Source organism: Aulonocara sp. 'chitande type north' Nkhata Bay, linkage group LG9 (assembly GCF_057382095.1).
Source record: "Aulonocara sp. 'chitande type north' Nkhata Bay isolate Kocher_YH1m ecotype deep benthic linkage group LG9, A_spYH_male_GT1.1, whole genome shotgun sequence".
Taxonomy (NCBI): domain Eukaryota; kingdom Metazoa; phylum Chordata; class Actinopteri; order Cichliformes; family Cichlidae; genus Aulonocara; species Aulonocara sp. 'chitande type north' Nkhata Bay.
In genome coordinates this window covers 31,625,186-31,762,075 of record NC_141352.1, presented here as the reverse complement: position 1 = coordinate 31,762,075, position 136,890 = coordinate 31,625,186, and the positions used below count along the sequence as shown (strand labels likewise).

At 41.3% G+C, this 136,890-nt stretch overlaps 4 protein-coding genes and 1 pseudogene across 8 annotated transcripts; 2 read left to right on the top strand and 3 right to left on the bottom strand.

The window, feature by feature from the left end:
* Positions 1 to 23,511: 23,511 nt before the first annotated feature.
* Positions 23,512 to 27,162, top strand: LOC147322534 (uncharacterized). The gene is made up of 2 exons (XM_086305051.1): positions 23,512 to 24,785; positions 27,132 to 27,162. Exons 1-2 carry the CDS (start codon positions 23,656 to 23,658, stop codon positions 27,160 to 27,162), a joined length of 1,161 nt encoding a protein of 386 aa, XP_086161177.1. The 5' UTR covers positions 23,512 to 23,655.
* Positions 26,992 to 30,149, bottom strand: LOC147322533 (uncharacterized; annotated as a pseudogene). Its single transcript, XR_015130920.1, has 3 exons — positions 28,548 to 30,149; positions 27,731 to 28,392; positions 26,992 to 27,318 (listed from the first exon to the last, which is right to left on the bottom strand). The product of XR_015130920.1 is annotated as an uncharacterized LOC147322533 (transcript).
* Positions 30,150 to 57,965: 27,816 nt separating this feature from the next.
* tecrl2a (trans-2,3-enoyl-CoA reductase-like 2a) lies at positions 57,966 to 67,765 on the top strand. Its single transcript, XM_086306973.1, has 13 exons — positions 57,966 to 57,992; positions 60,965 to 61,015; positions 61,196 to 61,247; positions 61,792 to 61,836; positions 65,117 to 65,220; positions 65,310 to 65,425; positions 65,602 to 65,707; positions 66,057 to 66,129; positions 66,214 to 66,257; positions 66,328 to 66,385; positions 66,503 to 66,591; positions 66,691 to 66,736; positions 66,876 to 67,765. The coding sequence occupies exons 1-13, from the start codon at positions 57,969 to 57,971 to the stop codon at positions 67,001 to 67,003; spliced, it is 936 nt and encodes a 311-aa protein (XP_086163099.1). The 5' UTR covers positions 57,966 to 57,968; the 3' UTR covers positions 67,004 to 67,765.
* Positions 67,766 to 67,776: 11 nt separating this feature from the next.
* abca4a (ATP-binding cassette, sub-family A (ABC1), member 4a) lies at positions 67,777 to 100,721 on the bottom strand. Of its 3 annotated transcripts, none has more exons than XM_086306967.1 (51): positions 100,564 to 100,721; positions 100,013 to 100,124; positions 99,629 to 99,722; positions 99,381 to 99,522; positions 99,083 to 99,222; positions 95,177 to 95,304; positions 94,427 to 94,624; positions 92,566 to 92,655; positions 90,800 to 91,034; positions 89,640 to 89,779; positions 87,318 to 87,434; positions 86,842 to 87,039; positions 84,726 to 84,931; positions 84,469 to 84,645; positions 84,038 to 84,260; positions 83,060 to 83,281; positions 82,596 to 82,800; positions 82,423 to 82,500; positions 82,057 to 82,269; positions 80,937 to 81,114; positions 80,711 to 80,842; positions 80,440 to 80,579; positions 80,120 to 80,257; positions 79,284 to 79,462; positions 78,937 to 79,039; positions 78,327 to 78,532; positions 77,994 to 78,048; positions 77,725 to 77,805; positions 76,912 to 77,069; positions 76,633 to 76,757; positions 76,356 to 76,454; positions 76,082 to 76,271; positions 75,837 to 75,931; positions 75,718 to 75,750; positions 75,396 to 75,501; positions 75,187 to 75,261; positions 74,903 to 75,072; positions 74,584 to 74,761; positions 74,356 to 74,471; positions 72,488 to 72,644; positions 72,254 to 72,377; positions 71,767 to 71,896; positions 71,506 to 71,626; positions 71,333 to 71,395; positions 71,143 to 71,249; positions 70,851 to 70,992; positions 70,625 to 70,759; positions 70,396 to 70,499; positions 69,381 to 69,473; positions 69,005 to 69,254; positions 67,777 to 68,809 (listed from the first exon to the last, which is right to left on the bottom strand). In XM_086306967.1, exons 2-51 carry the CDS (start codon positions 100,076 to 100,078, stop codon positions 68,690 to 68,692), a joined length of 6,975 nt encoding a protein of 2,324 aa, XP_086163093.1. In that variant the 5' UTR covers positions 100,079 to 100,124; positions 100,564 to 100,721; the 3' UTR covers positions 67,777 to 68,689. The 3 variants fall into 3 exon arrangements, with proteins under 3 accessions (XP_086163093.1, XP_086163094.1, XP_086163095.1); XM_086306968.1 differs by having other exon boundaries at positions 72,497 to 72,644; XM_086306969.1 differs by lacking the exon at positions 77,725 to 77,805.
* A 259-nt stretch (positions 100,722 to 100,980) lies between these two features.
* Positions 100,981 to 134,048, bottom strand: arhgap29a (Rho GTPase activating protein 29a). Of its 2 annotated transcripts, XM_086306970.1 has the most exons (23): positions 133,799 to 134,048; positions 132,225 to 132,618; positions 117,762 to 117,905; positions 114,819 to 114,915; positions 114,430 to 114,502; positions 113,889 to 113,949; positions 113,138 to 113,284; positions 112,214 to 112,278; positions 112,006 to 112,116; positions 111,817 to 111,897; positions 111,198 to 111,380; positions 110,842 to 110,979; positions 110,502 to 110,692; positions 108,497 to 108,666; positions 107,913 to 108,041; positions 106,385 to 106,483; positions 106,092 to 106,255; positions 105,155 to 105,343; positions 104,212 to 104,349; positions 103,699 to 103,934; positions 103,264 to 103,579; positions 102,964 to 103,072; positions 100,981 to 102,874 (listed from the first exon to the last, which is right to left on the bottom strand). In XM_086306970.1, the coding sequence occupies exons 2-23, from the start codon at positions 132,490 to 132,492 to the stop codon at positions 101,973 to 101,975; spliced, it is 4,011 nt and encodes a 1,336-aa protein (XP_086163096.1). In that variant the 5' UTR covers positions 132,493 to 132,618; positions 133,799 to 134,048; the 3' UTR covers positions 100,981 to 101,972. The 2 variants fall into 2 exon arrangements, with proteins under 2 accessions (XP_086163096.1, XP_086163097.1); XM_086306971.1 differs by lacking the exons at positions 117,762 to 117,905; positions 132,225 to 132,618; positions 133,799 to 134,048 and adding an exon at positions 115,842 to 117,740.
* Positions 134,049 to 136,890: the final 2,842 nt, after the last annotated feature.

Sequence of the window (136,890 nt, the reverse complement as noted above, 5' to 3'; positions counted from 1 at the left end):
AAATTCAACGACCATCTTTATTCTTTATATTCTGAACTTTCTTAGTCTGCTTTCTTGTTATTTCTTTAAGTAGTCTTCAGAAACAGTTCTCCAAGCTTCTTGAAGGACATTCAAAGCTTTCCTTTGGATGTTGGTTCCCTTCTGTTCCTTTCTATGTCAAAATGATCCCACACTACTTCAATAAAGTTGAGATCCAGGCTATGGGGAGGCCAATCCATGACTCTATTGTGTGTTTTTCTAACCAGGTATGTTTTGTTATCAGCAGTGTGTTTGGGATCATTGTCATGACTAGAAGAGTAGAATTTTCAAGTATCTGCGCTTTATTTGAGTAGTTTTTCTCTGACAACTTTTTACTTTCACTCCCTAAATTTTTAAACAAATATCTGTACTTTCTACTCCTTATATTTTCAAAATGAGCTAGTTACTTTTGGTTTAACAAATTTGCAGGGAGTTATTGTTTCACATCACTGAGAGCCTTCAAACATGAAACCGATTTGAGCCTAAACAGAAACACATGAAAGGTAGTCCTGTTTGTATATTAATCACCAGGGTATGTCACATAAAGACAAATGACGTGTTGATAAACTGGAAATGTAAAGCTTACATGTAAGTCCTCATGGTTTTAACTCAGATATTGAGTCTGTAAATTTGAACCTAGTTTTTCATATTGTGAAACATGCTGCAAAGCAAACTGAGGTAGATCAACTGTGTGCAGGTTAGTGCAGGATAAACAGGGTAGTTTGCTGTACTGTGATGGATTTAAAGTAAAGAACAGTGTGTGACTGAACAGCTGCCTCTTCTTCTCTCATTCTCCCCCCTCCCTCTCCTGTTGCTACTTCAATCGTGAAACTGATCAATGATCAGCTGATCGGCTTTTCTCTCTTGTTTGTTTATTGCCTACTTTGCGCCAGAAAGAAGAAACCAGCGGATGTCGCGCTAAACAACAGCAGCACGTTTAAGCTTGATCAGCTGTTGTTAGAATTTATTTAATCTTACTTTCTAGTATCAGCTGGTGTTTGTTGGAGCCACAGCTGTAAAAGCTGCTGGTCATGATGTCGGTTTGGTTATCTGGTGAGAGGGAAACATGAAGATGAAACCAGGAGATGTCCTTACTGAATCAGAGCTGTGATGGAGAAACAGGTTTACCTTTTGGGTGACATGAATGAGTTGAAGGGAAGTTATGAACTGTTTCTGAGAGACAAATAACACCAGGATCCTTTTTCTATGTAGCTGACAGCTTGTAACTGTGCAGGGGCGGGTCTAGCAAAGTGTTGCCAGGGGGGCAGGTAGGGCATTAACAGGGAGAGGGGGCACAAAGTACTTTTCTTTCTTATTCTCATTTAAAATGTCTCGCTTTTAAAAAATAATTGAATCTTACAACAAACGATTGATAGATTGATACATATATACCATCAAAACAGTGTACATCACTGTCACAACAGCGTTTGTTTTCATTCAAAGGCTTTATGATTTTTCCTATAATGGTGGGCCAGTCTCTAGTAAAAATGCCTGGGCCAACTTTTTGTCCCACTCCAGCCATGTAAGCAGCTCATCTGCAGTCTGGTGTTACCTACATCTTCCTATTCAGAAGGCAGAATTTTTGAGTTCCGAGTACAATCGAAAGCACCACGACTGCAGTTTTCGTGTTGGATGTAAAAAGCGCACATGACGCTATGACGTAGGCTAGAATCATGGCGGCGGTCAATGGCGGTCTAGGCGTGGGATTTCTCTTGTGGAAATATGCAGATTATTTTTTCCTTTCTATTGGTAGGTGGCACAGTGCACTTGTGGCAAGTAAGCAAGCTAGAAGACTGGCAATCTTGCTGGGTATCGAGTTAAAGAAGCAACACATTAACAAGAGAATTCTGAGTAAAACCAAAGTTACTTTCCCTAGTAACTAGTTACTTTGAAAGTAACAAGTAACTTGAAGTAACTGAGTTACTTTTGATAGAACTAGTAATGTAACTAAGTTACTAATTTAAAAGTAACTTACCCAACACTAACTGTTTTACTTCTCTCCTAACCTCCCTCCATATATATTGAAGTCTAATAAGGGTTTGGCAAACTAAATGGATCAGCTGACATGCATGCATCTCTTAGCTCCTGTATCAGGCCTTTGCTGGATTTCTTTTCAATTTCTTAAGGACTTGACTTTCAGATTGTCAGGGGGCCGAGTGGCCTGTACTGAACAGGACTCAGGTGCAGAAACCCAGAGCAGAGACAGCAGATGATGTAACAATTTATTAGGCTTAAGTGCAAAAAAAGAAAACGTAGCAAAGACAAAAAAACAATAAGACGTGGAGTTTGACGAGGCGTGGCCTTGGGAACGTGGCTAGGGCGAGGGAATGAGGCCTGAGATGCAGAGTGGAGCTGAGCAGGGAACAGTCACGCTTAAGAGAGAAGATAGAGGAGTTAGGGAGGTAGTGGAGGCAGCTCTGAAGTGGCCAGTTGTAAGAGTAGCAATTCTTACTTGCAGTAGGGGACATGGAGTGTTGAGAGGGGGGTGATGAGAATCCAGGGGAAGCGGAGTGGCGTGGAAAGGCTGGCCTGAGATCCGGGGCTTCAGATGGAGTGTGATGGCAGGAGGGCAGGCAGGTGAGGCACAGAGAGATTTTCAAAATGATTGCTTGGTATCCTGAGTCCAGAGGTGGAGCATGAGCCAAGGTGAATACAGCAACTGCAGCACAAGAGAGTCTTGTTAACAAGATAGAGCACAGCAAGAACTTGAAGTATAAGGCCTGTTACCAACATGTGTTGATGACGAACTGGCAGTGAATGAACATAAATGTGTGGTTTAAATCCCTCTGGCTTGATTGCCTGCAATAGGCTCCAGGTGTGCAGGAGCTGGAGTTGGCCCTGCCCAGGGGCGGATCCCAGGTCAGTTCAGGAGCCTTATGGAAATTCCAGCCACCCACCGCAGACCATGACACAGATACTGTTCAGTTGCTGTAGATAGTTTTTTAAGCCTGCCACTTCTTCTTTTTTTTTTTTGACCTTTTACAGTTTTTTATTGACAGATACTGTAAAGAAACAACAAGAAAGCAGAGGGAGAAAGAGAGAGGGGAAGATATGCGGCAAAGGGCCATGTGTTGGACTCAAACCCAGGTTGGCCACTCCCAGCCATATGGCATGTAGTTGAATTCAACCAGCGCCCCCTGCCACTTCTACTTTTGTCCTCGTTTCAGTTTCCTCAAATATTTTTAGAACACACTGTACACCATGTTGAGATACTATATGACAAGTTTTCAGCTAATAACTAACTACTACTTTATGCCTGTCAGACTTCATTATCTTTGCCATTTGTATTACTTAACTATAGAAATAGGAATAAATTAAGTAATTTTGCAACAGAACACCAGCAACAACCTGCCTGAAGAGGCAATTTAAAATTTGCTCTTTGCTAAGTTGTCTGTTACATGTGGAAACAAGACTGGTTTATTGCTTGTGTTTGTTGCCTTTTTGTGCGATTCATAAGTCAGTATTAAATGGCTTAACAAGCAAAAATAACTAAATAAAACAAACATTCCTCTGAAAATGGTCCGGTACAAGAGCTGGACTGACAATGAGTGACAAGCAGCCAAACCTACAAAAGACCTTCAGAATGCCTGGAGAAGTATTGCTGAATACTTCTCCAACAAATGAAAAGAAAATCTGGCTCCTTGGAAGCAAAATATGAAGAAATGAGGAGTGGGTCGAGACTTTAGCACAATACTTTGGATTTTAGTAGCGAGGGAAGGAATTGTTTGCACTTGAAGATAACCTAAACTAGAGTATTTCAGATTGTGTTATAGCTTAAGTGCTTCTAATAGAATATATAAAGTAGCTAAATATGCTTAGCTATTTTACAGAGACACTTGCAGCATACCATTAACTCGTGTGGATCCCACTTCAGGAAAGGAATTGATGGAAGCTGCAAGGTATTGTGGGGCTTAACGTAACATAAAAAGACTCCTTCTTTTCATTCATTATAATGAGGGGTAAAGATGAATAGATATGATGATGCTGGTAATGACAGCATCTCTCAGTAAGAGGGAAGAGGATATTCATGCACTCAACATTAGACTTTCTAATGGCTTAAGAGTTATCCTTTGGCATTTCAAGCAGCATAAAAAGGCAATGAGCTGCTGGGATGTTCACTATCATTTCCTTCTCCTTACCACTGTGTCTCTATCTTCAGTAACAAAGAATATGTTTACTTTACAGTCCCCAATGGTGAGTTTTGAATATGTCACAGTGTGGTCTATCTCTTTTTAATGGGTAAACAAACAGTCATGTTTTCATGCACACATAATGAAACAAGCCTGAGGCAAAATACATTTGCACTGGCACACATAAACAAACACAGACACATGCTTGGGGGTGGACTGCAATCAGTTAATTTCATCAGCATCCATCAGAAATCACAGGCATCACTGTCATCTGCCTGACACGACCTACAAGAGCCACTGTGTAAGCAGTATGTTTGGACACTACAGGTAATCCATTGTCGCTGTATTGTACAGCTCTGCAATTCACTTCTTGGGTTTTAAAGTGCTGCAATTTAGCTCGAACGTGAGACACAAGAGTCACTCTATATATTACAGCTGGGTCATTAAGGTCTTGAACAATGAAACATGTTTTGTAATTTCACCCCTGTACACCACCAGAGTTAAATCAAACATCAAGATCTGCTTCAAGTGCAGACTTTCACATTTAATTCAAGTGATTTAACACTTTCCCACACCAGAGTAATATTTTGAGCTTATCAGTGACTCATAAATCATCATTGATGGTATATATTCAAAGAGCAGAAAGTTAGATTTCTAACACTACATCACCACCTGAAAACACTGATTGCTGGACTATTTCATCATTGCCCGGGATAGTGTTAAAAAAGCATTGCTTGAAGTCTTTTAGAATTACATTACACATTGTTATCAATGGTCTCCCATATTCAAAGCCTCACAATGAACTGAAAAAATGAACATTGTTATAAGTAAGAAGATTGATTTCAATATTTGGATGAAAATCTGTTGCTCTCTATAACTGTCTAAAGTCTAGAATTCATGGACATCACTGAATGCTATGTTTCTCTCCCAGAGATGCTCTGCTATCCCTTCACTTGAGCCACTTTCGGTTGTTGCTGTTTGAGGTGCTCACTGCATTCAGTTTTATCTCTAGTAACTAGAAACTCTGCTCTGTTAGGCTGAGATCAAGTGACTGAGTTGGCCATTGAAGAATATCCCATTTCTTTGCCTTGAGAAATTGGATATTCAAAAGCAACCCATGGCTAGTATATTGGGTTGCTTTTGCAGTGCATTATCCCTTTTCACAGTGAAGCAGCATCTAATCATTTTTGCAGGATTAGTCTGAATCCAAGCAGGGAGGATAGACCTATACACTTCAGATTTCATTCTGCTACTTGAATCAGCAGTGAACTGAATCAGTTGGCAGGAATACACACCCATGCCATTACACACTCAGCACTGCGCTGTTTGGCTGATGATGTGATGCGCTTTGGATTATGAGCATTTCTTTTCCTTCCTCAAACTTTCTTCTTCATTTTGGTTTCATCTCTCCAAAGAAAAGGTTGGTTTTTTTGCTGGAGGCAGTGGGGGGGCTGACTCTTTAGGAATTTGACTGTTTGTAGAAAAACATTAGCAGTGTGGTTGATTAATCGTTTCATGCTTTCATGTTCAGAAACATTAATCATCAATAATCACATACAGAGCAAGCACTAGTTTCTGCCTTCTATCTTGCCTGTTCTGTGTGCACAACCTCTAGTTGCTGCATGTAAATATCCATATAAGTATTTTGCAGAAAGCTTTATGATTCTGCGATAATTGTAGAAACCCTGAGCAAATTTAAAAAGCATGAATATTCAGTTTAACAATCATTAAATGAAGCTTTCTTTGTCACTACTCCTTCTGGTGCATACACAAGGCATTACCACCAGTTTTCCTAAATGCTGTTTGGGGTGTTGCTATTCGAGGTGATAATGACCACATCACAGGCAGGGGATCTCGTTACGGTCAAGGACCGTCCAAGGATCAGCCAGGGATTAGGTGACTGGATTGGTGTAGTGAGGCAAATTTACAATATATGTCATGGATGGATATAACTGTATATGTACCTTGCAATATGTAACTCACAGTGTATGTATTTAACTACATTACAGAACTATGTGATTGGGTTTTTAATAGCTCTCACCACTGCCTTTCCTCATTTATTGACTGCCCGTCAGGGGTTTGAGGCGAGTGCCACTTAAAAAGAGTGAATGAATCATCATTGTCTACTCAAGTTTACCAATAACAGCAAAGAAAAAAAAGACCAAAAACTTCCCATCAGCGTTTTTTAATTGAATCAAAAATGGCTCATGCAGAGAACTCAATTAGTATTGATCTTCCCACTGTTCCTCGCTGTATACACCATGTGACTGCTTGGACAGCTAGCTGCTTATTCAGAGAGGTACAAACATCAGATCCAAATCTGTATGTTTTACCACACACATCTTTTTCTGTGCTCAGCGGCTGTTACAGGGTACAGGGCACAGAAAGGTCCAGAGGCTGTCATATCAAAGTATATCACAACAAGTCTTCTTTAGCTTCAGACTAGCAGACTGACCGGCGGCGTGTTTTTGATTCTTTTATGGTAAGTAAGTAAGTAAGTAAGTAAGTAAGTAAGTAAGTAAGTAAGTAAGTAAGTAAGTAAGTAAGTAAGTAAGTAAGTAAGTAAGTAAGTAAGTAAGTAAGTAAGTAAGTAAGTAAGTAAGTAAGTAAGTAAGTAAGTAAGTAAGTAAGTAAGTAAGTAAGAAAGAAAGAAAGAAAGAAAGAAAGAAAGAAAGATTTGATTTTTAAAAACACATTTATTCACTCAATAGTGAACCATACAAACAGTCAGCTCAAACCAACACATTGCTAAATACAAGTTCAGAGTTATTTAAAGTAAACAGACTACCTTTACAATCCCAAAGATTTTGAAAAACATCCAGTCCATTCATATTGAAACAATATTTATACTCTAACATCACTCTTGCTCTCGACATACTTTTGAAGAGCTCAACACAATCAGTATTTCGTCCATTATCAATCTTGTACTTTCTACTCAAGTAGTTGTAGAAAGTAGTCCCTTTTTCTTCTTCCCTTAGTCATATGAAAAACCAAAAATAAAACACTGTTGTGTAAAACAATGAAAAATAGTTTCTCTCATTGAACAAAAAGGACATGCATCTGAAGACCCAGGCTTAATGATGGACACAAAAGCATTTACCGCAATGATACCATGTAAAATCCGCCACTGTAAATCACCAGCTTTCTTGGTCAATGCTGGCTTGTACAGCGACCCCCATACAGGGCCCACATCAAAACCAACCTTAAAATGTTCTCTCCAAGGCGTATCAGTTTTACCATTTAACTTTGTTTTGTTTATTGCCTTAACACAGCTTTTATACAACACCTTCCCAGTCACCGAATCCAGTGGTGTCCAGTGGTACTTCTCCTTCTCCAAATAAGGACCAGGGCTGTCAAAGTCCTTGAGCTGCTGTCTATAGCACAGGCCAAAGAAACTGTCCGTTTTATCAGGAATCAAGTCTTTTATCATCGTCTGAGAGTGCCTGCTTGAATCTTGTCAACATCAAGCCCACAATTCGGAGAGAGCGAACCTCAAGTTTTCTTGCCAAGGACACAGCATCTTCCATTTTGGCTCCAGCAAGTTCAAGCAAAAGCCTTACCGTTGTAACTCCCCTTCTCTTCAGTAGCTCTGACATCATTGCTGCATCATCCCAGGATGAACCCAAACGAGACCCTTTGAGAATAGGTTCCATTAAAGCCAATGCAAAGATGTAGACTTCCACCGTCGTTCTGTTTCCATCAGCCCCCAAGCCTTTAGCACACTAACATAGAAAGGTGACAAACACTTTACACCATACCTTGAGTGATCGCAAACAAAGTCTTACCAAACCCCAAATTGCCAACTTTAGAAAATAAGTGTTCTGTAACCTGCCTCCACAAAACATTTTGATCCCCATACAAAAAACTCTGTAAAAACTGTAACCTAAAAGCTGCTTTCCGACTTTCGAGATGAATCAAACCCTGCCCTCCTTCCTCCTTTGACAGGAACAAAACGCTTTGAGGTATCCAATGAAGCCTGTCCCGAAAAAAGTTCAAAATAATAGTTTGTAATTTGGCCAACAGGTTAGGTGGAGGTTCCAAAATTGATAGATGGTGCCGATAGATAGATTATTAATAATAAGTACGCGACCCCTGTAAGACATTCGTGGTAAAAGCCAATGCCATTTCTGTAACCTACCCTCTACCAGTTCAACAAACCCTTCCCCATTTTTCATGACCTCCATGTTATCCCCTAAATAAACACCCAAATATTTTAAACCAGTTTTTGTCCATTGTAGGTCATCAGGTAAATTGGGTCCTGCTCTTGTCCATTTACCTACTAACAAAGCTTTACTCTTACTCCAATTAACTTTAGAGGATGAAATTTTACCAAAACATTCAATGAGTCGTGTTAAAGCAAGTACATCTGACTCTCCCGTTATAGCCACAATAATATCATCCGCATATGCAGAAAGTTGAAAAGGTAAAGAAATGCCATTCAGTTTTATCCCATGCAGGTTATAATAAAGGTTCAATGCTTAAAGAGTACAACATACACAGACATTGCACAACCTTGTCGAACACCTCTCTTTACATTAAAGGGAGCACTTAAACTACCATTGACCTTCAAAACACTTTCAATGTCACAATAGAGGGTCTTAATCATGGCAATGAAACCAGAGGAGAAACCAAAAGCCTTCAAAACATTCCAAAGATATTGGAGCTCCACCCGATCAAAAGCCTTTTCTTGGTCGAGGGAAATCAGACCAAAGTTCAAGCCCGATAAATTAGAGACATCCAAATAATCCCGAATTAGTGCTACATTGTTTCCTATTGATCTGCCAGGAATACAATAGGATTGATCCGCATGCACAACTTGATCAATCACTTTCTATAACCTGCATGCCAGTGCTTTTGAGATGATCTTATAGTCAGCACACAAGAGGCTGACTGGTCTCCAGTTCTTTATTTCATAAAGATCCCCCTTCTTGGGAAGAAGAGTGAGCACAGCTCTGCGACAGCTTAAGGGGAGCTTTCACCTAGCCACACTGTCATTAAGAACCTCCAACAAATCACCAGCCAACACAGACCAGTATGATTTATAAAATTCCACAGGCAAGCCATCTATTCCTGGATCTTTACCATTTTCCATACTTGACAATGCATCCTGCAGTTCTTGCAGAGTTAAGGCAAGCTCCAAGATGATATTGTCTTGCTCTGAGACCTCTGGCAAGTTACTGAGAAACTCAGCACCTGCCACGAAGTCTTCTCTAAACTCGCTGACATACAGCTTTGAAAAGTAGTCAACAGCCCTTTTTCGTTTATGCAGTGGGTTCGGTCAGCTCCTTCCCATCCTCAGATCAAATACAATGAATAAGGCGATTCTGTCCATTCTTTTTCTCCAAGCTAAAGAAGAATTTCGAGGGAGCATCCATTTCAGCAAAATTTTGAAAACGTGAACGGACCAGGGCTCCCTGTGCTCTGAGCCCTAGCAGATCAGCCAAAACAGTGTTTTTAGTTTTAAGGGCCTGCAAATGGCCTCGGTCTCCTGTGGACTCACTCAACCGTTGAAGATCCACTATATCAGTCTAATTCTTCAATAGATTTCACCATCTCTCTTGTGACATTACATGTGTATTGAATACAGAAATGCTAAATCTTTATTTTACCAATGTCCCGCCATTGCTGTAAGGAAGCAAACTGACATTTCATAGTTCTCCATTGATTCCAAAAAAAGAAAAAACCTTTTCTAAAACACCCATCATTCAGCAAAAGGTGGCAAATTAGACAGAATGATCTTCTTCGCCAGGTTCATTAGAGGAAAGTACGTGGTATACGTACTTCTCAAAACAACTCCCTTCTCAACTACGCTATTCACTTTGTCAACAGAATCCACAAACATAACAACCGCATGAATCATCCTAGAAGCTGCCTTTATACTTTCATACCCAACAACTTCCCCTACAGCCAAACCAAACTCCCAGCGGCATGGTATTTTAATACCATGCCGCTGGGAGAGCCCTCCGTCGCATGATTTCTTCCGGCCATCGCACCGAGCTAAGCGCTGCCGAAAAGAACACCAAACAAAAAACAAGGGGAAAAGGATTTTGCAACAGGACGAAAAAGTGAATTACCACTGTGAAAAAAGCAAAGTTCAAATGCTCACACTCATTCTCCGTCCCCCACCTGCACCAGACGCTCACACATGAGCACCTAACAGAGAGAGAGAAAGAAAGAAAGACAGACAGATGTTTTATGTTGCTCCTTTTCATCGATTCAAATGTAGCTTAGCAATCCTGCTGCATGCTGTTTTATTTAAGCTAAATTAATGGAAGTTGCCTGAGAAAAGTCATTTTGTTCACATAGTTAAATGAATATATAGGTGGTGTCTGTCAATAACCCCACTGGGCTAATAATTAATTTTAAATTCACCTCATCATGGAGTACGCCTACAAACCCGGGTGCTTTGACATTTCCTCTATGATTGTCCTGTAATGGTTCTGTGAAGGTGTCTATTCACATGTTTCAGTTTTGTGCTTCGCTTTGTATTCTGTGTCATCTGCCCACATTCGATTGCTCCGGGCTGTTTGATTTATGCCAATTCCCTTAGAAGCCAGGATATAAAAGTTGGTGTGAGCCACAGTTTTGCCTGACTATAGTTTCCATGAAGTCAAGGAATGATGGTGGGCCTCCTGCCAGGAATAGTTTATGTTCACATAACAGGATGCAACCTCTATGTAGGCTGGCACATCAACAGGAGAGGCTAAACCATCTTAGATAAATTCTAATTGCATCGCAAAATCCCACCTGTTATCTTCTCAAAGCCCAGAAGTAATATAGATTTTATGAGAGACATCCACAACTACTTCAGCCAAGTGAGTTTAGTCACAGTGCCGTGGAAATCGCATGCTAATTTTTGTCTCGTGGATTCTTTCTCTGTCTTGGCATGCCTTGAGATGGAGTGATGATATCATTCCCCAAAGGTGGCAGAAAGTAAATAGGTAAAACAGTTAAAAAATGCTTATTACACTGGTTTCAAAAACAAGCTGTTTAATCACTGATAGCCTGGAGGTGTTTGAAACAGGATTTTGAGTCACAATTGTTTAATATTTAAGAGGAAAAAGAAGTTGAAGACTGATTTATATTTCCCCAGCTGAACCTACAAATCCATTGTGAATTTCCATAAATGTAACATTCCCCCTCGCTCTCTAAAATTCATTCTTATCAACAGCAGGAACATTCATTCATGTACAAGACAAGAAGGCGTAGGGATGGATGACAAATTCAAGGAAATGTGAACCTGACTGTTACAGCGAGACTGATGGGAGTGGTACCTTCCAGGATGACATCACCCTAAATCTCACACAGATACACATAATGTTGTAATGTTGTGATTTTTATACAGTAAATAAAACTGAATTGAATTGAACAATCTATCTAAGAGTAGTTTCTCAAGCCAACAAAGGAAAAGAAAGAGTAAAGCTCATACTCGTGGATAATATAAAACATGGAAGGTTGGAAAAATGAAAACACTGTAGATAAATCTGTGGTCTTGGACAGGAGACACACAGGAAATCAACATGCTAACCACACGGCCGTTGGCTCTACTTTCACAGCTAACATCTGCGTCTTCATCTTTCTCTCTTTTTTAGAACTGTCCAAAGAAGAAAACTCCATTAAACACTGTCAACAACCCCTTCAACAGGATGCATTACATTGTAACTGTCTTCTAATATTGTGTGATTGCATTGGGTCAGTCAAACACAGGTGATTTGTATAATAATGCTTCTTACGACTGTCTTTTCTTTCCTTTAATTTGTCACTCAGCCTCAGCTGACCTCAGCTGTGACACAAGCTTTTATCAAGAATCCTTTGGTCTTGTAAATTGGCTTTCTGAAAGCATTCATCAGAATCCCCTAATGATCTAATGCATCGAGTCCTTTGGGAATGAAGCAGTGTGTCTCAAAGGATGCATCAAAGTTTATGTTGGCCTTGAAACTACAGCCACAAGGTTGAAGAAGATACGTCAGCTGACTCCTAGTTTATTACCGTTCGCTCTGAAGATTAAATAAACAAGCTTGTTTTGAAACCCACAATAGCCAAGTTTAACTGAGCGCCATTAATCTCGCTGGCACATTTGGATCTGGATGCCAAATGAGTTTTAAAAAGCTCATTCAGTGGAAGAAAAAAATACAATGTTTCTTCTTTATTCTTTAGACAGCAAACTCTTTGAAAGCAGTTAACACTAAAATAAAAGAGGCAACATTTGTTTGAAAGGCAGCATGCTGCTCTATTAGCACCCTTTGCAAAAACACGGCTGGTGAAATGAATAAAACAAGGTGGGAGATATTTCTACCTTTCATGATTTCTCTCGTCCCAACACTAGAAAGGGAAAGTGTGATTGAGCCCTACCTAACAAAAACAAAGTAATTGAAATCTCATATCAGCACCGAGATTCCATTTTTGTTGCATAGTCTAGGTCTTGTGCTGATTTCCATATAAATCATAGAGAAACTTGGTTATCTTGCTCTTGCGGTTGGCCTGTGCAGACATCTGCTGGTCTTAGTGCAGTATCTCTGTTTGCACACATTGTGGACTTTGGGGATTGAACTTGTCCATATTAAAGGATGCTGTGTGTGTACACTGTAAGGGCAAGGAACACATTTGTTGGAAAAATATGAAGAGTTCGAGTAACCCATACAAACATCTTGAAGGAAGCCTTGTCCCTGGGGAGCAGTCGGATCACTGTCATAGACTGATTTTTAATTAGGCTCTGGAACATTAAGCTGTCTGTGATTCTGTTGCAGCATCCTAAGTGGTGTAAACAAGTTTCTGAGTAGGTGCCAAATGAAGGGCTAGTAAAAAGACAGGGGAAAAGACACAGCTATGTGTTAAATTACTGATGAACAGATTTAAGCTCAAAGTTGTAGGTAACATTTACAAAGGTAACATGGTTTGGCACTTCATTTTACCTGTCAGAGTATGTTTCTAGCTGTTATTCACAAAGGTAGGATGGTTCGCCACTGAATTTTAGCTGTGAAAATATGCTTCTAGCTCAGATTAACAAAGGTAGAATGATTTGCCACTAAATTTTAGCTGTTAGCATGCTTGTATGTCACATTCACAAAGGTAGTAGGGTTATCCACTTAATTTCGTGTTGTGCGCATGCGCAGAAACAACGGATAGGATGGATTCCCAGAACACCGGCGTTACGTATTTAAAATACAAAATATGAGTAACTGTATTCTGTTATAGTTACCATTTTAAAAGGTGGTATTCAGAATACAGTTACTTTGTTGAAATAAATGGATTACAAGGCGGTCTTTTCCTGTTTCATATGTTAGGCTATGCCATCTCTATTTTTGGTAATTCCACGCTGGTGGAAACCCAAACAAAACACGCATTAAGAGGCTCCAATGCCTGTGTTTCAACCTCTAACCTATTTGTGGCCCGCATAATGACGTGAAGGAATCGTTTTTCAAATTATTGTTCAAAAAATTATTTAATATAAAGGCAATAGGCAGAGTGTTACAGGCATAGACCTAAAGAATGTAGCCTCACAGGCAGTGTAGCCCAGTTGTAAGTAAGCTATTAAGACTCGACTGTACACTGTGTTCGTGTTTTCCTCCGAAACAAGAAGTTCAGTTGGAGCAGCCTTTCAACGCCTCTCTCTTTCTCTCGCTAGCAAAGTTGACCCACACAACAACAAAGTAAAGCTAGTTTTCGGCTATAAGCCCGACACAGAACCCGACGTATTAGCCAGAGGTCCCTTTACTACGGTTTGGAGCCGCGGACCTGTTTTATATACGTGCAGAATAGTTTTGTGCAGCCTTACCTAATGTCCACCTTGTTACTCATTTTATATTAAGATTTAAACATCTAGTTGGTATTGGTAGGGCGAGTAACCTTCAGTAATAGTAATAAATCACACAGCAATAGTACATTCATGTAGTTGTAAAAAGCATGATAATACATTAAGTAATCCAAAGTATTCAGAATACGTTACTCTCATTGAGTAATGTAATGGAATACGTTACAAAATACATTTTGGGGCATGTATTCTGTAATCTGTAGTGGAATACATTTTAAAAGTAACCTTCCCAACACTGATAAAGAGTAAAGAGTGGACCATTCCGAATGCCATTTCAGTGGTGTGATTGTGCAGAGTGAGTACTTGCATTCATTAAAGTGCCTGTGAGCTGGTCATACTGGTAAATAAGAGTTCAAGTGCTCTGAAAGACTATCCATGTCAATAAACCCTTCAGCATGGAGAATAAGTGTGTTTACTTCCGTTTTTGTCAACATGTCCTTTTAGGACACTGAACCAGTGTAGCTGATTCAATTTTTCCCCAATATTAGTAAACTAGTAAAACTGTAAAGGTTTACACTCTCACTTCCAAGACCAAGACAGACAGCATAAACCTACTGTAACTGTGTGTGAACATCTACACATCCGTTTTCAGGGCCTACAGCCTAACCCAGCCAACACTGGGCAAAACACACAGCTAGTCCATCACAGGGATTTATCACATCTATGGCAAAAGTACGTTTAATCACCTGTTAACTTAACACAGCTATCTTCAGAAGGTAAGAGAAAATCGGATCACCCCAGGAAAATCCACGCAGGCACATAGAGAACATGTTAATGCATTATCCATACTTGTCCTGGACACAGGTACACCACGGGGTTATGTGCTCAGCCCAGCCCTCTTCACTCTATTCACACATGGCTCTACTGCCTTCTACTCTTCTAATACCCTTGTGAGGTTTTCAGACCTAGTGGGTCTCATATCACTACAGGGAAGAGATCCAGCACCGGACCCAATGGTGTTCAGAAAACAGCCTGATCCTGAACAGCAGTACGACCGAGAAGGTCGATATGGACCACAGAAGTCCGGGGAAAAGACGACATGGAGGAGATACAAAGCCCAGAAAAGGCTCTTTTTCCACAGGAAGCCTTAAAGGGCTGGGCTCTCCTCTGCAAACATCTACAGAACTGCAATTGAAAGCATCATCTGTCTCAACATGACAGCTTGGGATGGCAGCTGTATGAAACAGGACAGAAAGGACTCGGTGCAGTTAAAACAGGAGAGGGGATTTTGGGAAGTCCTCTCCCAAATCTGTATGCTGACTGTTTTTCCCCAGAGCTATTAACTCTATCACCTCACTCCATAGACAACAGTCTTTTAAGGCATGACATGTGTATGCGTGTGTGTTTGAGGCATGCACAGGACAGCTGCACTTTACAAAAATATACTTAATACTACTTTTTAAATTGTCTCCCTATTGTGTATATTTTCCTGTCTTTGTTTTAAATACTTTCTGGTTTTCAGCTGAAAACTACCACTCAGTTTCATTATCTGACTGTATAATTACATGTTTTAATATGTAAACAGCTGAAACATGTCAGGGTTTTTTTAGCGTTAGCATTAATCAATGGATTTTCTAGTTACTGAACTTTGAACAAAGCCGTTACTAATTTCTCATCAGAAGCCGAAAAGTTAAAATTTACTACTCAAATCCAAAGAGCCTCCTTAGCAGGTGCAAGTTGTCACTCTAAAACCACAGGCATGTGACTTGAACATAGCATTAAGACGATATTGAAATGATATTGGACAGTTTAATGATTCAGTCACACTGAGGAAATTAATCTTTCACAGGCTTTGTAATCATCAGTTTCTTGTGATTCTCAGAAAATGACTTTATGCTCTCCCATAATTCATTTCGCAAGGGTAACTCCAGATATTTCACCTTCATTGCATCAGCAGCTCAATCTTTGTTCCTCGATGTTTTCCTGGAATACCGATTGACAAATATTAATATAACTGTCCCAAGTAATAACTTTAATCCACAATTCCACTGTTTCATGTACTGCTGTCTTTCCAATCCACATTGCTTGTGGTGCTTTTATTATTAGCTTATCCAACCTCACCTGTTGTTGCCTGGATCAGGTGATAAATGGCTTTCATATGGTTAGTAGCACAGCAAGATATACAGCGAGTAATAAGATGTGCCTCTCTCTGGAGCAAAAGGAGGGAAATTAATTAGCAAAAACAACCATGGACACAAATCACTCTACCAGCAGCCGTGGAATTATTTTTCTACATTTCAGTTCCATAAAAAATAAGCAGCTGTCATTGCAAACATTGATTTATTCCCACAGGTGTGCATTAGTTTCAGAGCCAGTACTTCTTCATGGCAAGCTGCCAGAGATTAACCACAGCACATCAATATCCTTCGTATAGAGACATCCTCATTGGATTTCTTCTTACTTTGCTGTCTCAGCTACGGCTCTGCTTTCGTTATGTTCATTTCTACTGGCTTTGTGGAAGGGTAAGCCTGCAGTCAATGTCACTGTCACTTACTGTAGCTTAACTTTGTCAGTCACAGAGTTGGAAATTAATCTGTAAACCTAAATCCAGACGGAATTACATGGAAACATGGATGATAACGTTTTGGAAGAGTTAGTTTTTTCTGTGTTACTCACTGGTGCAGATCCACTGAGTGTGTGCTTTCTGTGAGCAATAAAGTCACTTATAATTACTCGTTTTAGTAAAATGTCAAACTCAGCCATCCACCATTTTAATCAAATCGCTTAAATTTAATCTCTATTTTTTAAATATCTTAACATAGAAATTTAGTCATAGCTGAAAAGGGTTAAGACAACAAAACAGTGCATTTTAAAGACAGCACTTTGGTTATTTTGTAAAATAATGAAGGCCCAAACAGAAAATCCAAAAATGTCCTGCATGTCCTGTGTCACAGTCAGTCGAAGCAGACTATGTGGAGTGAGGAGGGGGACCCAAATGCAGACATGCAAAACTAAAACTTGATTCTTAACTGAAAGCGAGCCGTTTATTGTGGATGATTTAAAAAACAATTCAACGCTGCTCAAAAACCTAAACTGGGTAGACTAGAAAGAAAACATGAAAGATCCTAAACATGAAAACCTGGTATGGAACATGAAAACTTGACGAGAACATAACAGACAGCCAGACACTGAACAGAGGGAGACAGAGGAGGAGGGAGCAGAGCTCATGAGCACGTCACTATAGCCCACTGTGGCTTCTGCACCGTGGCTGCTGGGTGACCCCACGTCTGGGGCTTTCCTCAGTTCTTTCCAGGAGGGTGGCATGGTTGCCCCTCCGATGGTGCTCCTTGGGCTCTCGCACTCTGGGGGCCTCTGGATTTTCTGGGGCCAGGATCTCCTCCATGCCTGCCTCATGCCCTGGGGGACAGGCCTATGGCTCTCCACACCCTCTAGCAGATCATTACATGGAGAAACCTTTTGAATACAAGCACACTCATCCACACAGGTGTTCGCAGATACAGACTACACCTTTCTTGACTGCTACCTCAAAGCACGTTGTGTGCTGTCGGTCTTGCGTGCTGCATATTTACTGTTACTTACATTTATTTAGGTTATTGCAATGATGTTGTGTGTGTTGTGTTGCTCTCTTTTTGCTTGTTTTCTATTTTTTTCCCCTCTCAACAGGTGATCCAGGTAATTTTTTTTAAGTGTCCTCTCTCCCTCTTTCACTCTATTTTTCTTTCCCTCCCTCTCGTTCTTTCTTTCTCTCTTCCCTATCCCCCAGTCATGTCTGTCCCGTCTGTAATAACTTAAAATCAAATCAAATAAACTCTCATAGATGAGCTGCTCGTTACTAGTCAGGATATTTTGCAGTATGATTGACATCATATCATCTGCAAATGAAATGAAACCCAGCGGAGCCTCTGTGGTAGGAATCAGGTTTTGGACCACCTTCAAGGGCAGAAAGCAACAACAGGGAATTGGGCATGAAATTAATAACGCTTCTGAGAGAGGAAAAAACCCCAAGACGGTTGCCTGGGATGTGATTAAAAATAACAAATAGCTTAAAAACTATGACAGTTATGCTAATTAAATGTTTTCTTGAACCTGTCTTAACACAGACACGTCTGGCTGCACGCAACATTTAAAGTCTGATGTCGTGTGACCCAGTGTTTGATTTTCATTGTGTTTTGTTTTCTATTCGTGTTCTGGTTTGAGTTTAGTTTACCTTATTAAGTGCTACAATGCCTAGATTGCTGCGTTAGTCATTTGCTTTGCAGATCCTTTTGCGTCCCCTGTTCTAAGTCTCCCAGCTTCATGTCTACCCGTCATGCTTTATGTCTCTGTGGTGCTGGTTAAATTTATGTCACGTCTGTGTCTCGTAATGTTTCCTGCTTATTAAGTCTTGTTTCCATGTTCTATGTACTTAGCTTTCGCTTCCACTGTGGCGCCATTATGTTCATTCCAGTCAGCTGTTTTCCTCATGTTTTCCCCTGATCACCTCACCCTCAGTCTTCCTGTGTTCAGTGTGGTTTCGTCTGTGTTCCCTTCCCCATGTCTGGTTTAGACTTCATAGTGTCCCTTCATGGTTTATAGTATTTTCAGCGTTCATAGCTTTCACAGTCTCTCTAGTCTTGTAATAGTTTATACATGTTTTTTTTAATCTGGTCTCAACCAGTTTGTTTAATTTTTGTATGCTCTCTTATCAGCCACAAATAAAGGCTTGTTTTTCGTTAAAGTAATTTCGTCTCCTCATCAGTGTCCACACCTGAGTCCTCCACTCATTCTCCATCGAGACTGTGACATCTGATCATTGTAAGAAAGAACAAAAAAAACAACTGCATTGTCTTGTTATGATAGATTACAGTTCAAAGTTATGTCTGACCTGTTATCTTTCAGCCTGTATGTCTCAGCCCAATCTAACAGCAAAATGCGCACAAGCTAGATCAACAATACACAGCATAGCATTTTCAATTTTACAAGCTGTAAATTATGAGCTGGCTACATTTCTTAGGAGTTTGTATAGAAACAGACCCATCTTTATGAGTTAACCCTTGTATGGTGTTCGGGTCTGTGAGACCCGTTTTCACTTTTTTTCAAAAGAAAAATGAAACAATTAATTATTTTTTCAACCTGAAATTCATTGGCTTTGGCTTATTTTCTGTGAAGAACATAAATCCGAACTAATTTTCAATGACCTCATACTGTACCTCCCCCCACGCATTTACATTACATACAAGGTGTTCGGGTCCACTGGACCCAGGTCTAATAAAAGTGTTGAAAGTGAAGGTCCTGTGTTCCCACACTCTGTCTTCCTCCTTTCTGGTGCTGCTGATAGTGTTTTCTTCCCCTCCTGCTCTCGCACAAAGTTGCAACATTGTTGAAAATTCAACTATCAACACCGTCTGCTCTGACATCTCACACATTTTACCCTCTTTCTTGAGGGATCCAAATTTTATTTTCTCATTCCCTGTCCCTCCTGCTAATTAAGGGCATAATACTATAAATAAGACTTTGCCAGTGTGGTTCTTTATCACAACTGATCAAGATGGCAAAAGATTATCTGCTGCGAGGGCCATCCAATTGATTTTGGAAGAGAGAGGAGCTTCGGATGTTGACAAAGAGGTTTCAGAATATTTCACATTTCTGAAAATTCAGAGTCTGACAGTGACTTTGAAGAAGAGGATGAGGTTGAGCACCATTTAGTAACAAAATGAAGACGAGTACCCCATCTGCAGCCAGCTCCAGGACCAGAACAAGCCCACCAGTCAGCAAGTGAAGAAATATGGATGTCAATAAGATAAGATAAGATAAGACAAGATAACCTTTATTAGTCCCACACGTGGGAAATTTGTTTTGTCACAGCAGGAAGTGGACAGTGCAAAAGTTATGAGGCAAAAATTAGAATACAATAAGAATAAATACAGTACACAACTGTACAGAATAGAATAAAATACTATATACAGTAGAATAAAATAAAATAAATATACAATAAGATAAAAATAGAATACAAATACAAATACTATATACAACTGAGTAAAAATACAACGATGACAGAAAGGATTATTGCACTTAGTATTATTGCATATGTATGGATGTGTGTGCTTGATCAGTTAAAGTCTTTATTATGGAGTCTGACAGCAGAATTTTGAGAAAAGTAACTCAAAATTTTGAGTTATATTTCTCGAAATTTCGAGTTATGGATACTAGCTTTTTTGTTTTTATTTAGTGGCGGAAACGGGCTTCCATAGGGAACACACTCTTTAGCCTCATTTGGAAATTCTCTGCCAGTGTACTAGAAAGAAGAGTCCATCTATTAGTCATCCCCATTGTTGTGGACAATTTAAACCCTGTGCAGTTGCACTGAAAGTTTGGGTCACATGGGTGTGGGTAACTCTGCTAGAGTTGGCCTTTGTCACTGATTCTAGTTATATTTTTATAAGCAGAATTTCTAGGCCTACCCAAGCAGTAGAGGGTTTTTGTTATGGTGGGCTCAAACACTCATCTCTGCTTTTTGCAAATGATGTGGTACTGTTGGTACAGTTACTAACCTCCAGCTTGCACTGGAGTGGTTCACAGCTTATTTGAAGTGGCAGGAATGAAAATCAACACTGATGGATTGACTGGTGTGTCGTCCCCAGTGGTGCAGATGCTGTACTGGTCTGCTGTGGTGAACAGAATGAAAAAGATGAAAGAAAAGTTGTCAGTTTACTAGTCGATCAATATCCCCACCCTTAGCTATAACCACAAGAGATGACCTAAGAATGAGATTATAAATACAAGCAGCAGACATCAGTTTTCCTCATAGGTAAGGTGAGGAGCTCGTCATTCAGATTTAAAGTCACCACTGCGCTACTCCTCTACAGTTAATGTGCACCAGGCATAAATACTTTTTTAAAACTCCTGCCCTCATTTTGTCAGTGTTTTTATAGTTACACAGTGCAATTGCCCACACTAATGTAATTTAGCCATCTGATTACAAAGCATGGCATTGCAGAAGAGCACTGGATGAGTTCAGCAACCTTGTGGCTGGTCTTTATCGCACTATAATAACAGAGGAGAGAGTAATTCCACTGATAATGAAAAGTGACTCAATATATTCACCATGCTACTTGCCATTCTGTGCACACTCTGCTCCGTGTGTCACTTTTTGGAGTAAATTAATCATTCCAGCTGTTATTTACATCCAGTGTGTCCACTTTTGTATCAGCCAAATTATTGTCATAAATCTCACTAATTCTGGAAACTCTCCAGCTTGGAGAAGTCATGGGTCTGCATGAGCCCAACCTCATCAAAACTTCCAAGTCTAGAGATGTTTTCTCTTCCTGTTTGCCTTGATAAAAGCCAACAGTATTGATATAAGGCTTTACATGAGTTTAATGAGCCCTTTGTTCCTGTGAAATATCCCTGATGATTAAGCACACAACTAAATAAGCTTACAGAAACACTATAAATGCAAATTTGGGTGGCAACAATGCAAATAGTGTTCATTTCCTCGTGTAGAAAGCCATATCCTAACTTGTTTCTTTCTTAATTAGAAGAGAAGCTTGATATTTTTCTTTTCTAATTGATAGAAGCAAACAAAAGTTGCGAGTTGAGAACACAGGAAAGGCTCCCTGACAAACATGTCTTACATTAGACACATGGCCTACTTGCTTACTGCATATACCAGGCTGGGGCAGGTAGTACAGGTCTCCAGCTTCTATTCTTCTGAGCAAACCTTAATATTTTGTACACGTTAAAGAAATATTTAGTACCAGATTTAAATGCATCCAACCTACTGCTGCAATCTGCATGTAATTAGTATAAAATTTACTCAGGCAGCAGCCAAATTCACAGTCGGCCACTGGGACTGCCCTCTAGATGCATTCTTAGTGAAGGAGAGCTCAAATGATGCCGATTAGTGCTGGGATTTGACTGAGATCAACAATGTCAGAAAAAATGATAATGGTGGTGATTCACAGTGATAGTGATGAAATGAAATTAACAAGTTTTCAAATTCTTTAAAAACGTGACCTTTTTCCTTCTGTGTTGTGTTTATAGAAGGATACTTTAAAAAGCATTAAAAAAGTCAATAAGCATCAAGTTTTAAATAGATTTCGTTTAAACTGTTTTGATGTCAAAGCTGATCCAAGCAGCTAAAATATATCTTTAAAATGTAAGAAGAATCTTTGGATTCTAGAAATCTTAATTTCACAGTCATCTAATGCCCAATAAAAAGACATTGATGTAGCTTTGAGCTAATGTTAACACCCCCCATATGAATAAGAAACAGGGAAAAAAAGGTTTTAAAGTTGATATTATGATGCATTTTATAGTAATGGTAAAAAAAAAAAATGCATCATCTGTCAGTTTCAAGGATTTACAATTCATGACATAATAACAACAACACTTAACATATTGCACTGTGTCATTATTTATTTAACAAAAATTAAGCCAAAAGGCAAAAGCTGTGTGTGAAAAATACATTACATGCCATTGTGCAGTAGCTTGTAGAACCACTTTTAACAGCAATAACTCAAAGTAATTATTTATCAGCTTCTCTCTTCATTGTGGAGGAATCCTGGCCCTTCTTCTTTACAGAATTGCTTTAGTTCACCGAGGTTTGCAGTCCACAGCTCACAAGGTCCCTCCACAGGATTTAAGCAGATTTTGTCATGGTCCTGGGCCATGTGGGCCCAGTATTCTTAGTTTTCGTGTATTTTTGTATTTTGTTCTTTATTTAGGCCATGCTTCCTGGGTTGATCTGTTACGTTGTTCCTTATGTGTTTTCCCTTCGTGACTCTTACCCCCTGTGTGCCCCTCTGTGTATTTATGAGCCCTCGTCTCTCTTTGTGCTTTATTCTATGTTTTCCCCAGCCCGTTATGTCTGCGTTCTCCCCGTGCTCTCTCTCCTCCTGTTTGAACCTCTGTGTACTTCCTGCTTTACTTTGCCCATCTCCCATCAGTGTTACGTTCACTCCTGCCGTGTCTTGTTATGATTATCAGTGTCACCTGTGTTCCCCGTGTGCATCCACTTCCCCTGATCATCCCTCATGTGTATTTAGTCTCTGTGTTTCGTACAGTCTGTGTCGCGTCGTCTGTGTTCTCACCTCCATGTTTTCACGGTCAGTCCTTGCAGTGATCATCATAGTCTGAGTTTTCTTAGTTTGTCGCAGTATTCGTTTTCCCAGTTTAGTTATAGTCTAGTCACGCCATCCCTGCTTTGTTTGTGCACTTTGTCTTCAGCCATAATAAAGGCTCGCTTTCTGTTAAGTCCACTCCCGTCTACTAACTTGTGTATGCACCTGGGTCCATCACACTCACCACCGCACGGCCTGTCTCTGCAGACCGTGACAGTACGACGCGACCATGTCGGACCCAGCGACACAAGAGAGGGAGATCCTCCAGACGGTGGAGTCGCTATGTGGTAGATGGCTGCGGTGCTCCGGAGAGGAGGAACGGGAGGAGTTGGCCCGCCAAGTGGGAGTATGCGTGTCTGTGTTTCCCTGGCTATGGGAGGCACTACACCCGCTGATCACCGACCTTCTCGTCACCGCTCTCCAACTCCGTCCGCAGCCACGGCTGCCTAGTGTGCAGGCTATGCCGCCAGAGCCCGGCTGTTGTCCCGTTTCCCCGCTGCTTCGCGAGCCAGAAGCAGTTGCAGTTGGAACGGTGAGGCTCGCCACCGACACACCTTCCGCTCGCGCCCCGTCGGCTTCCGCGTCTTCACCGCGGTCTGGCCGCACGGCGTGGCGCACGGAGACGACGGAGGCCATGGACTTTGGCGAGGAAGAGCGGCAGCAGGTGTTACGGGCTTATCGGGAGGACGAGCTCCGGTGGAAGCCCTGGCTCATCTCGGAGCAGGACCTCTCACCTGCTGCACAGCCTACCAGCCGCTCGCCGTCTCCAATCCGCTTAGACTTTACTTCGCCTGCCTCATTTCTGGCAAGGATGTGGGCGGACGACCGGGAGATCGCCGCTACATCACCCCCTGCATTGGTGCCATCAGCGCCCATCGCGCCAGCTACCAGAAGGGGGCGGCGCCGGCGCCGCCGTGGCACCGCATTAACTCCGGTGAGTGACTGCGTTTTCGTGCCTCACGTCCCCTCTATGAAGCAGAGTGAGATGAGCATTGATTTGCCGGGGCCGGACACTATGACTGAATCGTGTTCGGAGACTGACAGTACGGTGTTTAGTTGTTTAGAAAGACCTACTAAGGAAATCATGGAGCCCGGTCTCTGTGAGCAGCAGCAAGCAGCTTGCACCCACGTAGAGGAGGAGCTCCGGGGAAAGCCGTGGCCTACCCCCGATTGTCAGCACATCTTTCGGGGAACACGCCTGGCTCTCGGGGGCCCTCGGAGCCGCCAGGGTCTGCAGCCTCTCACAACTCAGTTAGCTCCCTCGCAGCCCTTCACAGCTCAGTTAGCTCCCTCGCAGCCACCCTCAGTTCAGTTAGCTCCCTCGCAGCCACCCTCAGTTCAGTTAGCTCCCTCGCAGCCACCCTCAGTTCAGTTAGCTCCCTCGCAGCCACCCTCAGTTCAGTTAGCTCCCTCGCAGCCACCCTCAGTTCAGTTAGCTCCCTCGCAGCCACCCTCAGTTCAGTTAGCTCCCTCGCAGCCACCCTCAGTTCAGTCTCCAGTGCCGCCTGTAGCGCAGGCCCCAGTAGCTCCAGTGCCGCCTGTAGCGCAGGCCCCAGTAGCTCCTGTAGCCCAGTCCCCGATAGCAGTACGGTCCGCTGGTCAGCTTAACATTCAGCCAGGGGTCTCAAATCTCTCTGGCTCTGCATCAGCTCCTGCTGGGAGCTCGGATGAGCTCATCCAGGACTCCGCGGCTCCCACGCCGCCACCTACCTCGTCAGCTGGAGGGTCCGAGGGGCCCGTTCAGCCTTCTGTCTCCGCTGGAGGGTCCGAGGGGCCCGTTCAGCCTCCTGTCTCCGCTGGAGGGTCCGAGGGGCCCGTTCAGCAACCTTCCTCGTCAGCTGGGGGTTCTGGAGAACCGCACCAGCCTCATGCCACGTCAGCTGGAGGGTCCGAGGGGCCCGTTCAGCCTTCTGTCTCCGCTGGAGGGTCCGAGGGGCCCGTTCAGCCTCCTGTCTCAGCTGGAGGGCCCGAGGAGCCCGTCCAGCACCATGCCACATCAGCTGGAGGGCCCGAGGAGCCCATCCAGCCACCTTCTGCTACGCCTGGTCCAGCCTGTGCTTCGTCAGCTGCAGCTCCGGCCTGTGCTTCGTCAGCTGCAGCTCCGGCCTGTGCTTCGTCAGCTGCAGCCTCAGAGTCTTCGTCTGCTGCAGCCTCAGAGTCTTCGTCTGCTGCAGCCTCAGCCTGTGCTTCGCCTGCTGCAGCCTCAGCCTGTGCTTCGCCTGCTGCAGCCTCAGCCTGTGCTTCGCCTGCTGCAGCCTCAGCCTGTGCTTCGTCTGCTGCAGCCTCAGAGTCTTCGTCTGCTGCAGCCTCAGAGTCTTCGTCTGCTGCAGCCTCAGCCTGTGCTTCGCCTGGTCCCGCCTCAGCCTGTGCTTCGTCTGGTCCCGCGCCCACCGGGCCTCGGCCAGTACGCCTGACACTGGAGAGCCGCCGCCGCTGCCTTGCGCACGGCCGGCCCCCTGAACTGCTTCGCCGCCGCCGCTGCCTTGCGCGCGGCCGGCCCCCTGAACTGCTTCGCCGCCGCCGCTGCCTTCCGCGCGGTCGGCCTCCGGATCTGTTCTGTCACCGTGGCCACCCTTCCCGTGACTTTTGTGTTGTCGCCTCTCGGGTTGGCCTTCGGGCCTCTTTGGACATTCGCCTTCCTGTTCTGGACTCTTTTGTGTATTTGTGGACTCAGTTTTGTTCTCGTGCTCCTTGTTTTTGGTTCGTTTTGTTCCCTCCGTCCTGGTCCCCCGCCTCCCGCCCTGGGTGGGGTGTTTTCTGTTTCGCTTGTGTTTTGTTTCTCGGGTTTGGGCTGTCAGGAGCCAGCCCTTTAGGGGGGGGGGTGGTGTCATGGTCCTGGGCCATGTGGGCCCAGTATTCTTAGTTTTCGTGTATTTTTGTATTTTGTTCTTTATTTAGGCCATGCTTCCTGGGTTGATCTGTTACGTTGTTCCTTATGTGTTTTCCCTTCGTGACTCTTACCCCCTGTGTGCCCCTCTGTGTATTTATGAGCCCTCGTCTCTCTTTGTGCTTTATTCTATGTTTTCCCCAGCCCGTTATGTCTGTGTTCTCCCCGTGCTCTCTCTCCTCCTGTTTGAACCTCTGTGTACTTCCTGCTTTACTTTGCCCATCTCCCATCAGTGTTACGTTCACTCCTGCCGTGTCTTGTTATGATTATCAGTGTCACCTGTGTTCCCCGTGTGCATCCACTTCCCCTGATCATCCCTCATGTGTATTTAGTCTCTGTGTTTCGTACAGTCTGTGTCGCGTCGTCTGTGTTCTCACCTCCATGTTTTCACGGTCAGTCCTTGCAGTGATCATCATAGTCTGAGTTTTCTTAGTTTGTCGCAGTATTCGTTTTCCCAGTTTAGTTATAGTCTAGTCACGCCATCCCTGCTTTGTTTGTGCACTTTGTCTTCAGCCATAATAAAGGCTCGCTTTCTGTTAAGTCCACTCCCGTCTACTAACTTGTGTATGCACCTGGGTCCATCACACACACCACCGCACGGCCTGTCTCTGCAGACCGTGACAGATTTGAGGTCTGGACTTTTCCTTTTCAGGCTTTCTGTTGTAGATTTGTTGCTGTGCTTGGGATCACTGTCCTGTTGCATGACCCCAGTGTCAGCCACACTTTAGCTGGCAGACAGACAGTCTCACATTAGAGTCTAGAATATTTTGATATACAGAGGAGTTCATTGTTGAATCAATAACTGCAAAATATCCAGATCCTGTAACTGCAAAACATATACAAGTCATCTGTCATTTACCACCATGCTTATCAGGTGTTTACAAAGATATCCTGTGTTGGGTATTCAACAAACATGGTGTTGTGCATTATGGCAACACATCTCTACTGTAGCCTGTCCAAAGGGCATTGTTCCAGAAGTCTTGTGGTCTGTTCAGATCCAACTTGTCACGGTCTGGAGGGCAGACCGTGGGGGATGTAGGAGAAAGGACCCAAAACGCAGACTTAATGGAATGAACCGTGGGTTTATTTACAGTGAGGTAATTGTACACCACACATTAAATCTCCAAAAGTGCTCCCTCGACTCCCGTGACGTGTCTTCTCCCAAGTGCTGGTATCCCGTGCTCTCTGCCCCTGTGCCTTCACACACCCCGTGTGTCTTGCAGTCCTGTGTTCCGCTGTCCTCATGGAGTCTAACTCAACGATCCTGCGCCGGAGGAAGCTCCATCGCTCTGTTAAGTAGCTCCCCCGACGATCCTGATCAGAAGCAGGTGTGTGGTAAGCTAGGCGTGACCAGCAGCTGGCAGGGCCACACCCATCAGGCCTGCAGGTGGCTGTCCTTCATCCTCCAGCCTCACACACACACACACACACACACACCAGCATGGAACACAAGAGCACAGTGCAGCAAACATACATCCAATACACTAATAACAATAAAGGTCCACACTGTTCACGAACCCCGAGTCCCCGGCACCGGGTCCGTGACAGTACCCCCCCTCAAAGGGTCGACTCCCGACGACCCAAAACAAAACCACAGAACAACCAACCCAGGGCGGGTGGCGGGGGGTCCAGGACGGAGGGCCCCAAAACCACTCCGCTAAACAGCCACCACAAAGCAACAAAAGAAAAACACAGTTCAACAGTTCAATCCCCCGGTCCAGTGGCAGCAAACACAGTTCTGGCGGCCGACCTGTAGGACGGCAAAACAAGCGGGACCCGCTGCGGGTTAGGCAGTGGCGGCAAAAAAGTTCAGGTGGCCTACCTCTAACCCCTTGATGGAAACGCAGGAGCTCCGGCGGGCGGCCATGGGTCCGGCAGCCGCGGTGGAACGGTTCTGGTGGCCTGCCACGGGTCCGGTGGCGGCGGCGTTGCTCCTCCGGCGGCCTGCCACGGGTCCGGTGGCGGCGGCATTGTAGCTCCCGCCTCAGCACAACCCATGATTCTCGATGTACCGGCCGGGCTGCAGGACGTGGCGGCCGGGCTGCAGGACGTGGCGGCCGGGCTGCTGGACATGGCGGCCCCTCCGGCACGCCGACCTCCAGCTCTGGCTCAGCGGATCCCTCCGGACCTCCGAGCTCCTCCGGTGGCAGCGCGGGCTCACCAGGCTCGCTGAGCTCCTCTGCTGGCAACGCCGGTCCCTCCGGCTCGTTGAGGTCCGCCAGCAGCGGTGCGGGCTTCTCAGTGGGTGGCTCGCTGAGCTGCTCCAGCTCACAGTGCTCCTCCGGCATTAGCTCGCTGGGCTCCCCCGGCTCACAGTGCTCCTCCGGCATTAGCTCGCTGGGCTCCCCCGGCTCACTGTGCTCCTCCGGCTCGCCGAGCTCCTCCGGCTCGCTGAGCTCCTCCGGCTCGCTGAGCTCTACAGCTGGCGACGCGGGCTCCCCTCGCTCGCTGAGCTCCTCCGGCTCGCTGAGCTCCTCCGGCTCGCTGATTCCACAGCTGGCGACGCGGGCTCCCCTCGCTCGCTGAGCTCCTCCGGCTCGCTGAGCTCCTCCAGCATAAGCTCGCTGAGCTCCTCCGGCTCACAGTGCTCCTCCGGCATTAGCTCGCTGAGCTCCTCCGACACGCTGAGCTCCTCCGGCCCGCTGTGCTCCTCCGGCTCGCTGAGCTCCTCCGGCTCGCTGAGCTCCTGCTCGAGCATGCTGAGCTCCTCCGGCTCGCTGAGCTCCTGCTCGAGCATGCTGAGCTCCTCCGGCACGCTGAGCTCCTGCTCGAGCATGCTGAGCTCCTCCGGCACGCTGAGCTCCTGCTCGAGCATGCTGAGCTCCTCCCGCTCGCTGAGCCCCTGCTCGGGCATGCTGAGCTCCCGCTCGCCGAGCCGCTGCTCCCGCTCTCCGGGCTCCGGCTCGCAGGGCTGCACGGCTGGCCGTGCGGGCACCTCCCGCTCCCTGAGCTCCTGCTCCGCTTCGCTGAGCAGCTCCTCCCGCTCTCCGGGCTCCTGCTCCGGCTCGCAGGGCTCAACAGCTGGCCGTGCGGGCACCTCTGGCTGCGCTTCAGCCACAGATGGATGATCCGGAGGCGAAGATGGTGATGCGGTGTCCGCAGGTGGGGAAGGTGAAGGTAGAGCCGGTGAAGAAGATGGCCGAGGGGTGACTGCATGCGGATGGGATGATGACGGCGCTACAACCGCAGATGGTGAAGCCGCCAGTGGCGTGGAGACTGCTGAATGAGGCCACGCTAGTTGTACTGTTGGCCGGCTTGCAGCAGCGTCAGCGGTGTCACCATCCACTGAAAACAAAAAAGCAGATGGGGTGAGAAATGAAAAAGTGTCCTTATTACTCACCACAGCCGGTTCTTGAGATGTCCGGGAGGGCGGCTGCGGTGAGGAACGCCGGCGGCGCGAACGCCGTTTCCGGGTAGACGTCGGGGCCGGCGTATCAGGCTGAAGAACCTCAGGCTGGCCGAGTGGGGGGGGCAGCCTGGATCGGAGAGTGGAGGTGAAGGGTGTTGAGCAGGAAATCCGCCACAATCGGAAAAAGATTGTCCAACACCCAGGGAAACAAGTCAGTGTTTCCTGCAACCGCTTCTCCACAGCACAACGTAAACCCTCCGCGTGCGCTTCCAGCCACAGTTCACATAGACGATTTACTTTGTCTGTCACCTCCCTCCTGAACCTCTCCGAAAAGTCCGCTGGGTCCATCTGGCAGGATCGTTCTGTCACGGTCTGGAGGGCAGACCGTGGGGGATGTAGGAGAAAGGACCCAAAACGCAGACTTAATGGAATGAACCGTGGGTTTATTTACAGTGAGGTAATTGTACACCACACATTAAATCTCCAAAAGTGCTCCCTCGACTCCCGTGACGTGTCTTCTCCCAAGTGCTGGTATCCCGTGCTCTCTGCCCCTGTGCCTTCACACACCCCGTGTGTCTTGCAGTCCTGTGTTCCGCTGTCCTCATGGAGTCTAACTCAACGATCCTGCGCCGGAGGAAGCTCCATCGCTCTGTTAAGTAGCTCCCCCGACGATCCTGATCAGAAGCAGGTGTGTGGTAAGCTAGGCGTGACCAGCAGCTGGCAGGGCCACACCCATCAGGCCTGCAGGTGGCTGTCCTTCATCCTCCAGCCTCACACACACACACACACACACCAGCATGGAACACAAGAGCACAGTGCAGCAAACATACATCCAATACACTAATAACAATAAAGGTCCACACTGTTCACGAACCCCGAGTCCCCGGCACCGGGTCCGTGACACAACTTTGCAAATCTAAGACGTGCTGCCATCTTTCTTTTAGAGAAAATAGGCTTTCTCTTGGTAACCCTTCAATTCAATTTTATTTTATTATTATAGCACCAAATCACAACAATGTGCTTTGTATTGTAAGGTAAAGAACCTGCAATAACAGAGTAACAACAGAGGAGAAAACTCCGATAATCAGATGACCTCCTATGAACAAGCATTTCGTGACAGTTTGAAGGAAAAACTTACATTTAACAAGAAGAAACCTTCGGCAGAATCACGGCCAGTATTCAGTCACCTGATCCAGCCCTAACTATAAGCTTTATCTAAGAGGAAAGTTTTAACCCTAATTTTAAAAGTAGAGAGGGTGTCTTTGTCCTGAATCCCAACTGGGAGTTGGTTCCAAAGAAGATGGCCCAGTAAGCTGAAGACACTGCCTCTAATAGTACTGACTTACTTTTACCTGAGGAACCAGAAGTAGGTGAAGAGGTGACACGACACTAAATGAGCCATTTTCCAAATAAGCCATACTTTTCAATGTCTTTTTCTAATTGTACTGGCAAGAATTTTAACATTCTAACTGAGGTTTGTAAAGTTTGAGATTTAAATCTTTTTGGTTCTTTCCAGTTTGTCATTGCATGGTCTACCCTGAGGGTGAATTGTTCTCCGATCTTTGCTAATGTCAGTCATCACTGGCATTGTGTTAACACGCACCTGAATGCTCCAGAAGAAGAAACTGCAAACTTTTATTGTTGGTACCTTTGATCAACTTTAAAGACCTGCAAAGCCCAAGTTAGGAGGTTTGATGGGTATCAAGAGTCAGTCAAGAGACCATGGTTTGTCCCATGCTCTGTTTTACATTGAGATTTTGCTCGGTTCTGCTCCCTGATTCATTTTATTTCCACTTACTCTTGATTTTGCTTCTACCAGCTACTTTGGTTTAAGCACTAAAGAGTACCTGGTTAGAGTGTGAGAGAGAGAGAGAAAGATTTGATTTGAATTCACACTAGAAACCTTTTAGCATATCTCTCTCTATAGATATAGATATAGATAGAGAGAGGGGGAGAGAGAGATTAAAAACACTCACACACACAATACTTTTTTCCCTGAAAACTTTTCTGCATGCATCAACTCAAAATGGTATACAATATTGCTGGACTACCTAACATGCTGAAGCATTACATCTCCCTATAGGCTGTAATGCTGTCATTGTGAATTTAATCCAATGATCCAATAAATATGAATTCAAAGTCCATAACTGTATTTATTTGTGGAAATCAACTTGAAACTTTGTATGCATGCGTGTAACTTTCCTGTATCAGTACTGGACTTGGACACCATGGCCCAATGGCATCCTGTGCTAATTCTTTAAAGTCCTTATATGCCGAGAGGCTCGTTAAATGCTTTGACTTTTCACCTGAGAAGCCTGTTGAAGGCATTTTTCTACACCAGCCCCACAATCTGTCAGGAGCATGTAGGGAAACACTCTATCTTCCCGTGTCCTCTGTCTCCCACAAAAAGCACTTGTCCACAGTTAGAACCACAGTAGAACAAAGTGCACATCGAGGCTATTTGAGTTATTCTTACACATCTTACCCACTACCCCTGATAAATACTAGAGTTTAACATTCAGTGCATGACTAAGTCACGGTGTTGTGAATCCTCTTTATTCAGAAACCTATCTCATTTATTCTGCCAGCACCACACATCAGCCAGAGCTTGATGATAACAATTTCAGTGACAAAGCCCCATTATTAAGATCCCCACAGGTATGCAAATAAGACAGAACAATAGCACATGTGAAACAAAGAATAAAGTTCAAAAGGCAACATGCTGCACTGGACATAACATTCTGCATGGTCCAAAAAGCTTCTTCAGCTGAAACCACTATTGTATTAAGTCACTGTCATCACGATTTTGGCAAAAGAAAGTAAAGGAGATTCATTTTGTGGTTTGAGTTCAGGGGCTAATGTGCAATGAGCTCACTGAATCAGATCAAATCAACAGAGTGACCCAGTGTAAGTTTCTGAAATGCAAAAACTGTCGTAATGAAAAAGCATAAAAGATTTTTGCCACAGTCACATTTTTGCTGTTATTTAGAAAAATGCCAAAATCTGGGTGTACAAATAGTCGTGCAAAATTGCATCATATAATGAAGATAGCTGCTAGCCTTTCTATGATCAATGTTTAAAGTTGCAATGGTTTTGATTGGAGACTTGGGGAAGCTGTAGCACAAGCACTAATAAAACATCCACAGTTCCAGCTGTATGTTTCGTTCTTGTGGCATGTTTCTCATGTATATTCTGGGTTTTTAAGATCAAAATCACTTGGCTTTGGGTCCCTGTATTGTAGCATTTCTTTTTCTTCAGCCTGCTCCTCCCACATACAGTACAGAAATAGTGAAGGGTTCTAGAAATCACTTGCTCTCCTGCTCCGATTTGTTTAGAGCAAGGCTTCCTCCCAAACCGCAACCACTTCGATTACACTAACCTCTGATTTAGCAGCTTTGACCTCAGTAAATGTTATGACAGCTAGGGTTGCTGTATTCAGTACGAGCAGGCAAAGTTGGAAAGCTTTGCCCACAATGTGAAAATACTAAACTGAACCTCTGTGCAGAGACGATGGCAACAAAAAAACATCGTCCAAGTATTTGGACTTGATCTGTGTCGTATTAAAAGAGATAAATAGGCTCAAAACATACAGATTCTGACACTAGAGGGTTTTTTAATAATTAAATAATAAATGCAATGCGTCTTTACAGTTTGTGCTGCAGATATTAGAAAAAAGCTGCAAATGAATAAGCTGTGGAAACATAGAAACGCAAAGAAGACTGTCCGTGAAAACATGGAAAAGGGTGAGTTTGTCCATTTTTAATAGGTCTGTTCATTCGCTTACTAGTATACAACATGATGCGGTGGGCTGTATAATTTTCTTGTTGCAAACGCCTGTGTTTTCAGCGAGCTCATTTGCATTCATGTGTGCTACAGCAACAAGCTATGGTTTACCAAAGAGCTCAGACAAGAGAAGACACACTGAGGGAGCTCACAAGGCAGAAAATTGAGAGGAATATAGAGCAGCAAGCATCCAGTTCAACAAGGAAATAAGAATACAAGGACTCTTCTCTACCCAAATCAAACCACAGACGCTATCTGCAGGATGCACTTTAAGGGGCCGATTAATGCTGTTTTGTTTTCATAATAATATTTCCATCCCGTGCCGTCAATGCTTGTCAGTATTTGCACTCTGAATTCAAAGTACCTGAGTTTCTGTGACAAATATGTGTTCAGTGGTAACAAGGATTAGAAGGGTGCAACGCTGCGGTGTGAGGTCCTAAGCTGTGTCCGGATGTCACTCTTACTATACTCTGCAGGCTCAGAAACAATAAAGGATTCATGACAATGTAGGAAACATAAAACAACATCACAGATTGTTAACGGTTTGATCTTTTAGTCATGCTCATGCCCATTCTAGACATTTTGGCATGGACATAATTGCCATTATACAAGCCTTACGTCTGTCAAATCTTACTGGATCCATAAAAGTTTGGGTTTTTTTTAAACTGCAGTAAAAAGCCAGTGTACACCCTTAGCCACTCTTTTGAGCTCTGGTCCTTTTTTAACAGCCTCAGATCTTCTATTTTCATTTTTTGCATTTTATGTATTGAATTTACTCATTAAGCTCACAGGGTATAGCAACTCAAGTTTGGTATTAGAGGATTGCATTGTATGTCAGTAAGCAGTGATAGGGATGGTCTCAAAGATGGCTATGGGTGTCAGAGCAGCAGTTTTGTGTCACTATTCTGCTGCAACACGACCAGGTTAGTGTGTGACTTTGGGTATAGAAAAGTTATGAAATGAATCTAACTGAGACGTATCAGAGAATCTGAAATTTAACTGTACGAACCCACTGTGTGCATCGTTCTGCGTCCTCACTGTTCTGTGGAAAACATGACAACAAGGATCAAAAAGAGAACAGATGTTTAAAACTGGTTGAAATTATCCAGCTTTATACAAATTCCAAGGACTCCTGCTTGTTAGTATGAATGCTAATGTACGACATACTGTAATTATAACAACTGTGAGTTCTGAGCTACAGAAATTATACTGTGTGAATGTGATTCTGTATATTATTATGTCTTCGATAGATTAAAAAGATTGGCAGTATATCTGTGGATTCTGTGATAGTCAACACCTATAGAAAAAAAATTACCCTCTCTGTTTGAACCAAAAAGAACAAAAAGGCTCTCTCACTTGTGTACAAGCACAACAGTCTGCTGCTGTGCCCGGCACTTCTTTGCCTTCACCTATGTCCCTATCTCATTTCTCCTCCTCCTCTGCCACAAAACAACCCAACTGTGAAGATGCTGGCTCGAACACAAAGACCCGGGGCTCAATAGAGGTTATGCAGGTGCTGTTCCAGTTTTGGCATTCTAAAGGAATATCTAGACCATAAACATGAAAGATTCCCATCAGCTTCCAAGCACTCGCGGCCTCAATCTCTAATAAATATAACGAGATCACAGGCTGTCTGTTGGGCAATGGACCTCAGGTTAGGGTTTACGATAGTGAATCCTCTCATTCCTCACTGAATTCCTCAAGCTGCCATATTTCATCAGTCTGGGATCCTCAGTGCATCCCAGAGCTCATTTTGTGATGAAATGTTGTAATTTACTTTCTTGGTCTAGCCACATTTTTACCCCACCTACCTCGTCTACTTCTATTGCAGTTCCTGATTTCCTATATTCTCTCAAATTACTTCTCAGGTCTCCATGATAGAGAGTGATAGCAAGTTCTCCTCTGTGTAGAAGAGAAGTGATAGTGAAAAGAGAAAAAGGACACACAGCTGCAGTAATTTGTTTGAATTACACAGAATGCTGCTGAAGAGTGTTTTGTTTTTCACATGTTGATGATGACAAAGCACAGAAAAAGTTGCTGGGAATGGATTTTAAGATGGCAACAATCACAGTTTCACCCATGTGGGGTGAAAAAGTAGCTTATTGTTAAATCACTGTAAAATGAAATGTGAATAAGTGATTTCTCTGTAACAATATCTTCAATTATTAGCAATAACATAAACCTAAAGGGTTGTTCATTATCCAGGGGAAAAAATGACTAAATGTGATAAGAATAAAAAAAATAAATTCACAAGAAACCTAAAAACTGAAATGGACCTAGATGAAGAGGCGCAACCATTTTTTTTCATGTAATAAAAATAATTTCATTATTCATTCATTATTTACGTGATATTGGCTAAATTTAAGACCTACTTTATCTTATCTTATCATAAACAATTTAAACCTGTCCTGCCCCCTAACATAAAATAAAGTCCAGTGCGAGTCATTCTATTCATCTGGACTGGAGTGGTGGAGCAGTGCACTTAGAGGAGGTGCCTCTTTAAATACTGATGGATGCTCAAAAGATTCATTGTGTCACCTACCAGTATGATTCAGCTTTCCTCCCAGGTAAGACTGTGGAAGCAGTATTTAGATAGTTTTTATGTTAGTCTGCTCAGAGCTGGCCGTAGTCAAACATGATAATGATGACAGGAAGCCAGAAGTGCCAAACTTTTGTTTGTACTCGAGCATTCCTGGGACCTGTAAACTCAGAGCGTGAGCGTTTCTTGGAGGATGCAAAAATATGCTGATCTGAGGTAACTGAGGAGCAAACTTTCTGAAAAAAAGTGAAATACCTGCAGTTTGCAGAAATTCGCCTGATTATTCTGTTTTCTTCACACTGGAAATTCCATAAAATCTTGCAAGAAATTGCTTTCTGGCCTAATGCTCCTGACCTTTCAAATGTTCATTACCTTCAAATTCAGAGGTGGGACCAAGTCATTGTTTTTCAAGTCTCAAGTAAGTCTCAAGTCTTTATCCTCAAGTCTCAAGTCAAGTCTCAAGTAATGTCAGGCAAGTCAGAGTCGAGTCTCAAGTCACTGGTGTAAAAGTCCGAGTCAAGTCACAAGTCTGAAACGTTGAATTTCAAGTCCTTTCGAGTCTTAAAAAAAAAAAAACGAAAAAAAGCATGTTGCAGTTATGCTAAATGTAAATATTAGACCATGTAATTTTTTAATCTGTGTTTTTCTCAACACATGACAAAATAGTGAACTTAGAAAATATACACAAATTGTGAAATTGCACCTCTTTAGAATGCAGCTCAATTAAACCTAGCTCCAAGAATAATTTTCACCGACAGTTCTGAGATAAGCTGCATGTTATTCTTGGATGCGGTTGTAGGACCGGCTTTAAAATCGCATGACAAAAATATCATACACATTAAAAAAACCTGTATCACCAACGTAGCCTGGAAAACATTTGCTAGTTAGATGAAGTCAGCTATCTCATTGTAGCATATTTATATGCATATTTATAATTATACGGTTCTTGGAGTGAGTGCATACACTCATGAAGTTTAGTAACTTCCGGTCACTGCAACAAGCCCAGGTACAGTTTACCGACGGATGGGTGCAGGACCTTGAAATGCACCGTGTAGAAAGTAAAGACCATCGTACGTATCATAAGTTTACCAGTCTCACAAATCGTCTTCATAAATACACATTCCTTAACCGTTTATTAATAGGACCTTTGAGCTCAACGGTAATTAATTAGTAGTGGAAATAATTTCTGGTAGCATCACAGAAATGTAGCAGTGACAACAATATTGTATGCTGTAATCGTACTGGACAATTAGTGATACAAAACAACAGTTTTATCCTGTGAATAAAAGTATATGTTTTTGTCAATGTACCATAATAACAGAAGCGAAACGCAATATTGTGTCAGGACAATTCACTATTTATGCACAATAAACACAATAAATAAAGGAGCATAGCGCGACAATTTCTGTTCAGCGCCAGACTTGCTTGTAACCTATATCACCAATTATGTTATGAAAAATGACGCATTAACTACAACAGCAGACTGACCTGTGTGTAAATGCTTGGAGCAGACTAACCTGTGAGCTGGAGGGTTCTGGGACGTTATATTTGGTCTTTGAATGGCTGCAATCCAGTCGCCTCTTTATTACTTCGGAAACATGGCTCGAACAATTTCTCTTCAACGACGTAATCCGATAACAACCGATCTCTTTACCCGTCGGCTTCCCGTGGCTGTCATGCGACCGGCTATTGCAGTTAATAATACAACAGCTTCTTGACATTTTTGTGTTTCTTTTTATCGCTGTATAACTGATTTTAATTGAAAGCCTGCGTGCGCTAGTACCGCTTGCCACGAGTTCCCAGAATCCTTTGCGGTTCTACCCGTGAATGACGTCACATTTTCAATCTCTATATAATATGCGTGTTAAATTTTATATTTGGGGTAAAATATCAAGTCTTTTCAAGTAAACCGGTTCAAGTCCAATTCAAGTCCCAAGTCATTGGTGTAAAAGTCCAAGTCAAGTCACAAGTCTTAGAACATTATTTCAAGTCAAGTCTAAAGTCATAAAATTAATGACTCGAGTCTGACTCGAGTCCAAGTCATGTGACTCGAGTCCACACCTCTGTTCAAATTCTTACAAGTGCTTACAAGGCACAACCTGCATTTCAAACTTCAAAACTAGAAAAATTTGCATTTCCTGCGAAAATGCTGTGTGAATGCCTTGTAGTAGAATCTGAAAACAGCAGAAGGAGAACAATCTGCTGAAAAGAGCTGAAGTTTGTGCCGAAAACAGCTAAAGAATCTGGAATTTTTGCTGAAAAGAGGTGAAAGTCAAAAATTCTGCTAAAAAGCAGTGAAGAAGCCTAAACTTGCACTGAAAAGATTGAAAAAAAAAAAAAGACCGAAAGACTTAAACTATCTCCTGAAAAGAAGGTTTGCCACAAGCTGGGTTCAAACCCAGGCCTCCTGGCGTCAAGGCAGGAACTCATCTCACTGAGCCAAACTGGTTCACAGTATACAGAGAAGAGAACTGAATATTCTGCTTAAATGAGCAGAAGCAGTAGCGATTTGTGCTGATAAGAGGTGAAAAAGCTGAAAATTCGGCTAAAAAGAGGTGTATCAGCAGAATTTCTGCAGAAAAGAGGTAAAGAAGCAGAACGTTGTGCTGAAAAGAGGTTTCTGCTGAAAACAGCTGAAAAATCTGGGATTTGTGCTGAAAAGGGGTGAGAAGCTTAAATTTGTATTGAAAACAGTTTTAAAAAAAAAGTAACTATGAACTGAAAAAATTGTTGCCATAAGCGGGATTTGAACCCGGGCCTCCCGCTCTGAGAACGGCTGCTCATCTCACTGAGCTAAAACACAGCTCAACCCAGCAAGCAAAATCAGTGACCACACGGATGATGTGGTCCATTCATGTCAATGGGCAAAAAAATTGCATAAAAAATTAAATATCTCAAAAAGTATAGAAGTAATGAGAACCAAAAGCCAGAGCGGGCATTAGCAGAAAGAGCAGAATTTTTTAAAGTTTGAATGGCGAAAATCGGATAAAAAACTGTGGAAGTACTTCCACGGCGAAGAATCATGGGGCAACTAGAATAAAGTATAAAGAATAAAGAGAAACAGGAACTCAATAATGCGAATGCCTGTGAGGTATTCACACAATAAATGCTTATTGTGCACTTATGAGCTTCATTTTGTCTTGATTTATGATTCATGATTGCTGAACGTTTTACAAAAGTAACTATTTTCAAATAATGACTCAAGTGACCCTATCTCGCTTGGATTGCTGTATTTTTTTAAACGTGGTATCATTTTTAACAGTTTTATTGTCAGTAACTCAGATTTAAAGGAGGAGAACCCCAGTTTGACAATGGTAACCCTTTAGAGCTTAATTCAGTGACACTGAGGAAATTAAAGTGATTAACTGAAAAGTTTATTTAATGGGAAAAGAAAAGTTTTTTCCTGCTTTTGTTTGGGGCTTCTTTTTTTTACTTTTTATTGCTAAACTTTCATATTACGCTTAAGAATCCCTGATATATATTTTAAAATTGTGAATTGTCTTTTCAGTGTCTGGATGCTGTTAGCTGAATGTATTAAACATAGAGTCTGAACTCGTTTTTCAGTGTTAAATAGTTGGCTCGTTAGCAATACTGTTGTTTTGATGTCAGATATTCGCTCTTTAAACATCACTTTGATATTCAATTGTTATAAACAGTAATATAGTCGTAGTTTTGTATATTCGGTTTATAAAGATCACCCATCATATTTGTAAAGATGAAGATTTTCTTTAAAAAAAGACTCCCTTTTTTGCTAACTGTGGTTGCATCAGCGTGGCATCATCCCATCTCTGCTGAATTGTCTTCCTAACAACACCCATGCTCTTCCTAAACTGAGGAGTTGACAGTCACTTTCATGGCTTTTTTTTTTCCAACCGCATCGGCAGATTGGTGACTGTCAGGTGTTGAGAAAAAGAGACAATTCGAAAAATGGCAAAATGTCACATGTTTCATGCTTTGAAAGAGTTAAGCGTTCAAAATGTCCTTGATCTTCGCATATAGCCCAGAAAAAACATACGAATTGACTTAAGATGTGCAACATTCATGCCAGTACCACAATGACTTACTAACTTCATTTGACTTTAAAGTTTTGCATTGTCCTTACTTTTAAACAGCACATCCTGTCTGCAACACACCGCATGCAAAGCTTTTTATGCTTTCAGCTGCACCCAGTGTTTCAGTGTTATGTAACTGTTCTCCAGTGTGTCAGCATTTGGCACCAATTAACCAGGTTTATTTGTCCGTGTGCCTATTGTGCCTAGTGAGTAAAAGTGTTTCTGAATCCACTGTGGAATTGTGAGGGGGTTTATGGACCGTGAAAACTGTGATTCCAGTTTGATCATTTGACATCGCTGCATTAAATGACTGCTGTGATTTTTTGTGATAATTACAGGATTGTGAAATTTCACACCCACTATAGAGGCGAGACACCTATGCAAGATGTTACAATGGGCTTTTCAATAAAAAGCTCAAAAAAGCTCTCCCAATGTAACAGTTTACCACTATGCGAGTTGTTAAGAAATGTTAAGTGGTGAATCACTTGAGTATCCTTTATTTTATTATCTGTTAGACTGCATTTGTGTGCGATGTGATGCATTTAGCATTGTTTTTCTGATTTATAGGTGTCTTCTGATCAGCAAGGAGGGCAAAACATTCATTTTCAAGCTAAGCTTTGGCTGATAAACAGAGTTCATGATGTCTTACAAAGACCGAGTACTTTGAAGACCCTGGCTTATCAGCAGCAGGTAGGGCAATGACAAATATTTTTAAAATAAAATATTTTAAAGGACATTTTACAGACCGAATTTCATAAAATGCTTTCAATTTGATTCAAATTTTCTTCATATAGCGTTAAATAAAAACAACAGTCGACTCAAGGCACTTTGTACTGTAAGGTAAAAACCCTACAATAATGGAAAGAACACCCAAAAAAATCAAGGAACACTCCCCTCCTCTTGGTCACGGTGGGAAAGAAAAACTTCCTTTTGAAAGGAAGAAAAAGAAGAGTGCCTCTTCTTTCTGCTCCCATCCCTACTCATGTTTATTGCCACTTGACGGACTGTTTATTCTTGTAACAGATCTGATCTTGAACTGTGTGTTGACCTGACTATAAATTAAATCCTAAGCATTAAATCCTGAGGTCAAACACTCAGGTTAAACACAAACTTAACAACGTAATGTATGCGGTACAGTGCAGTGAGGAATGCTCAGACCTCTACATTGGAGAGACCAAACAGCCACTCCATAAATGCATGGCACAACATAGAAGAGCCACCTCGACAGGACAAGACTCGGCTGTCCATCTGCATCTAAAGGACAAAGGTCACTCTTTTGAGGACGCCAATGTTCACATTTTGGACAGAGAAGATAGATGGTTTGAAAGAGGAGTGAAAGAAGCCATCTATGTCCACTGTGAATGACACCAACTGTCTGTCATCTATAATGACCTCAGGAAATCACATGAAGGGTGGGGCTAGGTTTCACAATGGTTTTACCTCAAACCTTGGCTGATTGTGACCCACCCCGTTTTCACTCCTTGGGTTGTGTGATTAGGTAGAGGATCAATAGGGGGTCCATGACCCCCTTGGGGGACACTCCCATAGGGCTTAAAAATCTGCGACTTTCCACCAGTTGCTCTTAGAACTGAAGAAGCTTCTCGGATGAGAGGTGAAACATCTTCAAGCGAATTAAGGGAGTCCAGATGCTTTTCTATCCAAGCTCCTTAGACTGTATATGATAAAGTGACTGTGACATTTTCAAATATGAAATTACTGCAATTCTAAGGGTTTCCTATAGAGGTTTTCCAGCTTTGACCATCAAAAAAGAAAAGAAAGAGTCTTGTATTGCCTTCCATCCAACCTTCAGTGGACTCACCTTACATTGTATGCTTCCTGCATTAACCAAAATAGCAAGTTAAGTAACAGAGCTGCACTTTCAGACTGTGAGAACAAAATAAAGCAAGCAAAGGGCAGTAACAGTTAAAAAAAAAGTTAGCCCATATACACACCCAACTCCAGATCATTTGTCCAGGAATTAAATAAACAACGTTTAGTACATCTTTGAGGTGCATATTGAGCAGTTACAGTAAAGATCACAGCACAGGTTTTGAGGACTGAGCTCAAGGGGCAAAGCAGCATATGTGGTCTCAAACAGGGTATATCGGGAAATCGAACAGCCAGCCTGCTCAGTATGAACGTTATCTTAAAGTGCCACTCCTCCCTGATTATTATGGAGCTGAGACTTTTCCCCATAAGATAATCTATATGCTGAAGATTGAAATGACTGAGCGAATTGTGGGCTGAAGTGACATTTTTAAGGGTCAGCCATAAAAGAAGAGGAATTTCTGAGCTAGAGAAAAATCATTACTCTCCTGGTCTATGCTCCCTTATCATGCTACAACAGCTGCACGGCTTAGAAGGAGAAAGAAACAAATGCAGAGTTGGAGAAAGAGCCTTCTTGTGTTTTTATGCACGTCAGGTGTTGAGGCTGTAGCTCAAATATCATCTCACCAGTCCTCCTTCTCTTATAAATTACTAATTTAAGCCAAAAATTTTGAAGCTGCTTGTACAGGAAAATTAATTTGATGCCACAGATACAGCTGAAATCAACAGAAATGAACATCTACAGTAAGTTAATCAGTGTGGGTCATAGTACAAACTCCATTTGTAAGCCAAAAAAAAACCCTCACTATGTATATTTATGCATCAGAGGCCTCAGGAGTTACTACATCCCATATCATGGATTTCAAAAAACAAAAAGAAAGAAGCATCTCTTCATTTTCCAAGCTAATAAATCACCTGTGTAGTTTCAACAGAATCCACACTACACGCAAGGAAGCTAAAGGTATGAGACAAACAAGGAAGAGCCTTTTCCATCATTCTTTTCTGAGGCAGGCATTGCTTTGCCTTTAGGCAACGCTTTGTCTTTGCCTCTTTCTATCCCACATCTGACAATCCTTGAAGGATTGGTGTGCATGAAAAAGTAAGGATCTGATTCAACTTATAGCATACTGCTACGCGTACAGTCTCTCTGAAAGACACTCACACGCGACAGCTGTGTGAGAACAGCAGGCGACTTCTATTTGTGATAAAAACATTTTAAAAAGCATACAGTTATAATGGTATGCCACAACAGAGCATCGTGTCATTATGGATTCACTGTGCGCAGTTCCCTATCAGTGGCAACTCCAAACAGAATGGCACAGTGGTCATGGCAGTACATGCAAGCTATTTCTCACTTGAACCTTCTCATTAGCTGCCCATCGTAGTGCAGGAACTGATGCTTAGAAACTCCAGGAAATGGTTTTCATTTGCACATTCCATGTTAGCTTCTCCTCTGTTCAGTGGCTCGGTTTAAAAAAAAATCATGTGAAATGACAGTTCAGCCACAGGTTCCTCTCTCTGCTGGATAACAATCACTTTTGGGATGCGCACAGATCATTTAGCTCCAGGCTGGGTCACCTCCATCCCATATACATAAAGCTTTAATCTGACTTCACTGGGAGAACAGGTCACCTTTACTGTCAAACTCTCTTTATCTCTGGAATAATGCTGGGAGGAGTTTGGTTTGATGCAATATGAAGGCACATCTTTGAAGTATTTCAAATGTAGGTATTTAATTATAGCTTTTTTAAACCTGAAAAGAGAAACAATTTTAAAACATGAGATTTTTCAGGCTTCTGAGAGTGTTAGATGTATTGAGTTTACATTTCTAACAACCTGTCTAACAAGTCTGCAGTTATCTAAAGCAAGAATTTTAGATAAAGATTAAAGTCGCATTTAGAAAAGAAATTCAGCATATGGTCAGGCTGGCAGGTGGAAATTACAAAATACTGTACCTCATACCTCAAAAGAATTCAGATTAGTATGCAAATAAATATGCAATCAGTGAAAGCTCTGCTCACTGCTCAAACAGCATCCATGCAACAGGTCAAGGGTTTGAATCCAGGCAAATGCCGTGGTTGCTCGCAGGAAAACAACTACAGCTCAGCAAAAACAAGCTGCAAACGGAAACATCAAACATCAAAATGCAATAGGGCCATATCATTTGCAATGCAAATGTGACACGTATTAAAGCATTATGTTTATGGATCAGGTTAAAATACTGCAGGTAGGGAGCTAAAAATTTATTAGAAGTGAAAAAGACAGTGGAATATAAAGGAGGAAGGAGGCACTTGTCCATAAATAGCAGACACTGCAAACAATCTACTTTGAGTGCCTTTAATTGGCACCTTATGTCAGTCACTTTGCGCTACAACTTCACATCTCTTACAAACAGAAACCTCTGTAAAACGGGGCGATCATGGCTCAAAGAGTTGGCAGTTCATCTTGTAACTGGAAGGTTGCTGGTTCGAGCCCTGGCTGTGTGCTATATAAATGCAATCCATTATTATTATTAAAAGATAGTGTGGTCAAGATAGTCTGCAGCAGGTCAGATTAATGGCAGTAAACAGCACGACCAGGTTTTGTCTGGCCAAGAGGAAAATTTAGTTTGTTGCTTCCAGCTGTTTGTAGGAGTCTTTTTTCTGACCTTATTACATACGAGCAGTTATCATATGCAGAGTTTTGCAAATTTACCCATGTTGCAGCAGTAATCTCTAACTCCTAATGAAGACAGAATGGATCTAACAATACTCCCAGAACCCCACGAATTCTAACAGAAATTGACAAACAAAACTTTACATGTGTGTAATTAAAATCTGTTTCCAATATGTACTCGGTCTGATCCATCAGTATCAAAGCAATTACATCAGTACATAGTTACATAAGGACATAATGACAGGCATTACAGCTCATCTGAGCTCATTAGTAGATGAGTTTTAGTTCAGCTCTGTTTTGGTTTTCACCTCTCTTTTGCCAAATCTTTCATTATGTTCAGCAGGTTGTTGCATATGTTGCCTGTGTCCTGCTTACTGCTGGCAGGTTTTGCAGAGTACGTTAGTCCCATTTTTTTTTTTTAATTAGCTGCCTGCTAAGAGAGCAACAAACTTGAGATAAAATCACAATGACATTTATAATACTTTACAGCTAATTTATGACAAATGGACTGACGGTGAAGAGAAGACACATGCAGTCCATGTTGGCTAGACTGTTTGTGATGCAGTTGTGCCCAGTGTCACATTTACAAGTTCTTTTACATTGCTTCAAATATTGGGTCTGACACAAACGTGTCTCATTTTATTAAATGCCTGTGGTGTTGAGACCCTCCAGTCCTCTTTGTGAAATCCACCCAGGTTTTGTGTTTTTCTGTCCGTCATCTACACTCTCTGTGTTTTACTTGTTGTGTCTGTGCTTGAGGGAGGGAGTCGACCTGGGTTCCCTCCCTTGTCACCTGCCTGTTCCTGATGAACTCATCCTCCACCACTTTAAGGTAGTGGCTGGCTTTCAGTCTTACCTGGATCAAACTACTCTATTTCCTTCTCTGTTGCGTGGTGAGAGTTTCCCCGAGATTGAGAAGTATTTCTGTGTGGATTTTACCTTCCTCCCTGGCCCCTGGGCCATCATTACTCCTTTCTTTGTTTTTGTATTTGTGCTTGTGTAAAATAACCTGTTGAACTTTTTAAGACAAAGTCCCACGTTTGAGTCCTGCCCTGCCACACTAGCCGTGACACGTGGCCTTGACTACTCTCTCTCCTCATGTCGCTTGCACGCCTTTCTGCTAGTATCTCTGGTGGGAGGATCTAGGACATGAGGGAGGAGTCGAGAAAAGGAATAGGTTGAAGAGGTTGTGGAGTTTGGGAAATGAGAAAAGGGGGAATCACAAAGGAGGAAAGACAGACAGGAAGCAAAAGCACAGGGAAGTAAAACAAAGACAATTATGCATAGCGAAGAAAAGACGGGGAACTATCCTGGAAACAATTACACAAAATATTAGAAGCATAAGAAAAGACTATCAATAAAATAAAAATAGGCCCCAAAACTCAATAAAAACTAAACAAAAACTTGGGAGAACACGACACTACAGGGATATCATATTAATGGACTGTACTTGATGTCTAGGTGTATTCACTTGTTCTGGCTGTCATGGTATGAGGCATATCTGTCGCTTTAACTGATGCCCCTGCACCAGCAGCCCAGCCTTGTGGGCTTTATATTCATAACCATATCCTGGCTTGAAGATAAGTGTCAAACACTTTGACAGTGTCAAGTAGAAGAACCCAGTGTGATGAACTCCCACACCCCAAATACATACCATGCACCTTTCATCTTTGTGAAAAAAAATCAATAGTGTGTGTCCGCTGTGAGTTTGCAGCTTCCTGAGTAAACCATGGGTGAGTCTAAATGGGTGGACATGTTTTTTCTGTCGTGGCTAGGGACAGTACAGTTGAATCAATCCCCCACCCCCAGGCACAGAACAGCCTCGGGCTATTAGATGGGGAGCTCTTACTGTCAGACCCCAAGGGTTAATAGTGCTGACAACAGCACTCGAGCACTTTGAATCAGATGCTCAGATTAGTCTTTATACTGTTGTGTATAACTAAGTTCAGCTAAAATGTTGAGGAAAGGCTAACAATTAGCATGCTAATCAGCGCTGTCGGAGCTTCACTTTGTACTCTACTCTTGCTGACATTATCACAGCACAGCAGAATTCATAAAGCATGTTGGTCAGAGCCTCAGCTGCTGCCATAGCTTCAGTGCAGTAAGCTCAAGCAAGACTTTTGGATTCTCCAAATATATACACTAACAGTGACTTAATTGCATTTTGACTTTTTGGAGAAAGTGTGATGAAATCCAGAGTAATCTTGAGAGTCTTGTGGATGTTTACAAGGTGCAGTGAACAGTTCATATGCTGGTCAATTCTTTTCTTTCAATGGCACATATTTTTGAAGTTTATAATGAGGGCACAAGGGGAACGATACTAATCTAGCAATACAGATCAAATAAAAAACAAAGAATGTAGCATCATATGAAAACCCAGTTAGAATTAAAAGAGTCACTGAGACAGCTGTGCATAAAAAAGCCTTGCTGCGTCTACTTCACCCGGTGAATCTATCCCAGCTGCTCTGTCACAGTAGAAAGAGGACCTACGTGTTAAGAGTGTGTTACTCATTCAAAACCAACTCTGCCAGTGAAAATCCCATTACCCAACAATGTATTGTCCAGGTGGTCCAGTAAAGCCTCCAAAAATCTGAATTACTAAAGTGATTTTTAGAGAATTATCAATATAAAAGAAAATAACTGAGGAACGTGGGGGAAGATTGTGGGGACATTTAAAATGTAATCATACACTGAATCGTTTTCACCAAATGAATTCTTTCATATGACCTGAAACACATTTATATACAGTATATATAAACCTTGGGCTGCAGTTCCACACACCAAAACAGAGCCCTATCTAATGAAGACACACATACAATCTTTCTTTTAGTATTTGCATATGAACAAAAAAAATTACAGCACATAGAAAATTTGAATAACAGCCCAAACAAACCAGACTTCAAAGTGTGTGCACTTTGGAAACATGTAAGGGTAGAAACAGAGGCTACAGTCCTGCAAACCTGACTGCTTTTGTGGCCTGTTGGAGTTCAGCATCTGGCTGCTGATGATTGCAAAGAGCCAAATTTCGATATGCACACTATTTGATCATGCTCTTGTCCTTGCTTGTAATGAAAATAAAAGTAATGTCCACGTCTCTATTGCTCAAAAGTTATAGACCAATGCACTTGAACTTAAACCAGCAGATTACAATACACGTACACAGCATGAGAAAGGAATATGAGTTAGATTTTTTTTTCTTTATCTTTTTTCAGATACCGTAAGTAGAGAGCTTTTGTAACACAAGTAACAACATGATCGTAACTAAAATAATATAAATTATTATAATATAAAAATAAGATATGATTACAGTAACACGTTAGTTTGGAACTAATTACACCCAAAACTGGACAAACATGCAGCTTATGCAGTTGGCAGAAGTATATAAAACAGATTATCATAGTTGTTTTTGTGTGGCAGAGCATTTAGCAGCAACAGTTCAAGACTTTCAAGAGCTGATAGATGCGGTGCACTTATAATTTGTGCTCTCATAACAAGCAAGCGGTGACCAAAAGTCACCTTTACAAACAGCCTCCTGAAAGTTTGGCCACTTCTGGCATTAATAATGGCCCAGTACTCCATCCAGTTCTTCCAGTTCTCCACCACCAATGGAGTGGTTTGGGACAGATTCTGCTGTTGACAAGGTCAAGTATCATTGTGTAACTCTGATCAAATTTCTCACAGTGCTCACTCCAGCTCCTTGCATGGCTGACTACCATTGGTGTGGGTTTATTTATTTGTTTATTTATTATGGACTATTTCAAATTAATGGAAGATAATGACTGCCAGGCAGGTAGAACAGAGAATTTTGGAATATGCTTTGGAAAACGTTTGACAGCAGTGTGTGCAATTTCTAGTTAATGGGCCAAAATATGCAAAACCAGCCTACCTCCTTATTAGTGCAAACAACATCATCACATTATAAAGATGTGTTGACATTTCTATTAAACTTTTAGTCAGCAGTTTGCATTTATTGCCTCAGGATTAGAGGCACATTCTGGGTACATAAACAATACATAAAACAAGCATCCAATATTCCCCGCTCAATACTGGAACAGCTGTGGAAGAATATGCAATACATGTTTAAAAATACATTCTATGACACTGGAAAATGATTTCTGTTTTAAAATATGTAACAGAATCATATGATGATTACAAAGAAATGGGTATGACAATAAAGCTGTAAAGTGGGGGTATATAACTCAGGGAAAAACTGGACATGCATTCCAGATCCAACAAAAACACATAAATTAATTCTTTTAAAATAATAATAAATGTCTTTTCTTTTTTTTTTCTTTGAAAACAAAGAATTAAAAATCGTCTAAAACCACATAAAGGCATTTTGTAAGCTAGGGGTAAAGTGAAATAGTTTGGAAAAGCATAAGATACGAAAAAGAAAACTTGGGCAACTTCAAAAGGTGGCTTTCATGGCCTTATGTAAAAAGATGTGGCTACACCTTTTTACATAAACATTGAAAAAGCAGCAGTATATCGAAAAATGTATACATGCCAAGTTTTCAGATAATAGCTCTTGGGGAAATCACCTTGTTGATGCAGAAATACTATTTTATGCCTGTCAACCTGTTTGTGAGGCTTTATTCTTAGATTCAGATGAAGAAACATAGAGAATTTGAATGTTTGAATGTTTTCTAATAAAAACGTGCCTAAAGAAACAATTTAAAGTGAGCTTTTTGCTAAGTTGTCTCTTATGTAGAGACATGACACTCTTTCATCTCTTGAGTAGGATGCCTTTTTTATGCTTGAATAACTGATGGGTCAGTGTTAAGTGGCTTAACAAACAAACCAAAGGAAACACAAAACATTCTCCTAAAAATGGTTATGTACAAGTGAAAAAGTAGCCAATGTCCAGAGGAAATCTAACCTTCAGAAAGCCTGGAGAAGTAATGCTCGAGACCACTTTTAAAAATGATAAGAACGTCTGGATCCTTAGAAGCAAAATACAAAGAAGGTATATAAATAGTCTTTTCTTTATTCTTCTTGATACAGTGACAGGAACATTAACAACTACATGTCTTAGGTGTCAGATGTCATGTTCCTATTCAATGTTAAAAGGGAAACAATCATTAAAAAGTAGTAGTGTTTTTACAAGTTTATGATTGGTAATCTTCACAGCTATCTCTAGGCTGGGTGTGGTCAGTTAGTCAGCAAGATATAAACCAATCAAATCAATAATTATTGTCAAATGCTGCCATGAAAGAAAAGTATGATTTAATGAAGACTTGAAACACTTTTCAGCCAAGTTCTCAGATCGAATGGAAGATCATACCATAAACACTGCTATATCTGGTCTAAAAGTCCTGCTCGATGCATTTTTCTCACCACATTTATCTGATCTGTAATTCTACAATCCCGTGCATTAGTGTGTCTGATTCACCGTTCAACAGGAGAAAGAATTTTTGAAAGGTAGTGTTAAAACAGTGTGGCTGAATAAAAGATTGACTTGAGTAGTAAAAATGCGAAAGACACGTGTTTATCACAGCAGCAGTCATGTCACGGCTGAATAAAGAAAATCATTGTGAAGTCACAGAGGAAGCCATCTGTTCAGACAGCATCTGCAATTTTCCCCAAACGTTTTAGCTGGGACACAAGCAGGTGGCAGGTTCTTGACAAAGTATCACCGTGTGATACTTTATAATTTCAACAAAACTTTTCAAATCGAAAAATCTCCCATTGAAAACGTGAAGGCAACATTTATGTGTCTTCACCAGCTACAGCGTTTTCTGTTTTTAATTCATACAAATCCTCCAATTGTCTCCTAGCTGTTTTCCACAGCCCACTCTAATCTCCTTGGCACGCAATTATATCGATTTTTATCTGTAATTTGTCTTTTTCTTCAAATACTTTGTCCTTGTCTTGTCTCTTATCCCCTCTAATAGAATTCTGAAGTTACCCATTAAGGTGCTCTTGTTTTTCCGGTTGTTATCTGATGTTTCTAGCTGCCTCTCTGCCTTCATATGTGCTTCACTTTTTCCAAATCAGCTTGTCGTTTCCTCTCAGATTTCTATTCTTTTTCTCATTGTTTGACGTAATCCGTGGCTGTCTGTGTCAGTCTGAACATTTTGTGCCAGTGGCTTTAACTTTCCCATGTCTGCCTCAGCTGTTCCACTTTCCTGCTCTTCTGCTCCTGACCTTTAGCACACACTAATGGTTGTTGCCCAGAAGGTCATTTCTATTTCCTCATTTTGATTTGAGGGGTTTTTTAACACCTGGATTTTCTCCCAGGTAGTTCTTAGTTAACAAGGAGGAGCAGAACATCTTAGTGCCTGCCAACATGCTCAGTAAGCCCTCCTAGGTCGAGGTCTTGGATTTGATTTTATCCCAGTCCCTCTGATTACTGGGAGACATTTTGGTCCGTGCTTGTGTTGTAAACTGAGAAAAAGAAAATGATGTAGTAGTGACTGCAGCGTATTTTATTTTTTCTTTTATTTTTTTATTTCACTGAAGTTTTGAAAACCAGAGATGAGATTCCTTTTAATCTGAGATGATTGTTGTTCAGTTGTTTTTCATATCTGCTGCACAGAGAGATTAGTGTCCCTGGTATATTGTACAGCCGACTGCAAAATTGCAATGAACACCCAAAGTCACACATCTCTGCCCTTTTTCTTTTTGCTTTTTTTACAGAATAATATCCCACTGGTGGAAATGGCAGTTATCAAGCTGTGCCTGTTCAGCAAAACTTTATGTACATGGCAGGAACTCATTTAGGAATAACTAAACTCCCATTTTATGATCTGTATCAGTTATGTAGTTAACTCGTTTTTATTGCAGTATATCTGTATTATTATCATACTGTGATAGCCTACATATTGTGTCTTCTTTATGTATTGTCCTAAATGTCCTGCACAGCTGTTTGGTCAGAACAGATACACTCAGCAAGACAAAACAGACAGTTGGTGCAGTGTTACATTCACCAAGACTTTACAGGAATGAGACAGTAATGTTCACATCCCTGCACAGATTGCTTCTATCTGTTGTTCAGTTTTTCTTTTAAGACGTGATTCAAAAGCTGCGTTTCACAATGACCATGTCCACTAAGAGTCAGTAAGGCAGGACAGATACCCTGTGCCTATGCCGTTGTCATCGTCCACGATTAGGCTTGTGCAGTAGTGTGCCTACGCTGCCCTGCACTAATAAGTGAAACTGAGCTAGTCATGATGGCCTTGGAGCTGATAAGTAATTCATGTCAAATGTCAAAATACATGGACATGGAATTTTTGTGTTGAGTAATTTTACAGATGAGGTTTAAAGAAATGGAAATGGGAATAAGGTTTTCACATGCATAAAAACCAGACACATTTCGCTGACATCAGTGTCTAACATTCGATAATTTGCTTTAGATTGTGTACTACCAATATGAAAATGTTAATCTTATTGTGTTAATCTACAGATCTGCATTTCAGAGAGTCCTGATTACAGGATGAATAACTCATGCCAGTGTACTGATGATTTAAAAAGGCATTCAATTTGCAATTGTAAGAATATAAAAATAAATAATAAAAAAAAGTTACAGACATGGGTGGCTTATTATACTGAATAAAACTGTTGCTGAGGGGGGTTTTTTTGGACTGAGAAGTAAGCCTTTTAGCTTTGGCTTTGAATTGCTTATCAACACCAACTTATAGTGCATTATTGCACTATTGTTGAGCAGCTGAAAATGCCTAATAAAACGTCAGATTTTCAGACAGAGAGGCTTTTTCACCCCCCAAAAAAGGGCAGGTCAAAAAGGGATTTTTGAAAGTCAGAAATGTCAGCACTTAGGCAGGTAATCACCGAGTTGCTGTTATGAAGCGACCGCTCCACCAAATGCAGCTGAATACATTGTTGCCATTTCATAGATGGCACCATCAAAATCTTTACTGAAATGAGACTTTGAGTGAATTTTGAAAGATAAAAAAAAAAAAGTGCAGAGGATGAAGCAGTTGAAGTAACAAATAACAAAAATTTAAAAAATGTAATCGTGGTACTGGAACTGAAGTTCATAAATGTAAAGAAAGGATGAATAATGTATTCCAAACTTAAAATATGGTATTACCCTGTGAAACAAAGAAAAACAGGTCGCTGGGGGATTTGTCACTGCGCATGCTCAGATATGTGCTGAAGTTCATTCTAATGTTCAAAAAGACATTTGAGTCAAGACCCCAATAAGACATGGAGAGAGTTAGAGTAACTTAATTCTCCTCCTGATTGGTGTTTGTGGCAAACTGAACTCTTTCAGTAGTGTGTCACAGAGAGAGGGGGAAAATTTAAAGCCAGCAAAATGAGTGTTAAGGATCCAGTAGTAACTACTTGACACCTTAAGGTTAATAATAGTCGTGTGCGCACACAGCCAGCAACACAAACCAAAAGCATAACTCCTCTGAGAAGTGACAAACAAAACAACATGATCTCCAAAAATCTCATGCAAGCAGAGGAAAAACAGGACCCCAGGGCTCCTCTACTGTATACAGGCTGCCATAGAACTTTCATAATAGCTGCCAGTGCAGCTGACTGCTTTACCATCTGTCTGGACAATGAAGATGACGTTACTTGAGTAAAACTAATGAAAACAATGATGTGTGAGGCTGCAGTGACACATTGTAATATGTTGACTGATTACTCGGGATATCTTCCGCAGCAGTGGTAATATCTTTTCCCTGTAGCACTGACAAGGCAACAAAAAGCAGCAGTGACATCCCTCCTTACGAGCGCCTCATATCTGCAGTTTATGTGGTGAAACATTTACTTCATCTTTGCTGCGATGCAGGCATCAGCGTTGTTAACAACAGACATTGTTGCAGGCTTGATTGTCAACACATTGAAGACTTACAGAGTTAGGGTTAGCAAAAAATTACGTGTTTGTGCATGAAAGTGATGGAGCAACTTCTATGAGAAATGCTCCTTTTTTTACTTGCAGTGGGGAAAGTGTGATAAATATAATCATTAGTACTAACAGATGCAAAAGATCACACGTTTTATCAAGGCTAAAACCCCTTTACCTTCATAGTCTCTCAGTGTCAGGTCAAATTAGCTTGTTAGCTAGCTTGTTAGTATTCTACACTTTTTAGCTAACACTTTCAAGCTAACTACTTGAAACTTCATATTTATCATCAATATGTTTTGTAGGCTGAACAAAAATCAATCAAGCTGAGATTGTGTTGTAGTGAATGACATACCTGAGAGACTGGAGTGTGCCATTTTCCACACAAATGGATTTTGATGAAGGTCATTTCACAGAATTCTCGTTATTTCTTTTTAACAAGTCATTAGTTTTTCTAAAAAATAAATAAATAAATTAAAGGGTTGTTTTTGCCTTGGAAATTAGTGCACCCAGTCACTTGTGTTCTCTCAGTTCACTTGAGTCTTTGCTAATGGAAAAAAATCAAAGTAATTTTTTTCCACTGTGCTGCAGAAACAGCTCTGGGTAAAGCATACCCAAAACTAAACAATTAATTCTTCATGATTTTCTATTCTACTTCAAATTCAAACTCATTTGATAGAAATAAAACACAGAGCATAGCTCATAACTTCAGCTCAACTCCTTCATTTACCTCAGAATTACTAGTCGTCAACTCGACCACCATATGCTCTTAACTCACATATCATTTATATTAATAAAGAAATACTGAGTGCTATAAAATTGGAAAATGTATTCTTTTAAAAAAGGTTTAATGGTAAAAGTTTAGCTGACTGTCTTTTATACTCTACAGGTTTAATTTTAAAGTTGACAAACTTCATATAACTCGCTGGAAGTTAAATGTAATTAGTCTGTATTTTTTTTTTAAGTTTTATAAGATTTACTTCCACCTCCAGCAGAACTTCTCTTCTCAGACATCAAGAGGAACAATAGGTTGGCTGAGTAGTCTCCCATATGAGTTAGATTCCTCAACACAGACCGGAATCTAAGAAAGACGATCAAACAGAGACACATGAAAGAAGGTGGTTTAAGAATTTAAGAGATCCTGGCTTCATTCAAAAACTGATTCTGCAGGATACCTGTACTACCCAGTGGTAGGCCACTATCTCCCCCTATTGGAGATACACCGGTTTCACTGGAGAACAAGATCAAATAATGTGCAGCAGACCTTAATAAACTAATATATTGCCTTTAAACTGTAGATTAGTTTATAGATTACAATTTGCAGCAGCCACACTGAAGTGTGAAGAGGTGGTTGCAAGAGTGTATCTGCTATAGATTTAATAAATAAATGAATTTTAGCATGCATCAGTTTAAAGCAAAGTAAACCCCTATATATCAGACATGCCAGATGCTTATTTGAATTCCAGCCCATGCCTCAGTAACCCTTGAAGCACTAGCATAAGAGACTCTCATGAGAGCCAGGTGGGAGAAGTGCTGCAGGCCTCCAACCTTTCTCTAACACTAAATAGATGACTTCAGTTCAGGTAGGGGGCGGAGAACTGTTCCGAATAGTTAATGTTTCCTGCAAATATGTGGAAGTCTAAGAAGGGGTCCTCTGACTTTTTCTCTCGTCTGAAGTGTTTTGTTTTTATTCCGCTGTTACTTTGCAAAAAGGGACATGCGGTTCATGAGGATATTTCATGTATGAACCATGATGCAAAAACACCAAGATGGTATAACAGTTTTAGGTCTGCATTAAAGATTCATTATAATATTTCCTGCTAGAGGCATCAAGCACTAACATGCCAGGGTTAGGATATTAATAGTTTATCTCATGTACATTGAAAAAGAACCTCATGTACTAATTTAACACTACAATAAACAGTATTTTGATTGTTGTTAGGAAAAAGCAATAGAGAGAGACACTCTGGCTTATCAAATCTCTAAACGTCCAATATTATGCCTCAGATAAGCTTTCTCTTTTCAGCATTAAACGTCATAGACTTGGCGGTATGCATGTGCATGCACTGCGTGGACACACGATGTCTTCTTGCAGAGGGTCGCCGCCTCAGGTCTCGACAGAGAAAGTGAAGGAGACATCCTGCCAGCCACCATCACACCCCCTCACCCAGCAGTGAGCTGATTACATTTAGCTATAGCCTCTAGCTCATTTCCTACTAAACTCCACATCCCGACAAAAAAAAGAGCCCCAAACTACAATGAGCCGGAGCTCTCGGAGGTTAGAGGGTGACGCAGCCTGATGGAAAAATCAATAATGGCCCATGGGATCAGCAGGCGACAGGACCTGATGTAGACTTGGAATTTTTTTTTTAACATAGGAGTCAGCTACCATGAATAAGCTTTAAACAGCGAATCCGAAACTGCCCATTAAACTCCAAGATAAGCATATTACACTATAATTAAGTCACAACAAATTCTAATAATTTCCCCCTTTAGCGAATTGCAAAATACATGATCCCGAGCGCGTTTTTTATAAAGATAGATTATGTGTTTGCCTTGAAAGTATCTACCAAACTCTAACCTGTTAACTGGCCATCAGTTTAGCATCTAAAGTTTAATGTGTGGTCCAAAAACAGCTGGGGATTGTGGAGCATGCAGAACTAGATAAACAGCCACAGTAGGGTCACCAAGAAATACTGACCACACTGACCAGCAGAGGACAGTCTCATCCTACATGGTATAAGGAACTCAAAGTGGGAGTCTGTTCAATATAATTCCCTAAAACATTATTCCTCAAGTTGTCATGTGTTATTTTTCTAATAAGGTATCTACTACTGTACAAGTAGCACCTGGCACATATATTCAGCTTTACATGTTAGTGTGATACTTGACCTTGGTTAACCTTTTATTAACTGTAATTAGTATCAGTAGTTTGCAGTCAATCAGTGGGAACATTCCTGAAAAAAAGTGCTGGTGTATGTTTTTAAGTGATGAGCACATCAAATAAAATCAAACAGCACACCACTGCATAGACTGAATCCATCATTCCTTTGGAAGTTGCTCGAGCGTTCTTTAAAAAAATAATCTAAGACTATCGAGATAATTTAAGGAAAGTTGATGCCTGAAAAAAATCTTCCACTTTCTTTGATTAAGAAAGATTTTCATTCTAGATATTTGAAACTTTCAGTGAAGCACGGCATCAAGGAGAAAGCAAGAAGATGAAAACAGTGCTGATAGCTACTGAACCTTTATGTCCACGGATATAGGTATATGAGTTTTAATTTGACAACACTGATTGATTTTGGATCTGTGAAACATCCTAGATTTATGATTAATATAGTTACAAAAAGTTAAATAACATATGTGCCACGTGGTATTATCAAATTACAAAGGTTATTCATTTCTGTATACCTGCTCAGGGAGTAAGAGGCTGTACAAATACAAATACAGATACCAAGTCTTATACTGTACAGTGAATAATCATTTTGACTGAGGCCTTTAGAGTCTGGTTTAGCATCCAATAGCCTTTCAATCCCACAAACCAAATCCCCCTCAAGTATCACAACAACAGAAGTGAGGAGATGTTCTCAACTTGTTTTTTGTGTCTGAATCTACCTTTGAAGGGGACAACTGGAGAAAATGCTGAGTAAGTGCATGTGGAAAAACTACTAAAAAAAAAAGCAGGTTAGAAAAAAATAACTTACTAAGCAGGCAATGCAAACTCAAAATGTCTCACCAAGGCTGTGCAGGAGGGGTAAGTGAACCCAAAGACAGTCTGCATCTTTGGGCAAGATACTGTACTCCGAGTTGTCCCAATGACTGTTATTGTCCGTGTGAATGATAGACAAAGTGCTTAAGTGTAGAAAAAAGTTAGTATAGAAAAACACTATGGAAGCACCAGTCCATTCATTTATTATGGACCTCAGTTGTGTAAACGTAGCATATGTGTTGTGCATACAGCATATAGAGCCGCCTCAGGAGTGTGTGGACAATCAGCAGAAAAATATTCTGTGAAAACATCTTTTATCCTTGTAAAAATTTGTTGTTGCTATTGCGACAAACTTCTTTTAGTCATATTCAATTTGGATTCTTTTCATTGCAGGTGTTACCAGAAAGAATGTAACGCTTTATAAGAAACCATAAAGTAAAACCTCACAAAATATTCAGGTGGAGAGACCTTAGAATTCAAAGATACTTTTGGAAACAACAAAACACTTTCAAAGTGTTAAAGGTTTCACTCTGACAGGATTCAACTGTGAGGATGACTTCACACTGAAGACAGTTTTTCACCAGAATGTGTGAACTACATGCACTCAATTAAAAGTGATTACAGTGTGACTCCATAATAATCTACTTTTGTCCTCTTCTTGTGGCACAGCTCAATATTGCATTTTAAGACTTACATTTAGATTAATGAAGTCTCAAATATCTCAAATGAACTGACATTTTTCATCAGTATTTCTTTTCACAAGGGAGTTATAGTTATTTCTTGCTCTTCCATTTCTGCACTCTTAGCCACTGCAGCAGACCATTTTATCCACAGGAGAATTTCAAGTTTTGTGCCATCTTGTGTATTTTTGAAACACTACTGTTCTTGTGCATACTCCACTCCTTGAGCATCTCAGTTTCCAGTGGCCACATGAGCCAACACAGACTTATGAGCCAAGAGTGTTCTCCAAAGATACTTTAACAAACAGGGAAAAAACAGAGTGAGAGACAGAGGGAGGTGGGGGGAGGAGGAAGTTGGAGAAAAGAAAATCAAGAGTAAGACCACGAGCAGGATCTCTACAGTGCCTCTAGTGATTCTGTGTTCCCAGCACTATCACGGATAAAGAGAGGAAGGGTGAGAGAGACAGAGAGGGAGAGCGTGGTGAAGACTCGGAAGAATAAGGGTCAGTACAGGGTTTGTCTTTGAAAGGAGAGGAGCAATTCCTGCATGTGTGAGAGGGATCTGTGCATGTGTTTTGTTTGCTCATACTAATAGTTAAGGCCATTCTTTCACCGTGTGCACAGAGGACATATCAAAAATAAGCCACCGCCATGAGCCGGACCACCTTCTTTGAGGTAAGCCAATGCACAGTTTTACTGCTACTTGAATAAATGACACGGGCAACTGCCACTTCCTGATAGAGTGAGTTACTGAAAGGCACTTGACCAAAGGACTCTACAGAGTGATAAGAGGTGCAGCCAAATTTGGGGAAAACTTAACAAGGCTGAAAATATTACATGTTGTTCTAAAGGGATCGGAAAGTTTATAAAGTCCAAGTTTATTGTCCAGATAAGCTCAAAGCTGGTGGTGTTTCTATGATTTTTCTGTAGCCTTCAGTTTTGGCTTAAGGGCCTGACAAGCTTTAATGAAGAAGCAGACAAGTAATTTGCTGTAAGTGCAGCAGGCCTATGAACTCGAGCTAATTACCACATGCTCTGGGAAGTGTGCCATGCTCTCAGAAGCTGTTATTGAAAAAACTGAGTCACAGTGGAAAATATGGAAATAGTTAAGCTTCCAGTCTTTACAGTAAGACAGCCAGAAAATCCACCTTCACACTGACTGGACAGTTTTAAAAATGGTACTGATCCTCTACTTCTGATATATAAGAAAAAAGGAGGTTTTGCAGGATGGAGGCACATTTGCCGTAATGTTTAACTTTCCTTTAACTTCAGGCTGCCATTAGATTGGCACTACAATATTTAAGAGAGTATCTTTACCTTGATGCCTTGGAGGCTTTTCAGACGTACTTCATCCTTCACTCAGGAAACGTCATCTTCAACTTCATGAAACAGCCATTTAAGTAGTGGACTGTAATTTGTGTCTATTTGTGTGTAGTGTACAGGGTCAGACACACGTGAAAAATTTAAGACAAACTAAGAGGTGAATTACTGTCCTTGACTGAAAGAGAAATGGTCTAGATAGTCTGTCTATCTTATAAAACTTAAAAAAAATTAAAAGTGTGTGAGGGTCATGCAGGACATTTATGAAGACAGCGAGATAGTGTCGAGGTGTGCGCTAGGAGTGACAGATGGGTTCAAAGTGAAACTGGCTCTGAGCCCCTTCTTGTTTGCACTGGTGACGGACAGGCTGACAGATGAGGTCAGGCAGGAGTCTGTGGACTGTGATGTCTGCCGGTCACATTTTGATCTGTAGTGAGATTGTGAGGCAGGTGGAAACGTGTCTGAAGAGGTGGAGGTATACACTGAAGAGATGAGGAATTAAAGTCAGTAGAAGCAAGACAGAATACATGTTTTTGAATGGGAGGAAGACAGCTCACAACAACAGTAGCCTTGAGGGGATTTGTTGAACTGGTGCTATATAAATAAAACTGAATTGAACTAAACTGAACAGTGAAGCTATGAAGAGTAGAGGTGGTGAAAGGTTAATGAGTTTAAATACCAGCCATCCAAAACAACAGACAGTGCACATGAGAGGTGAAGGAGACCGTGCAGGTGAGGTGGAGCGGGTGGTGACAAGTATGAGGAGTGATTTGTAGCAGAAGGATGGCAGCAAGAGTGAAAGGAAAGGTATAAAGATGCTGGTGAAACCTGTTATGATATATTGTTTGGAGATGGCAGCACTAATAAAAAGAAAGGAGGCCAAGTTGGAAGTGCCAGAGATGATTAGATTTGTGATTAGAAAGGAAAATATTAGCATGACAGCTCAGGCTGAGCGGTTTGGAAACAAAGTTAGAGAAGGACATGCAGAGGAGGGACAATGGATATACTTGACAAAGGGTGTTGAATATGGAGCTGCGAGGCAGGAGGAAAAGAGGAAGACCACAGGGATAAAGGAAGACATGCAGAGGGCTGGATGTAGCAGAGCAGATGGAGGAGGGTAGGGTGGAGATGAGCAGGTGTGGGGACCCCTAAAGGGAACAGCTAGAAGACGAAGAAGATTATGGATGAGAGTTTTCTCCAGTTTTATCAGTTAGTTATATTAGTCCAAAGACAATATGTGTTTGTTTTTTTTAATTAAAAAGCTGGCAAGCTCAGTTTCTCAGATTTTACCCAGCAAACATAAAATAAGTGTTTATTTAAACATTTACTTAAATTTCCCCTGCATCCCCAAGGCCTCTGCAAGCATGTGCATGTTCTGTACAACCTGTGCTGTCAGCACTGCCGCCCGCACAGGAGGACAGGAAATCCTAATGATCGGTTTTACAAAGCCATGGCACATCTGAGTGCACAGTGTGCAGCCCAACGACACCGTGATGCTCTTTACCAGCATGCTAATACATCAGCGTGTGCCACCAGAATGCAGCTGGGAAAGCTGGCAGATGGAAAGCAAAACAATCCCATCTCCCACGATGCGCTTTGCTGAGACATGAGCATGATTTGATTCCAGATCCCGCAAGCATCCTCACACATCGCAAAGAGTGAAAGGGTGAAATAATCATTTTATATGGAACACTGAGGTTTGCAGCTAAACTTTTTACTTAAACCTCTGTATGAATTAAATGTCCTATAAAACTTCATTCACTCTATCCAAAGAGGCTGATGGCTTTTATGTTGAGCTTTTCCTCATCCTCATTCCCTCTGTTGTGACTGTGCACTCAGCAAATCTTCAGATACCCATTAGCGGGTTATTACACTGTCCAGTAAAGGAACCTATTTAGCTAGGACAGCTCTGCTGAGCAGCACAGTATGGAGTGCTTTCAGAGCAAATTGTGGGCCCACCCACCCACCCTCCTTGCATATGCTATACATCACCGCTGACATGGTCTAATTAAGATGAAAACAAATGTGTGCAAGAAAGCATATCACTAAGGACAAATGGACACACTTTGCAGTAGGTATTTTAGGAGCAGACGTGACCACATTTTATTTGAGGCGTTTATATTTTATTCAAATTGTGTTTTTACAGTGATGATTACATGTGCAACAATGTCTACCTTACAGCTACAAGAAAGCAATACATAACTAAAAGTAGCAATAGAGTTTAATCTTGTGCTACTGTGATCAACAAAGCTGAAAAGAAATCTTAAATCTGGCTTTTACTCTGTGGGTTATATACATTATAAAGGTGCCTCATTTTCTTTCTTCAGGTGGAAGTTCTTGATGCCAAGACAAGGGAGCAGCTTTGTTTTCTAGACAAGGTATGCTGACATTTTAACACAATTCAAAGGCCCCCAGGATACGTCTTAAGTTTATAATTATGAATAAATAAGGACATGAAAATGACTTTTCAATCTCATTGACACAGTGCTTTGTATTTAGTGCTTGAGTCTGACATAAAGTTGAGTTTATACTGACTGTAAACTTTCTGTTGCATTAAGGTGGAGCCCCACTCGACAGTAGGAGACATAAAGAGCCTTTTTCACAAATCATGTGAGTGCCTATAATAGTAATGTAGCGCACAAATGAGCCTGTTTAGATTTGTTAGAAGCACATGTGGCTGTAATTTTGTTAGTCTTGCTGTTACCTAGAACCCTGTCAATAAATAGAACAAGACTTGAGTTATACTATAATTCAATAAAACACAGAAGATCAGTGCTCCTAGTTCTTTATTATCTTTCACTGCATGTTTACTGTAAACAAATCCTTCAACTTGTGGTTATTGGATAAAAAAACATTATTACACTATCTCTGAATGAAAAATCTTACAGTTCCTCCTATTAAATCTCTTCACCAGAGAGCTGTCCTTCTAAAAAAACAATTTTTTATTTACTTCTCTGAAGCCCACAGTGCTTCTGTCATCAGCATGTGTCTGGTCAGAAACGTTACCAAATGTCTGCTGAGCCCAAGGCCATCGGCATCTATCAGAGTAGCAGAGCTCAACGTTATTCCATTGTGATCAATTATTTTTGGGCCAGCTATGTCCAACACTGCGACTGTGTTTGTGTGTGCATACGTGCTCGTTTGATCGGCACAGATCCTCACTGGTATCCAGCAAGACAGGCCCTGAAGCTTGATCCAAGTAAGTGGCTGTGTTGTAAATCTAGCATTTAGTGTGTGTGTGTGTGTGTGTGTGTGTGTGTGTGTGTGTGTGTGTGTGTGTGTGTGTGTGTGTGTGTGTGTGTGTTTTATAGCATTAAACACTACAGAAGGCAATGTGGCCCCAAAGTGTCAAGACTGGTTACTCAGTTCAAGTTTCAAACTGTCTAAAATATTTGGACATCATTACCCACAAGTACCCGTATAGATAAGTATGAGATCTTTTTTCGTCGTAAAGGCCAACATCTCTACAAATACTCTTGATTTTAGTTAAAACTCATTTATTCATAGATACGTCTGTATTGGTCTGTATCCATCACCTCAGGTACTGCTGTTTTGCAATGCTACACTTACAAAACTGGGGTGGGACTTAAATACTGTATGTCTAGCTCAGTACATTTGAATCAAGCTGTGAATTTGGGTTTTGCAATAAATCAACAAAAACTGGAACGTAGAAATGTTTGGTCTGAGATTGTGTTGTACTTTCCAGGCCATAAACTTTTAGATACACATGCAAAATTGGATGCCACAATAAAGTCAAAGCTTTAAACAAGAAGCACTGTGAGAGCACAAACATCTTCCAAAGAAGCTCACTCTGTGGGCGCTACTTACTTTTAAGGGAATAATTTTGTATATAATACTTTGGTTTCTTTGATTTTTTTTTAAAAATATATATTTAAGAAGTTTGTAGTGCAATAAAAATCAGATAAGGGAAGCATAGCAGATATTTACTTTATTTACAAGTATTGATTTGTAAATAACTGGACATGAATAACTCAAGCTTACTGTATAATATTATACTTTCATTAAAAATGTAACACATTTGGAGGTCAACTTGACAGATAGGCAGACTTGAAACGTAAAAGTGAGGTCAGAGGTCAAATGTGAATAATATTTAGATCCAAATTATAATGTGATAATTATAATGTGATATTTAGAATCCCCCACATTGATATGATGTTCTAAATGTTTTCAGTACAAACAAAGGCAAAAGCATTTTTTAAGGAAAAGGCATAAGTTCTATGGTTTTTTGTCACTTTCCTGACTAATTAGTCATTAAGTTGACCATGAAGACTTCAGATGACCTCATTGGATATAAGATACATTTTAGTGGATTGTTAATACGACCCCGCTCTACACCAGTAAAAAGTTTTATCACATTGTGACAAAGTGGCTAGGACTGAATTCATTTACCATTTGTTACTTGCATATATTGTTATTTTGTGTTCTGTTATCTAATCATAATGCTTTAATGTAAACACAGCGCATGTAACCTCACCTCTGCATACTATCCCGGGTCTGTTTGTGGTAGTATTGGTTATACTCATTACAGCAGTGCAAATGTTCTCAAAGCTAAATGTCACTTCATCATTAGTTGATTTGAATCTTTCATTTGTTTATGTAGTTTGGTTATACTTGTGTGTTCCTTTGTGCAGGTCCTATGTGTAAAACAGGTATGTGGGAGGGGGGAAATTAAGAACACTTAAAAGAAGCTTGAACAGTCTGCAGATGCCGTCTTCCTATCACTTTCCATGCTGCTTATGTTATGCTACCCCACAGACATTAATTGAAACCTTTTTGAGCTATCATGTTTGCAGACAGAATCACACCCACATAATCACTACCAAAAACATCACCTCCATGGCAGAGAAGGTTTATGTTAGTATAGAAAGAAAAGTACGTGTGAGGAACACAGTTCCTAGTTACAGTTCTGAAAGTAAGCCTACACCTGACTTCTAAATGTATCTTTGGTGCTGTCAGTTCAGTATTTTCAGGTGTGCTCCTGACTTGATGGAGAGCTAAAGTCCATCAGAAAGAGGTCAGAGGTAAAAGGTTTGTGATAACCTACAGTTGGATGCATCCAGAATGCATCCAGAATGCATAAAGAGGATCACACATCTTCAGTCCCCAAAGCACTTTTGTAGTGTTGCTGACCACTCAAAGTGCTTTACACTACAAGCCACATTCAGTTTTTTCACACAGCACTTTATGCTGCGCTCTATGCTGTGCTCTTTCAGCCACACTTGTGGCTAATTCAGATTCACCATTGAATCTAACCTGATGTAAATGAAATAAATACAAACTAAACCTCTGCAGGTGCACGCTGTCTAGTGTTTGTCAAGCAAAAAATTTGATTAATCAAACAGACTAATGCAGACAACTGATGATATCTGTTTGACCTGCTCCCCTGCTCCCCTCAGGCAGGAGGCTCCGGTCCATTCGCACCAGAACCTCTCGCCATAAGAACAGTTTCTTCCCCTCTGCTGTTGGACACATGAACAATAACCATATGACTGTCCCCGCCACTAACACATGACCCTACGCTGTGTCACTGCATCATTCCATGTTTGGCACTGATCACCACCTGCACTCATGTATATATCTTTCAACGTAGCACTCTTAATTCTTTTTCTCATGTATATATCTCATGTATATCTCATGCACATATCTTTCTACATAGCACTTTTAATTCTTATCCCTACTTTTATTTTTTCATGTCTATTTAAGTGCTATTTATGACACTATGTTTGCACTGAAGCACCGCAGCAATTTCCTAATGTTGTAAACCTGCTCAACATTTGGCAATAAACCCCTTTCTGATTCTGATTCTGATTCGGATATGCCACCTCCTAACCCTAAAAATATCCTTGGTTGAATATAGGATCATTTGCTATTGATAAAAGTTTATCCAATAAGTTCTGGCATATTTATCTTTACACCCATCCTGTACTTCAGTGAGCAGTGAACCATTAATACATTTCAGCGTGCTGCTTCCACTATGAAATCTTTTGTCCATTTCTCCTTTATTGTTTTAAAGACCATTTAATATGCATCACTGCTCCATCCATTTCAGCCCAAATTAAAGCTGTAAAGGCAAATACAGCCTAACCTGATGTATGATGTTGGAAGGCTTTAGTCTTGAATATCTGGGATCTACCTGGCTGCTAAGAATTAGACAAGAGAACTTTGGTTCAAATCTATTTGGGTCAGTTGCCCCTCAGGATATTCTAAAAATGCTGCCCAATTAGTAGAGCAAATTATCTGTGGCCGTGCCCCCTGGAGCTTGCAGGTAGAGAGAACGTGTGCTGAAAACCTGAAACTCTGCACAGCGCTGCCTGTGTCACTATGAAGATTTCTGCTGTTTTGTCCATTTCTCAAGCCCACATTCTAGAGGCGATGATCTCTGTTGAATAGTAAAAATGTTTGTTGGTATTTTTCCAGATGGATTTGTTTGCCTAAAGGTTGTTTTTGTTCTTATACAGAGGGAAAATCACTCAGAGATGATGAAATCTTACAGAATCTACCAGTGGGAACCACTGCCACCATGTATTTCAAAGATCTTGGTCCACAATTAGGCTGGACTATGGTACGATTAATTCAACAGGCATATTGGCAGTTGTTTTTTTTAATCTGTGACACATTAAAAAAGAAAGTCATCTTTTCTTCTGTTTTCAGGTGTTTCTTGCAGAGTATATCGGGCCCCTTCTGAGCTACCTCCTCTTCTATTTTCGAATACCCTACATTTACTCAAACAGATATGCACTTAGTTCCAGCCCCCACCCTGTTGTCACGTACGTTGAAAATGAAATATCAACTACAGCACAAATTACGACAGGCCACGGCTAAATTAAAATTGTTCTATGATGAAAACATGCTATTCTAACTATTATATATACGTATACATGTACTATGCAAGAGAATGACCTGTTGCCAGAAGCCAGTCTTATCCCTCGGCTCTCTCTCTCAGACTGGCCTGCGTCTGTCATACCTTCCACTACACGAAGAGGCTGATAGAGACAATCTTTGTGCATCGCTTCTCACATGGGACCATGCCTCTCAGGACTATAGTCAAGGTGAGGTACGTCTAAAGTTAAAGAGGAGAGCCTCTGATAATAAGCTCCTCTCTTTCACAGTGTGTGGCCTCATTTTTACTGTCCTGCACCAGTTTTTGTTTTTTCATGTTTTAATGTTTATTTATAGCTACAAGCATGTAGCACGTACCACTGCCAGTTTCCAATGCCCATCCACACAAGGTCCTTGAATGCACTATAATTCATGAATGTCATAATAAAGCTAAACAAAGCTTCGTTTGGCAATGCAGAATACAACTTGCAGTCTCTACACAGTATCTTTGTGAGGACTGGAACTTCACTGATCATTTTCACATTAAGTATTTATGTATGTGCTCATTTCGTCTTTCAGAATTGTGCCTATTACTGGGGGTTTTCAGCATGGTTGGCTTACTATATCAACCACCCTCTCTATACGCCTCCATGTAAGTCAGTCCGAGTATGCCACATACAACATGTTTTTCTCCTGTATTTTCATCATATCAAAGCCAAACTGTCTTTCTCCACAGCATACGGAGAACTGCAAGTCAACTATGCACTAATTCTATTTGTGGTACGTATACTAATAATTACACATGGCATATCACATATACAGACTCCTGATTTGTTTATTTCTGCTCTAGATGTGTGAAATGGGCAACTTCTCCATTCACTTGACTCTGAATAAGCTCAGGGGAGATGGTGAGTCGCTGAGCTTTGTTAACATTCATGGATGAAGCAGGGTCACCCATCAATTCAAATACTGTAAAATGAAATTATACATATGTAATCCGTTCACTGGACGAATTATCTTTGCAGGACCCAAGGGTAGAAGATTTCCTATGCCAAATAAGAACCCCTTCACCTGGCTTTTCTTCTTTGTATCCTGCCCAAACTACACATACGAGGTAACACGCAGCATTCAGAACGGTTTATCTAGCATTAAATTTTCATTCATGCTTGAGCATAATCTCACTTTCTGCTTGCACACTGGACATACACTGTAGGTTGGAGCTTGGGTGAGCTTTTCTATCATGACCCAGTGTCTGCCAGGTATGAGCTTCCTTTCACCTTTTGCTGTCACCAAGTGAGCATGTCCATAAATATAATCCATTGTGGAACTGTATGGTTGATGAGAAAGCCTGCATAGTCCTCTTGGTTATCCCCACATGTTGTATATTTTGTCTTTCAGTGGCATTTTACACATTACTGGGGTTTATTCAGATGACCATCTGGGCCAAAGGAAAGCACAGAGCCTACATCAGGGAATTCAAGGACTATCCCAGTCTCCGAGTGGCTATTATACCTCTGATTCTTTGATAAGGCTTAAAGGATGAACCTCATACAAAGAAACAAAGAAGTCTGCTGCTGCTGCTACTATGCAATTTTGTCTACAAATGAATGAGCCGAACTAGGAGGAAACAGAGCAATAATGTGGCTGTTTACGTGTTTAAGGCTTTAAAAAACATGCCGGAAACCTTTAAAGTCAGCAATAATAGCAGTGTTTAATATCAACAGAAGATTGGATTTCTTTCTCAGAGGTTGATTTAGCATTGTGATAAAACTCAGAGTTCTTCCTGTCATATTAGCTACGCTTTAACATTTGGATTTTCTATGTTTGATTCTTTCAGAATATTAAGGAGTGTTTGAGAAACCAGCGAGGAGTGCTGACTGCATATTGGTTTGTTAGCATACGTTGTTGCTTTTTATTACGAGATGAAAGTTTTCTAGTTACATGTAAGTGAAAGAAATTGAGCATCCTCATCCTCATCATAAAGTGCCTGCGGAAGCAAACGAAGAAATTTGAAATGTCACAGCATCCATTTAAGAGTGCGACATCACTTTTAAGCTCTCAGGAGGAACGCTGATAAAGCAGGTGTTTAATCACGCTAAAGTTAAGCCCTTCTAATGCTTATCTCAGATAGTTTTCTCCAGAGAAGTGCAAACTGTACTGACGTTAATGTACAGAGACTTTATCAGGTAGTCAGTGATAAGTGCTGCAGTTCTCAAGCCTATATTGCCTAATCTCAGGTTAAAACTGTTCTTTTTTTGGTTATAAAAGTGAATGCAAGGTCTGAATAAAGGTCCACATCTTAAAGAAAACGCACTTCATTATTTATTATACTCTGCCTCACAGAAACACGTCATCATCTTCTAATGACACTAGGTGCTGCAAACAAATCATGAGGACAAAGCGCAAAAATTAAAAATGAATGGCATGAAGAGATCATATTAATGAAATGTATTTAACAGCGCAAGAAGGATTTTGTAATGATTATGAGCTGTATTACACAGATCACCAATAAATCTCATGATGCTTCGAGTAATACTGCATCAATAAGGTGCTAAGCCTTTGCTTCTCTGAGCCCTTACTCCACATATCTAAAGAAGGCAGTGAAAGTGAATCTTGCTTGGCATCTGAAGCAAAAATATATATATAAACAATCTATGCTTTTTTTACACACCCTTTCTTTACAGGTTGTTTTTTTCATATTTCATCAGTTAAAGGCCTAAAAGGTGAGCAGAACGTGGAACAAATAGCAGGCAGGCACAGAAATGCTCCACATTTTCCAAAAAGTCAAAGCCCGCTAACATTGTTTACTGGAGAAGCAAAATCGAGCAGCATGCACTTTTGCCACGAGTGAAATCAGTTTAAGGGATCGACTTCTTCACAGGCTGCGCTGTGAGGTTAGAAGATGCAACAGATCGACTGCAACATTCAAAAGACTCCATCAAACGTGGATTTAAAACACAAAGGACTTCTTTTCCGCAAAAGTTGGAAACCAAAAGTTCATCCTCTGTTGGCATCCAAAAAATGATGCGCCTGTCACTGGTGTCTGTTGGGTTGGGAGGGATTTTTCTGCAGACTGTCTCAAATCAAAAGGTGGCCCCGATTATGCCGACTAGCTTTCAGTCCCCTCAAAGTACACACATCAATAGGACTTTGAACACTGGCTGCCAATGACATAAAAATGATCTCTTCCAGCTGAGCTCATTAAATTAAGTTCACCTCCCCAAAGACTTGATGGGTGTGGTATCAATATATCGCTGGGCTCCAGCAGCTTTTGGATGCAATACAATACTTTCATCCTCTCTTGACTGCTGCTTGGCAAAATTCACAAACACCTGCAGGGACAAAGAAACAAAAACAAAGATTTGATTAAAGCAGCAGGTTGACATACGCCATAAAATTAGGAGCCAAGGCACAAAATGCAAAAGGAGGTTAAAATATGACCGACGTGCAAAGTCTTGCAACATAATGAAATAGATCTTTTTTCCATTTTATAATTCATTGTGTTGTGCATTTCTGCACCTATTTACCTGGTCGAGAGTGGTTTGTGACACTGAGTAGTCCTCTATTTTGAGTTTCTCCTTATTAGCCAGGACCATCTGAAAGATCCTAGCCAGGGAGGATGAGGAGATCTTGTACTGTAGCGTGTTGTAGTGCTTCTCGCTCTGGATGCAGCCAGGGAAGGTACTTTCCATGAATGCTTCAGCAGGGTTCAAGTCTGGGGCACAACCGGGCTTAGACGCCCTGATCTTCATGGTGACCACGTAGCCATCGCCAAATCTAAAGTGTGTAAAAAGTCTGGCACTTTTAGTGAAATAGTTACTGAAAGATTGGTGGATAGGAAAGGAGGAAAATGAAGATCAGGTATTTTGTTATATGAATAAATAATAAAGTAAAATGACCAACTTGTATTTGAGATGCTGAATAGTTCCCAAACACTTGAAGGATCCATTAACCATAATGGCCAAGCGCGTACACAGTGCCTCACATTCCTCCATACTGGAAAGAAAATCATAACAATTAGATGCCGTGCTCACTCACATTTGTACACACATAATACAGAGAGACAGGGGAGAAATCAGACGATCAGAACAAGAAAAAGTGTCTTTGTAAGTTGGACACCATACACTGCTAGTATTGCCTCAGCGTAAGTTGTAAAGGGCATATGTATTATCTGGACACTGGGAGTGGGGACTTTAAAGCAGTAGGGTGGATGGTTTTCCTGCAGGAATTTTTAAGTGACAAACGTATTACTTCCTGCTTCCTAGTGAGATTTTGTGCATTGGTTTATGGAGTAAAAAACAAAATTCATTCACCAGGTGTGAATTCAAAATCCAAAGGAAAATAATGCAGTAAGGTTATCTCTGACTTATGGCATATGATTTACTTTTCCGTCTTCCTTTCTGCATTTTCTCTGGGAAAACAGCCCAGAGTATTAAACCCATGTTGCCCTATTATTGGGGGTACTGTACCAGAAGATGCCTCTAAGGCATGGGTGTTAAACATAAGGCTTGGGGACCAGAATTGGCACAGTAAAGACTTCAATCTGGCCCGCTGGACAGCTTTGGAAAATGCGAAGGAGGGCTTATATGTTTAGGCCTTTTTGCAGCTTTCGCTACTGATGAAGACCTGCTCTCTGGCCTTTCATACACCAAAGAAATTAAATATAAATAAATAATTAAATGGCAGAACTTCTTTACACTGACAAAAAGTGGAGCTTCTCTGGACCAGACCATTTAAGATCAAAGTGTGGTCTGCAGTGTAAAGTTTGACATCTCTGCTCTAAAGCAACGAAACATGTCAGCATAAAACCCCCACGGCATAACACAGCTGTGGAACGTAGGAGTCAAGCATTCAGATTTTTTTGCTTTATATGTCAGTTATCCATATGTATTTGTTTATGTTAAAATATATGCTTTACCTGTGTGACGTGAGGACCACGGCTCTTTTGTCCTGAATAACACTCATGATGGAGTTCCACAGAAAACGTCTGGAGAGAGGGTCCATACCTGTAGTAGGCTCATCCTAAAGTGCAGGAACAATAAACAAATTAGCTTTGGCACATTTGAATTTTGTCCATTATCTGCTTAATATTCTTATAACTGTAATATCCACTCATAACCCACTAATCCTGTTATTGTTGGACTCACCAGCAGCACCAGAGCAGGACAGCCAATCATTGCAATGGCTGTGGAGAGTTTCCTCCTGTTACCTCCGCTGTAGGTCCCAGCACTGTGACCTGCATATTCTGAGAGACCCAGCTTCTGGATGGCCCACTCTGCAACCTAAGTTAGAAGAAGATAAAGTTCCCCATTTCAAAATAATGTCACAATAAAACTTCATCCATCAACTGTCAGACCTAGTTCTGCATCTCACCCTGCTGATCTCAGACTCTGGCACTCCACGAAGGCGAGCGTAGAGGTGTAGGTGTTCTCTGCCTGTCAGCAGCTCATCTATGGCATCAAACTGAGGGCAGTAACCCATGTTCTGATGGACATCCAGGATATTGGTCAAAATGCTGTGAGAGATTTATGCAGATAGGTGAAGTGTATCAAACCTTCTTTTTCACCCAGCATCAAAGAAACTTAAAACAACGGCGATTATCAGCAACTGAATGTATTCGACATCAATGCTCAAATTCAGCACGGAACAACTGCGATGTACAAACCTGTGACCTGCAACCGAGGCTTCTCCTGAGGTGACATTAATGTCTCCAGTCAACATCTTAAAGGTTGTGGTTTTCCCAGCTCCATTTACCCCCAGGAGACCGAAGCACTGTGGATATTTGGAAGCAGAAAAAGACAGCCTTAGAGGTAACATACCGTACCATATATCAGTTTAACCAAACCTCTACAAACCTCTCCAGGTGATACTCCGACACAGATTCGGTCTACTGCAGGGATAATTGTTCCTGTGTAAGTCTGGTAAGAGAACATCAGAACAAAAATAAAGCTCAAACTCAAATCTTTCTCCAAAATCAGTTTTCTTTTTTTGTTGTCCACAGTGTGTCCTAATAAAGACTAACACTGACCTTGGACAAGTCTCTCACACGTAAAATGTCATTTGATTTTCCACTCTGATAAATTCGCTGTCTTTCCTCTCCAACATCCACGTCTTCATCCAAAATGTGAGGCTTTGGGCAATCGGGTATCCTGCCAGCGGGAAAAAAAATTGCTACTCAGTCATGGTTTGATTTGGTGTGTTATCTGGACAATGACTTTCATCACATGTGTAAATTTCAAATAGCATTTATTCATGTGCATCTAACAAGTTTGGTAACACATTTACTTGCCAGTTATTCAGGAAGAAGCAATACTGGAAGAGAATATTAATGATGAAATAGACAAATCCCTCAACACCCATGAAGAACAGGTTCTTCCCAATAAAATCCCAGTTATAGGGATCTGGACTGTAGTCCTCACCTGAGAAAATGTAGAAACAAAATTCCTATAAATCCTACTTTCCCAGTTGGTGCTTTTCATGTAAGTTTCTCCAGCCTTTGTAATGTGGAAAACACTGGAATGCATGAACCGTTAGATACACATCATTAATATTTCATGTTGCATCTTTAGTTCACATTTGCATAGCAATAATGCTGATTCTGCTCCAGGGGATCTTGTTGCCTAAGCAGTCTTTGCAGCAAGACTGCAGCTGCTTCGGGTCATGGTGGCAAATGTATGGTATGAGATTTCTGATGACCTCTTTATTAAAAAGACATTGTAGGATATTTTATAGCTACATGTATTTGAGGGGTATGAGTCTGTGTGGTTCATAATTACCAAAGCGGGCATAGACATCACTTATAGCTTGGTTCATAGCCATGTCTATGAGACCTCGGCCCAGGCAGTAATGGGGGAACATCAGCATCACCCTCTTCAACAGCTGGTTGAACCCATACAGAGCCTAGATAGAAACCCAACGTGTAATATTAAGTTTGACATTTTTTTATTTTTTTATTTTTTGTTAATTAAGTTTGACATTAAAATTGGTTGAAGTGGTAGAAACAAACCTACTGGGCTTACCGTGTTGCTCTCAAACAGGTCCAGGATGAAGGTAATGGCACTGCTGTTGATGCCAATGAAGAGGTTGATACATGACAAAGAGACGTAGGCTGTGCTGGGAACACTGAACACGTATGACATGGGGTACATCATGGGTGTCACAGACCAGCTGAGAGAGAAGGAAGGAGATTAGAAAAAGGATCAATTAAAGGGAAAGCCCAGTGCTTGATGCTGATGAGAGGAAAACGCTGCAATAGATCACGTTTTATGTTTTTTTGACAGTATGTGCTCTCCAAATCTTTGCCAAATAAACAAAAATGCTGCAATATTTTTACTTGACATGGTATTTAATGACCCAGCCGGGCAATGTAGTGAAAACCTGATATACACGAGTTTAATAAGAATTCAGTGATGCAGTAGCTCACATTTAGGCCAGATGATAGGAAATATTTACCAGAGAAAGATTATAAAAACTCTACCCATGTAGACCAAACTCAAAACCAATCAATAATAAAATAATATTAGAATAAATATGTGATAGATATATGCAATATTAGAAAACCAGTCAGCTGTGAAATTAATTCAAGAAGTATGCTTGAAGTTTCCTTTTGATTCAGATCTACTTTCTTCTTGTTTTGTCTGTATTTCACAAGAATGCAAATCCAATGTAGCTCTTAGAGGACAGGCTGGAGTTTATGGTGTGACATTTAGTGTAATTACATTAGGTTACTGCAGGAAACAAATGTCTATGGAAAACTGGAGACATCAGAGACTGGCTGCTTTAGATGTCCTTTTTACTATTTTCAAACAATGTGGCTGTGACAATACCACATTATTACTAGTGACTGCAGGTGACGACTAATTTCTCAGTTGATTAAAAGAGAAGAAAAAGTTAGAATGACTAATCTAAAACTAAGAAACTAACTATCGAGCTAAATTAGAGGACTGTTTGATGGGCAGTGTCACATTCTTCGATCGTGCTGTTTCACTGTGTGTCTCGCGTCATTCATTATGAACACTGCCTGTTACAGCCCAAACGGTCGCAGAAGTAGAAGAATAAACTGATATTAAATATGATATGAAAACACTTTACGACAGATGCTTACATATTATTAAAATATCACAAATTAACATTAAAAAAACAAATAAATCGCAGATAAAAAGTGTTGCGCACAGCGTTGTGCCGTGCATTATTAAAGAAGCACATTGTTCTGCAATTAATGACAACCAATAAAATAACCACAATAAAAGTGCAAATCTGAAATAACAAGAAACAATAAATCATCCGTCCTTGTCCGGGGCGGCAGCCTAAGCAGTGAAACGTAGCCACGTCTTTCACCTCATTTGGGGAAACACCAAGGGTTTTCCAGGCTAGCCGAGGGATGTGGCCTGGGAACTCCAGCGTGTTCTGGATCTACCTTGTGTCCTCCTCACCCAGTAGGCAACCACCTCACCTGCCTCCATTCAATATGAAGGAGTAACAGCTCTACGATGAGCCCCTCCCGAATGACTGAACTCCTCACCCTATCTCTAAGGGAGAGAAAGCTCATTTAACCACTTGTCTCCACAATCTTATTCTTTTGCCTTCAGAAAATCTCAAAAAATAACAAAAATCTCATGCCTAGATTAACATTTTTCCACAATATTGTTTGGGCTGCAGCCCCACCTGGTGGCAGATGGCTGAATAACAGCTAAGACAGTTTACTGGCACTGGGAATCAATTAGAATGTTAAGAACTGGATTAAATGACTAGTATGTCTGACACCGAGTAGTTTGATCAGTGACAATTATTCATCTAGTCATGCACATCCATAATTATTACACCGTTAGTAACTAAAATCACACATGTAAAACAGTAAACTAAAAAGATTAAAGCTTACCCGTAAAGCATAAGCAGAGCAATTAGTGGTTGGAGGTTGGTTGGTGAGGTGTAGCACTTCCTGTCAAAAAAGATGAAAATTTCCACCACCATTGCTGCACTGATGGAATAATTAACCTGAAGAGAGTTACAGAAATACCAGTGTTTACAAAAAGCTACTGACGGGTCTTCTTGATTGTACTGAAATCTCAGCCACTGTCACAGTCTTAATGTAATGCTGCTGCAGTACCATGTCCCACAGAAAGTTGGCCATCCAGTACACCAGTGGACTGACACCACTGACAAACTGCAGGTGTTTGGCCTGAGTGACCCTCTCCTGGATGAGATAGAGGACAAAGCTGGCTGGGACAAAGGACATGGCAAAGATGACACAAATGGCCACCACTGCATCCACTGATGTGGTCAGACTGGGAAAATGAGAGAGAGATGGATTTATTTATTTTTTTATTTTTTTAGGAGATCTTTGTGCAACAAATATCTTTTTTGGCTCTCTTAAAAACCCCTTGAAATAAGATGGGGTGATAACTACTTGGCTGAGGTTGACTCACACAGTGATCTCAGAGAGCTGTTCTTTGGTGAGGTTCAGAGGATGGTTGATGGCAGTGATTCCATATTCAGCAAGGTTAGCTTCTCTGGGCAGGTTTGCACGGAGGATTGCATTGTTGGCCACATTCATAAAAGATACCATGGCATGCCAGCCCTTATTGTTATACCACACCTGCAAAAAGGAATAGATGCTGCTGCTGATTCCTAATATCAAATTACAGCATGATCTTTCATATTGTGTAGGCAAGTTAATTTTAGAGACGAAGCTTTCATTTAATTAACTGACCTTGACATTGTTTTCAGTCTCCATGTACCTAAAGAATGTCCCTATATCCTCTAGCGTTTGTTTCGAGTATTTTCCCTGCAAGCACAAATTTGAGGCTTAAAAAATAATCACAAAGGAACAAAGTGATAAACATGCAGAAACAGAGATACAGCGACAATGACTCAGACCCTCCACAGAAAAAAACATAGTATTTGGCTTCAAAGGCTTACCCCTGTTACATTGAGCAGTCGTCCCAGCTGACCTGCTACGTCCTGGATGGTCTTTGGCTCCACCCCTAAAACAGGGAGCTGTGCTCCCACTGATATACCCCCGTACCTGGATGCCACACAGAAAATCCCTTTGACAGAGCCTTTCAGTAATCTGCCTGCTTTCATACTTAAATTATTACCTTATTTCAACCACTAGAGGAAGAACCATACCACTGCACATAACACAACGTCTATGAGGTGCACTTCAACCATGTCAGACATTTCCACTATTTGGACTGAAATGGATTTTCCAATAAATTAGTTTGATTCAAATTTAAATTACCTTTGTTCATTCACCCAGTATTTGCTTTTCAAGCTGAAAAAAAAATCAGATGCAGTAATTAGATATTGTTTTCACCCTGGAGTATATTAAAACAACTGGCAAGAACTTGTCCAAAACACCTGGTTCTGATGATTCCGGGGTAGGTTTTCACCAGGTAGTCTGAAATATTCCTGCCTGTTAGGTCCATGAGGACATCTCCTGTTGACTGGATCCTCTGAGGAATAGGAACAGGATTTCTCTGTTAACACTTATCAGCAGCAGTGGATCGAATGCAGATGTAATTCCACTCATGGATCTTAGCGTTGTACTTATATAATTGCATGCACATAATGTGGTCATGTTCAGTATCAGTTACGTAACCTACCTGTGGAGGTGGCAGCCCTCCAGCTCCATCAGGACACACAGGAAGCATGGTAAGTTTTGTAGGTGTGCTGCACTTGCATTGTGGAGACGGTCTCAGGGAGCTCCACTCTGTGCCAGCCAGCATTTCTATGAGAGCAGGGTTGACCAAAGGCATCTCCCATTCTGTGGTGATGTTGTTACATGGGAAATCTCTTCCAATGGAGGAAAGGAACTAATGTTAAACAAAAAACACACAAGACAGTGCAAGAACCGCTAGTTCTGTTAAGTTGACTTACTCCAGCGGTTCATCTGCCATGCACCGAGTCCCAAAGCCGGGCTTTTCCAACAACACCTCGCCGAAATACCTCATCTGAGCATCTGGAGGGTGCTCATTACTACATTGGGTAAAGTGTAATGAATACAAAATAGCAAAAATATGAAAATTCTATCCATTTACACATTTTACACAAACATTTGTTAAAAGATGTTTTATTTGAGCCAGACTGATCAACCCAACTGAACAGGTACATCTTCTCGTAACAGCTAAACCTTTCATGATGGCCTAGTGCATACCTGAAGAAGGTGTATTGTTGTCCATACATCCATGGGCTGAGGGTCAGGCTCGGATACTCTCCAAAAGGTGGAACGATCAGAGTGAATGTCAGTGCCAGGAAAACAAAACTGGCAGGCAGGACAATCTACCAAAAACAGAAAAACAAAAACCAATCTTACAGCTGAAACACATAGTGCACTTTGTTTGTTTCTACAGCCGTCCAAGGCAATGGTAGTTCTTAAAAGAATAATGATAATGACAATGTCTTTTGTTAAGATATCATAAAATAAGAAGGTTACCTGGGCAATGAAATCTTTGTAAGAGCGTGTGGCATGATGCAACCTCTTGATTACCAAAGCAAAGAATTGTTTGGTGGTCAGACAGAGGCCTCTGACCTGGTAGGATCCTCTGCCTGCACTGCCTTCTGATGTGTCACATGTACTCTGGCCATTGGACTCTGAAATAAAAGCTTAAATTAAAATGACTTCCACCAGAGATCTCAATGCTAAATTACAGCCGCATCTTTAGTCTTCACTGTGACCGAAAAGCATTTGCCAGCAGTGCTCAGTAGCCTGACTTTGGCTGGCCTAATAGCAAAGCTGAAGCTCTCTGCATTACACTGTTGCCAGGAATAACCTTTGCCAAAATAAGTAGTAGAAACAAATACATAAAACGAGATTAAAAGAGTATCTTATAATCTTATAATCTTAAATGTTAGAGTTTCATCAGTGACTGATGGGATTTTCTGGCCTGGTGAGGTTCTAGTTAGCTGAAAACAAATGCTACAAGCAGAAGGAAACAGCTAGCATGGCTTTGTATGTTAGCCTTTTCAAATCTACTAATGGAGCCATTATGTACCAGAGTAATTAATGGTCACTTCCTTTGTGTATAAAATGTTTCTAAGCTTTTGAAAACTTTATTACAAATGTTTTGTCAGCTTTTTCATGTTTTTTATACATGCTAGGCTAACTAGCTGTTAGTAAGTACTTTTATTTTTACCATGCAGAAATCTCTTTATGTTATTTCCTTTTTAGTGTAACCTTCACAATAACTGTTGTTTTCCTCACAACAGCAGCTACTGGCCAGAGCTGTGAGCTTAAAGACGCTGTCACCTTTTAGCGGTTCCATATCAACAGCGACTCTGTTGAATCCACAGAGACTAGCTCGAGAAATCTGTTGCCATGATTTGTTGTCTGAGAGAGTTAAAGAATGGATATGAAGGACATAAAACATGATTATAGGTGGACACGGTTGGACTGAGAAAACAATCAGAACTGTCAGGCTCCAATCAGGCTTTGATAAATCAACAGGAAGAAAAGAAGTGGTGAAAAGAAAATTCTGCCCTAGATTGAGCTCTTTCTACAGTTTGTTCATGCTTTACCTTGAAAACATTTCCTCTTGGTTGCATTCCCATCTGCAGTGACCTTCAGAAAGATCTGCAAAAAAAATATATCCGTTTTAATTTCAGGACATAAGACAAAGAAAGTTTAATGAAAAAAACATATAAAATGTATCTTTTTACAGAGACAGCCAGGCAGTGACAGATTGCCGGTTTTTAAAGATATAATAATTATTTTTTGCTTCTTTATTTCTAGTTTTAGTTATGGACTCACAATGTTAATTTGCAAATGTAAATGACTATTGATATTATTCCTATTATTGTAACTGCATGAAACTACTGCTTTTACTTTCAGGGTTATTTTTTTCCACACACCTCCTCCAGCGACGTGTCAGACACACCAAAGCTGCTGAGGCCGATGTCCAAGAGAGTTTCCTCCAACTCCCTGAAGAGGCTAGCATAAGCCCTGGGCTGGAAGTTACGATTGGGCAGAAGAAAGGTGAGCTCCTGGCCAATAGCCTCGATCAGGCGGGCCTGGGGCACATGATGATGGACCAAGGCTGTGATGCTTTCCATGTTACCTGCAGATAAGAAGATAAGATAAGAAATATATTTTGCCTTAAATCAGCCTTTTACACATTATTCTTTGCATTTAATCTGTTACTCAGTGCACTTAATTTTCACACTAACTAATGATAATGATTTTAATTTTATAGGTCACAGTATTTCACAGTGAATATAAGGTGTTTCTAGGTGTGTTGTCAGCAGATACAGTAACCAGAGTGACTGCAATCCATTGTAAAGGTATTATTCATCAACATGACAAAGGGAGTGTGCCCTATAGTCTTAATAATTAGATTAATAGCCTAAAAACAGGTTCAACGAAAATGACAATAGTGTCGTCATAACAAAGTGATTATATACTAATAATATAATGAATTAATGGCCAGCTTTTCCCACGGTAAGTCTTCTAAATGTGACTTACCATCCATCTGTCTGTCAGGGGTGTGACTCTCCTCCCGGTTCGCTTTAAATGTCGAACATTTCGAGCACACACACGAGCAATCCTCTGTGCAGTCACAGCTAGGCTGAAGGACACCGTAACAAGATATTAATGAGAAATCGCTGTGTCGCAGTGTTAAATATACCATCAGAAAAATAAGAAATCCCGCTGTGTTTTCTTTGTAATGTTGGGGGTTTTACAAATGTTATAAGGAGGAAGGAACTTAACTTTAAACCAGGTTTACTTTAATTTGCAAAACTACAACATCTATAACTTTAAAGAGGATAATGCACAAATATACAACAGGTTCCCTCTTCCTTAGTTCCCACCTTGAGAGTGTCATGCTTCATGCGGCGTACAAGAGTGAGGTAGAAGCCAGCACCAAAACAGTTCTTTAAGAAGATTGGGGAACCGCAGCAGTAGAGGCGACCCTGAGAAATGATAGCCACGCGGTCGCTCAGCAGGTCAGCCTCGTCCATGTGATGGGTGGACATGATCACTGTGCGCCCTGCAAACAGCAGAGAGAGAGTGAATTTAATAAAGAGAGGCTGAATAATGGAAATATGCGTTTGATTTAAGAAAAGCTTTTCAAAGCTGAGTAATAACTCGTTTTTATTATGGCGATTTCAGTGGAGCTGGTCTGATTGTGGTGTCATAAATCCTTCCCGCCTAAGAATATATTAAACACAGTCATCCATGTTATACTGGAGGCATCTGTCAGTTGTCATAGAAAATATATCATTTATTATATATTTCACTTTAAAGTTTTAGTTCAGCAAGGTTAAAGTTTATGATGGTGATATGAGGTATGCCAGAAAAGTAGTGGTTTAGTTGCTATAATGATTTGTGCAGGATCTAAGCTTAATTATTTGCTGGCCGTCTGGACAAACCAGTCAGATTTATTCATCGTCTAACCTCTACAGGCCATGTTGTGTAACAGGTCGAGCTAAGTGTGTTTAATGATTTTCATTTTAGATTTCTTCTAATGTGAATAGTCGGGTTGGGTAATTAATTCTCTGTATGAGCACTCTTGTACTCAGAATATTTTCGTGTAACACATAATAATGTTTTCTTAGTACAATCAACAATCGCAAATACAACACATTGGTATAAATATTTTAAAAACCTTACATACTCGTCTAAAATCAGTATTGATCAGTGTTACCTGCACGGTATTTGAGTAGCAGGTCCCAGATAGAACGTCTGGAGTAGGGATCCACCCCAGATGTGGGCTCGTCCAGGATCACCACCTTGGCCCCGCCAACAAAAGCCAGAGCAACAGACAGCTTCCTCTGCATGCCCCCTTGAACAGAACACCATCATTTATTGATGGGGAGTACATTATTGTGTGTGTGTGTGTGTGTGTGTGTGTGTGTGTGTGTGTGTGTGTGTGTGTGTGTGTGTGTGTGTGTGTGTGTGTGTGTGTGTAGTCTGCATTACAGTGAGCTTTGATAGATCTATGTGTGCATCTGCTTCCAAACACACCTGAAAGGTTCTGGGTCAGTACATCTCTCTTGTGAGGAAGACCCAGATCCTCCAGCATGTTCTCCACCTCCTCCTCAGCCTCTGCTATTGGACGGCCTTTCAGCAGAGAGTAGAACAGGATGTGCTCTGCCACAGTCATACTGATAAAGAGCAAGAGAAAGACAAGGAAACAGTGATCCAGCTATACAGTACGGTGCTATCTTTATATCTGTTTGCTCATGTAACATGTCCAAAAACTACTTCTGTTATTAATATGTGAGGAAGTACATACTACTGAAAAAGGACATTGTGTTGAGGACACATTCCCAGAGACTGTCGGATAGTGTCCATGTCTGTGCGGATGTCTTTCCCATAAACGGTGGCTGTCCCTGAGGTGGGAGGATACATACCAGTCAAGACAGACCTAGGAGAGACAGGAGAGAAGAAAACAGATATTATTATATTTTCTTTAGACTATAGATATACATCGATGGGCATCTATGTACTGTTTGGCATACATAGTGGTGGTCTTTCCAGCTCCATTGTGCCCCAGAAGGGCAGTAATCTGGCTCTCATAGAAACTGATGGAGAGGCCATCCACAGCCGGTCTGAAGCAACTACCGAACATCTTGACCAGGTCCTTGATGCAGACACCCTTTACTAGATCATCTGGCTCTGCCTCGAAGTAAGGCTGCTCTGTGGACACCAAAGACACATTTCATCTCTTTCATTTGTCTGGATATGGAGTTAATAATGCAAGACAAATGAAAACTACTGAATTCCACAAAACAGAGTGACAGAATATATGTTTTTCAGTAAATTTAAAAAAAATGTAATATTTCCCAAATGAAAGCAGGAAGGAACATATGAGCTCAGCCAACTGGAATGCCATACAGTGCAAAGGAAACGTTTCCATCACTTATTAACTAAGCATAAACCTGAAGGGTTAGCTGTGTACGTTCACAAATGTCAGCAAGTGCAAACACATACAAGGACACTGAGTTCCCACACAGGTAATGTTGACAGTGATAAATGGAAAATGAGGGGCAAAGTGAATGCAATGAAAGAGAGCCCTAATCCTGCATTGAAATCAGCTGTTTGCCTGGAGAAACATTACATAAGTCCAAGTCATAAAATACATAATTAACTGTACTGGCGAAAATGCACCCTATGGGAGGAAGCTAGTTCACTCACGTATGAAAACACAGACATGTATGTTGATTTATCAAGTTATTATCATGTATCATATCACTGTATACAGTGATAAAAACCATATCAATATGAATAATAGTGACACTAAAGATGGTACTGGATTAATACTAGCGTAACAGGATAGTGTTCAGTAACCATGTGAATGGTGTTGAATAAATTATGTTTTCTTGGAAGTGAAAAACACACCTGCAATGTAAACAACAAACATACAGCAGATTTTGATCATCCTGATACCCTTTGTAGGTTATAAAGTGCGTTTCATTCAGATTGATTCATGTGTTTAGAGGGAACAGACTTGTATACATACTGTATGCTACGATCATTATAGTAAGATGTGTTCTTTAAATTGAGAAAGTAGCAGACAGTTAAATGTAGAAGCGTGTTGTATTTTTATACACTGTGGTAAAGCTGCTCCATCCGTTATACCGTCTTTCTCCTGGTTCTTCTCGGGCTTGTTCTCCTTCCCCAGCCTCTCACGCTGGCCGTGATGCTCACAGGAAGGTGGATCCTCTTTACCCTTGGTTTTCTCTGGGCTATTCTCCTGATCATGGATTCCATCTTCTTCTTTTGTTTGCTCTCCTTGCTCTTTGTTTGCAAGATTATCAAAGCCTTTTTTATCCAACTCCATTCTGGTGTTGCCTTTGGGAAATGAGATTTAAATTAGTTTGTTGCTAGATGACAAAAACAATATATTAGATTTATGACTGTTTCTTATCTGTCTGCAATACCCACTCTCAAACAACTTAACCCTCCCACGAAAAAGCATCCGGAAATGTATAATAGCAAACGTACCTGAAGCTGGAGCCACAGTGTTGAGCCAATAACAGGGCAGAAAGGGAAAGTAAAATGGACGGCCAATTCCATACTGTCCTATGATGAAAATAAATCGTATTAAATAAATGAACACAATTATTTATAATGAAATAGCTGTAATAAGACCCTTCAATATTCTCCTACACACTAACCAGGGAATACATTGTCCAGGTACCACGCCAGAACCCCATACAGGACTGTGTCCAAGCCCATCATGCAGATGGAAGTGAGGAAGGAGAACTCATCCCCCTCCAGGGGGCTTGTCTGGATGTTATCCCACTGAAGACCCAGACCCTGCTCCTCATACCTTGACAAATACTCTGTCCCAAACCCAAATGCCACTTGAGATAGTAGACTCTGAGAAAGGAATCAGTGCTAAGATTATCTTTGCTTGACATTTAAAGCAAGTCTATCAACCATCTGTAGTCTCATGTGTTATTCCTATTGTCTGTTCCTAAGTCTGCATCAGGGTTAGAAGTAAGGAAACAGAAGTAGCTGTGGTTGGTACACATAATGTGTGTAAGTATTAATGATTCGAATAAGCTAATCCTGTTCTATAACTAAAACTAAACAACAGTCATCATTAGTAAGCATGCTTTCAACTTGAGACACCCACCACCAGGAGCTTCATGTCTTTGGTGATGCGGTCTTGCCAGGCGAAGCAGAAAATGTGCGGAAGGTAAAGGGTGAAGTAGATGATACCACAGCAAGCAGCTGCCAAGTTTGCCTGGTTGAAGAAGACGCTGAGAAGGAAGCACTGCATGATGGTGGCCGTGGTGAAGGTGAGCAGAAACAGGAAGAGGATGACCGGGTTGCTGTAGTTCAACACCCTGCCTCCCTGTAGTTAAGGCAAAAAAGTGCATGGATGATGTTTAGCTGCTCAGTGTGCTTGTACACTGGAAGAAAAATGGTCTTTAAAATAAATATTTGATGGCTTGGGTAAGTGAAAGACTCATTTATTTCCCCCAAACCAAATTTACTGGGTCATTATGAAGCTTTTGAAAATTTTGAGAATATAAGATAAGAAGAGCTAATAAATAATCACCACAAAAACAAGAAATACTTGTGAATTTTCACACATAATTTGGAAGTTTTAATATTTATTTTTTGTTTTTTTATACAATACTCCCACTAGATGTCACAACAGCCCATTTTACAATAATGTGCCTGCTGAGTAACTTGCTGTCTACATGAGAGAAGTTGTGGCTTAGAAGTGTTAATTATTCACCGGCACATTACTGCAAAGACACTGACATAATTCCCATGATATCACAGTATTCACAGTTATTTCATTAATGATTTATGGGGTCAGTGAGAAACTATTATCCATTTATTATTTCAAGGTAAAACACTTGTAATGATTCACAGTGTAAGTCATGATTTACTGGTGCGTTATATAACAGATGCACTGACTTAATCACACGTACTGCCTCTGGTAAAATGCCAGATTGCGGTGCAAAACTAAATGGTTAAATTGTAACTTCATGCAAATAAGGAGAGAGGTGTTGGTAATCAGACATTTGCTTGGATGAGTTGAATAAAAGCCCAGACACAAAAGGAGCTTCTAGAAAAAGCTAAACTCTTTTTTTCTCACCATGATGATGGCCGTAAGAAGAGCTGTGCTAGTGCCCATCACAATAAAGCTGTCAATAAACCAGGTGGACCAAATGACACCGTTGGTGACCCCTACGGCCTTAAGGGTCTCCTTCAACCGCAGTTCCTTCTCCAGAACAATGCTCTTTGCAATCATGGACACAGAGTAGACCCAGGCCAGAACCATGAAGATGGGGAAACAGCGATTGAGAGTCAGCATGAAGCTTTAAAGGAAGACAAAGAGGGCAAAAGTGAGAAATGTGCAGTGATTGTTGCATACATCTCACAAGTTGTCAGCTTTCCTGCCAAGACAGATCAGTTTTGGCACATGGACAGATCATTTATTACTATACCTTGAAAGTAAAAGCTATGATCTGCAATGACTGTTAAATGTAATTATTTGCATTCTTTAATTATAATAATTCCACTAACAGATCATCCACGTAACAAGGGTAGGGCATCTGCTGTAGGTAAACACCCAGCGGCCGCTCCTTTCCTGTCTGTGTCCTGATGATGGCATGCTCTATTATGTCCTGCAGGTAAGCGAAGCCACCCCAAACGTAACGGAGGTCATCCATAGGATCAGCTCTGGGGCCTGGATCCCAGTACCTGAGGAATACACGCATATTTAGCTCCTATGTGTTTACTGTGCGACACTAAATAAAAATTAAGTAGAATTTCATCCTAACCTGTCTTTGACCTTATTGGTGCGTTCCACTGCATCAATATCCATACGGATCTTGAACTTAACATGAGGCGGGGGATTAGTAGTCCAGGAGTACATATTTACAAAGACGAGGCCTGCCCAGAACTTTCTGTCCTCCAGCATTCCTAACGCCCGATACGTAACGGTATCCTCATCAGGCAGAGCCACAAATTTATCCAGAATCACACACTGGGAGCGAGAGAGGGAACAGAAGAGAAACAGTCATCAACTCAAAAACTCAAAATAAGTTTCCTAACAGGTCGTGCCGTCAATGCTTGAGTTTACCAGAGGAGTCAATGAACATTTATCAAAAATTCAGTTCAGTTCAAATTTATTTATATAGCACCAAATCACAAGAACAGTTGCCTTAAGGCGCTTTACATTGAAAGGTAAAGATACCAACAATCAGACGACACCCTATGAGCAAGCATTTGGCGACAGTGGGAAGGAAAAACTCCCTTTTAACAGGAAGAAACCTCCACCAGAGATTAATAATGATGATTAAATGCAAAATGGTGTATAAACACTTTGTGTTTAATCCTAACCTGTCTTTATGGTCAATAAGGTTTGGAACCTCGACAAGTTAAATCAAATGAACATTTACCAAATGAATAAAAACGTACAGGATAAACTTTTAACTGGTGTAAAAGTCTTCAGTAAAAGTTATAAGAAGACAAAAGGGAAAAAAATGACTGAAAATCATGACTGTCTTTACAAAAATGAAAATTTTAATCTGCAGGTGGTGCTAGAGAAAAGTACATTACCAGAGTCGTCTTGAATTCAATCAGTTTGGAGAACTATGAATATCAAAACTTCATTTGTGGCTGCTCCATAGGGACAGACAAATACTGCCATTACTCAAACCAAACCTAACAGAATAGCTCGAATGTTAAAGACAACAGAGGCTAGTGAGTCACAAAGACATGTGTGTATCTTCACACATGTGCAGTGGCATTGCAGTGGTTGTCTCTTCACTGAAAACCGTGTCTGATACAGCGATTCACTGTAAGTGAATGCAAATAGGGAGAGCCTGGTTTCAAAAGGGATCCCGCCACAGCAAAAATATTTACCTCTTTGTGTGCAAACACACATATGCATCCACGTATATTCATCTACAGTATGCATTTATAAACCCATTATCCAGAACACGTACTGAAAACTACTCCATATCCAAAAGGCCTCCCCTTCATTTAATCAAGCATCCAACTAACAACACTGCAGCCCAACTGGGTGGTGAGATCTGAATGCGTGCCACCAACCTGACTCAGCCAGCCATCAAGCTCACGTTCATTGTTGCCTCTTTATAAAGGATGGTGGACAGAGTGACAGCTGTATCTAATCGGCCTCAATCGTTCCCACTCTCGCTGTCACACAGAAGTGCTGTAAGCTTCAACTTGGACAAAAACACAGAGCACCAACGATCTACCCAACCATGCCCCCAGATACCCCAGTGTCACCCCCAAGTGTGATAGGCCTCTCATCCTGCTCAGCCTGTACAGGGAAATGGGTAACTTTGTTTCAAACACATTGGCCCACTCATAGTGGAGGGCACTCACAAGAGATGGTCTGTGATGCTTTTCTTTTATTTTACCCTCCCTCTCAATCAGCAGTAAACAAAAGAGACTTGACAGCCAGTTTGCTGCTCTGGCTCAGGCCCACCTGGGTGGATTTCCATGTCTTTGGACAGGGGGACAAATTACAGTTCCCAGAGACACTATCTAAATGTTTAGATCATGTCAAGGGTTGCATTGAGCACGTAGCGGTTAGGTAACCAGGGCACTGAAATCAGCGGGTGACAGGACCTGTGGATAATTGGATTATGTCATGAAAAAGCCTGTCACCTTTTCAGGTGAAGTGAAAATTGCACAACAGTCTGCGCTCTTACTGTCAAAGTCAGACAGGTGAAAAGGTAAAAAAAAACACTCTGCAAAAATTATTCTGACACTTTGGATTCATCTAGAAACGCCAAGCTCCCTTTGACAAGTCAGTATAATTCCACACACTGATACACACTTCACAAAAACAGAAGACTGGTACTGGAGAGGTGACCGCAGGAAGGAAATGCTAAATTCCCCAAGAAAAAAGCAACAGCCACTCACATCCCCATACTGGTTAAGCATCCGAATCACCCGGTCTGTAAGGTTGAAGATGTCCCGCCAGTCAAAATCAGGCACGTCATCTGGGCGTTCCTCTGGGGGGCCGCTGTGCAGGAAGTTGAGGATGTGTTTGGAGGAGAAAGGCGCCATCTCCAGACTCCGGTCGATGAAATCCATCACAGAAGGATTACGGATGGTGTCCTGAAATGAAAGGAAGAAGGGTCATCACACTTACTTAACTATTTTTTCCCCACTAACAGAAGCAAGAACCAGTAGGAACACGATAATCCTGCCAAGACAAGAACAAAGCATGCAATAATGTTACTGTTATCTAACGTTATTAGACTGATAGGTACTAGATTGTTGAAGACAGGTCACTTTATTAGGACATTAATATTTTGTTAATCTACTCTGTGGTTATCTTTTGATGTTAAATGAGCCTCAATCACTGACACCTTTTCATTCACACAGTACCCTACCCGGACCATCTTGACTTGGACTCCATCTTGGAAGAAAGCCCAGATCTGAGGAGCAACTTCTTCCCAGGCCTTCCCCATAGTCCTCAGCCTCTCCAGCTCCTCAAAGGTAGTGTTAGCCTACGGGAGACATGCAAATGTGCATGTCAGTAGTTGGAAAGCGTTAGCCAAAGCGAGGCAAATCTATTCAAACTGTTCCCCATATCTTAATGGAAAAACAATCAGTAACATAGGAACAGGTACAAACACAACCACAGTTCAAACAATATACAGAAGAATTCATTAAATCTGCACGTGTGTACACAACATTCAGACATTCAAACACACACTCTGTCACAGATCTCCTAATCTCCCGCTACATACCATTCCCACATTAAACTCCCTGTGAAAACAGGATCAGCAAAGACAACACACACATTCTCACACAAAGAATTCCTGTCGGCCTGTATAGATAACCGGCAACTGTGCAACAAATATTTACCACACGCTTATCGTTAAAACCCTGAATGTGCGTATGGGTACGCTACAGTGCTTTGTGTGGCACACACCCAAGGCTGGCTACTTCAGCATTCAGCCGTGTGCAGTGGGGGATGAAAGCACTCAAGAGTACACCCAATTAAACGCCTTCCCCTTGTGTGTGTCTGATTTTGGGTGACAATGGGGACAATGGAGCTGGGGTGACAATGGAGGCTGTTGGTGACAACTGGCTGAATGCATTCAGCCTGCCCAGTGAATCCCAGTCAGGTTCCCACAAGTGAGTGCTTCCTCAGCCCATGAGGCAGTTTGAAAACAGCAGGCAAAAGGGGAGAACAAGGGAGCTAGGGGGGATTACTTAGTTCCATAATTTTATCAAAGAAAGCAATCAAAGTATCTTTCGAGTAGCTGACGTGCAACTTTGAATATGAATATCTATACAGACACAGCAGCACATATGATGCATCTAATGTAAGAGACACTGTAAAGATAAAAGTGGATGTTGATTGTGCCCTCACAGAATAAATACGCCTCTATCTATGCTTTCCAGTAAAAAGAAGGCTCTGAAGTATGTGACTTTGCACTTTAAGATAAATTCTTACAGTGTAACAAATGAAAAATAAGCACGGTAACAGCAGGATACAGTACAGACAAGACCTACGTGGCTTACATAAAACAAGGGCAGTCACATAAAGCGTGATAACATATGTTTAAGCGCATGGTTCTTCGCTTTCTTATGAAACACACTGATGCATGACAGGAGCTGAGAGCATGACAACAAAGAGCCTATAGAGGCTATGTTTTCAGTCTTGTAAAGTAATGGATTAACCCCTTGCTCATTACATTCCTAGACCAATCAAGTTCGCAATCTGAGAGAAGAGGAAAACAAAGAGGTCATTAAAGGTTGGGAAGGGGGAAACGCACGTTTTTGTGTGTCTCTTTTGTGTCCGATCACACATCCTTAAGGAGACACTTTGTTGCTTACACAACAGTTAAAAAGGCCACGGCGCCATTAGACTGCGCCGTGGTTTCACCATAGCCGATCAGCTTGTGCTCTTGCATTGCGATCAAACCATCCATGACCGCTACCAACCCACCCCCGCCCCTCAAAGGCCTTTGACCAACACGTATCTACATCTAGACACAAAAGGTTGGACATGACTTGATGAAAGCTGATCCCCTTTTGAAGGAAAATGCATTGTTCACTACAGTGGACGCTGCTCCAAAAGACAAACAAAGACATGGAGGTTACTGAGTAAAACAAATCATCTAAAGGGGGTTATCTGTGATACAAGAAATTTTCAGTTTTTTAGATGTTTTAACTATGTCTCTTTACTTGGTTCAATCCTGTTAACTGCCAAGTTATTTCGAGTATTCACTGTTAAAATGTACAAAATGTGCAATAAATCCCTCACGTATTAGTATCAGAGTTGGAATCTACCAGGCAATAAATACATCAAGCTACGCTTTAACTTGCTGACTGTATGGCACCTGTGTTATGTGAATCAATACAACATACCTGCTATAGTTGAAATCTCTGAAGCACATGTGGCTGAATTATAATAAAATATCTCAACTGTTGCTGCCAAAGTCCTCCTATCAGCCATCCTATAAAACACCTCCAAGCACTTGTTTGGGCAATTATTTTGAACTGCTCAAATAGGTGCATTTATTAGCCAAACATACTTTACTTTGAATAGATATAAAGCTGGATATAAAAACTGCATAAAAACACACAGAATCACCAGTCAGAGCTCATTAAAAACAATTTAAAAGCTGTTTTTATTCCATAGAACAAGGTTTTGGTTTGACACCATGAGCTCCACCTGTCATCTCCTAAATGCCGCTTACATTTTGTATGATCTTTCTGACAGCTGGAGAGTCAGGGGCATAGAGGATCCGTCCCATCAGCATGGGCTTCACAGAGTTCCACACAATCCTGGTGGCAGGGTTGGACTCCAGTTCTTTCATCAGGTCATTGCAGAAAGGAGCTGAAGGGAAAGATTATTTGTTATGTAAAAGCTGTTGCAATATAGGTCAAGCTAGGCACTTAAACAGAACCCTATCAAAGATGCCATGGCACAAAGAATTATTTGGAAACCAATTACAGAGTGCATAATTATTTTTATGCTCATCTAAATGTGTTGCATAGGTTGGGCAGGGTGGAGATCAAGTTAAAATTTGCTGATAAAGATGAGAGCAGCCAGTTTTTCAGTCATTCAGCCATGCATCAATCCATCCATTGTTTTAGCCCATTATCCAGCTGACAATGGGCAATCCACATGCAGAGACGGTGAAAGTAAAGAAATGCTGCTGCAACTTCCTCCACTTCCAAACTGCATAAAGCAGGAACACGACTGACAGCTGAAAACTCCAGCAACACTGGCTTTAACTTTATAGTTAACTGGATTATGGATAACTGGATTAACTTTATAGTAGGTGATGATCTAACAAAAAAGCCTCTTATCATGGTCAACACATTGCTGGAGTTCTTCCTTCCACAGCATGAAGAGAAAAAAGTATTGGGAGACCATGTGCTAAATCCACAGAAGATCTGAGCCCAGTTCTCCAAGAAACTTCCATATTTGTATATGGCTTTTAAGAGAATTTGCAAATCAGCAAAGTGGGTTAAAATCACAACTCTTATACAAAACTAGAGGGTTTGCAAACTAAAGGTTACTCCAAAAAAGAACGGCAGCAGTCTCAAGAACAGTACTTTTAGTTTGGTCTGTCATACAAGGTAATACAGATGTATATGTATACGGGCAGGGATAGCTCAATAGGTAGAGTAGCTGCCTCATGATTGGAAGGTCGTGGGTTCGACTCTACTGAACGGCTACCCTGAGGTACCCCTGAGTAAGGTACCGTCCCTACACACAGCTCCCCGGGCGCTGCATTGGTGGCTGCCCACTGCTTCAATAGGTGAATGGGTTAAATGCAGAGGAGCAATTTCCCTACGGGGACTAACACATACATACACACATATACACACATACACATGGTGTACTCACTGGTGCTGTTATCATATGTGTAACGGTCCTGTGCCCACCCAGTGCCGATACCCAGGAAGGCTTTGTAGTTATTGTCTTCATACCAGTTAAAGGAGGTGACTCGGGAGAAAGCCCCCTCAGTGTACCCGCATACAAGGCTGGAGGCGGCAGCCATCACTTCCCTGAAAGACAGATTTTTCTGGAAGAGAGGAGTCACGACTTGGATGAGCTCCCTGAAGCTACTCTTCTGGAACAACTGCAGAGAGATAAGAAGAATCATTCAAGCTTCAACAAACAAAAAAAGAAGATGAAAACTTTTAGATATAATCTAGCAGTTATCTAATGATAAAGATATGTTCAGCAGAAATCTATAAATAGGCTGGTGTAAATGTGTTTTTTACACATCCAGTTTCTGTCATAGGTGTAAACAGTATGCACCTGATGGGAAAAAGTATACACCTTCAGGTGTTTTCAGCTCCATTGCCAGAGTGTATACAATCAGGCACTAGCCAGTCTGCCTTTACAAACATTTGTTAAAGCCCTTCTTCCCTCCTAGATATTCCATGATCAGCTGTAAACAGTAAATGGAAGTGCATAAAAGTGGCCAGATGTTCCAAACCTCATCTCGCACTACTATCATCACAAAAACTGTGTGCCAGCAGCTTCCTGGCTGAGCAGCTCCTGTAGGTGTAATGTGTACTTTTGTCCATATATTTTATCCTCTTATTACAGGGTCAGCACAGCCACTAAAACACTGCATTAAAAATATCCTCGAGATTATGTGTAACCCGGCTGCAGTCTTCTACATCTTCCATATTAACTTGTTAAACGTTTTAGTGTCTGAGATATTAAATTACTTAAAACTGACATGTGCAATATTATAAAAAAAAAAGATTTTTACAGATCTTAATACATACAATAAATATAAAAAGAGAAAGGGGGCTCTGTTATATCAAGCTACCCTCTACAGAGGACTAAATATCCCGTATCCTTTACACATGATTAGCATACGTATCAACATTAGTCAGTTATGATATATCTAAATAACAGCTGGCAGGTGCATAACTCAACAATTATTGGAACTTTTGACAAATATTTAATGTCTAATTTTAAAAAAGAAGAAAGAATGAGTTTATTTTAATGCCTTCCACTTGGATCATACGCTCTCTATAGTCCTGAGAGAGACAAGTGTCTCGCCAACAGGATGCCAGACTGTCAGTTTCAATGAATGTCCCATGGAAACATCCACAACAAACAAAATAGTATTTCCACATACAGACATAAATGGTAGTTTGTGAGCACGCCTAATTCTAACTTTAAGTCACACTCGTACAATAAATTTGGCTCTTTGGCAATCACTAAGCTGAGGCCTGCTAAGGTGTGAAAAAATTGTTTTTCCAATGACAGCAATTAAAATAAGTGAAAAATCATGTTCATAGACTTTTTAGTGAGAGAAACACATACACTAACACAATCATTCATCACCAGGGTTTTTTAATCTATGCTGATTGGAGACTTTTACCTGTCCTTGCAGCCTAGGTCTTTTTTGCTATGTTTGGGGGGCGTTTTTCCAGTGAACGGTCCCATAATGATGATCTATCTGCTTTTGCTGTTTTTGGGGGGCTAAAATGCCATGTTCTGAATTTAGCCTTCCTTATACGCACTAGATAATATCCCCCTACTGTCTGTTTGCGTAAAAAGCCAGGCCAGAGGAAGCAACTGTTTCCTGACAACTAAAAATAGCAGGCGGTGAACTTTTGAATTGAGCTGCTGGAGCCGGGGCTTACCTCTTTCAGTTTGTCCGAGGCAGAGGAGACAACCCGGACCCAGAAGTGAATGTCGATGCCTTTTGAGTGATTGTCCAGTACAAGAGGAAGCTAATGAGAAATACAAATGAATGAACATTTTCTGCTTTTGCATTCATACAAAAGCTGTAAACTTCCAGTATTGTACTTCTCAAAATGAACACATTTCCCATAAAGCCACTGTCTTATGAGGACATGGTGATATTATGTGATGCAAACAGAATTTTGAAAACCATCTGTAAAACTCTTTTCTTATGTTCATCTGAGTACTACCTTCTACCAAGGATCTTGCTGGTTTGCCGAGAGAGCTTCCAGAAAGTTCACAACACAATAGGCTAAAGGTTCAGGAAGCAGAAGAAGGCCAAGACACAGAATCACCAGTGGAAACATCCTTCCGCTTTGACATATGTTCCTATCTCAGTGCACGCGGACACTAAATGGGAGGATGTGTGGTTTGAGTGAAATTCATTTCTAAAGCAAGGCAGTAATATTTTAAGCTATTCCTGTGCCTGAAGTCAAACTACACAACAAACAATGGAGGATAAGGTTAAAAATAATGGTATTAAGAGTGGACAGAGTGGCAAGAACACAGGGATTGAGGCTTAAAAGAATTAGCGGACAGACAGGTTCATACAGTTAAGATCACTTGGCCCAGTCCCATATTCCTGCACCTGGATGAATATAAGGCAGAGGGTGTCCATTGTTTTCAGCTGCTTTTTTATGGTTTGTGTTTACTCTCACTCTTACTTATTCTAAAGAAAGCACTGTCTCTAACCTAAGCTAATCAAAGAAAGAGGCTAAGTCTGTCTCGCTGGCCAAAGCTTGCTCCTTTAAAAACTGTTTGTATCACTACTGCCTACTTAAAGCATGTTGATAGACACTTCATTTTTATGAGGTAATTACAGCTCATCAAATACATAAGGAAAAATTAAAGCCATCTTTCACCACACAAAGTAGTGTATTTGACATTGTACATTCCTGGGGAACGACGCCTTGTTTGCTTTGCTTTTTGCATTTCCCAGAGAATTTTTGTTTTGCCCCACCCCATGAGTCATAGCTCTAATAAAAATACTAACATCTGTTTATCCTTTGCATCTCCTGACTTTGAACAGGAGGTATGTCAGGCAACAATAGGCGTGTGTCAGCTTGTTGGGTTTTGATCTGGAGGACAAACTATGAATGCAGTGCAATCAGAGTCTAAAACACAAAACGTGCTAAAGCATGATGGGACATACTGAGCTGAAGGTGGATAATCATGCATCATGGTAAACATGACGGTACCTCTTACTGTTTTTCTCTTGTTGTTTTTACAATATACTAGAAACTCGTGGTACAATCTAGTCATGTTACTTGATTACTTCATTTACTTCATATTTTACTCAAGTGTGTTTTTGTTGGTTGCCAACTACATGTATGTAAGAATTAGAAACACAGCAGTTTATGATACTGTTTGATAACTGTTTTTGAAATCATATCCTGGCAAATCCTACACTGCCCTTTGCCAGCTTGACCTCAAGTCGCTTAGCCAGCACATGGCTGACTTACCCAAATGAATTTTTAAACATGGCAAGATCCCAAACTGGATGTATCCAAATACAGCTCTATACGGCCTATTCATGAACCAACCAGATCACTGCCAAATTGTGGTATTAAGTGTATCCATTCAGTGCACAATAGATAGTTTAGTCAAAGGTATAAAGATGTAATTACAGACTGAGTGCTCCCAGTTTAACTGAGCCAGAATGAAATTTAAATTGTGCAACTATTTTTTAAAAGGTAAGCCAGTGATCCTTGGTGATTTCCATGTCAGCTCTCTAAAATCAAGAACAAAACTAACACTCACCAGCCGGAAAAGTTTGAAAAAGTCGACATTGGCGTAGAATTTGTACTCAATGATCTGTAGTCGCTGTGGAGTGAGGATGCACATGGCGTTGCGAACTGCGTAGAGTCCTCGACGGCTGGGGAAAATGAGGAATCGCTCGAGCAAGTTGAGGCTGCACGCAATGTCTTTTAAATGCAAGTCCGGGACTCCAAAAGCAAACTGGAAAAAAGCAGATTTATGCAGATTCAGATGACATCAGCAAAAACAGAAGCAATCTGATGTGTATGTCACTGCGCCGTGACGTCTTTTGTCTGTTAGCTTTTATTCTATGTCTTGAATTAAACATCTGTATATTGTCGTGATGCATGCTTAATCACCCAGGTAACCAAGTCCTGTTCATCTGTATTTGGATACATCTGGACATCCAAGTGGCATCTTCAGTCTCAGCTGGCTGCAAGTTTCCCCAGCTTTATAAACAGTACATTTGCATGATGACTGAAACTGGTAACTACTGACTAACAATGGGCCGTGGTCAATTTCATGATGGTTAATTTGCAGTTGTCATGACCACTGATCGCCTGTATATTTCCCTTGTTTTTCTTCCTTTACTGTGTCATATTACCATTTCTGTTCCATACTGTACTCCACCAGAATCCTTGCCTTGGTGGTATGAAGCAATATCAGTGTCTTGACTTCTTAATGGTAAAATGTCACACTGTGTACCCTTGGCTGTGTGCGTGTGTTTATGCATGTGTGTGAGCACCCGCGTACCTGTTCAGGCCTGATTTGGGCATTAACTAGATGATACACTACAGACTCGGTCAGAGGAATGTCTCTGAGGAGGAATGACGTCAGAGTCTCGTCATCCTTCAGGATAGTCTCCACTTTTACCCCTCGACCTGTAGACAAACAGAGGCAGTCGGTGTAATGGAAAAATCATAAGAACGGTTTCATGTCTTTAACTGTCTTTAACCTTTCACGGTGAATGACTGTCATGGCTAGATAGATAACTGTTCGCTGTTTGATATGGAACTGGATAAACTGGACAAGTTGGAAAAAGCTTAGTTTCATAGTAACACATATTGGGCAAGTTGTGACAAATGTGTTTCATTAAATGACACAATTTCCAGTAGCCTGTCTGTGCATGAATGAAGGCTGCATTGCCAGGCAAAGTGCTGTTTTGGCTTTTATCCAGGCTGTGCCCCTGATGAACATGGTTTGAGATAAACACAAATTAAACAAACAAAGCTGAAACGTGTGTGTGTGTGTGTGTGTGTGTGTGTGTGTGTGTGTGTGTGTGTGTGTGTGTGTGTGTGTGTTATTGATGTCATTAAAGAAAAATACTAGCAGTAACTGCTGTATCAAGACAATTCTAAATATGTTTTAGCCAAGAGGTTTAATCTCAAATATTTCCTTATTTTTCCCCTTTTTCTTTTCTCCTCCTCTGTCTCTTTTTTTTCGTTCCTGATCACTTCTGCCACTCCCTGCCTGTGAACTCTGGAATTCCTAAAATGCACATATACTAATGTGAATAACAAATACGTAAAATGAAATCAAACATGAAAAAGAGTAATAAGAGAAGCCAATTGAGCAGGGTTGTCAAACATAAGGCATGGGAGCCAGAATCAGCTCGGCAAAGACTCCAATGGCTTTGGAAAAAGTAAATGAGAGGTTAAATCTTGGAGTTTTAGCTATATTTTCATAGATTTTATAGCATTTCCTGTTGATAAAGACCCCCCAACATTAAGTAATTAAGTAGCAGATGAAAAACAACTAAATGACAGAAAAGTTATCTGAGCAGTAAAAGACAAAAAAACCAGGATATTTTCTTTCGATTGATAAAAACTTTCTTTTTCATAGTTACAGAAGGGTCTAAGGAATAATTCTACAGCAACATTTCCTTGTTGTGTAGAAAGTCTGTACTGTTGAAACTGCACTGATTTTTCTTATATTAAGACATCTTAGAAATTGAATCTTTGAATGAATCTTTACACTTACACAAAGGTGAGTTTTACTCATCCAGCCCACTTAACATCAAAATGAGCTGCGCGTGGCTCACAATGTAAAATGCAAAGCAAATATGTTTGGCACAACAGTGCACGTGGATCATGATTCTGCTTGCTAATAATGCCAGATGTGTGAAAAAGAGGTCGGACTATTTTCCTGTTTAATATCCATGAGTCACAGTCGTCATTTATATAACTTTATTCTCAACGTGATTTAGTTTTCCTTCCCGGGGCTCATGGGAACACGAGTGGAATGTGGATGTGGATCTCTGTTAGCTCTGTTAGTCCCAGAGGTGTGGACTCGAGTCACATGACTTGGACTCGAGTCAGACTCGAGTCATTAATTTTATGACTTTAGACTTGACTTGAAAAAATGTTCTAAGACTTGTGACTTGACTTGGACTTTTACACCAATGACTTGGGACTTGAATTGGACTTGAACCGGTTTACTTGAAAAGACTTGATATTTTACCCCAAATATAAAATTTAACATGCATATTATATGGAGATTGAAAATGTGACGTCATTCACGGGTAGAACCGCAAAGGATTCTGGGAACTCGTGGCAAGCGGTACTAGCGCACGCAGGCTTTCAATTAAAATCAGTCACACAGCGATAAAAAGAAACACAAAAATGTCAAGAAGCTGTTGTATTATTAACTGCAATAGCCGGTCGCATGACAGCCACGGGAAGCCGACGGGTAAAGAGATCGGTTGTTATCGGATTACGTCGTTGAAGAGAAATTGTTCGAGCCATGTTTCCGAAGTAACAAAGACGCGACGGATGGCCTGGATTGCAGCCATTCAAAGATCAAATATAACGTCCCAGAACACTCCAGCTCACAGGTTACTCTGCTCCAAGCATTTACACGAAGGTCAGTCTGCTGTTGTAGTTAATACGTCATTTTCACAACATAACTGGTGATATAGGTTACAAGTAAGTCTGGCGCTGAACAGAAATTGTCGCGTTATGCTCCTTTATTTATTGTGCATAAATAGTAAATTGTCCTGACACAATATTGCGTTTCGCTTCTGTTATTATGGTACATTGACAAAAACATATACTTTTATTCACAGGATAAAACAGGTTTTTTGTATCACTAATTGCCCAGTACGATTACAGCATACAATATTATTGTCACTGCTACATTTCTGTGATGCTACCAGAAATTATTTCCACTGCTAATTAATTACCGTTGAGCTCAAAGGTCCTATTAATAAACGGTTAACGAATGTGTATTTATGAAGACGATTTGTGAGACTGGTAAACTTATGATATGTACGATGGTCTTTACTTTCTACACGGTGCATTTCAAGGTCCTGCACCCATCCGTCGGTAAACTGTACCTGGGCTTGTTGCAGTGACCTGAAGTTACTAAACTTCATGAGTGTATGCACTCACTCCAAGAACCGTATAATTATAAATATGCATATAAATATGCTAAGATGAGATAGCTGACTTCATCTAACTAGCAAATGTTTTCCAGGCTACGTTGGTGATGCAGTTTTTTTTAATGTGTATGATATTTTTGTCATGCGATTTTAAAGCTGGTCCTACAACCGCATCCAAGAATAACATGCAGCTTATCTCAGAACTGTCGGTGAAAATTATTCTTGGAGCTAAGTTTAATTGAGCTGCATTTTAAAGAGGTGCAATTTCACAATTTGTGTATATTTTCTAAGTTCACTATTTTGTACGTGTTGAGAAAAACACAGATTTTAAAATTACATGGTCTAATATTTACATTTAGCATAACTGCAACATTATTTTTTCGTTTGTTTTTTTTAAAGACTCGAAAGGACTTGAAATTCAAAGTTTCAGACTTGTGACTTGACTCGGACTTTTACACCAATGACTTGAGACTCGACTCTGACTTGCCTGACATTACTTGAGACTTGACTTGAGACTTGAGGATAAAGACTTGAGACTTACTTGAGACTTGCAAAACAATGACTTGGTCCCACCTCTGGTTAGTCCATCTACATATTTCTGCATGAAAGTGGCAGCACAGAGAGCAGCCAGACATAATCATTCAAAGCCTGGAATGCACTCAGCTCCATTCCACTCCCATCATAAAGGTTTATTTTGCCAGTAGGGAAGCATGGCATATGTACAGTGCACACGTATATATGAACAGAGCGCAGTCTGCATGCAGGCCCTTGAGATGGGATGAGTGTTTCTGGGAGTGTGAGGGGTGGTATATGAATTGCTTTCCCACCAAATAAACAGCGTGCTAGCAGCAAAAGTAAGCAGCTTACTTTGCGAGCCGGTCTTAAACCGTTGTGATGTAATCGTGTTACTCCACGCAGACACCACAGACAGACTGATGGGAAAGAATGTGAGGTGTGATGTAAACTGCGATTACCAGGCGACGTGTTCAACTTTTAAAAGATCAACATCTTATGAGTCACAATTCCCCTAAAAAAAGCAAAGGCATCTGAAGTAAACGACACCCGTGTTGTATGATCTGCAAGAGGCACGACTGATTTGATATTGATTGTATTCATGGAGTATATAAAGATTTCAATAAACTACTTATTTTAAACCATTGTTCAGAAAAAAGCTTTTATTCCACTGCTTTAATGAAAGAACTTTATAAATGAACCTTTCTGACCGTGGATTTACTTCTAAAGGCTTCTGCTGGATGTTGATGAAAGCCCAGAGCACTGACCTGAGACTTTTTCAGGATGAATACGTAGCGTGTCCATGAAGTTGCTCATAGCATTGAGCTCCCTCCATAGGCGACCAAGCTGCAAAAACTCTGGGTCCGTAAAAAGAAGCTCTTCAGCATCCGAATAGAACCGAGCCAATCTGAGGAGGAAGGCCATAATATTAACAATTATTATTAAGGCTAAATACCTAGATTCATCTCTTTCACTCGACTTAATAATTTTGCCTGTTCATCTTAGATCAGACACTTAATACGAATCCAAAACTCTTCCCACTGCCAGCCTACAGTTGATGCTTACATGGAGTTGTTGTAGTTGGACACCAGGCCAGGAGATTCACCACGGGTGGGGTATTGAAAACAAGGGTTGTTGGCATTACAGAAGATTCCTTGGATCCATGGCAGGACCCCAGCAGAGGGCATGGCTTTATTGGGGAAATGACCTGAGGCGGATGAGAACATTTATGAATTGCACTAGATACAGAGGATATTGTTTTTCTGTCTCAGCGGGCTGTGCTAATATTTTCCAGCGAAGAACTGTTTGCTCACATTCATGTTGGCGATAAAGTGGATTTACTTTTCGTAGCCACACCAGCCCCATGAACAGCATAACAGGCCACAAGATCTCCATGAACAAACGTACCTGGTTAAAACAGACAACATCTTTTAAATGAGCAGGTTTTCCAGTTTTAGTTGTGGTTTCTATCAATCTGACAAATTCTCCACTCTTACCAACCCCAGTTTGGGACAAAATCAGTAAAGATGCGTTAGTTTTTAAGTATATTCTGGGCTCGCATAAAAAAAAGACTTGCACTGTATAATATGCATTAAAAAAATGAAAGATATATTTAGTAATGTGTGAACTGGTGGGGTCAGAAGCTCTGGAGGCATAGCTTAGCCTTTACTGGGACAACTGGAGTGTGGAGCTTTTACCCTTTGCCTCCTGCGGATGGTCCAGTTCTTCCACAGCAGGAGTCTGACCTGTCTTCCTGCCCCCATGGTGCCTCCTTTTCACCCCCGCAGGGGCTGGCTATAGCCAGTAAATCTGTATTGAACCAGACCATAAAACATCTTACGGGCCAAGTAAGGCTAACTTTTGTCTTACAAAACTACTCATGACTCTAAAATGCAATTTGCATTTGAAAGGCTAAATTTTGTCGATGAACTCACAAGTCGGTCCATTCATCTGGTGAGAAATCCATGTGAAAGCTAGCAGTAGCTTAGTAATGAGGTTAATGAGCTCAAGACCTTGACATGGTCAGATTTACAATTATAGACTTGTCAAACGCTCTTTCGCTACAATTTCTGGTTAACGCCAATCCCCCCAAAATAAAATAAAATGAAATCCCACACTGTCTGTGCAGCCACACCATACATTTAATCTAGTTTAGTTCCAATCATGATGACATTCTCTATCCATTCACTGTTTCCACATACTTCCACCATAATCCAAAGGACACAGTGCAACTTAAATTGTCACTTACCTCAGAAGAGCACCTGTACTGTAGATTGATCGCCAATAACAACAAAATAACTCTGCATATTCTACAGACTGTTTGCTGTGGTTGCAAACACAGCTTGTTTCCAGACCTCCAGAATAGTTAAGCAGATTGTTTTAATCTCCTTTCTCAGTGCTGGGAGCCTGCTAACACCTCTCTGCCATTTGTAGAGGCCTGCATGACCCGGCCACCTGACATTAACAGTGCGGTATAATCCTACCACTATTATAATCCCATCACTCTTACATTTTCCTTACATTTTAACAAAAACTTGAATCTCCAGTCGTAGATTATCATCCTGCACAAACTGCATGAACTCAGTTTATTGCATTACACAGATTAAATTAATATTCCTGTAAAAAAAAACAAAAAAAAAAACACACGCACAAAAGACCATCACTGTTGTAAGTTGTCAGATATATTTTAATAAGTTACAAAAGGGTGTTTGTTTTATGTACCTGTTTTCTTACACTGAACTTTCAACACTGTGCCAGGCTTGTACATTACCATGAAAAACAGATACCATTTAAATAAATGATGCACTTCCCATTACTTACAAAGAAAGCATAAGATTCAGGTTATTGATAAAACTACTCAAATTGTAAAAAAACAAACAAAACAAAACAACCAACAACAAAACCAACAAAAAAAAAAACAATGAAAAAAAAGCTTTGGCTATTAAAAAATGTACATATATTAAAATTAGGAAGAATAATGCCATGTCAGAATCCTGTAGCATTTCTAAAAGCTTTTCAGACACATTTAACACCACGCAGTACAAAAACGAGTGGATTTATACCCTTTGTAAGTGATGCTTCCTTACATGACCAAACGCAAACACAGACATCAGAGTACATCACGTAACAGATGTTGTTAAATTGCAAAAAAATATTAGCAATGTTTTTAATTACAGACTACTTGTAACAGCTTAAAACACTCTTCAACGGTGCAGGCAGAAGGCTGATGGTGAAAGAGCGTTATCAGGTAAGTGCACCACACATCTCCATAACGTTATGCAGTATTGTTACGCCTCGAGGGCTTTTTTTGGTATAGAAACATACATACGTGAACCTGTAAGAATTTTACACAAAATATTCAAACAAAAACAAATTGCACAGATCCAAAAATTATAAATATCCTGGCTGTGTGCCAGAGTATACTGAGCAAGTGATTGGTAAATGTATGATTTGTGAATCAAAATTTACAGCATTATAAGTGCATTTTTTTTCTTTTGAGGATCAAAGATATCATAATACTTACAATAGATCTACACAGTGCCAGTCATACATCTGCTCATTTTCTCTACAGAGTCAATGCAGATGTTTCTGCGTGTTCCTCCTAACGTGACACACATTGTGATTCTCGGAGCTCTAACAACAATGTCTTTAAGTGGCTTAAACAAAATGTGCCTCTCTGTGTTCCACCTCTGGAAGACGCCTGGGCCTTAGTCTCTGGTACACTGGTTTTGCCTGGTTTTGGTCCATTTCCTCAGGGCTACAGCTGGGAGACTGAGATATGGCTGTCTGTTCAATCTCAACGTCTTCCTCAAGGGGCTCATCTACAGACACCTCTATCTCAATGCCTATTTCCCCCTCCTCATCCTCCTCCTCATCCTCCTCTTCATCTTCTTCCTCAGCACTGTTAGCTTGTGCACAATTCTGCAGGACTTTAGCTTTGCTTCCCGATGGGGGCTTGTAGAAGGTTCCTGGGGGGGGCTGAAGAGTTCTGGGGGCTCTGAAAGTTGTTGCAATGGGGCTATACTTTGTGACATTATCTTCCCTTTTTATAGTCCTGTTGGGTCGCACTGCGACTGTGTAAGTAGTTCCAAGGGAGAGGGTTGATGGCACAGAGGTTGACAAGCCTTCCACTGCTGCACTCTCTGTGGATGAGCTGGCCTCAATTTTGACAGTTCTTGAGGCAACTTCATGTTTGTATTGTTTATCCCAAGTTCTGCGTAATGTCTGGGTGTCGATAAAGGTACTCCGGAAATGTGTGGCCGCTCTTGTTTTTGTATTCTCAGTCTCGTCCACTTCTTCGATGGACTGGTCGCAACCGCTTCCCTTCCTGTCATCTTGGTCAGTGGCGTTCCGGGAGTTATTCTCGTCTATTTGGCTTCGGTTAAGTATCCGTTCGGCCGGCATGCTAAACGGCCGTGACGGTAGCTTGTTGCGAGGGTGTCGAAGCTGAACCCTGGTGACTGTGATGTGATGAGAACGACACAGGCCTCTCTCCCCAGATTTTGCGACTTCAGGGACACTTGACGACAAACTGAGGGTCTCTGAATCAGTTTCATCAGCTTTAAAAAGAGGACAAATAAAACTTTTACGATAAAATAACAACATGATTGTTATTTTAATAATTATCTATTACTGTGACAATACTGACCTGGTTCAAAATCGCTTCCATCAAGGCTTGGCATCCTCTCCTGAACCTCAGTCAATAAGTGTGAAGAAGGAATTATAGACGAATGCCTTTTAAACACCTTTAAGCTCGACTGCAAGACAAAGACAGACAGTAAGAACAGAAAACAACCCACCACTCTACCACATGCTAAACAAGAAGAGTACTGTGTATAGTTTTTATACTTTATCACGCTATATAGATAACAGAATAGCTCTTTACTATCATTGTACATTTACAACATCCTGTGTCATTCATGTATCGTAGTGTTGGCAAACCAGTTACCTCTTTAATGTCTCCCAGTGACTTGGAGTGCCTGATCAGCTGCTGCTCTTTGTCCTGTTGCATAAGGCGAGTGTTAGCGCGGGTCTGGGCATCAACCTCTGTGGGCGAGGTGCCACTTACAGGACTCAGAGGCGTGTCAAAGACCATCTGGTAATGTCTGATCAGGAGCTCCACAATGAGCGCCTGATAAGGGTAATCCACCAGAGAAGAAAGGGAAACTTCAGCATCGGCCTGCCTTGGCTTGATCAGCGTCGGGCCAAAGATGATACCCAGATTGCTGGCGGTCATCTTGTTTTCCTCTGATTGCTCCGTCACCCTGGAAGGAGAATGAAACAGATAAGAAATGATCATTCCTACTATTATTAAAAAAAAGGAGCAACACATCCATATGTTGTATGTAATGGGATGCCCAGAAATCCATTCAGCCCTCCCTACCGGTGAAGATGCTCTATGAGGAACTGCAGCGTCTTGTAATTAGCTGGTGGCAGCTGTCTTAGCAGATCCTTGATCTTGAACAGGACTCGATTGAGCTCGACGCTAACCTGCGCAGGGGTCGCAGTGGTGGGATTAACTCTCTGTGCTTCCAGTTCCTCCACAATGATACTCTGGCTCTCCTTGGCCAAACCAATAAAGTCGTTATAATAGCGGAAGAGGATGAGTGGCTCTGGAAGCTGGAAAGTACGGAGGAAGAATTAGATAAACAAATGAAACAGAGATGATAATAAACAGCAGCAACCAAAATATGGACATAAATACACAAGTGGTACAGAAATAGAAAAGAGATAAGCACCCTGGTGATAAGCGGCAGGAATTATGCGCCAAAAATAAACAGACAAATGCACATTTTTAGTATTAATGCAGTTTGTCATCCAAAGCCTACTTTAGCCATCTCCTTCACAGGATGAAAGCTGAAATACCTCATTATGCTAATGACCAAAAGCAACCCACCTGTCTCAGGTACAGTTTGAGTACATTGCTAATGTCGTGGGGAGAAAGATCGGAAAGCTCCACCAGATCCTTGCCGTTCTCAAAGGCCTGGCACAGCTTCTCTACTCGAGACTTTGCACCATTCACACGGTAGATCCCCTTCAGAGCACACAAAATGCAATCAGCGCATGAAAATTACACACAAGTTTTTGGAATCAATATGAAGAAACTGGGCAAACATATGAGCAGAATACTAACAAGATCAGCCAAAGAAAAAAATGGGAGAACACTTCATTCTTATTTAAAAAGGGTTTTGGTCTTGTTTGATAAAACGTAACGGAAACAGAAACCAATAATTATCAAATAATTTAAAAAGCATAACAAATATCGAAGGTGAAGTGGAGGACTTGTTTTTCTAATTTCACTTTCACTCTGTAAAAGACTGCATGAACAAATAGCTTTGAAGGAAGTCTCAAATACTTTTATCACATACAGTGTGTTAGCAGTGCCAATAAAGATCCAGAGAAGCCAGAGAAATCTTTGTACACACAGGACAAGGCTGAAAACCAACACAGAGTGCCCATGACCTTTGGGCATTCAGGCTGCACAGCATTAAGAACAACTGATGGAAATCACTATGAAAAACCAAAAGCTTTCATCACTAAATCCACAAAAACTATTTTTTTGCCAACATAGTTTTAGAAAAACATATTTTTGCACATGTCGCTAATACACTCATTTTTTACATATTAGATAAATTCCCTCAACACATTGTGATTAGTCCTGACAGCAATGACAGCCTTTCACAGCGCAGCCACTTTTATGGTCACAGTATTGGATGCTTTATAAGTGAACTTTAATGCCAGTGCCAGCAGATCTATGCTACAGTTTTGGGTTCTTGTTTCATGAAAATTAATGATCAATTTATTTGTAACCAAACCACTAAAACACCTATTATAAGTACCTTGATGCTGAGGGCTCTATTCTCAATTTCCGACGTGCACTTCCGTATGATGAATGGGATGCCATCCTGGCTGTTCTTAGCCGACTGTGTGAAGTCAATGCCAAATAGGTGAAGCCTTCCCTGGAGCTTCTTGTGGCCACACTGGATAGCCAGGGTTTCCAGACACTTTTTATGGCACGCCAAGGAGCACTGCAAACACAGTGACACATACCTCAGTTATAACAGGGACAGAGTAAAACATTTCTAAGAAAATCCTGAACAGTTTTAACTGTATGTCAACAAAAACAGTGGAAAAACTGACGAAAAAACACGTCCTCACAACATAGCTATTTTTGTTAATTTGCCCAAAAACCAAGTCCAAGAAGCAAACGAGGAAAGCTTCACATCTAGTGACCCTCTGAACCACTCACACTGAATCATTCCAAGACTCTGCAGTGAGCTGCATTCCTATGTCAGTTTCTTCTCAATATGTCTATTGCGTTGCATAACCTCTTTTAAAAGCGTTTCTCCAACCAAGAGCCGCTCTTATTGTCTTCTTCAGTGTATCTAATACATATGGACAGAAACTTGATCTAAAATCAACAGTGGACAGAGGGTGCACAGGGACGATGGAAAGGACTCCTCAGAAGACGAACAAAAGGTCCTCAGTTTCTAGCGCCCATTCCCCCAACTGAGACCAGTTAGTGAATTTGGTCACAGAGGAGAGCTTGCGGCCAGTTTCAACTTTTCCCTTTATTTCCTCATCCAAACATGCTGATGAGGGGAGAGGTGGCTTTTCTCTTTTGTTTCTGCTTGATGTTTTTGCTGGCCACAAGTGATAAAGAAGCTGTTGTGAGCCTCTGGCAATCTTTATCGTGAATTTGTAATACTCTGAATGCTGTGGGCCGCAAACAGAAAGGAATAATACAAATAATAAAAGAAAGGAATCCAAGGTTACCTCCTCACACTCCGCTCCATGAAACACCACCAGGCTGTCACACTCACGACACTTGGAAGGTGCTCGAAGCTTTCTAAGCTTGTGGGTTTGGGCCGCCTTAGACATCTGAGTGTTTCTAAAGGGTCCTGGAGAGCTCGCCGTTTCGATTACCATTTCATTTAAACCTGCAGTGGCAAAGGAGCATTGTTACAAATGTAAATATGTGGCCTATAAGTGTAAGGAACACATAAGAGTACCTTAAAAAAAAAGGAAAAAATAAACACAAAACCCTTATACAAATACAACTGACTTACCATTATCAGACGGCGAGGGAGGCTCTCTCTCATCCAAGTCATCAGCAGACGACATGGTACCAGTGGAGGGGGTTCTGGGTAATCTCCTCTTGAAGTCTCCTGAACAGTAAGGTAGGACACACCAAAAAGTCCACATCTTTACAGTCACGTCAGGACACTGTTTTCCCCCCTGTCTCCTATGCTCTACATCTCAGCGGTAAAACTGAGAAGCAATACGGCGATTTGACGAATTTAAAGTAGCAAATGAAAAGGTGGGCTTAACATATTGTTGGTAACTGAAACCAGCATGTTATTGTTGGTGGTGGATTAACACCTGGATTGGCTGATGAGTAAGGGGGTTGAATACTGATCAGAGCCTTTTCAGAATGTTTTTGATCTTCTGATGAGCTCAATAACAGGTTAATCAGAGATAAGTGCTGCCATTGTTCACACTCTGGGGGCTGGGAGAGCTTTGTGGCAGACTCCAATACACAATTTAACACCGTGCACCAACTTTCTCCAGTCAAGACCCGCCCATAACAACTAGCCATGCCTTACACACAGGTTTGGTAAAATCAATTTAACAGGAAATTGTTTGATGTTCTCCAAGGTTACTACAAACCTGGTGGTATTACCTAAATTTGTCACTGTAACATATAAAATGGGCATAGTGCTATTTAAAGTTTTCAATGTAAAGTCCATGACAGGAACACATAAAATAACAATTATAGCTACGTTCTTCTTTGCAAATGGCTTTTTGCATTCTGATTATAGTCGAACCGAAAGCTCAGAGCACTGCATTTTAAGAAAGTGCGTGCAAATGGGCAAAACAAACCAACACGGGAAAACATCTTAGCAAAAAAAGAACAAAAAAGTAGGCCCAGTGCAAAAGTATGGAAAACAAAAGAACAGAAGGGTGGTGCATATACAGAAAAACACCATTACAAAAAAAAGCCCCTGCAAAAAAAACCAAAAAAAAAACAAGAACTACAACAACAAACTACAGGACGCAAAACACACATGTTGTTGCACAGCAATCAGGGAGCACAGGGAAACCGTTGCAACATTCTTATGTGTGTGCGTACGTTGCAGAGTGCAACAAAGAGCCATGACTGCCTCTTTACTCTGTGATTACACACCAACAAACCTGGGTGAACATCAAGTTCGCTAGGGAAAAAAAAAGATGCGTGCTGCCCTGAGGTGCTCTCAAGACAGTCAGTCCAGAAAAATGTGCCATCTCTGGCTATGGGTGGTGCTTTTAACCGTGATGAAAGACTGACACAAATGAGTTTGATGTTGTGCAACTGTGGAGGGAAAACCCAGCGTGCTGCCTTTATTATCGGGACAAAAAAACATACCGACAGGAAGTGAATGTGATTTTCTTTCTTTCTTTTTTGATAGCTCAAGTGTGACGGCATGCAGAGATTTACCCAGCAGATAGACACAGCATTCGTACTCGTTAGCTAAATAGCTATTGAGTGCGGTGTCGCACTAAATCAGTTCTGCTAGTGATCATTTTAGGGGGACTTCACAATCTTCACAATCCTACCTGGGCTTGCAGTCGGCGAGTCCATGGACCGGGACTCACTGCTCCCTCCAGCACTTTCCGAATCACTGCACATCCCTCCACCCTGATTGGCCGAGGTCCAGGGACGAAATGGCGCCTGAATTTTAAGTGCTTGTTCAAAAACACAACATTAAAAGATAAGAAGTCCCATGTTAGCTGCATGCTATAAAACTGATCATAAAGTCAGTTGAAGTCAGTTTCCAATTATGTTACAAACACTTAAAGGCGGGCCTAAAGGTAATGAGGTCAACACCTGCACACATTACCAAAAACAAAACAAACCACAGGGAAGTTGGCTCCAGTTTAAATCTTCAACCTGGTTACCCGAACTTCATATTTCAAAATGTTTACTTGCTAGGCATTGAGCAAACTGTTGTGTACCTCCCTCAGCAACAATGTAGTGGAGTGCAAAACTATCTCTAGTGCTAGTTTCCGTCTTTGTTGTGCAGGTATTTACTCAGTGAGATTAGTAAGCTGTGTAAAAGTTTTTGTACTTTCTCTCAGGATGTCATGATTTGACCCCGTTTCTGTTGATTGCATTTATAGAAGAAATCCTAAACGTGTACCTTGGATGTCACCGCTACCGTTGGAGCGTCTTTCAGCAATCTTGGGGTGTTGGGCACTGATGGGGCTGTCCACATCATCTCCAACAAGGAGGTCAGAGGTCACAGATGCCTGTGACAGGTTACTGTGGGAGGAGTGGCTGCCACTTAGTGAGCGCTTATTGAAAGGCATCCTAGGGTGGAAAAAGACATCAATTTGTATTATTTACTTAAAAATCACAATGCCATATCCTAGTTATTTAAAACTGTTATATGTACAGTTGTTTACATTGATCTAATTAATAATATGGAGATCAAAGTATCCCCCCATCAGGGACTATTACACCCCAACATTATTTATCCCCAGAATAGGGAAAGTTCACAAAGAGCAAAGCTTTCAGCTTTCTGGCTGCCAAATGCTGTTAGTCCCCATACAAAGTATGAATATCTAATACCTACAATATTATATTTGAGGATTCCTGTCTAGCAGTAAGACCACTGACTTCAAGACAATTTTAAGCTCAGTCAACATCCACATTTCCTCCTCTGCTGATGGAACAAATTTCCACTTACAACTGTAAATCTCATCAGTTTTGATACGATCCACGAATGATCAGCCAATCAAAGACAGCAGATAATTAGAGCATAATGACAACTAACTGACACAGATAAGCTCGGGAATGGCAAAAGCTACATGTGATGCCATCCATTGTTAGGCTAAGTATCCAGCTGCATCTAACAATATACAATAAGTAGGTCACGGGTCTATATTTAACCTTTTGGTGGCCGCTGCACTGGGTGCATGTGAGAGCATATGAGTGCTGGTGTGTGGGCCTAAGTTTCATTTCCTCTTTCCCAAGCTGAATTCTTTTGATCAGAGGGATCAGAGGTGGGTGTGGTGGAGGCAGGAGAGTGGGGGTCGTGGAGGGAGAAAACTAAGTGAGAACAAAGCACACTGTTATTTCCATCTGTCTGGTATTTGTGTGTGTGACTCCAAACCCGCGTCAACAAAACTCTCTCAAAAGGGAAACCGTCTATTTTTAACCATAGCCTTCAAAAGAAGTCGATACTACATTTGCCTAATTATGAAGTGACCAATGTGTGTGTCATCTTGGTCAATCAGACTTTGTGTGTACATGAGTTTAATGGTGCTGAAAATCTTCAAAGAGCTATGTTTCCCCTTGTGTGAGTAATGTGCAGCAGTGACCCCTAGAGAATTAGGCCAGCCATAGATGACTGACAAATGTAGAGACAGTGGCACAGCTCAAAATAAGAAATAAGAAAAAGTGGGGCTACATTTGGTAAATAAACTAATTCATCTTTTAATTTTGTTGTTTTCTTGCTGTGGCTTCTTACAGTGGGCTAGCCTCCACCCCAAAACTAATGCTAGGGGAAACCCTGACGGGGTTTAGTAAACTGATGGTAAGCCCACTGGCCCAGCTCCTTTCTCCCGTGACCACAGTAATTTCCGCAGGAAGCCCCGGCCAGCGCGATGTCACAACTGTTTCAGATTTTCCAAAGCAAGCTCTCTGACTCTGGAACTCCACCTATCACCGCTAAAGTATGTGCAGTCTCAGACAGTAATAGCTACAGTACTATATTTACTTAAATTTACAGTTCCAACAGTGAAGCTTTGAGGTGTTGAAGTAATTGTTTGTCAACACAAAATGTAGAGACAAAAGCATTCAATTCAAATCACATAGCTCCAGGAAAACATGGTTAATATAAACAGAATTGGTTCCTGCACAGAACCCTGCAGAACTCCATTGTATGCATCCTACTAAAAATACGACATACCTTCTAAACGATGCTGAAATTAAAATCTTCAAATAAATAAATCCACCCCCCCAATAACAAGTAAAAACCTTTAGGTAGGTAAACTAAGATAAGGTCATTTGATTACCTTAAAAACACATCACATTTCAATTGAATTCAAATGTTCAAATAGCTAAACTAAATTTAAACACCTGTTTAAAATGACAAGCTCTGACCACATTCAGACAGCAAATAAGAGGAAGGGACATCGCACCCTGTGTTTTGTGTGACAGGTGAATCCAACGAGTGACACTCAAGTCGAGGCGCATCCGTAGGTAAACTCCTGACAAAGTCGATGTAACGCTGGCCAGGCTCGTACAGCTTGGCATTTTCACACAGAGTCTGGTGGTTGACAGGTAGAGACACAACCTGGGCCTGCTGAAGCTGGAACCAGTTGACGGTCACCTGAAACAGGGACACATTCCAGTGAATGATGATTCAGCAACTTTGAGCCAGTGTTAACTTATCGGTGGAGGTGTGCATTATTTCTACCACTCAGCCTGGTTTCAGTTTAAATGAACATGTCTTTAAAGACTTAACGTATTTCAACTTACGGCCTTGAGGGTGAGGTCACACTGGGAGACCATCTCTCGGATCTGAGTGATAATCTCATTCTTGGTGTTGACCAGCTCGACTCTCTTCACCCCGACATCAACCTGACAAGCTTTGCAGTGATCTTTGGCCTCCTCGGCCTGCCAACAGAAAGAATATAAATCACTGAAATTTTCAATTAAAGTGATGGGGGAAAAAATAGGAAATAAGAACTTTAATGACTAAAAGCTGATCTTCATGTTGCAAATAGAGACTAATCACTTGTTCTCGAATGGCAACTGAAGGCTTTATAATCACAGGAAACAAATTCACTGATATCTAAAATGGATAGATTGGACTATTAGAGGTGATGCTCTACCTTCTGCAGCGCCTCCTCCTCCAGCCTACGCCTTTTTTCTAGCTGCTTTGCCGCTGCCGCTCCCCCTCCCCCTCCAGTCTGCTCCTCCTCCAGCCGACTAGTCGACACCTTGGCCTTCTCGTATTCATCCTGTCGCTGGGTCTGCAGGAGCCGGGCCTTCCTCAGAGCCGTGTCTGCTTCGTGCTGCAGATGTACACGTATTAGTTTGAGTCACACACAGATTCATGCTGTGTACAACGTGAATGCAACCACAGAAAAAGATGGCTTTTAAGTTTTTGATAACATGCAATAATTGCTATAAAGATACAATTCACAAACAGATTTGCAGAGATAATTCATGTTCAGTAACATTTCTATTATGGTGTCCAACTACAGAGTTTAGGACTTTGACTATTTCTTAGATTTAGTCACTGGATTAGTGTCTCTCAATCCGTCATACGTGCAACAGAGCACTTGTCTTGGCAGGTTAAAAACAAACTATTTGTCTGGATTTGTATATCGGGCTGAATCACTTCAAGAGCATTCTTGGGCTGAGACCCCAGGTCAATGAAGCTTTTGATCCAGTGTGCATTTGTGTGTGGTCCTCTTAAAAGTGCAACCTCCGTGACTGTCGACTCACCATTTTCTTTTGCTCTCTCTGCCACTGCTCCTTGACCTCTTTTCGCAGTTTGTCCAGCTCATTTTTTCTGGCCAGGAGAGGCTGGAAAGAAACACAGAAAATCCACACCACACCCACAAAAGCAGTAAGACCACTTGTTTCCATCATACAACCCATGATAAAGTTAGATTTCATGAATGCAGCAGTTACCTGCATGAATTTGTTGCTTTGGAGTATTGCTGCAGTTTGAAGAATCAGCTGGCTATACTCGATGTCATTTTTGAAAGCTGTCATGTAGATCTCACGGAAAGGCATGAATTCCTTGAACGAGGCAGAAGAGGTTTAAATCTCAGTCCCTAACATGTGTGAGATGCACACGATGCCGATGTAAGTCAAGTTAACTGCAGCGTCAACTTACCTGTTGACTAGCAAGCGTCTTAGCAGTCTCAGCCATCTTGGCGTAACTTTTTGCACACTCAATATCTGCAAAAAGACAACAAGATTCAAACAGGTTCAAATAGATTAAACAAACATTACAACACAACGTCCTTTCTGCTGGTTCAAAAATGTATATTTTATTTAAGTATCTTTCATTTTCAATTAATAATTGGATCTCAAACAAATGTTTTAAGTCATTAATGCTTTCCAAATCAACTGCACATTGTCCTTAATTCTGATAAAAGATAAATCAGTGTGTTTAAGAAAAGGAGCTGATAATATGGACTGCACAGCTTGACTGAGCGTTCTGTGTCACAGGATAAGTGAAACCATTCATTAACCAATCTATCAAACAAAAGTTTGCACACTACAAACTCAACCTTGAGCATGAACAAGACTTCATTGTTTTACGTCCAGCTCAGGTGATCAACATGGTTTCCCTGGGAACTAGCCTTTAATGGATCACTACACTGTCCACTCACTAAAATGATGTGTTTAGCTAGAAAATGTACAGCAGTTATCATTGACATTTCCCAGTGATCTTGTAATGGAGCTACTTTTAAGATCAAGTGGACAAATTAACTACTAAGATGGCTGAGACTCCATTAGTGTAGCTTTGCATGATTCAAGTTCATATTCATTAATGCCCCTTTTGAAGCCCCTCGGCTCATCTACTGTCCAAAACAAGACGTTTTAGTTCCCATCGTCATAAAAAGCTAATGAAAGGATCTCGTATGGCAACTAAAGAGTCAAGCACATGACCGTGGTCCATGACACCAACTCATGACATCATTTTGGATTCTTTTGAGCTACTTGGGCGTTAGTTAGTGACTTAGTACTTAGTTGCTGCCTCCCAACAGTACTTCAGAATTGGTCTTGTGAATCCACCGGTGTCATAACTCACCCATATTGAGACGCTTCTCCACCCATGCCAGCAGCTCTTTGGTATACTTGGACCACGCCTTGGCGTAGGCCAGTGCTGACTCCACTCCGCTGTCCTGCCTCTGCAGTGTCCTGTCCACCTCTTCGGCCCGAACCGGTGGAGAAGACTCTTTGATGAGCACACGAAAAAAAATAAAAAATAAAAATAAATCACATGAGGAAGCGTGTGCAACATGATCCCCACTAACCAACCAACACACATCGAACATGGCTCGATGGAGTAGGTGCATGTTTAGCAACATCTATGACTGTGAGTCAGCAGGAAAAAGCCCATGCTGACCTTGAGTTAGCAAGATGTGGGCTAATGCGGCTAAGATGTGGGAGCAGGGACAGCTCAGTAGGTAGAGTGTTTGGCCCCATGATCGGAAGGTGGGGGTTCGAATCCAACGAATGGCTACCCTGAGGTACCCCTGAGCAAGGTACCGTCTCTACACACTGAAAAAGCCCATGCCCATCGGTTAAATGCAGAGAAGAATTTCCCCACAGGGATCAATAAAGTATACAATATTAATGCCTTTTGAAAGGAAGCAATGATGACAGGAGAATGACCACATGCATTAATACCAGAATAAGGTGACTGGACATAATTGCAAATAACCCCACAGACATGCCAGGGAGAGGACAAAAAACAGAGTCAATCTCTCCCCACTCCTGAAACTTCCACACTGGAGAACAGTACAGTACAGTAGCTGTGTGTCAGTGATCTGCCTTACCTGGCGGATCATCTTTCTCAAGACCGGATCCTCCAGATTCCACAGAGAGGTTCTCAAAAGACTGGAAAACAAACCAAAAAAGTGTTTTTGAATAAATAAATATGAGACATAGGGGAGGTGCACGAAGGGTGAACTTCCTTGTCAAAGCAGAGTACGCTCGGCTAAAACGCTTGAAAAAGGCTTATCAGAAACTTGGCTTCCTCCTTACATCAGTTACAAAAACTGCAGTGGGAAAACAACAAAGCATGACATCAATTCATCATTTGAAGAGGCCATTTCAGAATCATGCTGCAACCTGCAGGTATGTTGCTTCACCCCTGATCTCCGCTGGGCAACTTTTCATATCTTATTTTTGACAATTCAGGGCCAGAAGCCAAAATCGTACACTTAACAGGAGAGTCCATGAACTGATGATGAATGTATGTTTAATAATGGAGCCCATATTCTAAGGTACGAGTTTCATTTTAAATCTTAAATGCAGTTCTGGAGGATGTTTATCAGGAAGTTAAAGCCTCACTTTTAAATATTGCACTTCTCTTACCCTGCTTCTCTTAGTCAGGGGGAGCCCCAACACTGATCCATTCTCTACATCTCCCATAAGGAAGTCAGACACTCTGAAGAAAAACAAAACAAAATAAAAGAAAGGTTCAGTAAAGAATGAAAAGCACAAAAGGAAATACACACAAAAACACGACTTAAATTATGTTCGGGGGGTTTATTTAGCATAAACAGAGTTTTTATCTGCACTCACAAAAAAGAACTGCTTTTATTTTTCCTTAGCTCTTATTCTCTCTTTTTACACAAGATTAATAAATATCGGCTGGCCTCCATTAGCTGCGTGCATATGCAAACGAATTGAACGCAGTAACAAACATCATCGAGTGAAATGAGCCGTGGAAGGAGCAATCAGAGTAATGACATCATACTCACACATTGCCAAAGGTGAATGCCAATGTGTCGATTGCGGCGTAGATCTCTCCGAAATGCTTATGTTTGTTGTCTTCGTTCACCTCCTTAAAGTTCACTCCTGTCAAATTATGGTGAAGTAAGACTGAGTCAACTTTCTGTAACAACCCCAAATCCTGCATACTGAAGACATCCTGTGTTTAAGGCAACAATCACAAGATATGATTCATCATCCTGTGCATGATGTTAACAACAGAGTGAATGAAAATCTCTTCTGACTCAGACTGTACTCCTCAAAAGCTCTGAGAGCTAGAGGACTGTTTGTGTGTAGACCTTTTAGAGTTGAGCAATCCCTCAGAGGCATCCAAAAACAACTTTATGTTAAATCAGTGAAGATAAGCAAAGACCGTGAGTGTGTATATTTGGCTGTAATCTGCTCTTGCAGTAGTTTCCTGCTGAAAATCTAAACACAGTGATGACTGAGGACAGAATGGAGGAAAAACACCAGTGTAAATACGGCTGTAATCAGTCTTCACAATAAACTTCCTGGCCGGACTGAGCAGAGGGAAAATAAACCAGGAGAGAGATGCTCAGAAATGAGACCCAGCAATAAATCAGTGATGTCACTGGTCATTCAGTCTTTCCTTTCCAATAGAACAATGGAGATTTCTAGAGTTCAATGACTTTCAGACATTTTAAATAGAAAACTAACAGAGTTCACTTGTTTTTTATTAGCTAAGCTCAAAACCTACTTCAATGTCTTGACTTTTGAACATTAATCCTAAGCTGGGACAACTTCAGAATTTCCTGAACTTTAATAACTTCTCAAATCCTGAAACAAAACTAGCCTAAACGTCATCCACACCTAGAGTCCTAGATCTTCCACCTGGTCTCTTAGTATCTGCTTCACATAATGCAAACCACCTACAAACGCCTACTATAGACCTTCCCAGTCTTCTAAACTGCTATTACATATTGCCTCGTACCTCAAAATGTTTTCAGAAGGTGTTGCTAAAGAAGCACACAAGTGAACCAGCAATTACCTACCTCAAAACAGGTTTCTGTCCCGCTTTGTCCTAAACAGATATAAGCCTTGTTGATCATGGAAATCAACACCTGCTTAAGACTCCTTGGAAGAAGCCTTAAACATGACACCAAAATACTTGCAAATCTTTAGCTGGTCCAAGAAAAGGATTCCTTTGACCAACACAAGGAAAGACTGACCACTGAAAATAAATAAAATAAATTCAATGGGGGGAAAGAAAAAGTCTTCAAATTAAATTTAAAAACTGATTTTAACGGGGTGTCTCCAAGCCACCCCCAGCAGTTACCACCATTCAAATCATACAGCTCTGCTTTCGCATCTCCTCTCCCGCACAGCCCCTACCCCCCAACAGGACATCCTGAGGCTTGCTGGAATACAATGCCAGTACTCGCTCAGGCCCCAACCAGTGGTCCAAATGTGGAAGTTACATCATCAGAGAAAAATGGTATTGTTTCACTCGAAAAGCACAACACTCTCGAAACACTCATCAGTAGCAGAGTCCTGTGCTGCAATTAAGGGATCGGAAGCTCCAACAGAGAGTAATTGAAGACGTACTGAGGTATGCCAAGGAAACAGAGTATCACAGGGTGGGAGGTTCAATTTTCCACCAAAACAACTCTTTGACGTAGGGTCAGGGTGCACTTCAAGTAGAAATCCAAAACAAATTGCTAGTTTTGCCTCATATGTACGTTATTGTGTAAAATATCAGGCTTGGTGGCTCAAAAACAATGGAGCAAAGCTGATAACACACTGGCACCGTCTACATCTCTCTTTTTTGGGGGGGTGGGGTATCAAGAAGTGGACAGGTCTGGCCACCTAGTGGTAGAAAGATGTTACAGCACTTCATATAGTTATGGAAAGAACAAGTAATTACTGTGTTATAATATCTACTATTCACTATAGGAACTTCCTCTGAAATAAAAATAATAATACCATTACTCAGAACTATTTTAAAAAAAGTTTGTCTAACAGCTGAAGACTTTCAATCTATATACTTATGAATCCTCCTAATGATTAATGCAATATAATCACGAGCATTAATAACAATGTTTTTACAGAATGACTATTAAGCTCTCAAATCCAAGCCTTCCTCATTGACAAAGTTGTGCTTTTTTGTCTCGCTTGTGCAAAGACATGTTCCAGTGCCACATAAACACTCAAGTTACTGCATGAAAGACAGGACTTGCAAGAGCTTATTTTTTGTGGCACATATATGCACACGCCCAAATGTGTATGGACTCATTCCAAGTATTTCAGCTAAAGGTGAAGCCCATTCACATTCACATGCACATGCAGAGCCTCCTCAGGCCTCTCCATCATGTCACCATTCCTTAGAAGTAAAAGCTTTTTATGCAGCCCCTCTCTGCCCCTCTTTGCAATGCAAATTGAGACGAGGTATACTCTAGGGATTCTTGTGTGGCCGCCAAGTTAAGAACTGACCTGCATGCCAGATCATAATCTTAAAGAATGAGCGACTGAAAAGGATTCCTCTGTGCAGTTCCCACTGGACTGGCAGACAAAGCACAAAGGACACCCGCTTCTCCCTGGATCTTCAAGTATCAGGTACCCGACTCCCAAATATTATTTTCTTAGTCTCTATATGGGGTTTGAAACACACGTTGCTGCATTCAAAGTGCTCGAGTGACTTCTGAAGAACTGTGTCACCTTGAAGCTGAAAGACAACTCCAGAGAAACAGTCTCTGGGAAGTTCTTTAAACCAGGATTGGGAAGACTGTATGAGAGACAGGACGTGGTAATAGTGAATGCCCAGCAGAGAAGACTATCAAGGGAGAAGGGAGGATTAGATAAGCAGAGACAGAAAACAGACTAAAGGAAGAGTGGAGGAGTATCTGGCATGTTTTACAGGAAAGCCGAAAGTTATGAGGGTGAGCATTTAGGGGGAGCTGGTCATCTTTGCTCACCTTTGACCGTGGCGATGACGGTTCCAGCTGTACTGAGGATATCCACTGAGTTGAGGCTCTGGTGTTTGCTGATAATGGCCTTCAGGACTCGTAGCAGCTCACCGAGACGTTCGTGGACCGCGTGGTGAAGACAGTCTTGGTGCTCTGGAGATTGTCAAGACAGTTAAATAATGCTTATTGCACACATTTTCCACCCAGTCAGAAAGATATGCTCACATTTAGTCCAGACTGATGAGAAAAGGAATCCCTTAGCCCCTTAGAACATTTTGGCAATAACTAACATGCGATATATGAAATCAACCATTTCAAATGACAGAACTGACATATTATACAGCCAGTGGATTATCCATTAGCCTTGTTAACCTTTCACCAGTAAGAAAAGAGATCATTGGCAGTGTTGCTCCGTCTCAATGATGACACGTCATATGCTACATGATACTGTAGAAGCTGGAAAATTAAACGTTTCCAAGGTGCCACTTTATGCTATGAACTGTGTCTGCAGGCCCACTGTGTTTCCAAACAGAAGTGTATCAAACAAAATGCTATCACGTTTTATAAACCCTGAGCAGATTAGTCCTAGGACCCACCAATTTACAGTGGGGCAAAAAAGTATTTAGTCAGCCACCGATTGTGCAAGTTCCCCCACTTAAAATGATGACAGAGGTCAGTAATTTGCACCAGAGGTACACTTCAACTGTGAGAGACACAATGTGAAAAAAAAATCCATGAATTCACATGGTAGGATTTGTAAAGAATTTATTCGTAAGTTAGGGTGGAAAATAAGTATTTGGTCACCTCAAACAAGGAAAATCTCTGGCTCTCACAGACCTGTAACGTCTTCTGTAAGAAGCTTTTCTGTCCCCCACTCGTTACCTGTATGAATGGCACCTGTTTGAACTCATCATCTGTACAAAAGACACCTGTCCACAGCCTCAAACAGTCAGACTCCAAACTCCGCCATGGCCAAGACCAAAGAGCTTTCGAAGGACACCAGGAAAAGTATTGTAGACCTGCACCAGACTGGGAAGAGTGAATCTACAATAGGCAAGCAGCTTGGTGTGAAAAAATCAACTGTGGGAGCAATCATCAGAAAATGGAAGACATACAAGACCACTGATAATCTCCCTCGATCTGGGGCTCCACGCAAGATCTCATCCCGTGGGGTCAAAATGATCATGAGAACGGTGAGCAAAGATCCCAGAACCACACGGGGGGACCTGGTGAATGACCTGCAGAGAGCTGGGACCAAAGTAACAAAGGTCACCATCAGTAACACACCACAACGGCAGGGAATCAAATCCCGCAGTGCCAGACGTGTTCCGCTGCTGAAGCCAGTGCATGTCCAGGCCCGTCTGAAGTTTGCCAGAGAGCACATGGATGATACAGCAGAGGATTGGGAGAATGTCATGTGGTCAGATGAAACCAAAGTAGAACTTTTTGGTATAAACTCAACTCGTCGTGTTTGGAGGAAGAAGATACTAAATACTTTTTTGCCCCACTGTACATACTGGTGACAAGATAACTATGTGACACCATTCCGGGTTTGAGTTCTCCTGTCCTGGCGACAGCACCATAAAGTGGAGGACGGCAGAAACGCAACACACGAACCCAACTGCTATGTGCATAAATAAACGAGACCTACTATGGTCTTTTAGCAATCATCAGCCATCCAGCGAGCGAACCAAAGAAAACACGGCACCACTGAACGACACAGGAAATCATTCCTGCCTGTGGCCATCTCCCTGTACAACGCATCCACTTAACACACTGTTTGCTGCTACAACTACACATGTTTCTTTTCCAAATATTTATTTATAAGTGACTTATGTATGTATGTATGTATATATATGTATATATTGGACTATTCTTAGTTAGCGTATTGTCTGTCTTGTCTTAATGTTGGTTTAAAATGGAGCACTGTAACAAAAAATAATTTCCCCCAGGGATCAATAAAGTATTCTGATTCTGATTCTGATCTCAGGTATGTGGTTCTCTGTACTGCACGTGACTTTACAAACAGTGAGTCACAGCCATTAACAAGGGGACAAAACACTCTGTTATCATCTAACCTTGAAAACGTGCTCTCGGCTTAGTCAGAGTGAGATCATGAACAGCGCAATGCATTAACTAAGGTAGGTAAGGCTGAGGTATTTTTTGCTACTTACTGGTAACATACAGTGGAGTGTGACCAGACTGCTGACACAACATGCATGGGTGGCTTTCTTAGAAATAACCAGTACAAGAGGGTAGGCACGTCTCCCTCTGTTCCCTCACTCATGCAAACACAATATACACACATACTCACATAATTACACTTGTGATCTAGATATGCTGAGTCCTAAACTATAATCACACTAAATACACAGGAGGCTGTTTGGGAGGTTGTTTTGATTTCATGTTTTAAATGTCATATGACTTCACTTTAATAGTTGTTTCCAGGTCACATATCTTTGCAGCCAAATACAGGTTAAACGAAAACACACAAACAAACATACACACACACACACACACACACAAAAGACACAGTCGGTCAAAGCCGCATTTTGTGCTGACGATCACCCCTGGATTACCCTTCATGGAAATGGGGATCAGGAAGACTTTAGCTGTCTCCCGTTTTTTCTTTTATTCGTTAGCTCTCTCTTTTGGAGTGGGACAAATAGTTCCGCCAGTGGGGCTAATAATGCTAGGTCTTTGTGGCCACCGTGACAATACTAGCTGAGGCCTGAAATGTAAATCCAGCCGACTGACCAGTCTGTGACAACTTCACAGTGATCAACAGTTCAGGTAAAACGTTTTGAACAGAACAGCTCTGACATGCAAAATGTCTATATATTCTGCTGCTTTACTGGGAACTAGAGCTGGGCGATAGAACGATAACGATATGTATCGCGATATAACTTTTACTCGATAGAGAAATTAAGCTATCGCGATAGACCTCGTCGCTCTTGTTCTCTTAAAAAAAAAAAAAAAAAAAAAAAAAGGTGAGCCGATCCAAATTCAGTAGCGCAGAGCCGAACCAATCACAGCCACAGCGTCACGTCGCGTGACTTGTTACGTACAGCACAAGTGCCAAGCCGCACGTGTGTTTGTTTGGGAAGCAGCCAGCGGGTAATGGAGGAAATGAGTGTGCCGACTAGAAAAATCAACCGAGCGTGACCGAAGAGAAAACAGATGATGGTTCCAATGCCGGAGAGATTGTCGAACGGAAGAGCCATAGAAGCTCCGTAGTGTGAAGGTATTTCGGCTATTTCAAGTCTGACAAAAAACAGAGTAGCATGCACTGTAAATGTGCCGAAAGCAAGTCTGGAAATACAATAAACTGGTGCATGCGTCACACTGTGCGCCACGTTATTGTTTCGGTGAAATGAATTTCTACAATACTGTTAATTCTACTCTCTGCAGTGTTTAAATGCTTACATATACACAGTTACTGTCCCTCCACACATACGACTCTGTTCTGCTTCTATGCCGCAGCTTTGTTTACTTTTTCCCACCGAGGCTTCTAGACTTCTGATTGGCCAACATTTCTACACGGTTAGGAATCTAGCGCCACCTGATGCTTTGGCATGTTCATAGCAGCGTTTTCCTTCATTTCTGCCTTTATGTGTGGACGGGATTATTTTTTAAAACGAAAACGGAAAATCTCCGTTTTCAAAAATACCCGTGTACGTGTGGACGTAGCCTCAGTCTCTGACTGGAAGCGCTAATTCGTCATTCGGCTTTTGTCAGACTAAAGTAACTGTTAAAACTGTTTGAAAAGCTCAGCTATACAACAAGGAGAGATTGAGAATTTCCTTTTAGTTCTCAGTTTATTTGATATTGACAAAAGTTAGTCAGTTTTGTCTGTTCTTCTGTAAAACAAACTAAGATTTATTTTTAGAATTAATATTTTGTTTCTAAGTGGAATTGACAATTTAGTCTGTTTCATTTGTTCTATTTTGAAACTTAAACGCTTTAGCGGCTGCCTTTTGTGTAGTTTGCAATATTTGCCTTTATTTATCTGAAAAAGTCTCATGTTCCTTAAGTACATCTACCCTGTTGAACTTATTATGGGAAATAAATATTTAAATAAAAACAAGCTGCTGACTATTTCACATTTTACTTGTGAGCAACGGCACATTTAAATCTTACAAATAGTTATTTGGCTTATATCGTGATAGATATCGTTATCGCCTGAAATGAAAAAAACATATCGTGATATGAAAAAATCTCATATCGCCCAGCTCTACTGGGAACTTTATGTCCAGCCGACTAGACTGTTGAGAAATATCATCATAAAGACAACAAGCGGCAACTCAAACCAATTAACCAGCAAAAGATTGCCTAAAATGTGTGGAAATAACTAAATAAGCAGCTCATTACCAAAAACTATTTCATGAGGGGACAAGCTCAATCACAAGACTGTTTCACTACCACAGTGAGATGGTCGTCCATGCCAACATGCTTGCTCCTTCTATTTTGCCAAAAGCTTCTCCACAGGACCTGGAATCCCATCTTTATCCATAGCAACCATCTTCATCAATCATCAGATGCCATGTGCAGCTCCTTCCAGTGCCGAAGACCTGGTGGGTTTTGAGGGCATAAGCCTCTAGTCTTTTTGTTTCAGCTGCCCAGCTCCACACGAGGCAGCAAAAGGAACCAGTGATGAACTTCTGGCACAACCAGACATCATAATAAGACTCAGTTCTGCTGTACAAAACTTGACAAACGTTGTTTTGTAATGGTCCAGCAACTACTCTGTTATTTTTACTGTTACTTTTAGTATTTTTGAATGTAGATTTTTGCTATTTTTATCCCTGGTGCTAGGGTTTTCCCACAACCTCTTTCTGTCACTATCTTATATGATAAGGGTCAACGTTTACAACAAGTTGCTTCAACCCTTGAGCCCTTAATGGGTCCTGGTCAGTTTAGATCCCATTTATGGACATTATCCTTTGAAAGACAACATACACACAATGGACTAAATCATCCCCACAGAGGCAAGATACCCTATTCATCTACCAAATAACTGGATACCGAATCCTGAAAGCATCAAGCTTGGGGAGACTAAAGGTTTATTAAGGACAAGCCTAAAATCATGAATGCCCACAAGACAGAGGGTCTTCCTTTGCAAAGCTCCATGGGCTTCAATCGTCAATGGCAGCTGTGTGGCCTATTGGAAAAACCTAAATAGAGGCTAATTAGCAAGACATTATGGGTGCATCCACCAGCCCAGCATGACACAGGATAATGTACAGAGACTGATTATTTAACCCCTAAATTGCCTTTCTGGCTGGAACACAAAGAAAGGACTGGTTCCCACTGCAGAGTGCCTTTAAAAAAAACATAATGGCAGAGGTATTGACAGTGCAGCGATGGAAGACGTTTCAATTTGCAAATAGTTGAAGGATTTCTGAACACTGGTAAAAAAATAAACACGCCTCTGGGAAGATCATTCTGTTTTCCCCTGGGAAATCTAAGGACTCTGGAGTGAGGACTTGTTTGAGTACCAAAAACTCCCCATTGTCCCTGGGGCAAATGGCAAACAAGTGGGATTGGTCACCTCATGGGCCTGCTACATGAAGCATTTATGGAACATAAATCACAACAAAGGCTTTCCACAGGAAAGAAGGAGAGGAGTTTGTGCTTATCTTTGTCCAAGTGTGACAGTTAGCAGAGGAAAGATTGTAAGGAGTAGTAGGGGAGGAGTTTTAGTTTGATGGGAGCCAGAAAAAAAAGTGTGTTGGGGGGTTGTGTGTTATTTGGGGTAGTACTCTTACTGGGGATTTGTCCAAAATTTACCCCAGCACCCCACATCCCTGCTTCAGAGGGGGTTATGAGGGAGGGAGTGAGTGAGAGACATTCCTGGGCATAATAAGCCCTGGTGAATGAAGGCTGCAGAGGGATCAGACTCTGATCCTGATGAGAAGGAGGCCGCAGATCAGGAGCTGCTCAGAGGCTGCCAGCAACGCATTGCCAGGTTTTTACTTCATTAGCGTCATGGAAACCCAACATTCCAGCCTCTTGTTTGGGAGCGCGGACGGGAGTTGCGGGAGCGAGGAGTGGAGGGGGATCCATAATGAAAACATTGTCAGATCGCTCACCACTGAGATGACACGTCAACACCAAAACACTGTGGAGCAGATGCTCTCTTGACACCTTCACGTGATGGACTTCAAGATTTAACATTAAGTTTAGGATGCATACTTCCATTTGATAAGATTCATGATTGGTTTAGGCTACGTAGTATGCAGGAAAGACATGTGGCACATCAGTGAAGCAGTGACGTGCACAGGAATTATTTGCCCGAGTTGTGTCTGTTTGGTTCTCAGAACAAAAAAGGATTTAAAACAAACAAACAAAAGACAAAAAAACATATTAAACTTAGACTAAATAAAAAAAATAAACCTTCTACTTCACGTTACCCACAATAAAAGAATAACCATATAATAAAACTAGCCGCTTTTGTTGCAACCCCAACGTCTTTGCTTGATGTGTACCACATGCCAGCTTTCACTTTTTGGGCCTTCAATGATTCGACTCTTTGAGGCACAAAACTTCCACTTGGGTCTGACACAATATGACTTGGCAACATTCCTTTTGCTGCGACCCTAGCTATGCTCATTCATGCATTGCAAATCATGGGAGCAATGTATTATTTATGCTTCAAAACATTTGAGAGGACAGAGGCTGCGCATTGCCACAAAACGAGTGTGAAATCGCTAAACGTGTCACGACCGGGTCTGCGCCGCTCCGATCAGATGGAAGCAGCTCAAGGCAGAGGGGGCTAAATAATATGTTGGACAGGCAACCCATGACTAATGTCAATCAAAACCACTCCATGTGTCCCATTGAATAAGACCGCAGCAGGACATTCCTTTGACTCACCCCCTAAATAACCAGCTGGCACTTTGGAGTGGCAGTAACTTGAGGATTCATCAAAAGCTACGGTAAGATTTGCTAAGCATAGTTTGACCCTTAGGTCTAATAATCAATCACTGTCTGACTCAATAACCTTTTTATTGTAAAGGAGTCATATTTAATTGGCAAGAGTGAAATGCCACTTTCTACCACCTCTCTCACTTACAGGCAAAAACGACCTCACCACCATTTCAAACTATTTGCGCGACTATAAGGCAATCCTGCGAAATAGGTCCACTTAACCTTTAACACTCTGCCAGGTCACTGCAATGGGTGGCCTATAGATCCCCTCGATATCCCCCCTCCCCATCAAACTTCCTGTGGTCAACGGCCGTGTTCCACCTCTGTCGACAGACCACCGGCAGCCTGCTCTGTAGATTAGCAGATTACACTCAGCTGGTTAAAAAAGGCAGGGGAACATCGCCTACGTTTCTATGCTCATGCCAAACCATTCCCTGTTGCTTTACCTTTGAAGCCATTTTCCCATGGCTGCATGCACAAAGAGCTGTCATTCAAGAGAAGAAAAAAAAAATACCCTTAGGCTAGACACGCAGCACCTTCTACCCAGGTAGGGGGCTTTTTTTGTTCCCACTCTGCTGGGAATTGCCTTTTTCAAGCTTGTTAGCAGTTAAAAAAAAAATTAAGAAAACGTGCCATCATGTTAACAGAGAGAAGAACAAGCTATAACCATATTAATAACAATTACAAAAATCCAATAACATGTTAAGACAGGTGAAAAATCCCAAGATGTGTTTCTCTAATGACACATTTACCCATCAGATATTTCCCTCTTTAATCCTTTGAATAGAAATGAGATGCCCAGTAGAGTGAAGAATTTGTTTTCATCCTCTTTCATTTCTATTTGGAGCCGTCTGTCACAGACGAAAGACAGGCGACCTTTCTCTCTAGATATCCCCCCAGATCACCACCCTGCCGCTGTCGCCCACTGTGGACGCAAAGCCCTGAAGGCTGGCATTCCAACTATGCTTTTTTTTTTTTAAAGAGAAACTTCAAATACCCCCACAGTGCAACCTCTAGTTTGCAGCCAAGCAGGCCAGGCATTAGACTGAAGAGAGTACGGGCAAAGGAAAATCTGCAGGACAGAGTTGGGAGAGCTGTCCAACAAGTGCACAGATGGGCCCCTTTAGTACACCTGTCAAGGGGCAGAATTGGGTGGTGAGGAGGCTGAGGTTGGGGGCAAACACTGCACTGAGAACAAGAGCACACTGTTTAGCTTTACTAGCATTCTAATCCTGGGAGAATGGGCTTTGTGGGCTAAAAAGCTTTAAAAAGACCCTCAAAACACAGTTACTTTCATAACTGTCAAGGCATTTAATTGACTGAAACAGTACATTTCAGTCAATAAAAAACATTCAAGAATTCCACGTTTTGTGAACTTAGCACGCTGCAAAGGGTCGACTTCAGGGACATTCATTGCTTTGTATAGTTCCAACTTGAACTACACCGAATATAAAAAAGGAATCTGGGAAAACCATACCAAGCATTTTAACTGAGCACATTGCACTGTTTTGTTTCTTGCAATTAACAGCGTGAGCAGACTCAGAACGTGCACAGGAGCGAAGGCATTCTGGGCTCTAGAGCCAGTGCTAATCTGCCACTCTTCTGTAAAAGCTTTCAAAGTTATGAACCAAGGAGTTTTCTCTTATATTAGTCATGACCTATTTCTGTTCTATCAAATGACTGGGAAGGTAATGGTTTAATTTTTGTGCTTATAATTCAATGAATGCACTCCCATCAGCTTTGTTGGCAGGTACCAACAGAGCTATGAGCTGTAAACAGCGTGGGGTTGGTCCAGTCGCATGCAAGCATGCACCAAGGTTAGGGTTAGCCCTGCGACAGACCAGCAACCTGTCCAAGGTGTACCCCACCTGAGATAGGCTCCAGCCCCCTGCAACCCTGAACTGGATGAGCACCATCATGCACCATCAGCATTAATTTGGATATCCCCGTTTAATGGATGAATAATTTGCACCATAGAGTCTTGATGTCATTGCATAGTCTCAGTAAATCTTCAGCCTTCAAGTTTAATTAAAAGAGGCAAAAGAAAGTCTTACACAGACAAAGAGTCCTTTAATAAATCTATTATCTGTATTCTGAGTAATATTAATAAGAATAACATGACACTGCTATATGCCTGTTTTTCACACACATAGAAAACATCTTCAGTATCCATTTTTTATATGGGCAAAAACCTTCTACTCTATATATGAAAGAATACCCAAGGGCTGATTCTCTCAAGCACATTCCCGCTTCAGCTCCCACAGTCTATCTAAACCTCTCGTGCCCAGTGTGGGAATCCTGGAGCTTTATCTCGGTGTGTGGCAGACATCGACAGCCTCCTGGAACAAAGCTGCTCCCACAACAACAGTGCCCATAAGTGTAAATCTTTCTGGAGTGTACGAAGGAGAGGGATACGCACAGAGAGGGAGCTTCCTAGGGTTCCAACTTGAAAACAACTTACAAATCTTCAAGTCATGTTGGACTATCAAACTCAACAAGTCTGCATGGCTTTGCCACCTGTATACAGCCTGCCTTCAGTGTACACATTGTTGTTGCCAAAAGATAGATAGTCAGCTCAGTGCGCTCTGTACAGGGTGCATCATTACATGTTTTGTTCCCCCAGTCAGAGAGGATAAATTGACCTGCCATATGTCACAAGACTCTGTACTTTAATCCTAGGGAGGGAGGGAGAACAATCCAAAAATCTATCCAACTCTAGCCCATCAACTAATACCAAGACAATAGCTGTGCTTTTAAACAAGGATCCCCCAGAACAATTAAGCTAATGTAATAAATCCAGTTAGGAGGCTTAATTTACAAGATAAGTGTCCAGCATGATTAAATCGAGATCCCAGGAATCCCAAACCTTGCATGTAAGTACATATTGGGGAGACTTATTATCTTGTGCTCAGGATAATTTACAGCAACTTTAAATACAGGCACAGTAAAAGAACCATAAAAGGAACTTTTTGGAGGCAAGAAGAAGCTTGCATGCATTACAGTGGATCCCAGACCCAGAGGGAGAGACTGTCTAAACACAGCATAGCTGAGGCCATTAAGAAAGTCTGGAACGGTTAGTGAAAAGTACAAGAAGGGCTAATTTTAGGCTGGTATTTCACAAGCGGTGATTTGGAATACAAATTACGAAAATAGCATTAGGGCTTTCTCTGAGGACCCAGATCAGAATCACTTTCCCACAGAGCCTTTTCAGCATGGCAGGATATTCAGCCGGCTTTCAAAAAAAAGACACAAAAATAAAAAGACGGGCACTTACGTTATGACATGTGGGAAAATATTTTCACTTCAAAAAAATTTCAAAAAAAGTCCAAAACGCCAATATGCAACTTGCTAAACTTACATTACCCATGAATGAACCAGCTGAACCAATTTCTTTTTTCAAGGTGTATTACAGGATGCCGTTACACATTACTCAACACCTGCAGGTCACTTTTAGAAGCCACCTGTTAATCATTAAAATCCAGAACAACACAATCTAAACCTCTGAAAACCCACACTGATTAACAGAGGACACCTACCACTCAAAGGCTGAATTAAAGAGGGAAGCCATACGAGTCATCCATTCCCCCTGACAGATCATAACCGTGACAAATGATGACGAAGCTGTAATAAAACCCAGTTTTTATGTACGTGTACTGCACCGCAGGCATTTCCAGAAAGAATGATGGGAACTGTGCAATATTTGACAATCACAGAGCTGCTGAGGCCACGGGCTTTGGACACATCAGCATTCACGTGCTGCACTGAAATCTCACTTCATTTATAATGCATGATTAAAGACTTGGCTTTAAACCCCATTGTGGCCCACTTTGTCAGCATGTAATTCAAGAGATTCGCTAAACAAGTGTGTGTGGTTTGTTCTACAGCAATGTAGGGTACATGTAACATGAGTGTAGGACACACACAATGAACTAAGCAGTGGATGCAGATCTGAGTTTAAGATTTTCTATGTGAAGTTGCGTGTTTATAGTAGTCACAATATATCAGCAGTCCACAAAAGCAGTCCATAGAAAAATACAGGGTGTCAAATTAAGGCAGAAACAGGGAACAGATATTTGACCGACAGGGAAACGCCCTGACACCGATGCAGGGAATATATGAAACACCGCATCAGCTGCTGTTAATGCCTTGTTACAGCATGCTAATCTGGTTAAAACTGTTCTGTTCAAAGACTGACCAGACAACTAGAAAAGCATCAGAATTACACGATTTACTCACTGTGCTCGGGTCTTTTCCCTGGTTTTTCTTATTCATCTCCTCCCTGAAAAGCCCTGCTGGTTTTACACAGCAACAGCACAACTACATTGAAAAAGCTCAAATCAAAGCTGTCTGTATGCAGACGGACTGCTTGTTTAGTCTGCCACCATCTTTAAATTCAGCGGATTTGTAAAGTAGTTAAGCCGACAGCAGCTGTCCACATCTCTCATTCTATCAGCAACACCTGCGATGTGCAGGAATGAGGCTAAATTGAACATTTTAAAGCTTTTGTTGCTATTTAGCTTCTACATAAAATATAAGTCCATTAACAAACCATATTATAGTCTTAAATATTACACTAACCGGCTTTATTATGGTTGAGTGAAAACACAAAACTGGGCCAGTAAATGTCTGAATGACCTACACTGAATGGTTTGCTTAGTGTTGCAGTTTTCCTTATTGCGCAGCTGACACATGAAATTGGCCACGATCCTCCTCGGTACTCACAACAACAGCGATGGCACACCTATCGTATCAGGACAGGCACTCCCTCACCTCTAAAATAGACGATGAGAAGCGACAGTCTGTTGCTTGGAGTTTGTTATTTGTTGTAAGAAGACACATTAGGGGCTAAATAGTTGCATGACAAATCATATGATGGAAAGACTCTACTTACAGCTGTACGCAAATGCCATGAGGGCAAACTCCACAGCTCATCTGCAAAACAATATGTCAAAATAACAATCCCCTCCATCCAATTACTAACAAGTCTTTCACAAGCAACCACTGGACAAAGTCACGCCCCCAAAAGTATCTGTCACACTGTGAATATGACATGTTGTCAACATTGACCCAACAGCAATCCAGGAGGATAAACAGATTTCTCTTAGCAAAAGACAATTCAGACATGCGTCACTGACCCACAACTCAAGAGGCACTAAGTACTAATCACCATTTAAGGTTGATGTGCATTGCCAGAAAAATAAAACATAGGCTGAGAAAAGCCCCTGTGGGATCAGTCCTGCGGTCAGCAGCTATTCTGGACTTGGGAAAGAATCGTTTCTGCAAAAAGTTGCCAGTTAGCAGAAGCATGATAGTCTGGAGATGCCTCCTGGGACAATGAGTGTCAGACTCACATCAGTGACTGTGAATACAGGCAGTGTTACAGGCTACAGGGGCTCTGAGCTGACTGTCGCTCGTCACTCTGTGTCGTTAAAAAAAAAAGGAGGGTTCCCTCCAGTTTCAGCAAGCGCTGGGGGTAATGAGAGGTTGCCTCTATTGTGAAGCACCACAGAAACAATATGGCCATAAATTTTGGGGGTGGGGTGGGAGGAGGCCTTGGGGTGTTAAATCAAACCCAATCCGAGCACAAGTCAGCGACTTCCAACAATCTGTTAGCGCACTCCCTTAATGCCCTGAAGCCCTAAACCTTAACAATGACACGACAAGCAAAAACCACCCTGATACAATCAAGATAAAGACTTATTTCCTGAATCAGTACATATTGCCAAGTTTGGTAGCCTCTCTGTAAGATCCTGCCCCGTGCTTGCATGGGTTCACGATGTAACAATCAGCCTTTAAACATTACTTCTAACTCTACCTTTTGCTTGAGCCGCGATCGACTTTTTTGCCACTTCCCCCAGTAGCGGGCAGATCCATTTTCTGCATCGTAATCTGCCCCGTTTTCCCCAAATCTGCCCTTTCCTGTACTTAGCCAAAATAAGCCTTTCAATGGGGATACTCACAAGCTTTGCAATCACGTGTTGGGATCTCAACGACTACACTGGCATGACGGAGCCTGTGCTTACTAGACCTGTAAATGATGTGCAGTTACATAGGCAACGACTGTAATTAGCATTAGGAGACAAACAGAGATTACAAACCGGTTTCTTAACCCCAGTAACCAAAGGCAAAAATATCTACAATGACAGCTATGCAACCGTGATCCACAGCGAGAACCTGCGCTAGCACGCTATGTATTGACTTTGATATATTAAATCTGCTATTAAACTAAATGAAAACACAACTGTCTGTTGATTACACTCGACCAAGTCGTCAATCATAGAAAATGTGACGCGGTAAAGGCTTCAAGGTATATTTCCTAAATAAAGTCTCCTCCTGCCCCCATAAAACTGGAGACGTCAGTCGCTCGCACATGATGATTTACTGCTTTGATCTGCGGCGTGCTGACGGGTCGCTGAAAAGTCTCTCAAGCTGCCCAGCCGGGTCAAGCACCTTTGCTGACCTTTGCTGAAAAAAAAAACAAAAAAACCCACTGGGATTCCTTTTTCCAAAAGCTTGAGTGTCATGGCAGTGCTAATGGGGGGAAAAGGGGACAGCCCCACCACCATATGTACCTTGACCTCATCTTAATAAGACCTGGGGATTAACAAATCTGGGTCTCATCCAAAAGCTAATGCACAACGTACCAAAGCAGGAATGGCGTAAACCTCAGTCCAGACCTTACTTCCCTGTAGATTGGTAACTGTCTAAAGGAAACGCATTAATAACTGGCTTAGTATTCCATCTAAATTCCTTACTGTCAGTATAGCCCAGCTGGAATGCTGCTGCTGTTGTTTTGGGGGGGGGTTTGTATCACGTTTAAAACAGATCAGAGCGGCGCCAACTTTTTATTCAATTCTCACTGTGTATTTTGTCTGAGACCAATTAAAACACATTATTTTCTACTTTACAGGAAAGATAAGAGCCATAGTGAAAGTGAGATAAGGCAGGTTCACTGACTGTGCAGTCAAGGCCGGGACATGACAAAAACAGGTAAATAGGGTCCGGACTGTGTCCTCTGCGGTGACAGCAAAAGTATGTGCACAAGAGCGGACCGGCAGCTACATTCAGCAATAAATCGCCGTTCCAACACTACTCAGCACTTCTGTGTCGTGAGAAGCCCGACGTTTAAAGACCAATCAAGTGTTTTGGTTTTTTTATGACTGAAACAGAATAATAAAAAAGCAGAGGAGGTGTGCAGTGTTTAGTTAAGAAACAGGCAAACATTGCTAATACATGGAAGTACTCATTGGTGTAATTTGTTGAAAAAGCCCACATCCACAGCAGGCACACTGTTGTGGAAACAAACCACTCACAGTTACCCCCAAAGACACTCTCATAACAGCAGAAAGAGTCCAGATTAAGCGAGCCTTCTGATGCGTGTACACCTAATATGGTAACTAATGTGGTAATAATAACTGAACTGTTCGTTATTATCTATTGTTTAGTCAGGAGAGTGTTTGTGTCACTTTTAATCAGCTGTAGATTTTTTAAAGGTGGTGGCACATGTGCCGTGATGATTGCATTCTCTTGTTTCTAACATACCTTTGGAGTTGAACACCTCTTTGAGTTGCAGAAGCACGTCAGCAAACTTGCGCACGTCGCTGACCAGCTGCATGATGTAGTTTGGGTCGGAGGCGAGGACATCCGGGTTGTCCAAGCTCACCGAACCGCTCTTGGAGGCTCTGGCAGGTCCTGCTGAACTCATGCTGGAGCTGGAGAGTCGGGAAATACCCAGAGAGAGTTTGGTTCCACCACCACCACCACCGCCCGATCCTCCGCCAGAACTTTGGCGCAGCATGGCAGCAAGCATGCCTTTATGGTCCAGTGGCCCTCGGGCCTGATGCCTGGTGTCCTTCAGATCAGCTCTGTTCTCAAACTAAAAACAGCACCCCAGCAGGGATGAAGAGCACTCCACAGAGAGAGAAGGTGTCTAATCCTGAAACATGAAATTACAATAAGATGACATTACAAAGCTTTTCCACAACTTCAATACAACCACATGTGAAATCAGAGAGGACATAAACTTTTAACAGCAACATGTACAACAAGACTATTTTTCATCCAGCTTTGCCACTGCTAGAAATCTTTTACTGATAATCAGCATACTCAGAAATCATATCAGGCATTTGTTGATACTCAACAGGTGGATTTTCCACGTTTTCTATGGCACTGGCAATCGTGACAGTCTGCAGTGAGCATGAAATGGTCAATATGTACAGTTCGCAAGCAGTGTGGTGCTTTGAACAATGTGGAAAACTGCTGTGATGTGAATTCATCGAAATAATCTGCATTTTCACGCAGTAATTATTTAATTTACAACATTTACAGCACAGAACATAATGTGACAGAGACCACCAAACTACAGATTACTACTGCTATTACTACAATGTACTGACTAGTGTAGCGTTTCTGCACGTTTGGCGCATTACCACATTCAACACAGCAGTCATGAAATGTTAACGTTCAAATCTGTAGCTATAATGTTATATACAGCCCTGTGTATAGTGTTATGAATCTAAAAAAGGGGGGGGGGGGGGGGGGTGATCATCGTGTGTACATTTAAGCCGCTACTCAAGTCAGAGTGGCCCCATCACGTCTACACGCAGATCAAGAACAGCATGACGTTTCAAGTTAATTTTAAACAGCGGGGCGATTTTTGACTTGTTGCTAACTCAAATAAAGGCCAGATTTAATCCTGGTTAAAGTCAGTGAAACATTATGACAGAGTGGGTGATTCGGCGTCCATAAATCTAAACTAGCAACACTCTGATCATAAAATATCATCTTTTGCTGCCTTCTCCGAGCCAGCCCGCGGCCACCATTTGAGTTTAGCTGAGCAGAATGACTGGAAGAGAAAAGTGAAGTTCAGCATAAACTCATTCATCTTTCGTGGTAAAGAGACTTTGTGTTTGTGTCGTAAAGTTCGTTATCCAACAATAAAGTAAAAAAAAGATAAGCACGAAGTTCGCGTGGATCTAAATAAAAGAACTGCGACTTAACCCGCACTTTTTATTCACTTCTCTATCCTATTTTGTTAGCTTGAAGCATTTACCAGCACACATATTCTACAGTAGAAACTCAAAAAAAGTTCTAATCTATCAAATAAAATCACATACCTGCCGTTAAGTCCTGAAACATTGCAGCCCGAAAAATCCTGAAGCGAAAAAGTGTCCGATGGGCAGCATTAAAAACACATAAATTAATCCACAGACACCGCTCTGTCCTTATCTTCACAGCTGTGTCCCAAACCCTCCGGTGTCCGCCTCAGCCCCTCCGTGTTCCGTCAGCTCTTCTCTCCATGTGATGTAAACTGGAGCTCGGTTAGGGTGTGTGTGTGTGACCTCACTGGCATTTTTGTGGTCTCTCCCTTAACAACAGGTGTCTGGAGTTTTAAAGTGAAAAGCACACCAAACTAGAAGGCTGAACCTTCCGGTCATTCCTTTCAAAATAAAGGCGTAACTTCAAACACCATATGTTCTATTCTTGTTTTATAAAAACTGCCACCGCTAGGGGCGCTGTGATGCCGGACGGGGAGGTCTATTTAATGAGTGACTTCACCTGACTCAGGCTCAGGTGCTGCGCTGAATTTTTGCTTCTATTTTTATCAGAAAGCCTTGGGAAGAAGTAAGTTAAGTATTAAATTGAAGGTAAACAGTGTATAAATGAAACTTTTTTACCAGTGATGTGATGACTTTAAATGATAAATAGTTTGGACATTATGATAACAGTATGGTGATTTTAACATCATGATCACTTTGCGGTTACAAAACATGTAACAAGGTGCCTGGTGCTAAGCTCTCAGAAAAGCAAGAGTGATTAAACCTTTATTCTGAAAATAAAACTATCTATTCCAACCGATTTGACATTTTCTGACAAAACTATTTTTGAAATGCCATTCATAGGTCACTGGTTCTAAAATAAAGTAAACACTGAGTATAGGTTAATTGACTCCTTTGCTGATTACTGTATATGGTGTATATACAGGCATGCATGCAGGCAGCAAAGATTTCACTGACTTCGCCTGGATTGCTTATGTAAATGTACTTCTACAGCAAATCTGTATGGCAGACACATTCGGTTTGCACTAGTTTCCCATTTGCAATTTGTTTTTCTTGGATCAGGACGTTTTTTGGACATGGGACATTCCTTTGGGAAAGGCACACCACTCTGTGTCCTTTTAAAGGAGAAGAATGAGTGGGAACTGTGCTTGCAGGACACGGACAAGCTTTCTAAACTAATGCCTGGTGACTTTTAAAATCAGTACCCAGATGATAATAATTATATATTTAAAAGTAATAACTGTTTGCTTTTTTTGGAGGGGGGGGGGGGGGGTTAGTACAGCCTACCCATAAGGTCGATTGTCCCCATGAACTTGATAGTTGTTTAGATCTAATGACTCTGAATAGAAATGGGGCTGTTGGTGGATACATTTTGATTTTTACAAACTGCTCTTAGGTGCTGAGTCATTTGCGTCATGGATACTTGTTTTGCCCTCATGAGATTTCCTACAAGGACAAATAATCATAGATCTCTAGATGAACATCCCTGGAAAATCTTTACACATCAAGTCAGCTATCTGACAATATAAAGTAAGCCCTGCTTTTATTTCCCACAAACCAAACATTACTTTCATCTGTTAATCAAACGTTCTTACTTTGGATGTGAGTACGTTTCCGATGTATACAGTAAAACGGGACAGGAGGGAAAAAAAGCATATCAGCACTGAAAATATCCTTCGCTTGCGACCTCAGTTATATATTACATATGACTGAATGAATTACTGTACTTGTGCTTGCAGCGGGATGCCGATTGGTCTACCAAATGGTCCTGAGAGTCATTGCCTTTTTTCACACCTTGGCTCAGGTGATGTCTCAGATGATAAATAACAGGTCAACAACCCTCAAGTCCACTCCCAAGGGGGACAAGGGGACTTGTGTGTTGGTCCATATTCAATAAATCTGAATTTGTCGTGGGGAAATACAACAGTTGGGGTTTAGAAGAGCCACAATACTGTGAAATCAGTCTGTGTTTGGCTGCATGTGTATGGATGTGAGTCTCCTGTGTTACGTGGTATGACATACAATAAAAGTAATACAGTAACAGCCCAGGTCTGAGTGTCAATACTGTATGTGTGTTAAAGAATAAAAAGCTTCAAATTACAGCATTGATTGTTTAAATAATGCTTATTGATACTCAGTGGCCATAAAGAAGGGCTCGACCCAACCCTCTTTCATCCTGTCACTCGTATCAATGAGTGCTAAAGATAAGGAACAAAATAAGCTCTTAGCTTTTTTTAATCTCTTGACACAAATGTAATGTGAGCACATGTGACTGACCAGGTTAGACGTCTATAGTGAGCCTTCAGGCTGACACAGACACTTTGATAATAACAGGGTCACCAGTGTGGGTTCCTGCTCTCCTCACTATGAAACACTCTCACATTGTCTGTGGTTCATTTTTCACTCTGGTTATGGTCTATATAACTAAGCAGGTATTGACGCGTCAACAGTAAGTCAGTTACTGAGTGACGGTCATACTGGCTGGATGGATGCAGAGTGCAGTGTTAATGCCGTCGCTCAGCTGGTCAGTAGCAGAATTCTTAGGAAACTAATCTGACAGAGGTTGAATGATATTCTGATGCTGTGCAGTGGACTGAACTTTAAAACATTTTTCTTACTGTTTCACTTGTTTTAAGCTCCCCGTCAGTAGATGATTGAAAAATCAGTTTCTCAGGTCACTCTCTATCGCACTGGGATATAGAGCATTGCCTAGGGCCAATCACAAACCACAAGACCCACAGAGCCTTTGAGACAGTCAGGCACAATGTGACCTCTGTGGCCCATAACAATATCAAACATCAGCTTCAAAAAAAGAAAGAGAAACCCCACCCTCGTGTCTCAAAAATGTGGAATGTTGCCACTTAAGCTAGTTGTTTTATGAGCCTTTTGCCAACACACACACACACACACACACACACACACACACACACACACACACACACTACTGATGGGTGTAATATCATTGGTATTCACTGCCCTCTAGTGGTGAAATTGAGGATCCCATTTAAATCCTGTGATACTTCTGCTAAATACTTTTACATGACATTTACCAGAATACATAATCATGATCAATATTTGTTCTCTGGTACACATATTTACTGAGTAAGTGTTTTTAATGTAAATTTGAGATATTTTCAATGCTAATTATT

Excerpts from the sequence above, each read along its gene's own strand:
- LOC147322534 (XM_086305051.1), top strand. The coding sequence starts at position 23,656 with ATGGACTTTGGCGAGGAAGAGCGGCAGCAGGTGTTACGGGCTTATCGG. Across the intron at positions 24,786-27,131 it reads CCTTCTGTCTCCGCTGGAGG|TCCTGTGTTCCGCTGTCCTC; the intron begins GTCCGAGGGGCC and ends TGTGTCTTGCAG.
- tecrl2a (XM_086306973.1), top strand. The coding sequence starts at position 57,969 with ATGAGCCGGACCACCTTCTTTGAG. Across the intron at positions 57,993-60,964 it reads GCCGGACCACCTTCTTTGAG|GTGGAAGTTCTTGATGCCAA; the intron begins GTAAGCCAATGC and ends TTCTTTCTTCAG. Across the intron at positions 66,592-66,690 it reads GCCCAAACTACACATACGAG|GTTGGAGCTTGGGTGAGCTT; the intron begins GTAACACGCAGC and ends CATACACTGTAG.
- arhgap29a (XM_086306970.1), bottom strand. The coding sequence starts at position 132,492 with ATGCTTGCTGCCATGCTGCGCCAAAGTTCTGGCGGAGGATCGGGCGGT. Across the intron at positions 111,898-112,005 it reads AAAGCAACAAATTCATGCAG|CCTCTCCTGGCCAGAAAAAA; the intron begins GTAACTGCTGCA and ends GTTTCTTTCCAG. Across the intron at positions 105,344-106,091 it reads ATGGAGCGGAGTGTGAGGAG|TGCTCCTTGGCGTGCCATAA; the intron begins GTAACCTTGGAT and ends CTGTGTTTGCAG.
- abca4a (XM_086306967.1), bottom strand. The coding sequence starts at position 100,078 with ATGGGGGCAGGAAGACAGGTCAGACTCCTGCTGTGGAAGAACTGGACC. Across the intron at positions 80,843-80,936 it reads GCTGGAAAGACCACCACTAT|GTCTGTCTTGACTGGTATGT; the intron begins GTATGCCAAACA and ends TGTCTCTCCTAG. Across the intron at positions 71,627-71,766 it reads TGCTTCTTCCTGAATAACTG|GATACCCGATTGCCCAAAGC; the intron begins GCAAGTAAATGT and ends TCCCGCTGGCAG.